Raw genomic sequence first — 144,179 nt, forward strand, 5'->3', positions numbered from 1 at the left:
ACTTCTTCCCACCTAATATTAAATATCACAGCTTCACTTAATATTTTTATGTCCTCAAAACCGCTAATTATTCTGTACAGTTGGAGAGCCAGCTTCTGTTCTAGGTGTACAGTGTTCATATCTCTCCAGAGACATGAAAATTGGTAGTAAAAATAGAATTTTAACAAAAATGATGTATTTATTTTTCTAAACAATAGGTGGCATCTGAGTTTCACAAATAAAATTGATGATTCATGCTTTTATATCAGGAAATGTAATTTTTTTTTTCAAGTGAATTTAAATTTAACTTACATACATAGTACTCCTCATAGTTTATAAGTATTTGTAAGTATTTGTTAACTGACTGAGAAAATACACACTTTTTTCTAAAATTAACACTGGGAATGCTGCTACTTTTTGGGAAAAATATAAAAATAACCCATAGATTTCATAATGCAGTTATGTGTTCTTTCAAGGCATTCTAAGTTATACGTAACTAAAATCTAGTAAATTCTAGGGCATATTAAATATTAACTTTTCTTATTTTAGATAATATTATTCAGATGTGTAGAAAAAGCTAACATAAGTATTCAGTATATGACTAACACATAACTTTATTTTCTAATAAAGTTTACATTATTTGGGAATATTGCCCTCCCAACTCTATGAACTTTGACAATTCTTTTATATTCTTAGGCACCAGATGTTTCCTTGTTCCTCTTCTTTAGGATTTAAAACTTATTGTGGGGCTCTTTCAAACCTGAGGAACAACCTTAGGTGAGACTTATCACTTCCTGTTGCTTCCAGGTGTTTGGTATTTGTTGGCTACCTCTACTCCATTAAAAAAACAAACAAACAAACACACACACACAAAAAACACACACACACACACACACACAAAAACAAAGCCTAGAGTTTTCTGTGTGTTATTTCTGTTTATAAACTCACAAACATATTCAGAGCTGTTGATTTTATTCTTCCCTAAGAACCAGTAGGCTGTATTATTCTGAACATATTTATATTTTACGTTGTCATTTTGTCATGGTAACTACCAGTATATAACCCTTCATAAGAGGCCATGAAGAAAATCACCTTCCAGCCTTGCTATGATTATATCTGGGTCTTCAGTCTCTATCCCCCCAGCATAACAGGATAAAATCATAAACCCTGACTCAATGAGTGGTAAAAAAAATTCCATGTTTTCCACTGAGAGATTGGATTTGAATCTATGCCCAGTCATTTTTGACCTCTGAAACCATGAGTAGGTCTCCAAACCAAACCTCAGTTTCATCCACAACATGATCTGTTGGGAGAATTTAAGTTAAATAATATATGTGTAACCTATTCTATAACAGGGGCCTTATTCATTTTTGATCACTAAAATATAAAATTTTTAAAAATGAATTCAGTGTATAGATTCACACTATATATTAGCAGAGTATTAAAAATAAATTGTTAATAATACCTAGCCAGCAGTTGTCAGCTATAGAAAATTTAAATTTAAAAACAAGAGAGAGAGAGAAGTGCTTGGGTGGTTTAGTCAAGTGTCCAACTCTTGCTTTCAGCTCAGGTCATGATCTTGCAGTTTTGTGAGTTGGAGCCCTGTGTCGGACTCTGCACTGGCAGTGTGCACTCTGCTTGGGATTTTCTCTCCCTCTCTCTGCCCCCCCCCCCCCCACTGTCGCTGTCTCTCCCAAAATAAATGAATAAACTTTAAAAAATAATAAAAAATATAAAAAAGAGGAAAAAAAGTTGGAAAAAAACTTTTTTTCTCTTTCCATTTTGGAATTTAGTGCTCAGGGTAGAAATACTCTACTATTGTCACAGTCTCACCTTGCTTGATCAAAACACTGCTATAAGATCTTTGAGCTGAGAACAGCAGAAGCTGTCATGCAGAGGGCTTACTTTCACTGGAGAAGGTAAGGACAACCTTAAGGAGAGCTGAGCAGCATTTGAAGGGCTGTGGCATTCTAGGAAGAGTTGTGGGAGAGGCTGATACCAATACTGAATCAACGGTGTGAACACATGGTTTAAAAACCTAAAGGAAGACATCATCCCACAGCAGTATACTATCACACATTGTCGTATACTGTCAGGCATTTAATCTTGTGGGAATATATGAATATATCTTATCTCTGTAAGCACAGCCTTCTGAGTGGTGGTGCTTTATAATCTTTGTGTCCCTTAGAGTGTCCAGCACTATTATGTATAATCTGATTACATAATAGATGACTTAAATTAGCCTCTACATCTATAAAAATAAATTCTTAAACTATGCATCCCAACTACAAAATGATTTTTATGTAACTCTGAAGTTATATTTTCTTTCAGGTTTTACTTTTATGTTCTTCAAGGATTTACTGTAGTCACTTTCTTAATCAAGTTATTTATTTTCTACAAATTTATTTCATTGTAGTAGAAAGATAGGGAGACCCTTAACTATATTTCTTCCCTGAGATGGCTGGTATCCTTAAAATAAATTTGTAGATGCTAGGTCTAGGTAATGAGGCAAATGTTTTGCCTAAGACCTTGCATACAATTAGCATAAGTGAAAAAAAAAAGTCCTGAGAGCAGTGGAGGTAATGCCATGACTTATTTGAGCATTCTCTCAGAATTTACTGTGAATTTGACTCATGCAGGACACACAGAATAAATTTTCGGTGACTTAAGGAATCATGTCTCAACAATGGTTTTCCTTTTACTCCTTAGTTTATGCTGTCTATAAATTATCAAAGACATTTACAAATGATTTAATAGTACACCCAAATTTTCTTTTAAAGTAAACTACATTAACTTTTAAATTTGGACCCCATACCAAAGGAGTTGTGTAACTGGAGAGAACGTGGCTGAAAATTAAATAGTTTATGGATTCCTTGTACTGTGGTTCTTTTTTACCTGATTTACCTTTGCAAGCACTATATTCATAATTAACTAGCCAAATCAAATTAAACATACTGAATTTAGAGCAAACATGACCTTTGTGTTCTATGCTGAAATGTTCATCCAGTAACTGTCAGCAAATTCCATCAATATTCAATTCCCTGGCTTGGTGTGAAGCAGAACCTTCCCTACTGCACATACACTCATGGGGGGAAGAGTTAAAGAGGAGGGCAATGACATGGCCTGTCGCTTTTTATTTATGAAAACATGGTTCCCATCTTTTCTGCACCGGGTAGGAATGCAATAGCACATTGCAAACACATTCACTGTTCACTTACCTGTGGAAAATGGTTTCCATGAGCAAATTTAAATAAGGAAGAAATATGCTTGGATTTTTTGTTTAGAACAAATGCTGCCCTCATATAATATTTCTTTTTGCTTGGCAACACTGCTGAGCTCAGCATAACCTGTTGGTGCTGTAAACTGTCTAGTAAATCTCCAGCCCTACTATATATTGAAAATAACACAGTGATATGACAGGCACATCAGCAGTGGAAATGGCTGTCCATGCAAAATGATCTAGTGCTAAGATTAGTTTAATTTTATTGGCATTAGTGAACATTCTATATCGTAGGAAGTCTTAAGGAGATCTTGTTATTCATGTTCCCTATTAATCTCAGTAAAACGGAAGCTAATCCTTTAACTGCTAAGCCATAGCTATTGTAATGTTGTTGGTAGCAGGTGGCAGTGATTTCCCCCCTTTTCTGATAAATGCTGTTTATGGCAAGTTTCATTTATTATTTTAGCTTGAGAAGAACTAAATTATAACATGAATATAGTGATTAAAAAAACATATAATACATGTAACAAATAGAATAGCCATTGTAACAATCAGAGTCCTAGAAAGAAATAGAATCAAACTTGGATGATATGAGACTTTAATGAATATAGAAATTAAGGAATTATGGCAAGATTAAGTCAACCAACAAAGAAGCTGAGGAATTTAGAGACTAGAAATGCAGAGACATCATTACTAGTCCAATAATAGCGACAGTTCATAGACAAGGAGTGCAGGACAGAAACCGTAGTAGGGGAGGGGATGCAAAACACTGCCAAGAAACACATTTTAGACAAAATGAAGAATGTGTAATACACACACCTCTTTCTAGCACCCTCTAATTTACTGAGGTCTCCACTTGGCCAAATACAAATGGGAGCCAGCTGGCCACATGTAATCCACAGATGCCTTCCATAGTGTTCAGCATCTTGGATCATAGAGCAGACCATAAAGAAGGGCTAAGAATGAATCTGGGGCAAGGTATGTAGAAAAAAAGTTGAATAACCAGCAAATTGTGACAAAAATAAACTTCATTAAAATAACCTTCTGTAATGGCTGCTTCTTGTATGAATTTTTCTCTTTGGACACCAGTTAGAGCCTTAATTGTAAGGCATCAGAACGTAATGTGCTATGGCTCAGTAACTTCTGGTGGTGCTGCAATTCCAAATACCCGTTTGCATCTCCTACCATACACAGAGGTCACAGAACTCAAAGAAAAACAAAAAGTTTTAACCTCTGTTCATCAATGGGACTCAGACAATTTGATGGTTAAAGGGGCTCCAATAAATGCTAGTTTGCAGAGAAAAAGGGAAAATGGAGTCTGGTAATCCAGCAATAGAGGCTTGGTTAGCAGAGTTTAGGTCTACTTAAAACTACAGGGCTGATTTTTGACAATTTTACTACTCTTTATCTCCTTACTTGAGAAATTTTTGTTGAAATGCTGTTGTGGCATTGTTGGTGGTGCTGGAGCCAGAGGAAGTAGTCTACAATATGGGGCAGAGCCACTCCACGAAATTGTCCTATCCTGAGCTTTGAAATCTCAGTTTGGTTTGCTCTGGTGACTAATGGAAAAGCTGTTCTCATTAGTCACCAGAATATTCTGTATTTCAAACAACAGGATAACTTCCCTACCTCTATTAAATATAACACAGAAGATTCATACTTCTTCTCAAGAGCAATAAAATAGATTTTCTACTTAGTAACCACAGTCACAGTGATCTCAAAGGTAGCGCTACATTAGTCAACTTGGATGTAGTAGATTTCAAGCTTCTCTTGGCAACCGTTTCTGTAGTGTGGCAACAAGGAAGAGGAGAGTGGAATTCCAGATCTGCTGTAGAGTTCAGTTATCATGACTGTGGGACAGCGAAGACAGTTCTGATTTGTTAGCACAGGTACACACAAGATTGGGTTTCTAATGACAAAGCCTGAATTTCCCATAGCCTAGCAGGTGGGTAATTGGAACACTGCGATTTGAATATTGATGTGACTAAATCTGCATTTAACACCTGGTGAAGCTCACATACTAAAGTTATAGCTCACATACTGAAGTCATAAATAAACTATGTGTAAAAGGACAATCTACTAAAATATTAATTTGAGTATGTAGTTTTCTTTCCTCTCCAGTTTAAGTATGCTTGCTAGTCTTGGTGATATCTTGCCTCAGGAGTTGGCAAGGATGTAAAGTAGAAGGGCCTGAACTCAAAGGCTCTTCTCTTCTTTGACAAAAGCAAAGAAGGATAGTCTCTTCAATGAATGGTGTATGACAAACTGGATATCAAATGCAAAAGAATGAAATTGGACCCCCACAGCCTAAGCCTTTTGAAGAAGAGATGCTAGAGGGAAGGCTACTGAACATAGAGAGACAGGAAAACTGCCTACGGACTGGGAAGGGGTAGAGGTTTGTGGGTTTGGGAATGACTCATTTTCCCATATTGACATCTCAGAGAGGCAGTAGGTCCTTACAACCGGGATTCCCATCATCCCTGAAGGTTCTCATGCCCCATGTGTGCTGTGGATTCTGCAGAAGCCAGTGGAGCAGGCTGACTGGGAGAATGACTATCACTACTGTTTCATTACTAATGGCCAAGGGCTTACCAGGACCTCTGCAAAACCTTGCAGTGATTTCAAACTATATTACAAAGCAACAGTATTCCAAACAGTATGGTGTTGGCATAAAAACAGACACAGATCAATGGAACAGAATAGAGAACTTGGAAATAAACCCATGCATATACAGTCCATTAATTTTTGACAACAGCTCTAAAAATACACAACAAGGAAAGGATACTCTCTTCCATAAAATGGTGCTCGGAGAACTGAATATTCACGTGCAAAAGAATGAAATTGGACCCCTATCTTAAAGTCTAATTCAAATGGATTAAAATCTTGACTGTAAGAGCTGAAACTGTAAAATTCTTAAAGGAAACCATCAATAAAATGAAAAAGCAAGCTACGAAATGGGAGAAAATGTTTGCAAACCACATATCTGACAAGGGGCTAATATCCAAATATATGAAGAACTCATAGAACTCAATAGCAAAACAAACAAACAAACAGAAAAACACCACACACACAAACACAAACACAAAAACAAACCAAATAACTCAATTAAAAACTGAGCAAAGGAACTGAATGGATATATTTCCAAAGAGGACACACAAATGACCAATAGTTACGAAAAGATTCTTGACATCATTAAGGAAAGACAAATCAAAACCACAATGAGATATTACCTTATACCTGTTAGAATGTCTATTATCAAAAAGACAAAAGAGGAATGCTGGTGAAGATGCAGAGAAAAGGGAACCCTTGTATACTGTTGGTGGGAATGTAAAATGGAACTTGTAGAATTTGAAACTGTAGATTGTTATGTATGCTACCACCTTCATCAATTGTTTTATTGTCTACATTTAATGGACTACATGGGCTTTGGACTTTGACTTTTTTCCTTTTTTTAAATGTTTATATATTTTTGAGAGGGAGAGAGAGAGAGACAGAGAGAGAGAAAGACAGGTAGAGAGAGAGGGGGTCAGGATCTGAAGCGGGCTCTGTGTCGACAGCAGAGAGCCTGATGTGGGCCTCAAACTCATGAAATGTGAGATCATGACCTAAGCCAAAGTCGATGCTTAACCAACTGAGCCACTTAGGTGCCCTATTTTCTTTTTCAAGAGCAGGGTTTCTCAGCTGTGGCAACTAATAGCACTTTGGGATGGATACTTCTCTGTTTTAGGAGACTCTCCTGTACACTGTAGGATGTTTAGCAGCATCCTTGGTTTCTACCCACTGTATGCCAGTAAGCATCCCTTTGCCCCCATCATGACAACCAAAAATGTTTCTAGACATTCGCCAAATGGGGGCAAACATTACCTCCAGTTGAGAACTACTGTTCTAGAAGAAGCTAATGTAACTCATAATTGAATTTCTTTTAGGATATGTTGTTAATGTGCACAACACGTACTGAAAGTTTTATATTCCCCTTTTTCCTTCTTTTGTTTGTATGAAGAATCATTTAGCATTGGAAAAATGCATTGATGGCATTCTGTATTACAGCAGTCTCTCTTAGCTGTACGGATAAAAACCTTGGAGGAGGATCTTTTAAGAAGACAACCTTTAGATTAACCAGAAATATATATGAATGTAGCCTATTCTTGTATATTTTTACATGAACATGTTTATATATACATTTATTGTTCTATTACATCTGAGAACAGAAATTCAAATGAAAAGTGGAGCTTAGCTTAAAGAACAAAACTAGAGAAATGTTTTACTGTTTCAGCACCAAAGAGAAAGGAGAGATAAAAATTGTAATAAAATTCAAAATGTCAGCACTTTGAGGTAGTTTGTTTAAGAGACAGAGAAATCAGGTTTACTCAAAAGGTAATATTTTAAAAGATGTATCCAAACAGAATTTTCCTGTGTTTTAAGACAATGAACTTTATATTCTCCATATTTAGTTTGCTAATCAAATCTCTTCATTATTAAAACATTCCTAAAAGTCATAGTATAAAAAAGTACTCCATTATTTCCCCTAAGGCTTCATTCCAAAAGATAAGCATACTCAAATTTAAACCTTTTTTATGACTATGTTAAGTACATCTATTACACTACTTTTTGCTGTAAAATTCCTTCTGATAGAAAGCAGCAAAAATTAAATGTTTTCTCATGCCAAATCTTCAGTGTTTCCCAGCTGTGTTGGTGTTCCCGGGTAGGCTCTTTCTCTTTGGAGACTGTGTAAGGAGTTGTAATTGATGGTGGCAATGACTCTGACAAAGGATAAAGGGAGCCCTTCTCATGTAAGCTCATTCAAGGAGTTTTGTGCCATCACTCCTGTGTCAGAGTCTTTTAAGTGTTTAGAATGAATGAACAAAATCATAAAAAAACTAAAACTCTCTATTCTAGACATGATGGTTTTTGTTTTTTGTTTATTGTCTTTTGCTGGTCCATAAATCTCAAAGTTCTTTTCTTGTTTTGGAGGTTTAAAAGTGGTTTATTTTTCAGAACTTGAGTTTCCTATATTCTATCAAAGATTTCTTCTTTGTTCAAAGTGCTATGTTAGCTTAAATAATCTTGAGAAAAAAATTTTAAATCAAGTATTAGATTAAGAAATGTACTTCCTAGGTCTTTTTTGTGGGGGCTGCTACAATTTTGCTATGCATTTTCAAAGTGTTGTGTGACATGTTATCTTGTTAATGAGTGGAGGGGGTACACAGCAGTAAGTTGAATAATGTCCTGATTAATAAGTTGTGCACATATATAAAGAAAAATAAATGTAGAGAAGCCATCCATAAAAAATATTAAAAATTCAGTTGGGAATCATTGACTTGTCCAAACATGAAATCCTGGTTGAAAGAGACCTGTAGAGGTCCCTAAGTTCAAATACTGTAAGTCACTGCAAAAAAATCTTTTCTAAAAGTATGATGATCCCTGGAATTATAACTTCAAGGAGTGGTGAGGCATTTGAAGCTAAGGGCCAATGTCTTCCCTTGGATAAACATCTTTACGACCCTGTTGTCCGAGTGTCAGAGTAACTTGTTCATGAATTCATAGATGTGAGGTGGCATTTAAACTTCAGTTTTTCTAAATTTAAGGCCAAAGCTCTGTGTAATCATATTCCTATAATTCCTTTTTTTTTACTCCAGAAAGAAAAATTCAAACATCAGAAAACTTGAATGAATTTATTTATGCTCTCTACCTGGATTCCTGTGTTTCATACTTGCATTATCACATACTATCTTTCTAGATCTCTATTCATCCATCAATCTATTTTTTCATTTGTGCATTTTAAGGTGAGTCACAGACATCTGTACACTTCCCCTCAAATACTTCAGCATGCATATCAACTAGAGATTAATATTTATTTATATCTTAAGATAACATTTATATACAATGAAATGCTCAAATCGCAAGTATACCAAGGGATGAACACCTACAAATTCATTTATCTGTGCAAGCCAAATCCCTATCAAGATACAGAACATTACTCAGGAAGATTCCTCAGGTCTCTTGATGTGGGAAACAAAGGCAGAAGGAAACTGCAGATAGAGCCAAATTTCCTTATCACCTGCAGCCCATTGGCAAATATTTGAGGCTGGCAGAATAAAATATTTCTCCAGGAACTCCCTACTGTCTTAATGCTTTGCTAGAGGGGAAACAACCTTAGCTTGACAATAGCTAGGCCTCCAATATGCTGTGATCTTCTTTAGCATTGAAAATCTCTTCGGAAACTTTCCCTGGACATTCCTCCCCCAGCCCCATAGTATAAAACCAGTCTGTCCTCATGGTCCCAGGGCAGCTCTTCCTGCCTGTGGTCCTGTCCCCGTGTTTCAATAAAATCACCTTTTCTCACCAAAGACATCTCCAAGAATTCTTTCTTGGTCATTGGCTCTGCACCCCACAAGCCCCACTGTCACCCCCAGAACCTCATCATCTGTTACCAGTAAATCCCCTTCCTCCATCAGAATGATTTCGATTTTTTTCTACCCTTGGTTAGCTTTGTTTATTCTAGAACTTTATATATACAGTATGTATATTTTTCAGTAAAGCTTTTTTTTAGTAAAGCTTCTTTCATTCAGCATACTCTTCACAGATTCACAAATGCTATTGCATGTGTTATTATTTTTTTATCTTTTCTTTTTGAAGAGTATTCCATTTTAGAATATGACACATCTTGTTTATCCATTTTCCTATTAATTGGCATCTGAGTGAGAAGAAAAAACAGTAAAAACAAGATAAAAGGGGACAGCCAGATGTCCGAGGCTGGATACTCCCCTTCCATGCTTTTGGCTTCTATAATCTGGCTTGCCTCCTGTGTCCACCAACTGCCCACCAACTGTCCGAGGAGCACCACTGATAAGTGCCCCCTCCCTTTTTTCTTTTGTCACACAACTCCCTACCATCCCAACCATAAAAGGAGGCCTATGCCAAGGTTCTGGGCGCAGGCTTTGGAGGTGACTCTGCTGGGCCAGCACCGGTGTGCGATAAACAGTCTTTTCCTGATTCCCCGACTGCCTGTGGCTTGTCTCTTCCTGGGCACTGAGTATTTGCTGTAACATGAGCGCTTTCTAGTTTTTTAGGTATCCAGAATAAACTACTGACTTCCAGTTTCTGGCATGTAAGGAACTTGGAAGTCACCACTGTGTCCTAACAAGCAGAATGCTGAACAGACTGAAAAATTAACAACTCTTCTTGGATCCTGAAGAGAGGGGAGGACACAGCACAAACCTCTTTCTTCAAGATTAGAGAGACAGTAGAATTCAGGAGTCAGGATTTACTAGGGATTCACAAGCAGAAACCGCCACTTGAACAAGCACTGGGTAGGAAAACTTGAACGTAATTGACAAACTGTGGAGGCTCAGTGTGGACATGTCAGAGAGTTAAAAACTCCAGGGGGACCCGGTCATAGGACCCCCACAATATGGTGAGACTTACCTCCAAAAAGTTGAGCAGGTTCCCACAGTAAATAATGGAGTAAAATCCTCTTGTACTGGTGGCATAGGTAAGGGAAAAAGAACCATTTTGAAGTAAGTCTGAGCTCTGTTCTTAACAAAGCGTGCCCTCAGGGTAAGCTAATTAACCTAGGTCTTACCAGCTGGGGTATTATTAGAGCCTAACTGACCACAGGGAGGGGAAATACCCAACTGCAGCCCCCACCAGCCTCCTGTCCTACCAAGGGGGAAAGAAAAACAAACAAACCTAATTTGTGTGCTCAACTAATTTAGTGAGCATAGATAGGCTCACTAAAAGGCTGAGATTTACTCACAGGATTTATAGACTGTTTCCCCTTCCCCCACAAGTTACCACCACCTTACCTTACTAATGTCCTCTTTAAGCAGTTCCTTTTACCTGGCACATTCTGTTCAGCTATCAAGAAAACACTGGGGCCCCTGGGTGTCTCAGTCACGTGAGTGTCCGCCTTTGGCTCAAGTCTTATGATCGCACAGTTTGTGAGTTCCAGCTCCTCATTGGGCTCTGTGTTGACAGCTTAGAGCCTGGGGCCTGCTTCAGATTCTGTGTCTCCCTCTCTCTCACCCCTCCTCCACTCACGCTCCTGTGCTCTCTTCCTCTCTCAAAAATAAATAAACATTGAAAAAAAAATTTTTTTAAGAAGAAAAATTACCAGGCATACCAAAAGGCAAACAACACGATTTGAAGAGACAGAAACAAGCATCAGAACAATGTGGCAGGGATGTTAGAATTATCAGATGGGCTGGGAGGTGGCCTTGGTTGAGCATCCAACTCTTGATTTCAGCTCAGGTCACAATCCCAGAGTGGTGGGATCAAGCCTCCCATGATGCTTGGAGCCTGCTTAAGATTCTTTCTCTTTCTTCCTCTGCCCCTTTTCCTTGTGCAATTGCTCTCTGTCTAAAATAAAATAAAATGTAAACAATTTAAAAAAAAGTCATCACACTGGAAATTTAAAATAACCATGATGCATACGCTAAGGATTCTAATGGATAAAATAGTGGTAGGCAATGTAAGCAGACAGATGGCAATCCTAAGAAAGAGCCAAAAACAAATGATAGACTTTTTTTTTGTTATGAAGATAATTCCTCATAGTTGACAAAAGTAATAGACATTAAAATAATAACATAGGCAATAGGCCTTTTTGAAATTATGCTACTTAAGAAATCATTTAATATAGCAAAGATAAGCAGTTATATAAAGTTATTGGCACCCATTTTCTGACTTTGAAATCACATTCATTAGTTTTTCTACTCAATTTTAAAATCATGTCCTAAAACTTTGTTCTCTTTGACTAAAATCAACATTCTCAACTGGAGAAAATATAGCTATTCCAACAACCAAATTTGGGGGAAAAATCATTATAAATATATGTATATTTAATTTATATAACAAACTTAGCTTTATTAATTGATTCCTTCAAAATAGCTTTTTTGTTTGTTTTAATCATTTGAAAAGTTTAAAAGTAACCATCAGTTTTCTGAGAACTCTGCAGATTGCCTTATCTGGACAAAATTACTTTATATATTTCATTAAGATAATATTCTTTTTTTTTTTTTTTTTCAACGTTTTTATTTATTTTTGGGACAGAGAGAGACAGAGCATGAACGGGGGAGGGGCAGAGAGAGAGGGAGACACAGAATCGGAAACAGGCTCCAGGCTCTGAGCCATCAGCCCAGAGCCCGACGCGGGGCTCGAACTCACGGACCGCGAGATCGTGACCTGGCTGAAGTCAGATGCTTAACCGACTGCGCCACCCAGGCGCCCCATCATTAAGATAATATTCAAAATGGGGCGCCTGGGTGGCTCAGTCAGTTAAGCTACCGACTTTGGCTCAGGTCATGATCTCACGGTTCATGAGTTTGAGCCCCGAGTCAGGCTCTGTGCTGACAGCTCAGAGCCTGGAGCCTGCCTCCGATTCTGTGTCTCCCCCTCTCTCTGCACCTCCCCTGTTCATTCTCTGTCTCTCAAAAAATAAATAAATGTTAAAAAAAAAGATAATATTCTAAATACTCCCAATTATGGTCATCTGCCTTAGTATTTACCCTGTTTTTATACACTACTACAGTAAAAACTCATTATTTTGGGGTGTGGCTGAAAGGATTAATTGTATAAAATGATGTTAAACGTGTACATTAAGGAATCATACAGAAAAGAACCTTTTTTGATTTCAAGCACATGCAGTAATTTAATTGCTAACATGATTCTAGATAGAAATCTCAATGTTCTTGTTTTAATAAATAGACTGATGAACTACATTTGTAAATAGTTGCATCTACTTTGGTTTAAGCATTAAGCCTTCTAAAAGTCCATACAATTTATTTTTCTTAAAAATGTGGAATTGGATTTAGAATTTTAGTGCTAAAACAGCAAAGGAAACCATCAACAAAACTAAAAGGCAACCAACAGAATGGGAAAAGATATTTGCAAATGACATATCGGACAAAGGGCTAGTATCCAAAATCTATAAAGAGCTCACCAAACTCCACACCCGAAAAACAAATAACCCAGTGAAGAAATGGGCAGAAAACATGAAGAGACACTTCTCTAAAGAAGACATCCGGATGGCCAACAGGCACATGAAAAGATGCTCAACGTCGCTCCTCATCAGGGAAATACAAATCAAAACCACACTCAGATATCACCTCATGCCAGTCAGAGTGGCTAAAATGAACAAATCAGGAGACTATAGATGCTGGCGAGGATGTGGAGAAACGGGAACCCTCTTGCACTGTTGGTGGGAATGCAAATTGGTGCAGCCACTCTGGAAAACAGTGTGGAGGTTCCTCAGAAAATTAAAAATAGACCTACCCTATGACCCAGCAATAGCACTGCCAGGAATTTACCCAAGGGATACAGGAGTGCTGATGCATAGGGGCACTTGTACCCCAATGTTTATAGCAGCACTCTCAACAATAGCCAAATTATGGAAAGAGCCTAAATGTCCATCAACTGATGAGTGGATAAAGAAATTGTGGTTTATACACACAATGGAGTACTATGTGGCAATGAGAAAGAATGAAATATGGCCCTTTGTAGCAACGTGGATGGAACTGGAGAGTGTGATGCTAAGTGAAATAAGCCATACAGATAAAGACAGATACCATATGGTTTCACTCTTATGTGGAGCCTGAGAAATTTAACAGAAACCCATGGGGGAGGGGAAGGGGGAAAAAAAAAAAAAGAGGTTAGAGTGGAAGAGAGCCAAAGCATAAGAGACTCTTAAAAACTGAGAACAAACTGAGGGTTGATGGGGGATGGGAGGGAGGAGAGGGTGGGTGATGGGTATTGAGGAGGGCACCTTTTGGGATGAGCACTGGGTGTTGTATGGAAACCAATTTGACAATAAACTTCATATATTGAAAAAAAATTAAAAAAAAGAATTTTAGTGCTAAAAATGACTTTGGAGATCATTTGTGATTTTGGGAAATCAATTTGTTTAGCAAAGCCATTCTTTATAGAGAGTGCATTGGTACATTTCAGCTCCATTTGAATGAATGATCAAACATCCAAGATCATATTGCATTACTCAAGATTCAAATATAGCAAATGTCTGATTTTGGCAAGGGCTTATGTATATACATTCATATTTTAATTCTTGACATGGCAAATACACTATATCAGTGAAGAAGAATTTAACTTACAGTTTAAAAGATAATTTTAAAGTAGCAAAGTATTATTTTTGATCAAAATAAAAATGGGGGCACCTGGGTGGCTCAATCGGTTAAGCGTCTGACATTGGCTCAGGTCATGATCTCACGGTTTGTGGGTTCAAGCCCTGCATCAGCTGTGCTGACAGCTCAGAGCCTGGAGCCTGCTTCCGATTCTGTGTACCCCGCCCTCTCTGCCCCACCCCTGCTTGTGCTCTGTCTCTGTCTTTCAAAAATGAATAAACATTTAAAAAATTTTTAAAAATACAATAAAAATGTATAGTTCTTCTTGTGACATTTAAGCATTCTTATTTACAGGACAAAAGGCATTTTTACATAATGACTTGGATTTACATTTTTTACATCAGTAAAAAGTCTTAGAAACTTTTGAGGTTTTAATATTTTCCTTGAAAATATTTTAGTTATGAGGTACTCTCTATATATTTAGTGACTACTGAAGTTAATTTTGGTTTTAGTACTTTGCACAATTTTTAGTATAATTATTAGTTAGCCAAAATTTACTTAACAGAATTCCAGATTTAAGCAATTTTAAACTTACTTTATAAATTAAGTTACAGAGTTACTCCAAAGAGCAACAGCTCTTCATTTATGTGTTTTCAGGCACACTGTCTAGTGGTGCACCAACAGAATTTTCTGCACTAAGGGAAACCTTCTGTATCTGTGTTCTCTGATAGGCAACCACTACCACATGTGGCTATTGAGTGTTTGAGATGTGGGTGGTGTGAATGGGAACTGAATTTTTTATGTTAATTTTATTTTTATGTTAATTTTAGTTAATTTCAATTTTAACAGTCACATATTGTTAGTGGTTACTATATTTGATAGCACCAATTCCAGATTTTCATGTTACTAGGTAGTAATTCTTTTTCTATACCAAGAAGTTCAGCTGAAATAGAGCCCTTGTCTAATTCATGACTCTTCCAAGATATTTTCAAGTTCAGCAGCAATTATTTTTATGTTTCAATATCCCTTCATTATGATACTACCATGGGTTACATGAATAAATAGGTTAGAAACTGGATGATCAATATCAAACTTACTAATATACAATTACTATTGTTAAGTGTTTATCAACTGCTAGGCACTTAAATGTTCCAATAAACATTTCACAAAAATCATTGTTTATAAATGAGGACTGACGACCACTCCATTAATTTCATGTGCTGTTTTTCATGTCATATAAGAAAAAAATGAATAAATAAAAGTATTAAAAGATGTCTGAGATGTGCATTTGAGTTCACTTAATGGGGAAATGCAAAAACAAAAGCAAAGCTTAAAAAAAAAAAAAAAAGAGCTGAGCCCTGTATTCTAAATCTGTATCTATCTTTTCATGACCAGTGCCTTACTCAAAAGTCTATGCCAACTAATTACGATGCTTGGAAAGTTGCAAATGGGACCAATGACAGATTATTCTCTTCAGGTTTTTCCCATTAATAACTCAAATGTCCACCAGGATGACTGTCATCCTCCTAAGAAAAGACTTCAGAAGGCAGCCAACAAGATGAAAGTGACAATGACTATAAAATGCTTACCACAATGTCAGACACAGAATCATTGTTCAATAAATGCTAGCTAACGATAATAAGAATATTAAAATACCAGCTTTAGTAAGGACCCTGGTTCAAGTTTGGCGGATACACAATACTAAAAATTAAAGGGACTCCAACATACATCAATATGTAAATATCTAAATATGTTGTAGAACAATCCAATCTAAATTTTGAAGAGAACCAGGTTCCAGTCTGGGAACAGGGTCCAGAAGTGCCCTGAGTCATCTAGTGACAGAGGAAATATACAGTAAATAATCAAATACTAGTATTTACTGAGCTCTTTGGTGTGCCCAGCATTGAATTAGGTGAAGTGGGAGATACATAAGGAATGTTAAGATATTGTTTATCCTCTTAGTGAGTTTTCAATTTGATGGAAAGAAGGAAATAAAAATTATTGAATTTTGGAATAGGCACATGGGAAATGACAGTAAACCCAGAGGAAACAGGCTAAAGGAAATTAGTAAAAGATACACAGCTGTTAAGTCTGCAGGTGGAAGGCCAAAGACTTCAGAAAAAAAAGATTCATATGGATACCATCCTAAGTTAGTCAAACTGTCATATTGTTTCTAATATGAATAGTATAATAATTATATGATTATGATGGTTGTAAGTATTTTTCTTAAAATTTTTTTTAATGTTTATTTATTTTTGACAGAGAGAGAGACAGAGCATGAGTGGGGGAGAAGCAGAGAGAGAGGGAGACACAGAATCTGAAGCAGGCTCCAGTCACTTGAACTGTCAGCACAGAGCCCTACACGGGACTTGAACTCACAGACCGGAAGACCATGACCTGAGCTGAAGTCTGACGCTCAACGACTGAACCACCCACACGCCCCATAAGTATTTATTTTTCAATTGGAATGACTTCTGGTAATTGATTTAAACATAATTGCAATTGTCAGTGTAAACTGTTTAGCTAGTGTAGACGCCAGTGCTTCCTTTCTTGGGTTTTATAACCATGTGGAGGAAACTACTAGATGGGGATGATAGATGCCTATGCAGAGTCAAAGTTGATTTCCTTTCAGCGTTTAGTATCTTACTCTTAAAAAAAATCACCACAGGAGTATTCACTGTTTTTGGCATAGAGTCCTATGAATTTTAACACATGTATAGATTCTTGTAGCTACCATCTCACCTGATTATAGCACAATTGCAATATGCTAGATACTTCCCCATTGTTGACTTTTTAAATCAGAACCTCTTGGGGAACCTCAGTTGCTCAGTAGGTTAAGAGATGGGCTCCTCTTGATTTCAGCTCAGGTCAGGATCTCACGGTTTGTGAGATCAAGCCCCACATTGAGCCCCATGTCAGGCTCTGCACTGACAGCGCAGTACCTATTTGGGATTGCCTCTCCCCCCCCCCCCCCCACTAGCTCTTTCTCTCTCTGAAAATAAATAAACTTTAAAACAAAATATAAGTCAGAACCTCTACTCTACCCTTAACCCATAGAAACCACTGATTTGTATTTTGTTCCAAATTTTTTTTTTCCAGGATGTCATATTAATAGAATCATATGGTATGTAGCCTTTTGGGATTTGACATTTTTTTCAATCAGCAAAATGTCTTTGAGGTTCAAGTTCTTGTGTAACTTGAATACACAGTAATTAATTCATTTTTATTGATGAATAGAATTGCTTTGTATGGATGTACCTCCATTTATTTATTCATTCACTCATTGGAGTATATTTGGGTTATTTCCAAGTTTAGGCAATTGTAAATAGTGCTGATATAAACATTCACGTATATGTTGAAATTTAAAGCATTTTCTCTGAAAAAAAAAAAAAAAACCCAGTTAAGAGAAGGAAAGGACAAGCCACAGACTAGGAGAAAATATTTGAAAATCACATTGCATCCAGAATATAGAAAGTTAAATCTTGAATTATATTAGAAAGGTTTTTCCCTGAAACAAGGAAGATAACATTAGAGAAAGTGAATGGTAATGTTGTTAAGCCAGACGGGATTACATTTTGTTCTGAAATGAAACAATAATGGGAACATTATAATATGGCTATAACAATAATGTAAAATAATATGAAAACTGGAAAGATGCCTAAATACGGGAAGGCTAGATTTTGGTAGATGCAGATCTATGAACAAACGAAAAAGGAGTAAGATATTTAATGCAAAAATTTAGCTGAGGAAGAAAGAGGTCATTGCATTTATAGGGCTTCTGCACATATTTAAAATATGAGAGCGTCTGAGCATGAGCTCTGGCATTTGGAGAGCTTTAGATGTAAGAAGCCAGGTCACAGAAGTGATCAACCAAAATGCCATTATTCACAAAATATGTAGGAAGGATGGGCACGTGATTTCCTGGTTGTCTTAAGGCTGAACATATTAATGGAGAACAGAGAATGGAATGGAAATTTGAGCAAAATTAAATCATAAATCACCTAGAGCTTATAAGGGCAGGTGATGTTAAAGGCTTTGGGAAACAAGCATAAAAGGATCTGTAGAGAGGACAGCGAATGAGAAGGCATTTATGAAGGAGGTGGAAAGAAAGGACAACTAGGTGGTAAAAAAGAAATATGAACAAGTGGCAGTTTGTGGCTGTGGGTGTTTCTAGAGATGGCAGTCCCATTTCTGAGTGCTCTCCTAAGGACAAAGATATATACTTCAAGGATAGCTGTGCACATAGAAGAAAGAAACTTACATTGCTTTCAGAAGGAACTGTCTTGGAGAAATTTAATGCTGGTTATCACATTTCTTTTCCAGATGTTTTCTGAAATGAAACTATGTTCAGTCCCTGCTTTTTTAACCCTGCTATACTCCTGGAAACCACAATCTGAAGCAGCAACTTCTAAAGGAGAACATTTCCTCCCAAGGATCTGTGTTATAATTAGTGATAGAAAATAACTCATTTAAGACAAACAATATATTGTAAAAACAAAATTGTAGGAGGTGATAGACAATGAAATTTCATAAACATCCATTATATGTTGTTATGGGGCTAAGTGCTTTGTAAACTCTAGTTATCATTTAAAATAGTAAAATATGTCACATTAGATGTTAGGGTAGAAGAAAGCAATGATATGAAATCTTATGTGCTTTAAGTTACAGAACACTTAACTTTTTTTATGAGTAGCAAATTCATTTTTATCTTCTTGTCCATATCAACACATATCTCTATCATTGTGTGTGTGTATGTGTGTGTGTGTGTGTGTATGCATATATATGTGTATATATATACACACACACACACATATATATATATATATAACATATATATATACACACACACACATATATATATATGTGTGTGTGTATATATATATATGTATATGCACTTTAAGGCAAAACAGGAGAAAAATACTTTGAATTAAGGGGCTCGGCTGCTAGGGGAAAAAAAAAAAGGACTGGTGGAAAAAGCATTAGCACTTTGAAAGAGCATCAGGGAGACCTGTGTCTGAATCCAAGCTTCAGGTCTTGGATCGGTTACATGATCTTACAGAGACTCGATTTCCTCATCTGTAAAATGAGGGTGAAAATACCTACTTCTTGTACGTATTTGGGATAACTTGTTTGGGATATTAAATGAGATAACAGTGTAAAGCACCTAGCAGAGTATCTCACACATAGTAATTTCTTTTTTTTTTTTTAATTTTTTTAACGTTTGTTTATTTTTGAGACAGAGAGAGACAGAGCATGAATGGGGGAGGGGCAGAGAGAGAGGGAGACACAGAATCCGAAGCAGGCTCCAGGCTCTGAGCCATCAGCCCATCACACATAGTAATTTCTTAAAAAATAGCAGATCACATTCTCCTTCTTTGGACTGTGTAGTACCACTCTTGCTAAACATTTCCTCTTGACCTTAGAAAGTAAAAGTTCCTGACTTTATATTTCCATTCATTGAACCACCTTGTAAATCATCTGAACCCATACTTTTAGATTTAAGCTGGGATCTTTGTCAGATGTGCTCCTTCCAACTACCCATCCTCCATAAATTATGGGACATTCTCCCTTAAAGGGAGTTCCCACTAAAAGTCTCCAACTCCCACTGCAATGAAAATCACTCATCTCAATATAAAGAAGATTTGAAGCTCAGAGAAGGATGTTAGTATCCCATGAAACTGTTATGGTTCTAGTCTCCTTGTTGAGTTCACTTGGAAAACCTTCTCCTCCTTCCATCTCTCCATGTATGATTTCATCTTTAGGTCACGGATCAAGGACCCTTTCTCCATGAAGCATTTCAGTACTATTCGAGGCATACCTTGGAACTGCTGCCATATTTCTACCATACAGTCAGTACAACATAGTCCAGCATGTATATACATAAACACTATTTATTTGTGCAGCTAGATCCAACTGAAGTTGGCGTAGACTTTGAAATTATCTGTGTGGCTCCTCTCAAGGGAAGGATAAATAGATCCTTCAAATAGATAAAGCAATAGCGATTCATTTAATTATCATATAGTCAGGTAGCTGGATAAGGTTAAAGAAGTTGCTTATTAGACAAAGTCCTTGAGGAAATGTCTGAGCAGTTTCAGATGCCAAGGTTGAAGGCAGCTGAACATCCCATTCCTATTTGCCTAAACTTGTGTTATTTTCCCACCTCTCTGGTCTCTAACTAGACTTCTTCATTTCACTAATATGTTACCATCCTGAAATAAATCCAGAATACAGCTATATTTAACTCTCTCTACTGCTGTCACTGTGGTCCAACTCCCACCATCAGTCACCTGGATTATTATAACGTCCTCTCAATCAAACCCCCTGCCTTCAGTCTTGCCTTCAGTTTATTCTCAACAGAACATCAGAGAGATCTTTTGCAAGGTAAGGCATATCTCCTACCTCTTCTGCTTTTGGATCTCCTCTGAAAAAAAGCCAAAAGCTTTATAATGACTGATAAAGCCTAGAAGTTGTTTTTTGGTTTTTGTTTTGTTTTGTTTTTTTTTAATGGACTTTTAGCTCTGACCTTTCTTCTGTGCCATTCCTGAAGTGCTGGTTAACCAAGTAAGAGAATGGCCTAATTATACAAAAAAATTCAAGAGAAAACACAATCATTCTACCAAACAGTTTATACATGGAGTGCTTGGTATTATTTCTTCCATTGTGTAATGCTGTATAATAATTTCCTTCCTTGTCCACACTGGTACCTTTTGTTTAAAGTTAACATTGTATCTGTTCACATAAAATGCAGTGAAAAAATTTACCACTTTATACGTAGACTTGCCTGCCTCTCATCCTTTTGTCATGTGTTTTATCTCTATATTCATTAAACAATCACAAGATAATTTATAGTTTTGTTTAAATCAGTCATATGTGTTTTAAGGGAATGCAAAAAAAAATATTTTATATTGAGTCAAATAGTTAACATTTTTGATATTCTTCATTCCTCCCTGAACATCCATTTTTCCTTCTGGAATCATCTCTCTTCAGCCTGAAGAATTTACTTGAGCATATAGTATAATAAAATTCCTTTAGTCCTATTTTATCTGAAAATATCTTTATTTTCCTTTAATTATCAAGGGCTATTTTTGCTGGGTCTAATTCTTGATTGACAGTATTTTTGTTTCTGCACATAAAAAATGTTTTACTATATTCTCATCTCCATAGTTTCTGATGAGAAGTCAGTAAAAGTTCTAATCATTGTTTCCTTGTATATAATGTATTGTTTATCTCTGGAAGCTTTCAGTATTTCCCCTTTATCTTTGGTTTAAGCCATTTGACTGTGATGTGGCTAGTCATTATTTTCTTCATATTTATATCATTAAATCTCTTCAATCTATAAATTTGTCTTTCACTAAATTTGGGGAGTTTTGAGCCATTTACTGTCTCCCTCTCGTCTTCTTTTTCTGGAATTTGCATTACATACATGCTAGACTTTGATCTTGTCATACAGGTACATAACACTCTATTAATTTTTTTTCCACTTTTTCTTCTTTGTTCTTCAGAACAATTGTTCATTTATGGTTTAGGATTCAGCAAGTAATTTTGGCAGAGTATTTACCCCAACTTTGGGTTCACTCTCTGGCTTTCTCCTTTTTTGGATCCTCACTCACTTCATAGCAGTTTTGCTTTTCCCAAACTCTGTCTTTTGTCTCTTCAGGCCACAGAGAATGTAAGTTTTTGGCCAGGTACCAATTGTTGGCTGTCCTCAGGTTAAAGTTATAAAAATGGAAAACTCGCCCTGTGAAATTCCCTTCGTCCATGTGTTGACTCTCCTCCAAAATCTGTGAATGTTCACTCTCCAGTGCCTTCAAAGATTTTCCCTTCCAGTGTTCATAGTTATTTGCAGGAAGGTTGATCTGATAGGAGTTTAGTAATATTGGAAGTAGAAATCCTTTACCTGTTTCCTGAAAGAAACATTTTCTGTAAATGGATGAAAAAACCTTTTAGGAGATATAAAAAATGTTAGGATCTGTCCTATTTTTCATTGCTTTAGAGTTTGTAAAAGTTTAGCACTTGAGATGTGCTATAACTTAACAAGGAGAGAAAGGATAAGTAGGGCAGGGATGGGGAAGCTCTTAAATCTTATAGTACCATCCTCTATAGAATGATCAGAAAATCATTGTATCCCAGCATGAGATGCAATTTGTTTACAGGCTTGGGTAATGTCAGTGTCACAGTGGAGCTGCTCCAAGGCTATAGGGTGGGAAGAGGAATATTAGGAAAAAGTAGTGGCTATAGTTAGCTATATGATGATGATTTGAACTTGGAAGATATCTGAGTTAATAGCATTCCAGCTTGCAGAGATTGGGACGTAAGCCTGTGGAGCTGAAGGAGTGAGATAAGACACCAGTGTCCCAGACAAATGGACTGGGGTTTATATAGGCCTCTGGGCTTTTGCTTGTTTGTCTGTTTTGCTTTGATTTTCAGGGGAAACTGGAGGGCAACAAAATTTGTGAAGGCAAATCTGTCATAAGGAAGGAGGAAATAAAATCTCTGGGTGTTAAAGAGGATGCTAGGATACTTACCGTATGTTGGGTAATTTACATATAGTAGCTCATTTTAACCTTTTGATAAAGTTGTTCAGAGGCTTTCTCTAGGTATACCAGGCTTAGGACAGGAAAATAAATTTTAAATCTAACCAAGGAAATAATGCTGGACTATTCAGGCAGGATCACTCTAGGCCTTGGATAGACCTGAACCTACAGATTGTTGGCCTTAAATGCACACAGCTGGATGGAACCAGGATGGCAGGTTGGACATTTTCTAAATGCAGTTGTCTCTCAAGTGTGACACAGGTTCACTGTGGGTGCAACAGCTATCTAGGCCTGCCTCTTCATCACCTGTTGACTTTATAGGGGTGAAGGGAACCAATGCAACATGAAGCTCATGCTGTCTGCTGTGTCATAGGCAATAAACTATTTAAATCCATTTGGACGAGTAATTCCTTTGCCAGCCAAATCTATGGATGTGTTCTAGGCCAGCCTAGCAGCATCCCCTTTTCTGCTGCTCAGGGACTGCTTGCCTGCTTACCAGGCCAGAGGAAAAAGTGAAAATGTCATTAATTGTGCCCTTTTCTTCCTCCCTCAAGCCTGTTAGTAGAATAAGACTTCTTCTCCAGATCTTGGGAAATCTGAAAGTATAAATGTTCCAGGAAATGCTCCTTAGGCAAATATAGAGGAAATATTAATTGCCTCCAGTTATCTATATTTGGACAACTTGGCTAATCCATTTATACATATATGAGTGTTTTCCTGTTCTTGGTTGTCCCTCCTCTCCTCCTAGCACATTACCAAACAAAATTGGTTTCTGTTATTTAAAAAATATATATATATCCTTAAAGAAGATGTAGATTTTCTAGAGCTGAGCTATACACATTTATAAAAGAAAATATTTTGTCTTACATTTGACAAATTTTCTAATTGCTTATGCTTATGATTTGCTATGTTAGGCTAATTTTGTTAGGTGATATAACATGGGGACTGAGACTGCCATACACACGACACATCTCTGAAGATTACCTGGGAAATTGAAAAAAAATTCTAGCATCTTCAAAAATCATTCTACCTATGGTGGAAATAACTCATTTTATGCTGTGGGATTTCAAATGCATTGGATTCATCTTTGAAGCATTAGAAAAGATATGCAGCACTACTTATGAACTTTTAAAACAAAGCTCTAATAGGGACAGAAAATAGTTTGAAACTGATGCCCTTGACAAATATTTTAATAGGGACAAAATATAATGTAAAGGTTACTGTGTGGACAGAAATAATACAGTTAGTATTCAAACTCAAAGAAAGTTTCACTAAAATCATAGTGAGTATTTCAGTTCTCTCAAATACAAGATAACTATGGTTGCCTGCTTCCTTGGGAATATTTTGCCAGTTTTCAATAGAAAAATATGTACTAATATTTAAAAGCAAGGCATAGCACATGAGGTGAGAAAACTAATAACTGAATATAATTACATGCACATTGGGTGAGAAGTAGACTATTTGGAGATTCATTATAAAATAACATATGCTAAGAGAAATAAGGAAAATCATTTTTCATGATAAATAGCTGCTAAAATAATGTGAATATACATTGAGAGTAACTGTCAAAGTCAAGTAGTGGCTTGCAGAGCCCTCTCTGTGCTATTTGATAAGTAAGTGATATAATTCTACCCATAGCAATAAACAAAAGTAGTTCCAAATTTCTTTAGGGAGGAAAGCAAACAATCATTTTCAAATTTGAAGGAAAATTTCAGTTCAGATGAGTTAATGGCAATCATGCTTGATTCTCTGTTTAATATACTGGGGGCTTCAAGGAATAGCCTGGTGGCTGGAAAGACCAGGATAATGACGCAAGAAGTCTGCGTTGGAATCACATCTCATAGGGATCGTTATTGCACATTACCTTAGGATGTCAAGGCTCTTGGTCCCTTTTGCCAACATCAAAAAGTGTTTACATTTGGCAACTGGATTGTCTCTTTTTTTTTTAATTTTTTTTTTAATGTTTATTTATTTTTGAGACAGAGAGAGACAGAGCATGAATGGGGGAGGGGCAGAGAGAGGGAGACACCGAATCGGAAGCAGGCTCCAGGCTCTGAGCTGTCAGCCCAGAGCCTGACGCAGGGCTCGAACTCACGAACCGTGAGATCATGACCTGAGTCGAAGTCGGACACTCAACCGACTGAGCCACCCAGGCGCCCCTGGATTGTCTCTTTTTAATTTAAACTCCAGTAAGCATCCAGCTTGCTGTGTGCCTTTTTAAAGACCTGGAAATATTCAATACCTTTATTATTCATTCCTCAGGAGAAAAACAGTTTAGATTAATAAGAGAAAATGTCCCCTTATATTGCCAGTATATTCATTTCATAAACACATGAGTGCCCAAAAAAATTTTCAAGTAAGTCTTCATTATTTAAATTTTATACATAAAGGCCTTTAGTGCCCTTTTTAGCTCCATTAAACATTAAGAGCCATGACTTCGCTCAGGATTGATAGACGTGGACTCAGAATTGCCCTATCTACTTTTCCATGGAAAAAACCCTTTTTTCCCCTTTATGAGGTTATGGAAAACAAGAATAAATATCTATATATTTAATAATAACAACCTTGCAGCTACCTTCCTCCTAAGTATCAAGCATCTTGTTGCAACAGGAGATTTGCTAATTTAGAGCAAATAAATCAGTCACCCAGCTATTTTTCTACCAGTGTTCCTTAGTGGAATAATTGCAGGAAACCTTATCTCTTTTAAGAAAGATTAGGCAGACATCTCTTGATATCAAGGACATTCTATACTTAAAATATATAGCCAATTAATCATTGAAAATTACACCTGATTTGTGCCGTCATATAGCTAACAAGACCTAATTATGGTAAGGGTTATTAGTAAGAAAATGATGGAACATAGGGGAGGGAGCAGGAGCTAAGAAAGTTTTTTTCTAATCAAATTTCAGTTCCCTGTGACCTAAAGATGTAATTCTGCACTTAAGTCTTAGATTACTGTAGGTTTTGAACTTTTATTTCTGACTGATGGAACATAAAATACGGACTTTTGAAAATAAATCTTCCTGCCTTCTTTAAAAAAATGTCTGGGAGGTAATAATACTCCTGTGATTTTTTTTCTAATAATGTTTTCAGTATGTAAAGTGCAGTCAGTAGCATACATTCAATTTGCTCAATAGAGATTTTACCACTTTCTGTTACCATATTGGTTTTTACCTACCTGGATAATAAGTTTTGTTTGATGAACATTTACAATGTAGTTAGAGTTCTGAGTACTTAAACACTCAATAGCCTTAGTTGGAAAAATTATATCTCTAGCTAGAAAATTTGCACATTTTGGATACTTGCTTATTTTTTATATTGTTTGTCTAATTTTTTTAACACAATAGCTCAGAAGCAGGTATTATTTTCATACCTAACAGTGGACAAAACCCAGATTCAAAGAGATGAAGTAACTTTATCAAGCTAAGTAACAGAGACTGGCTTCACGGTCACATATTCTGATTTTAGGTTCAGTGCTCTTTCCATGATTTTATAATATACCACAGTACATTGAAGTTTTGTGGTTGTCACAAGCTAGGTATCTGGGTTGTGGAATGTGTATCAAGGTCAAACAAGGACAAAGGAATTTCCCGAGAGCAAGAGGTAAAAGAATGTGGTAAAATATGACAAGGTAAAATGCCAGACCTTTGGATTGACCATGGAGAGTATCACGGTCTGGGAAGGTGGGCGCTATCGTTGTAGCTGAATGCTTTAGTTACAAAGAAGCATCTTCTGCTAAGCCATGATGGTCACCCTGACACAACTGATTAGGGTGCCCCTGATCTTGAGAGATATTTAGTAGGGGGAAACAGCAGATTTTCATCTAATTTTCCCCAAAGCTGCCCCAGAACTTGGAACAGAAATCTCAGTGAATTCAAGGAGATCGTAGTTCTCTGTTAAATGGACTTCGTGACATCATCCCAGAATATACCACAGCAATTAAAAAAATCATTGTAGATGCACCTCCATGTCTCTGAGCTTATGAAAAATAGATTTTCTAAGACCATAGGGTGGTGTGTAAATTACACATATCACGTTCCTCTGGTTTTCTAGTTCAGGGAGCTTCCTCTTGCTTCCCAGGCATCAGCTACAGTTTGTTAGGTAGGATCCTACCTGAATCCCCTCTGCAGACATAAGTTTATGGCTCTAATGGAATTGTCAATTCCCTACTGAAAAGGAACTGAAAAGCTAGTGGAAACTGCATCATTTTCAATCTTTTAAATAGCTTTTAGGTCTGTGCTAATAAATTTTGAATCTATAGTTCATAATTTTTGCTTCAAACACATAATTCTTCTTATTTTGTTTAGAGTCTCAAGAGCCTTAGCATAAAATGCTACTTACATCATTCTAGACCCTTAAGAAAAATTACCTGCCAGTTTAAATTAAAGGTAGCCTCTTTTTAAAAATATTGTAAGAAAACTTTGCTCTTTGGAAGTGCAAGCCAATACTCTTGGTTCAGACACTTAAAAAATGTACACAGGAAGATAAAGAACAAACAGCAGAGTTGTATGTTTAACTACTTTGTTCTCAAATTCTATATTAATATAAGAATGATTTTGTTATAAACTATTCTATAGATGGAGATTATAGAAAATATTCATGAAGGTAACATGGTATAGTGAAAAGTGCAGTGTACAAGATACAGAGAATTTTTTTTTTTGACAGAGAGGGCATGTGAACAAGGGGCAGAGAGAGAGAGAGAGAGAGAGAGAGAGAGAGAGGTGGGGCTCGCCCAGGTTCATGTTTTTACCTGAAGAAAGGCTCAAGCTCACCTGGTGTGGGACTTGAACTCATGCGCTGTGAGATCATGACCTGAACTGAAGTCAGATGCTTAACCAACTGAGCCACCCAGGTGCCCTAGATTCAGAGAATTTTTTGACTCATTTCTGAGTCATTTCTTCTTGTCTGTGTGACCTTGGCTGAATCATTCAGTCTCTGGGTTTCACGTTTAATATCTGTGAATGGGGATAATATTTACCTTCTACACATGATTGACTGATTGGGCTGTACCCCACATGTTCCTGAAAATAATATGTAGAAATCTCATGGCACTATTTACACAACTCCTTGTCTCAATCAATACCACTGCTAGATAAGGTAGTGATTCATATTGGGTAGTGAAAGTATTTGAGTTATAGTTGATAATAATAGGAGTTGAATATCCATGATGAAGGCAGTGATACAGCTTCTCAACTCCATGCTGGGTGGACATCACCAGAGCACTGTGTTCTGTGCTCACTGCCTAACCATATGGACTCCTCAGTTTGACTTAAGGCACTCCTTTCATCAAATTGAGTAGTGTACATGGTAGGCAGCAAGCAAGGTTTGGGGTCACTCTCGGGACAAACATGAAAGAACTGAAGATATTTTGCTTGGAGAATGAAATAATTAGGGACCTGATTAGGGACCAAGACCTGTTGTCTTATATTATTCGCAGGATGGTTATGTGTAGAGAGGTTTGAACTAATTTTATGAAGTTCTGGAGGACAGGAGCAGGATGATTAGGTAAAAATATGAGAAGTGAACATACGACTTTACATAAAATATTTTCTTTTTAATTTTCTTAACATTTATCCATTTTTGAGAGACAGAGAGAACATGAGCGGGGAAGGGGCAGAGAGAAGAGGGAGACACAGAATCTGAAGCAGGCTCCAGGGTCTGAGCCATCAGCGCAGAGCCCGACGTAGGGCTCAAACTCACGGACCGTGAGATCATGACCTGAGCTGAAGTCGGACAATCAACCGACTGAGCCACCCAGGCACCCTTACATAAAATAATTTCTATTAGGCCAGACCTCAAAATGGATTGAGGTAATGAATTTCTCCACACTGTCAGTGTTTAAACAGAGTTTAGACAGATGGTTTGGGGGACTTTTATAAAGAATTGGCTTAGATTATATCTTAACTGCTAAGGCCCCTTCTCTCATTAATGTTTCATAATTTTGTCATTTTTCTTACCATTTACATTTATTATAGGTTAACTGTTAAAGCATTAGAATAAAATGATTTTATTCTTATGTACTTATTTATAACTATATAACTTTGTTTCTAGAAAACAACAGCTAAAACTCAAATATATTTACATCACTACATTCTAGCTCATCAAATTTCCTCAGATAAAAACATCAGGCTCATGTTTTCGACATATATATGACTTATGGATAACTGAGTTTGTCGTATTTTCTGTTTTATCTTTTCATGGTTCTTGTGAGCTGCAAGAACATTTTTTTCACCTCTGATATACTCTTATTTAGAAATCATTAAAAGAGTAAGTACTAGTGGTCCTTAAAGATTTTAAGGCCGGTAATTTGTGCTGTTCTTAATCCTCACTCTAATATTTTGATTACTGGCTGTCCATCTTATTCTTGCATACGTCAAAATGCAGGAACTTCTCACTTCTTTTTTTGTTTTTGTTTTTGTTTTTTTAATCCAAGGCCTTTAATTCATTTTTCAGTAATGGTCATAAATGCCCTCATAAAACCTCTTTTTCACTGAAAACAGAAGGCACTAGCATTTACATAACACCCTCAAAGCAGCCGTTCCTTCTGATGCTGGTGGAGATAAACATTGAACGGCAGGTTTTAGATCTTAACAATGTCTCCTCAAAAAAATAAAATAAAAAGACAACGCTGAAAATCACACAAAAAAATTGTTACTAGTCAGTCTTTCTCAGGTTCCCAATGCAATTTTAAGTTATTTTTACAAATACATAATTTGAAATTAATAGATAAACCAGGTAAGCATGATATGGTTTTCAACATGTGTTAGGTTTTAGTTAAATATGAAGATACTGTTATTGTGCTACTTGGCATCCTTTGTTACTCATTAGCTGTGCAAAATAAACTTGAAATGATACATCCTGTAGTGGTATAATTTAAAAGATCCTTGATATGACACTAAAGACTTTCTTTCTTTTTTTTTTAATTTTTTTTTCAACGTTTATTTATTTTTGGGACAGAGAGAGACAGAGCATGAACGGGGGAGGGGCAGAGAGAGAGGGAGACACAGAATCGGAAACAGGCTCCAGGTTCTGAGCCATCAGCCCAGAGCCTGATGCGGGGCTCGAACTCACGGACCGCAAGATCGTGACCTGGCTGAAGTCGGATGCTTAACCGACTGCGCCACCCAGGCGCCCCAAAAGACTTTCAAATTATGGTCACAAACTGTATATAAATTATAAGATTATTAAAATACCCCTTTTTGAAAAATAATACGATGACCATTTATACCTAAATAAGGTTTCCCAGAAAGATATTAAATACTTCAGCATATAAAAGTAGTGGCCCCTTTTGCCAAAGACAATGTTGTTTCACAAAATAACTCATATGGATCCAAGGCAAATGATTTCTTTCAAATGCCATATTCTCTCTATGACTTTGAGGTATGCTTCAAGAGACTGTATCCATGAGAAAAGGGCACATTTGGGTATAAGACTACAGTTACAAACACAAGGAGGCTTTCTGGGCCAGAAGTGCCCTGAAGAGTTGCATTAACAGAAAACAAGATATAGCTTCTGAAGTCACTTCTATTACAAACACATAACAATTAAATTTGGTTACTTAGAGGGTAATTCAAGACACAGCTATTTACATATGTGCTATGTCATGTGCGGCTATATTAAATACTGGCTTCTGGAAGACACTCCTATTCAAAGGAACTTCTCACTTAAGGCATCTTTGGCATCTTTGGATAGGTCTTACGTCTAGAAGATCCTTCCTTCATATTGAGCTGAACTTTTTCTTCTTGTCGCTTGTTTTAGTCTTCCACATTGACACCATCCAGAATGGATTTAACCTCTCTTCTATATAAACAGCTTTTTGTACATTTAAAGACAGTGACCCTGATGATTCACCTCTTATTTCTGTAATTCCTGCTGGGTTTTGAGTATCATCATTATTCTGGCAACTTCCTTCTGAATAATCTGGCTTTACACATCCAATTTTAAGGTATGTTGTTCAGAAATGGACATGATCTTACTACAGTTATGGTCTGGCTATGGAGCGCAAACAAGACTGTTCTCTCTTGTTCTATGGTCTGTTCATTTCTATTAAAGCAACCTAAGGCTTTAATGGCTTTTTGTGGTTGTTAGAATTTGCATGTGACTCATTCATTCAAATGGTATTTACTGAATGCCTACTATATACTGGAGTCTCTTCTAGGCAAATAAAACAGTGAACTGACAAAGAAAAATACACATTAGGGAAGTGTATTTAATGAAAACCCTCACTCTTTTCCATAAGGTCTTTCACTAAATCATAGTCTCCATCTTGAAGTATTGTAATTATTATTTATCTAAGTGTAGGACTGCATTTTTAAATTAAGTTCCATCTTGAAATATATATTATTTTAACATTCTAAGGTCTTTGTGAAATTTTGATGCCATAATCCAATGCATTTACAATGACTTGGCTCTGTCAGAAAAAGTGATAAAATTTGTATCTTTATTCATATCAGGGATTAAAATGTTGAATGGGAAAAGGCTGAAGAAGGAGCCTTGTGGCACTGACTAAAAAAACTTTAGATTGACACATAGCATATTATTCAGTACCCTTTGGGTATGAACACTTATCTCTGTATTTGTCCATTTTTTCTTTTTTCTTTTCTTTTCTTTTTTCTTTTCTTTTCTTTTTTCTTTTTTTTTTGCTTGTGTGTGAATACATCATCAGCATGTCATGCCGAAGACAGACCTCTGCTCTCTTTAAATGCCCAGTTTCTTTAAGAGGCAGTTTTACACACTGGCTTCACTTATTACCCACCTCACTTTACTTTTCTTTTAGTGCCGATCAACTAGAACAGCACTCCATTAAGTAAAACTGCTCCTATGAACAAATATTTAGTACATTCTTAAAGAATATTTGGAGGGTAGCCTGTTCTGAATCTGAAAGATCTGTCTTCAGTAAACGCCTCTCAAATCATGATCTTGTCATTGTTTCTTTCCTTCTGTTTCTGTGGTCAGGGAAATGTCACCCTCCCACATCCACAAGTCCAATATTTCTAGGGCATAAATGAAAAAAGGTGATTCAGTTATAGTTCCACAGGTGAAAACAAGTCTTTCTACCCCAAACTGAGGAAGAAGTCAATACAGAGATATTTAAATGAACCATGTCTTATACTTGCCTCCTTGTTTTCAATTCTGGTATTATTCTAGTTGTATATATATTCTAAAGTGAGCTGGCAGAAAATAAGATCAAGGGAAGGGAATGGGAGTTGAGTATTAACAAGAAATCCAAAGTCTCTTTTATATATGAGGGAGATAAATATGCATAAGAACATTGTATTATTTTATTTGAACCTTAAATTTTAAAAAAATTATATTAAATTTTAAAAGACTGGCACTTCTGTCTATTAAAAATGAAGTACAGGCGGCCGGGTTCTTGTGCCGCAAGAAAAAAAAAAATGAAGTACATAGATACTAGTCCAGTTTAAAAAAATTCTGAGAAACAGGTTCTGAACAAAAGGATCTGGGGTTGCTTTTTAACAAACAGCGGCTGACTATTCTGATTAGATAAAGAAGCTATTTGTTCTGCCCGGGTGATATTTCCGATTTTGCAAGCCTTTTGCAATAAAAACCCTGCAAGCAGCTCACAGTGCTAATGTTAGAACTGCACTACCTCAACCTGGACTTTGAAATTTTATGAACTGGAATATTAGAAATACTTAAAGACAAGTTACATATTTAATTTACATATTCTACTGACGTCATTATGTTAGGTGCAAATATAGAATTCATTTTCAAAGTAGAGAGATGTTGTTACCTTTTTTCCCGACATGTGAAAATTGTATTTCATAATGTTATCACCTTGATTTGAAAGTGAGACGTGGGGCGCCTGGGTGGCTCAGGTGGTTGAATGACCAACTCCTGATTTCAGCTCAGGTCATGATCTCATGGTAGTGAGATGGAGCCCCGCATCAGGCTCTGTGCTGAGGCTGCAGCTTGCTTAAGATTCTCTCTCTCTCCCTAAGGTCCTCTTCCCTGTTCACATGTTCTCTCTCTCTAAAATAAAAAGTAAAAATAACAAAAAGAAAAAAAAAGAGAGTTTAAAATTTATTTTAAAAAAGAGAGATGTGACATAAAAATTGTGATACTTTTAAAAAAATGTTTATTTTTGAGAGAGCACAAATGGGGGAGGGGCAGAGAGAGGGGGCCAGAGGATCTGAAGCTGGCTCCTCGCTGACAGCAGTGAGCCCAATGTGGGTCTCAAACTCTCCAAATGGTAGATCATGACCTATGCCGAAGTAGGATACTCACCGACTGAGCCACCCAGGTGCCCCAATATTGTGAAACTTTAAAAATACATATAACAGCTATTGTAATTTTGAAATTTGCTTTTGAAATGTGACTCCTGGAAACTTAGAGAAAAACAGCTGATTATTATAAAATCAGTTGGAGAACGTCCAAAACAAGTTACCATTGTGGCAATTTACTTAAGCTTATAAGGATCTGCTTTGAGGGAGGTTCCCCACAAGGATTCCTATTAGGGCTCTTATATCTGTCAGAATGGCAGAGGTAAAGGAATGAGGATGGATATATCTAAAGGTTCAAGTAACTATAATGGAAGCTGTGTGCAATGACAAATCAGCAGATTTTCTGCTGAACAACCAACTGGGATTTTTAAAAGCAAAATTTCAGCAAAGTTAGAAAATGATTATGAGGAACTTCCAAATACCAAAACCAAATTTTAATTCTATAAATAAATATCTATATGGCTGATGGGCGGGGCCAGTTCTTTCAAAGGAAACAGAATGAGTGTAAGATACTTTTCCTGGGGATCTGGAGATATCAGGCTGTTTGAATAGAGGGTGATTCATTATGATACTCCCCTTAAGTCTCTCTACCTTCAGTGAGCAGAGAAAATCTGGATGATAAAAGTGGGCAAAAAGAGAAAGATGAAGAAAATAAACTGATCCCCAATGAGGATTATATCAAAACACAGTGTAATGGGAAGAAGAGAGGATTGTTATCTATGTAAATGAAGCATAACCTGGTTCCAGCCAGCTTCTATTAAAATTGTGGCTAATATCACTTTTGAAGAGTCAGGCTTAGATAGAAATGGGCTGTAGGTCAATTAGCCAAAAACAATTTCACTAAAATGACCTGTCTCTTTTAACTATGTAGTTTCAGTCAAATAGTTTTGATTTTGTCTTTGTAACAGCTTTTTGAGTAATGATCAATTCATTTCTCCTCTAGTTTGCTACATAATGTTCCTTTTGTTTCTACTGGAGCTGCAGACCAAAGGACAGAGAGAGGAAAAGACTAGTAGGCATAGGGCGTGTATTTTGTTGACTAGGATGTGGATTATATCTAGCTGAAAACGTGGGCTATGGTGAGTTCTGGGTCCTCCTACTCAACCATCTTCCCAAGCTCCTTTAAGGACATGTTTTTTATTATAAAGAATTCTTATAAACATATTCTTTTTTCTTTATGGTATATTCTTCATGTATGCAGTTATTTGAATTTTTATGTTCAAGTAGAATTTATCTTTAGAAGTAGATTGTTATGAATATATTTTTCTTAGGAATATATATAACTGGTTTTGAATATTTTAGAATATCAGGAATCTCATATTTAATTTTTTTTTTTTTTTTGAGAGAGAGTGAGCACAAGTGGGGTAGAGGCAGAGGGAGAGGGAGAGAGAGAACCTTAAGCAAGTTCGATGACCAGCATGGAGCCTAATTTGGGGCTTGATCTCACAACTGTGAGATCATGACCTGAGGTGAAATCAAGAGTGGGATGCTTAACCAACTGAGCCACCCAGTCACCCCAAATTTTATTCTTTTTAAAAAATTTTTTAAATATTTATTTATTTTTGAGAGAAAGAGAGAAAGAGACAAAGAGCGAAAGAGAGAGGCAGAGAGTGGGAGACACAGAACCAAAAGCAGGCTCCAGTCTCTGAGCTGTCAACACAAAGTCTGATGCAGGGCTTGAACTCACAAATTGCAAGATCATGACCTGAGCTAAAGTTGGCTGCTTAACCACCTGAGCCACTCAGGTGCCCCATTTTATTCTTAAGTTCACTCTCTCCCATTCCTCAGTTACTCCTCTTTATTCCCCTCAATTGGTAACTCCTTAAAATAGTACCATGAAGACAAAATAAGAACCAGTGAATATAGTTAGAAGAAATACATGAATTATGTGAATTAGTAAATTGGTTGACTTCTGTGGGATGAAAACTTGTTGAAGGAAGGTTAATTTCTACCATTTCCTATGGGAAATATAAAGATGATAAGAAATTTGGTTATAATAAGAGCAGAATAAATTAAATCACCTAGGTTTTAGTGCAGATGCTTGGAATGAGCATTTCATAACAGTGTTGGGTCACTTCTATGGTGACTACATTGTTGTCAAGATTTATTATTTTTATGCAAGATTGATTTTAGAGTCTATGTTACTATTATGCAAGATTTGTAATCCTGAAATGGATTTGTCACTTCACACTGCATCAAATGTAGAGAAAAAAAAAAGATCTTATGCATTATGATCTTTGAGAATACGTGTGTGCATTTTCTTCCCCAAGTGTGATGGTATGCAGTAAGTAAAAGAGAAGAAAGGGGTAAAAATTATATCAAGATATTCATATGTGATATATGTCATTAATAGATATTCAGATGATGCTATTAAATAAGCAATTGATGAATTTAAGGAAGGAGACAATTTTCTTTTTGTTTAGTTATTTTCTTCAAGAGATTTAAACAAGCCTACAGTAAATGTACATGCACACAAAACAATGTGCTCCTTCAGTACTTTTAATAAAATGGCCCGACCAGAGACTCCTACCCATCAGCGCGCACTACCATGCTGTGAATGGAATAGTTGGGGCCTTCTCTGGTTACCCCAGTGTGCTGTACAAATATGATTATTTCCTGTTATATGTAGACAGTACTGGCTAGATAACACTAGTAATATTATTTTTTTTTCAGGCTTCAGGAATTGTGCGATTGCCCCTTTTATACTGATGGCCCTAGGAGAAACATAAAAGGACCAAAAGTCAATGAACCATCATTTTCTTTTGTTTTCTTAAAGAGTTAACTGAAAAAGCACTGAGCAATACTTTTTAAATTCGGTCAATTTTACAAGGAAAGCATGTGACTGGACACCATTAGGAAACAAATCTGTCTACTTCCTTGCCATCTAGTTAGATGTGATGGGCGGGCAGCCCGAACACCAGGTATAAACACTATTATTCCGAGAGATTCATTTGGTTACTGAAGAAGGGAGCTCAAGGGTAACTTTCATGATGACTAAACAAGAAATGAATAGTCTTAGAAAGATAAGTAGGTAATAGTTTCTTGCTTTCTAGATCACTGAACTTAAGAGTTCACCTGAAAGTCAAGAGGCAAGAGTTGAAATGATAGATTATTTCACCAGGAAAAAAAAAGTTTCAAAACTGAAAATATTAATAGAACCTTACTAAGTAATTTATAGAATACAGGACTGAATGACTGGAAAAACTGAGTCTCAAAATTGATTTAAATAAAGGAAGGTTAGTTCATTTCAGGTTCACAGTTACTTAAATAAACTTAAAATATGTCCTTATTCAATGTCCTTAGTCATCCTCAGATGGAGATGATTTGTGATCAGTGTATTAGTTTTCTAGGTCCTGGTAACAAGGTGTCTTAAAACAACAGAAGTATGTTCTCTCACAGTTCCGGAGGCTGGAAGTCTGAAATCAAAGTGTTGGCAGAGATGGTTCCTTCTGGAGGCTCTGTTCTGGAGGAGAATCTGTTCCTTACTTCCTTCTTAGCTTCTGGTTGCTGCTGGCAATCCTTGTTGTTCCTCGTCTTGTCAATGTATCTCCTTAATCTCTGCTTCCATCTTCATATGGCATTCTTCTGTGGGTCTCCGTGTGTCTACACATCTCTCTTCCTTCACCTTATATGGACACCGGTCATTGGATTGGGGCCAACCTTGTCCCAATGTGATCTCATCTTACCTAATTACATGTGCAAAGTCCTATTTTTAAGTAAGGTCACTTTCTGAGGACCCCAGTGGATAATTCTGGAAGGACACTATCAGCCCAGCAAAATCAGTATATTAAATCATCAGCTTCAATTCCCCCTGCAAGTGAGCTGTTTGCATTTGCAAAGACAGATATTATATATAAAATTGTTTAAGAAATAAAAATTGCTTTATCTACATATTTTATTACTAATTTCTTAGTGACTCTTTGACATTGATATGCAAATATAAACTTTACTTCATTCTATCTTTTAATTATCACACATTCCATATTTATTAAATGAAACAAATTTTTTTATGCCTGCAATTATACTTAGGATTCACTAGTATAGCCATCATTTACATAATGATTTGAAATTTTTTTGGAGATAATAATCTAGTAAAAAAGGAAATGTAGTAAAAATATATCAATATCTGAAGTGATTTTCTTCCATTAAACAGCTCATGGACATGATTTGTTCATATCAAACTGTTTTCTTAATTCCATGCAGATATTTGCAATAGTCACGGCTGACAGAGAAATGAACCATAAGCCATGGCTGAAAGGTATCACAGTGGCTCTCCTGATATTTCCCTGTCCTCTACTGTCTTCAGACCACCTTATTTTAAAATCCCAAAAGAATATATTGACATCCATAGTGCTTACCTGGGGGAAGTCCACTGGTGCTCTTATCATCATATCTTTAATGTTCCTGATTAATGGGGAGTAGAGGCTACCTTTCATCTTTGTCCATCAGTGACTTAGCTGTCACCCTGAGCACCTGTCACTGCAATCCTTTTTCCTGTCTGGCTTCATCTCATGCTGGATGCCATCCCTCTTCCTTCACTTTTCCACAGAATCATCCCATGACTCTCACATCTGGCAGTTTTTTATTGACATTGTGGTAATTGCAGAGAGCCTAGACAAAAAACTTTACAATTAATCACTTATCACTGTTCCTAGAAACTTCCTGCTATTGTTAATTCGTGGTCTTTCTCACTTGCCATGTCCCTGTGGATACTCCTCTCCTCCTACCATATCGCTGGACCTAGTTTGGTTTTCCCACTATCTTCTTTCTCTTGGGCTATTCCCCCAAACTTCTCATTTTTCTCCCTCAGTTATACAGAACATTTTTGTTTTTCTTTGTTCTATACTCTCTTTCCAAATCATACCCTGGACAGTGGTAGAGGCATGAATACAGCAGTTATCTTTCATGCTCAAAGATGTCCATTAAAGTATTTTCCCAGACAAAGAAGACCAGAAAAAGGACCATCTCAGATTAGTATTGACATTTCCTTTAAAACCGAAGTCACTCCAGCCAGTGAACCTTGAACTTATCCTCAGACTCTACTCAGACAATGCCTACTTGGCAACCTAAGAAAGGATAAGGGCTCTCCCAAGCATTAATGCTAAAGGGAATGCTCTGAGATGTTTGTCTAAACTTAATGATCTGTGTGATTGATGGCAGGAAATTTAGGAAATTTACATTATAGACAACAGGAATAAAATGGATGTCTGATATTAATACAAGAAACTTGGGATGTAGGGATGAGTGATTTCTGGGACCACATGAGACATATAAAGAGATGCTTTTGAATGTTATGAGGTCCATTGTTTGGGAGCATCTCCCTTTAATTACACAGCTGCCATACTATTTTCTTGCCCCCTTATTTGAGGAACAATTTATGCAGAATCTGCAGTAAAATATCAACATTTGGTAAAAATATAAGAATTTTTCTTCCATCATAACTGTGGGGTATCATTGCTCATATTTTACAATTAAACAAACAAGAATGCAGAGTAATGAAATTACTCTCAACTCAGTATCATAGGATTGGTATAGTTGAAAAATTAGGTCAACGAACCCTGGTTTCAAGTTCACTTTTTTCGTCTCTAGCTAAAGTTCATTCTCTTGAGTAAGGAGAGAGTAAGGAGCCATTTTTATGACAGCAAAGAAATTTATGTAGTAAGGGGAGACTGTTTGTAGTCGACTTACTAAACTTAAGTAGCTAAGGACAAGGGTCTTCTAACTTCACAGACAGAATGTGTGATCTGGATCACATAACTGGTAGGTGAAATTTCCTGTGTTTATATATCCTCTGTGGTATGAAACCTTGCAAACTGTACAGTGTTAAGTAGCTCCCTAGTCTTGTTTTCAAAGTATTTAGGCTATCATTTCTTATCAGCTAAATGTAAAGTAGTCAGGCATATGTATATAATAAATTAGTTTAGGTTAGAGTAACTGGTCATGGATTGAGATGAATGATGTTACTTAGTCTTGCATCATCTTGCCAAAGCCGTGGGGAGTATTATAGTTAAACACAGCAAGAGAATAAGCTGTGACTGAAACTGATAATAAGTATGAGTTGTCTATCACCAAATAAAAGTGTCTATCATAATTATGACCTCGAGTCTTCTTGCACCATAAACTGCACCAAAATATCCTTTCCCAGCTTCAGTGGAGTGAGAGATATAGTCTCCTCATAGTTCTAATGTAAGAGCTCTTAAATGGGATAACAAATGTAAAGCACCTTAAACAGTTTCTGGCATTTAGTAGGGGCAAAATAAACTTGCATTTTCCTTTACCATTGCTGACAAAGTTTTCAAACAGGTAATAACAACAACAAAAAATTTTTCATGATGGCTGCAGAAAAAATAATAATGCCTATGCAAACTTTGAATAAATTTTTAAGATATTTTTAGCCTTTTTGGTAAGCATGTTTTGCTAAATTGGTTGGTTTTATTGTGCTTTTTATATTACTCAGCTGAGATAACACTAAATAAGTTATCTTTTGAGTTAGTATTTTCCACCTTTTAGACAACAATGTGGGTAAAATTTAAATTTGGTAAGCGCTTAAAAAAACTCTCCACAAGAACTTTCTGGAAGGGCTAGGGCAAGAAATCAAGAGCCTGAGCCCTCAGAATGTTTTGCCGTAGGTGCTGCCAGCTGGATTTAGTATTTGTCTCTATGTAGGCATTGCCCTTGTTAGCGTGTCTGACATTTTTTCACTTTCCCATCTGCCTGACATTTTCAGTTACTCTGTGTAACCTTGTTCCTAGGGAATTTTTCCAGTTATTTGATCGCTTTCCATGACTTCCTTCCTGCTCCTCTTCCTGGTCAATAACCCAGTTCCTTCTCCTGAATTTGAGTTGCTGTGTTTGCTGGGGATTTTGCTTGCTTTGTTTCTGATTCAGGTTGACTCTGAAGTGATATTTAGTGGTTTTTCAATTCTGAAATCTGGTCTTCCCTCATCCCAAATTCCCATGTACTTTGTGGTCTTATCAGGGTGCTGTACATGGTGGGTGTTTGATAAACAGTTGTAGATTTGATTTCCTGACACTTCAGGTCTTTGATTCTTACTGTTTTCCTACTGCTGCTTCCAGGGTTTGACAGGTCGTACTTATGTAATTAGTAATAAACACACAGAAAGAAGACAGAAAGATTTTATCTGGTGCTTCACTGATACCAGCCTATTTATTGATTATTACTCACTGGGACCACCCCTGGCCCTGGTTTGGAGCTTGTGGGTATGTTATACACACAGCGTAGAATAGCATTTTAACCAGAAAGTGAAAAACTCAGTCCATCAATTGATTGTTACATCTCAGAAGCAAAATATCTAGGCAGTTTCCAATATGGAGATGCTTTGATGTTGAGCTTTAGACATAATCTATATTGTTAACCATGTGGAAACATTAAGCTAGTAGATATTTACCTAGCATGGTTATTTTCCAGTGACATAAAATATTAAAGAACCTTAGTAGAGGGAGTTACATATAGGAAGTAGGAGTAAATATTTCAGATAAACAATAAAGATATACATTAAAATATCTACTTATCTAAAATGAAATAATTGTGGTAATTACCTTTTCTATTACCAATATTTTTAAAGTTATGAAAAACCCATCTACAGTTAGGGAAAATTATATTTATAATTATAGCTTCAAATAATTTTTATTCATCATATAAACAAATGAAAAAATTATACTTAGTTACTCTAGGCAAAGCTGATTTTTTTTAAAGCAAAACTATTTAGAAAGAATTCACTCGAGTATGCATTCTTATATTGCTAATGGGAACGTGGTTGTCATAAATGAAAGGAAACAAATACATGTATAAATGATAGCTTTTCTTTGCAAGTTTTATTTTAACTTTAATAGAGTCTTGAGATGCTATTAACATCTAAGCAGGTTTGGAATTTCAACAATAAAGGGATCCTCTCTTGTCACAGCACTTCCGTGTTTTTAATTCCAAGACCTCTGTTAGGGCTTCACACTAAAGACATTAGTGTTTTCATTTTTCTGCTAATCTTTTAAGCCACAGCACAAACGATCAAATAGAGATGGTAAATATAAATATTTAATATGCAGAATTTTATGTACTCATTTGTATTCATCCAGCACCTTACGTTTCCAACTCACTTTCATGTGGTTAGCCATCCATCCAGCATCCCTGGATGCTTATGAGCTTTGTTTCTGTAGAGGAGGCAGGAACTAGCATTGAGATAGTGGATTGGGCACATGGGTTTTCTTCTTTTCTCCCTCATCTAGAAATATAGTGGAAGACAAATCTAATGTATTTTATTTATATAGAAGAAGAATCTCCTAATCTCTGGATTTAGGTTATCTCGGCTGATGGCAGAGGGAAGAAATACATGAGTAGTGGGTAATTTATTAAGGGATGAGTTACTTGGGAGAAAAGAGTAATAGTCTAACACGTCCTCCACACTCATTATGTGTTAGGCTGCAGATGTGAGTTAACAACACTGTTCTCTGTTGTTGTTCACTGGACTCTCACTCACCCTCACCCCCACCCCTGGTTTTGCCCCCTTCAAAACCTTCCCCAGGCTCTAATACATAGCTCCTGAGCAGATCTCTCTTATTGCAAACCTGATATTTACTTCCCTGTTAGAAATCTTTTAAAGGCTCTTGGTAACCCACAAGAAGGAGGTCAAGCATTCAAACAATCCCCTTTCCTTGACTCACCAGGGCCTCCAGTCTCGCTCAGTTCATGCTGTAGTCATGAGATACCTCTGGGACTATTTCATGCCTCCACTCTTGCTGTCTGTTCCTATTTCTTGTAGCATCTTCCCAGGAAATCTTTCCTAGACCCTAGTGAGGCTATCCGCTTCTGCTCCAGGCTTCTGAGCAGGACTCTGAACTTCCCTCTGGTTGGCATGACGACAGTATGATTGATAGTCCTGGCTCAGGATGGGTTTGATCTTGCAATCTGCCCTTTACTGTCTGGGTAACGTGAACCTCCCAAAGTCTCTCCTCTCTAGTCAGTAAGATGGGATATTCATAATAGTAGTTCTTATCTTGTATGGGATTCAGTGAAGTAACATTTGTAAATCACTTTAGCATAGTGCTCTGCACATTATAAGTATGTAATAAATGTTACAGGTACAATGATATTTTAAGATTATTTACCATTATCAGTAATTAATACTGTTATAGCATCTTCTGCATTATTTTGACTTTATTTCTCCCCTGTGTCTGTCTCCCTACTGGATTATTTGCTCCTATAAGACAGCCACCATCCATAGTCATCTCTGACTGCTCAGGGCTGTGCATGGATCTTAGTTCCTCATAGGAAGTCAATAAATGTTAGATACTTACCAGATTCCCAGCTTAATGTCTAAATTAACATTAAAGTGCCACACTTTGGATTTTGTAGAATGGCTAAGGAAGGTTTTTCGTCATAGACGGGAGGGCAAGAGGATATGTTCATGTCCCTTTCTTGTTCCTTCAGTGCAGCCTCTACTGAGCATTCCTGAGTCTCCTGCCCCTTTCTCTGTGCTTTCTGAAGGACAGAGTGAGACTCAGGTTCTTTACATTCTTCAGGATTTAGAGGGTACTGAAATGCTTACCTCCTGTTTTTAGGTTTAGAATTAAATAATACAAATTATTCTACTGTGTGCAGAGTTGATGATGTTATTTATGTTTTTGTTTAAATTCTGAAAGCAGAATGGCCGGTGGTAGCTTTAATGAATCAATTCTTCTGTGATGACTTCTGAATTTCTAATGTCAATAGAAGTGATTTTTTTTTCTTGAATTTTCATTCTTGAGGATTTCAAAGTTTGTGCGTTTTCCACTTATTCAAGGGCAATATTGTTAGAGTAAATAGATTTCTTTAAACATAACTTTTAGTAGCTTGTCTATAATATTACCATGTTTGTGTAGCCAAGTTAAAAGTGGTCTTGAGGGACAATTAATTTCTCCTTTTAATCTTGGCAGGACTTGTCAGTTCTGTTGGCACAAACATGGGGTTTTAAATTTAAAACCAAGATTGTTTACTAGATATGGATGGAGATTTACCATAAAACTCTAGTATGTATGACTTCTAAGAGATGGATATATTTTTGGTTATCACTAATACACCCATGTCTCGGGGTGCCTGGGTGGCTCAGTCGGTTGGGCGTCCGACTTCAGCTCAGGTCACGATCTCGCGGTCCGTGAGTTCGAGCCCCGCGTCGGGCTCTGGGCTGATGGCTCAGAGCCTGAAGCCTGCTTCCATTCTGTGTCTCCCCCTCTCTCTGCCCCTCCCCCGTTCATGCTCTGTCTTTCTCTGTCTCAAAAATAAATAAAACGTTAAAAAAAAATAATACACCCATGTCTCATTCTGTAGTTTTCTTTTTTCATTGCTTTAATGCTCTATTCCTTTTCCTCTGGACAGCATTCAGAATACAATATTAGAATGCACAACCTTTGATGCATATTTACAGAATTTAATTTTTCATATGGTGATGAATGATTAGTTATAAAAGGTTTACCCTTCTCATCTTATGCAACATCTGAAGTATCTGTATGCTTTGAAGTTATTTAGAGAGGATATTTATTTGAAAACAGAAATGTTTATTATCTTATTATCCTTATTCTAGCTTTTTCTCTAGCTCAGCTCATGTATAGGAACCCTCCTCTCCTCTGTGCAAGACTCACAGGGACTTTAGAAGGAAGAGTGGAATATGGATAGTTGCTATTCTGGAGAATTTATTCATACTGAATAGTCTCAATTATTGGCCCATATTTGGAATGTATACATACATAATATGAGCATGGATGCTCGTATGTGTGTGTGTGTGTGTGTGTGTGTGTGTAAAACGTAATGAGGCATCCAGACCAAGCCCAATACTTTAAAGTCAAGAAGAGCATCCTACAAAGAACTCAGTGGGATTGCAGGAGAGGTAGACATTTGTTCCCTCTCTATGTAGTCTCACCATATTCACAGCTGACTGTGGTGCTGAAGCTCAGGAGAGGATTAGAGCATGAACTTTGGCATTAGGTTGCAAGGGCACCAGAGACTCTTTCTTGCCATTTACTAAGTGTCCTGCTGGGCAGGTTATTTCAGTCTTTTCATCATTGGACCTACCACACTAGACGGTTGTGAGTAATATTTCAGAAGTTGTTGTCCTATGCAGTTCCTGAAATTTGGTTCAAGATTTAAGAGTTCTAGGAAAGATCTTATTTTAATCAACCCCATCTCATTTACATGGATTGATTTTAAAACGTGGGAGAGGGATTTATTGGATGCTATGGAGAGAGAAGGGCTTGCACTAATCCTTTTCTCCAACACAGCTTCTTGCCATAATTAAAAGCAGGATAGCCTCAGAGTCTGCTGTCCTCAGGACAGGATTGGCTGGTATATTATTGACCCTTCTTGGGATCATGACTTTGCTGGGCTTGCTACCTTTCCAGAGCTGAACATTAGAACACGGAATGGTTTAGCTTGTACGATCTCAGAATTTCACACAAATGGGAAGGGTGTGCCAACAGTTGTGGTCTCAGTTCCTGATGAGTCTCCTACATTACCCCTTTCCCCTTGGTTTTGTGTATGTGAAAAAAGGTCCATCTACCCCAAAGTTATGTTAGAAGTAGAACTATTTATTTATTTATTTAATTTTATTTATGTTTTATTTCATATTTGAGAGAGAGAGACAGAGAGAGCGAGCACAAGCAGGGGAAGGGCAGAGAAAGAGAGGGAGACACAAAATCCGAAGCAGGCTCCAGGCTGTGAGCCATCAGCACAGAGCCAGACGTGGGGCTCAAACTCACCAACCATAAGATTATGACCTGAGCCGAAGTCTGATGCTTAGCTGACTGAGCCACCCAGGTGCCCCACAGAGCCTTTTATTGAGACATTTTTCCTTAAAGAAGAAGGAATCTGCTATTGGCTAAACTTTTTAATCTTATTTATGCTGACTAAACTTCGAAATATTCTGAACTGACACTTTTTTGTGTGTGGTTAGGTCTTGTGGACAGCATAGATTTATCTCCAATTTACTAACCTCAAGTGGCACCAAAATATAACATCTAAACTTACATATATTAAGTATGACTCTCAATTTCTTTTTTTTTGAAGGAACAAGGTCACAATATTAATTTTGAAATTACCCATACAGGTTGTGAAAAAGCCTATCAAATGTGTGCCACGTAACAGTTCAATCAATGTCATTTCCACTTTTCTCTTGGGGGAGTGTCTTCATTCATAGTGAATTGCTCTCAATTTCAAGGTCTAAGGAAAAGGCCATTTTCTTAGAGAGTAAATCATGTTACAGTCAAACTATCACTATCAAAATAAATTTTTGGGACAGCTGACAATTTATATTAATTTAACTTTATAAATATATATTAAAGCACTGCATTTTTATCCTCTTAATAATAGTGGAAGCAAAGATGGTTTATATAGTACATGACCTTATTAAAGAGACAGATGGGATCTATTTATTAGTGGATTATAAAAAAAAAAATCTTCACTCATCTCTTTGGAAACTAAAATTCAGTCCTGAATTCTAAATGAAACTATTAGCAAAATGTGATATCCATTAGGAGTTTTTAAACGTTGGCACTATGTAAGTCTATGTAGCATATATGGAATATGGAATCTTATTACTACATGGAAAATTGGGAAAAGAAGCAAAACTTATGACTACATTAATGAGCTTTCACCTGTGATTAATAATAAAGCTGTTGTAAAATATTCATATATTAAAGTAACGTAAACTTGGATATATAGATAATCCTTCACTGGGACTAGTAATATGTTTTGAAGTAATATTAAAGATAAAACTTTTATGTTTAAGCCAAACATCATAAAATGTCATATAAGTTATTTTTATTACAAACATTTTAACATCACAAGATTATACTAGAAGTTCTTTTTTTATTTCGCATTTCCATTCCTTTCCTAGTCTGAAGATCTCCTTTCCTATTTTTCACTACTTCTGTGTAAGAAACTTTCAGACTATTCATTCTTAGGAGATATAACCTAACAAGCAAAATGTTATGAATCAAATGCATAATGACCTCAGGCTGAAACCTGTCTTACATTACTGTCCTCTGAGGGAGGACAAATCCAAGCATCTTAACTAGATTTATAGATTTCTGTTGATTCACCGTAGGAATGTTTTAGAATGTCTCAGAGTATGGTGGTTTTGTGATAACCAGTACAAGTTATGGCCTGTCACATTTTGTACTTTAAGTCAACTCCAATTACTCTTGTAGTGTGTGTATCAAGAGTAAATGTTTTGATACTTGATAGTAGCATCAAAGATTGCAGGTATGTGCACGGCTTCTCTACTGCCTAGACTGGAGTATTGAATTTCTTCCAGTTTCTGGAACCCTCAAAAGACCATGTCAGGAAGCCCTGATGTTTATACTGCACATGATATGGTGGGTACAAAGAACACTGTCAGATACTTGAGGGGCCTATGATCTACTTGCAAAAATGCGCTAGGTTATTTTGGTGGCTACAAACAGAGATTCACTCAGGTTACATTTAATGGTAAGATTATGGTTATATTGCACATGAGAATGAGGACAGAGTAATCTAAAGAGAATCCAGAAATAGACCAGAGATCATATAGACAGGAATGTAGTTTAGAATCTAGGCAAATCCAATTAAGCTTTAGCCCTTATCAGTAGGAGATCCTCCTTCCCCTGCTGTGGAAATATACACTCTTCCTTGTTTCTACTTCTACTCTAATCATTTGCTTCACTTTTTTTTATTCACTTATTCACTTTTTTATTCACTTTTAATTTTTTTATTTTGAGAGAGAGATAGAGAAAGAGAGAGAGAGAGCCAAGGCAGGGTACATGAGCTGGGGGAGGGAAAGAGAGAATCCTAGGCAGGCTCCACACCATGGAGCCCAACGGTGGGGTGGGGGTGGGGGTCTCCATCTCCCAAACGCTGAGATCATGACCTGAGCTGAAATCAAGAGTCAGATGCTTAACTGACTGAGCCTCCCAGACACCCTGTGATTATTTACTTCACTTTCTATTATCAACATCTTTTATCTATCTCACTTTCAACCTACTTTTAACATAAATATAACCATATTCTTATCTATAGCCCACTCTGACCCCTGATCCTTCATGACCTCTGCTCATGTGCATATTTTCAGCTCCTGCTTTTGCTACCAACTCATTAACTCTTTCCATAGTGCATGTTTAGATTCCTAAAGGAGGAATTTGATAACTTATCTAAATACTGTCATGCATTTTTGGTTAGTGCTTTAGTGCTAGCCAACCTATAGGTTTGTTTTATTTGGTTAGTTGCTATTTCCTGGTCTATTTCCCAAGTGGCAGGATGCTGTAGTACAGAATGGGGCCTCTTAGAGGTAATGAACTACTTAAAGTTGCTCCCTCATCCTCCATTAAATTGTTACACATAGGGAAAAATGTCTTAGAAAAGGACTATAGAAGTGAGAGGCATTATGGTGCTACTGTCCAGTATAGGAGGGCATGTACAATGCTCAGATAGTTAAAATTGTGTTTGCTATGTAAGTTAGGTGACAAAAAAAAATTGACAAATGAGGCTGAATTAATAGCTTCAAGGATCCAGAACCTCACTGAAGACAACAAAATAAGGAGATCAAAAGATTAGAACAATAAATTTTGGAACTGAAAAGGACCTCAGTAATTATCCTAGCAAACTACTCAATGTGGGAAGACTGAGATACAGACTGAGGTCGACATTAGAATATAGGTCTACTGACTCCAAGACCATTGCTCTTTTCACTCTATCCCACTGCCTACTTATACAAACTTATGACAAGAAAAAAAAAAGTATTTGCAATGTAACAATTTCCAAATGAAACTTTATGCCTTGCTTCATATTTTAAAGTCCTTTATATTATACATCTGTTTCTGGATGATTCCATTTACAGTAAGAACAAAAGAAAAAAAGGGTTAAGAACTTGTGAAACCTATTTTTTGATGAGGAAAAATCACATATTACTATATATATGATTAAAATTCATCCTTGAAAATATGTTTTTTATTAAATCAGAAATTAAACTTTTAGCCTTGGTTCAAGATGCCTGATTGATTGTTAATATTTAACACTTTCTTTTCCTAATAAATCATAAGTGATAAAAGATATTTTAGAAGACATACAAACCTCCAAAAATGTACATGTGTGGAACCAGCAGATAACATATTTAAATACATTTCTGAAATAAAAAAGGGATTGAAGAGTGCAGACAACTGAAATAATACAAGAAAGCCACAGCATATAATATGTTTAGGGATATGTTAAATAGGGGCCTGATCTTACCTGGTAGAGTCTGAGGCCTCTGAATTTGGGAGAGGTGATAACGTGGAGGTGGATAACAGAGAGATGGAAGTCTATATGAAAAACATCAATCTTCCCAACCCTCCCTCTAGCAAATGGGGGCAAAAGCCTTTTGATTTTCTCCACATAGGATTGCATCAGCATAGAGTATGTATGGCCTGGTGCCCCACACACTCATGCTGAAGTAGAGCCTGCCATATACAAGCCCTTTCTCCATAGACAGAGCTTGCAATAGACATTTGTTTCTTTAGTCTTAGATGTGCACAACCATACATTTAAATACAGTATGAATATGAATGAGGCTAAAAATAATGAGAAGAAATATTAGAACTAGAGAACAAATTGCAGGAGAAATGTAATCTGCATCCTGTTGCATTTTTTTTTTCCTTCATGAACCCTCCAAGGCTCTTATAGCAAAGATTTAAGCCTGAGAAGTCTTTCTCGTGGGGGAAAAACCGACTGGGGAAGAGTGCCACTGTGGAAGGGGCACTGAACTCCATCAGGACCCTTTTCCTCTGTCTCCTATTTGGACAGGAGTCTTAATCTGTGGAAAGAAGGGGAATAAACACCTTTGCTTTTATAACACTAGTGAAAACAGATTGCAGTTGGAGAACAGAGCCAGATAAATCTATCCCTCATTGAAAAGCAGGGAAGTACTTGACTTACCAAGAGAGCCAACATATTGAGTTGAAAGATATGGTTTCTAGATAAATTCTTTAAAAATTAGTTGGGCAAAAATTTAAAGAGAAATGAGATGTTTGCATAGTCTCAGGGTATTTCTACTAAATATTATTTATCAAGAGGTACAAAAGTAACTTTATAATTAAAAAAACAGGGCAGACATTACCTTAACCGAATGACCAAGTTTAACATTACCAGTAGTAATATGTATTTACATCACATACTCCCTGAAATTGTGCACTGAGCAAGGCAAGTCACCTCTATGATATTCATCTCAAAATTATGTAACCTTATTTTAATTAAAAAGATAAATCACATAAATTAAAAAATGAGGAGCTTTCTACAAAATATTTGCAATTACTTTTAAAATGAGCCACAGTCATGAAAGACTAGGAAAGTCTCAGGCAATACTACAGATTGGAGGATTGTGACGATTAAAGCCTATGTAGGATCCTGGATTGGCTCCTGAAACAGAAAAAGGACACTTTGGAGAAAACTGGTGAAACCCAAATACAATCCCCAGTTTAGTAAATGGTATTATAACAATGTTAATTTCTTAACTTTGATCACTATATAAAGAAAGTATTAGAAGACTCTACATGAAGGGTAGGGGAACACTGTTCTATTTTTAGATCTCTATATTTAAAATATTGAAATCTAAAATATTTCAAAATCAGAAGCTAATTGTATGTCAATTATACCTCAAAAGAGGTGTCAAAAATGTTAGAATTTGAAGAGGACTCTAAGGTACCTAGGAAATAATGAGATGAATTAATATTAAGTACCAAGAAAACCAGCAGAAGACCAGATTTTTGGAGACAGTGGTCCAGTTATATAAAAGGAGATTCGATAGAATATATAATGATCGAGAGCTTAGAAAAGTATTTTGGATATGGTGAAGCCATTAAAAACGGATAATCCATTTAAATTTCATGATAAAAACTTCCCCTCTGTGGGGCACAGGAGTCATAGCATTGTACCTATAGAGTAGGAAATGTAATTCTAGGACTCTTGGAAAGGCAAAGAGCTTAAGTACATCTACATCTACCTGACCCTTGCAGGTGTCCTCACCTTACCAAATGTGAAGTCAAGAGATATTGGCTATAGTCTGTGGGATAAGAAATGTACATTTAAGTATCTTATTTGAATTTGCATAGTTGACCAATCAGAGTAGTGATTAAACAATATTAGTAGAAGGAGTAGATGAGGACGTGGAAGGGAGATCATCCTTATTTATCATATTAGGAAGTCAATAGCTAATATATAAAGTTGATTGCACAGTAAAATTTAGATACAGCAACATTATTTGGAGAAGAGAAGTTAGCCACCCAGAGAACTAATAAAGGAAAAGTGTGAAAAAAGTTGATGGAGGTTGTGAATTGGATTATCAAGGAAAGGGGAAGTTTTACTTCAGACAGAGACTTATTACTAGTTCATTATAAACCTTTCTATGACCTTTACCCACATATTTGTATATATTACTTGTTTTTGACTGAACTCTCAATATAGCTAATAATCTATTACAGCCATAAAACTATGACCAAAACAAATATGTATATATATCTTTTTTTATGTTTATGTATATATGTATATATACATATTTACATGTGTTTATTATGTTTATTTACATATATATACATATTTATATAAAATAGAATCTCATACATTCCATAAGTTATCAAATGTAAATGTATATCACCAAGAATGATTTCTAGCAATGCATTCAGAGATTCAAGGGGCAGCAGTCAAGTTATTTAAGCAATGACATTTTTTTTTTCTAAAATGAAGGCAAGAAATGGTAGCACTTTTTTTTATAGTATTCTTAAAAAATTTTCTTTTTAATTTATTTATTTGAGAGAGATAGAATGTGTGAGCACAGGGAGGTGCAGAGAGAGAGGAGAGAGAGAATCCCAAACAGGCTCGGTGCTGTCAGCATGCAGCCTGGCGCAGGGCTCAATCCGGTGACCACTGTGAGATCATGACCTTAGCCAAAATCAAGAGTTAGATGTTTAACTGACTGGGCCCCCAGGCACCCTCATAGCACGTTTTCTTAAATTGAAAATCACCCAGCTACCATGTCTAGAGCTTATTTGAACACAACTAACAAGTTTATTTATTTAAAAGGCACTTGAAAATCACTTGTTTCAGTGAAATTCTTCAAGTTTATAATTGAAAAATAATCCAGATGAGTGATTCTTTTAGGAGTAGATGCCTAGTGAGTAAATGTTTGGGATAATTTGACTTGCAAGCTGACAAAATGATTCTTTAGGTATACTATAAGCTTATATCAACCATCTTAACAAAATTGAATGGGTTGAATGTTTTGAAGAAGTTAATTTACATCCTAGTGTTGAATAAGGGAATAAGAACGAAGTTTACATAACTGTTGTCCTAAGTAGGTTCAGGTCAAATGCTTGTTCACATGTTCCTTGGTGGCTTAGCAAATGACATTCTTTGCAAGAAGTCATTGATGTTCAGAATTTAACCTGGATGGTACTTGACAGGATTGCATTGTGGACAGAAAGTCCTGACAAATATTTTAGCTAACAGTAAGAAAAGAAGAATTTGGTACTAAAACCACATCTCATGTAAGTCCTTAGAGTAATATGGCTAGCCATAATTGAGCATTAAATAGATCTGCATAATTTACTGACTGATCCAACCTGTGAGGCCCAGCTGCTGCTGTCTCTGATATTTATTTAGAGGGACTCCTGTCCAGCTGTCCACATTTTCTTGGCTATTGGACCATTCACTAAGCTTCTGGTAGGAACCCTGTACTCCCTTGCTCTAATGGTCTTTTTTGGATAAACTTCTCAGGTGATGATCCTCAGCAGTCTCTTTCAGAAATGGTCTGGTAAATGCCACTCTGTCTTCACCCAGCATTGCTGTGGGTCAGAGACCTTTCCCTTCCACCAGCCTCCCACTGGAAAGGGAAATGGAAACATTGCCCATGGGCTTGAAGCACCTATGGATGTGCTCAACTACTCCCAACCATACATGTGCTTCTGGCCTCACTTTTTCCCTCACTTTTTTTTCAAAGAGGAATGATAGCAGGGGCACTGAAGCCAGCATTTTTAAAATCCCAACTCCACTATTCACTAGCCACGTGTCTTTAGAAGCACATGTGCCTTTAGAAGTGTCTCCTTTCCAGGGCTCTGTTCCCTCATCTATAGCTTGTGGATAATTGCACTTCCCTATGAGATTCTTGTTATGAATAAATGAGATTTTGCACGCAATGCACTTGGTTAGAACATAGCTGGCCTTCCATGAATGCTAGTTATTATAATTTTGTCTTTTCTTTTTCTTTAGCTACAAAAAATACTTAGCAGCATGTGGTGTGTAGGCAATTGATAAATAAGTCTAAGGGGGAATACTGACAATTTAAGCCTGAAAAACTTGTTCAAAATGAATTACTGGGATCAAACAGGTTGCTGGCCTACTCTACAACAAAAACTCTAAAACAAACAGGTTGCTGGCCTACTCTAAAACAAAATGACTTTACCTTTGAGGTAGTCTATGCTGTTTATACTAAAATGCACATTTCTAAGTGCACACTTAAAGAATACCTATTATAATATAGATTATCATTTTTAGTACAATTATCTGGAAAAACCTATGAAGAGGGGGGTAATAATATTGCCTTTTACTTGAAGATAAAAGCAGGAGGTTCTGGATTCTGTCCTGGCTTCCTGAGCCAGAATTTCCTTTTCTATATTTTTTGAGGAAGTCCTTCCCACTTAGGTTCACTTCCTCATCTGCCATTGATGCACAATCAACTGCTAATTAGCATACAATAGTTAAATTGTTTTGTGTGTGTGTGTGTACTGTAATGGGTATGTTGAAGTCAAATCAGTAGTGTTTTTTTTTCCTCTTCCAAGTGAATATTATTAAAAATTCACTTTGATGGCAACTAAAATGCTATCACAATGCTCTGAAGATGCTGTCAATGCAATTTTATAGTAAATAACATTAAAATGTCAATGTGTGACCAAGAAGGTGAGATGATGTCAAGGATATGCTCTGAGTGGCTATATCATAAATTCAATGGAAAATGCATATTTATGCAGACCTTCTTAAGATGTCAAAATTGAGTCATGCAAATGTTATATTACTGAGAGAAAAGAAATCATTCAGAAAACTTTGTTAAAGATTATGTAAATTTTACTGAATAAAGGTAATTTAAAGTTATGCCAGTCAAGGAAATGCCTTCAGATTCTAAGGTGCAATCAAATCTCCTGTGAACTCTGGGGGATTTCCCCCACTGACAACGTCTGATGTCCTTGGACTTGAGGGAGTTTTATGGAAGTAATTTTTCCACCATGATTTGCTGATAGTGCTAGGGAACTTCTAATTTCATGAAGGGGATGAGGTAGTTAAATGCTCTAATTCCAAGGCCTGCCCCTGTAACGATTTCCTTCCTTCCAGCCTGCTGTCATGTTTTATTAATGGAAGAATGGAATTGAGATTTTGGAACTACCAAGGGTTTCTCTGGTGGCAAAGAGCAGAATCTACACTCATCTAATTTCTGGATTCCTTCTATTATAAACTTACTCCTTTGGGTTAAGATTTTAAAATGTCATTGCTATGAGAAAGACTAACACATTAGACCTAGCCCACATTTATTAAAATGTTTTTTAAAGTATGGTCCATGGATGGCATGCATCTGAATTTCCTGAGGTGTTCGTGCAAAAAATGAATTCCTTCCTGGACTCTCTCTCAGCCATCCTGAGTCAGGATATCTGGGGATTAATATTTTTTTTCCCTCCCCTTCAGTGTGTCCTGAAAAAGCCTACCCATCAAAAGGCATACCTTTCTTCTGGGCTAAGAAAAACCTAGCCATTAATCATCCTGATTCCAGGTCTGGCACTTATTTATTTCTATGCCTGGTTTTCAGAATGCTGTCTCTCGGTCTTAGGCAGTGTCTACTACTCAGTATTTTTCAAAGATCCTTTAGAAAGGGCATTAAATAGATAAAGATCTTTGTTTCTCCTTTTTTACCAGCTCATTCATTCTCTTGCCCAGATGGACTAAGAAGCAGCATCCCTCACAGCTTGTACACATTTTGTATTTCATTCTTATAAGTAAGCAAGGTGACCATATAATTTATTGTCCCAATTGGGGCACTCCTGAGAGAGAAAGGAAGTGCTATTAATTATTATGCTGAGCTATAGGAGAAAATGAAGACTCTCCCAGACACACCTAGACATATGGTCATCTTAAGTCTACTTGCTTAAAACAGTAATACCAATTAAACTTTACCAATCAATTCTAAGATACCAATTACAGCCTCTTAATCAGTTTTTCTGACAGAGAATTATACCTTGATGCCTCTTAATCTATGAAGCCAATTATAATTCTCCTCATGTCCTCTATCCTTTCCTTGATCTTTCCCCCACCTCCTATTCTCTTAATTAAGCCTGTGGTTTTCTACATAAGGAAGCATGAGCAGTATCTGGGAACTTACTGGAAATGAACATTCTTGGCTTCACCTCTGATCTACTGATTCAGAAACTTGGGGATATAACCCAGTAACTACTATTTTATTTTTTTTATTAAAAAATTTTTTTTAATGTTTATTTATTTTTGAGACAGAGAGAGAGACAAAGCATGAATGGGGGAGGGTCAGAGAGAGAGGGAGACACAGAATCTGAAGCAGGCTCCAGGCTCTGAGCTGTCAGCATGGAGCCCGACGCCGGGCTCGAACTCACGGACCATGAGATCATGAGTCGGATGCTTAACCGACTGAGCCACCCAGGTGCCCCCAGTAACTAGCATTTTAAAAGCCCTGTTAAAATTCTTTTCCTTCTGTTCCGTTCTCCCCCCAACTCCCAATTGCCTCTCTTTTTCCCTTCGGCATGACTAACTTCTGATGTAATTAATTCTGTTCTTCTTCTGCTCTGATTGGTGAAGTTGAAAGGGTAGAAGGAGTTGGGGTCTTATTTTTAAATGAGATCTGTTTTTATTAATTTATTATATAATTGTAGAGCATTTAATATGTGCTAGGCATTGAGAATGTTAATGGAAATCAGATTCAGATTCTGCCCTCCTAGAACCAAAAGTGTCTGCTCGAGAGACAGAAACTAACAGTCACAAGGAGGTTAAGTACTATGGAACTGGGTATTGTAGGACCAAGGTTTCTTTACAGGGAAATCTGGTTGAATATTCATGGAAGAAGTTCACCTGGAATAGATTACTGGAGAGCCTTCAGACCTCTAGGCTCCCATCCACCTTCCACCATGAGGTTGTCTGGTCTTTCTTCTGTTTATCTCTGTGAGTCTGTTCCCTCCTCTTCTCTCACTACCTTATTCTGATTCCTTCGCTCACATAAGATCCTTCCTTATCACCTCTCAGCCCTGGGGCCTACAAATCTCTTTATGATCCTCAACTGATTTTTGATGAACAGAAAGAGAGAGAGACACACACACAGACAGACAGAGAGACAGAGAGAGACAGAGAATGGATTTGATCTACCACAGTTTTTTCTTTTTGAAAAATAACCCTCAACTCACCAGTCACTGGCCAACCTATGGATTTTAACCTAAATGGGAAGTTGGATTTGGCAAAGAACTTACTCTGTGTTGCTCAAATTGTTAAAATCTCTCTTCAGTTAAAGCATAGACCTTGATACATAATACCAGAAATATATTCTTCATAAAAATTAGTTTCAAGATAAGTTGTAAGTATTTTCTTTCATGGCCATGCAAACTATTTTTATTTCATTGTTCTAATATATCCTGATAATATTGTTCTTATACTTAAGTAGCTATCACTTTTGTATATTTCATACAAAGTTTCTTTTGATTTTTAAAAAACACTTTCTTTAAATGAAAATAATTTTTTTAAAAGAGAAATTGCCAAATTTAGCCTGTTTGGATTTTTAAAATAGATTTTGCTTGTATTATCAATAGTGTACAGTTCATATCAAATAGCTCTGGATATTGAAAATTCAAAATTAATTTTGTTTTATGTGAAAGACCACAATTTGTTCCTTGAAGATCTTCCATTATTTCACTTAATTCTTACAGGTCATCTTGTTCTGTGTCTAAATTCACTCTAATTCCTTTACCAGGATTTAGTCGACACTCCTATCATACGTCCAAAAGTTGTTGTAAGGTCAAATTTGATTTATGTTTACTCATGATTTTTCACCTTTGAGCAAATTCATAAAATATTATGTGTTATCTTTGAACTGCTCTGAGGATTGCGAGAGCTGTAGTTACCATTACGAACATTTTATGTAGTAACAAATTCACACTATATGTTGCCACATATGGCACAAAGTGCATCTGGATTTAAGGGAAAATTCTTGCTTTCAAACCTTTCCCTTCACCATTGAAACTAAGGTATTACCAAAATGGCTAAAATTAAACACACTCACAATAATAACTGTTGACAACAATGTGGAGCAATGGGAAGGCTCATCACTGGGAGGTATTCATTATCCATCTAGTCTGAAAAATAAAGAGTCAGTATTACATTCATGCCTTTTCCTGTAGACTTCCATTTATACAACTTGAATAGTAATATGAATTGTTTAATATTGCAAAGTTTCTCCAGCTGCCTTGTGCAAGTGTTTCATACATTACCCTAATGTTTGAATGTCTCTGCAAACTCCATTTGGAACAAAATGAGAAGTGATAAAATGGGCACTTGGCACTACTTGGAAATATTAGTTACTCGTGGAAGAATCCACTTCATTCATGCTTTATGTGAAGAAAGCGTTGACAAGTTAACTGGTTTCTCTTTCCTCTTTCCTAAGTGTTTCTACCACTCAAATGCTCCCCAATATTCAAATTTGTTTCTGACACCTATATCAGCAATAGCACAATCCTTAAATCTTTATGGTGCTTGGACTCAGTTGCCTTTGTTTTGAAGATACAGGTCAAGTGACATGGAGAATTTTCTGGGATTTAAACAAAGTTTGTCATATCAGAGCAGAGTAACTGGTTCCTCTAAATCAGTGAATTCTGGAGCGTGAGTGACTAAGAATTATAGATAATCATTGTCCAGTGTTCATTGTAGTACAAGAATCATTTGTGCTAAATATTTTAAATAGCAGCTAAAATCCCATTATGAAAAAATCTATGTCAATATCCAGAAACTTTATTTATTTTTTAATTAAAAAATTTTTTTAAACATTTATTTATTTCCAAGAGACAGAGAGACACAGTGTGAGGGGGGTGGTGAGGAGAGAGAGGGAGACAGATTCTGAAGCAGGCTCCAGGTTCTGAGCTGTCAGCACAGAGCCCGAAGCGGGGCTCGAACTCACAAACCTTGAGATCATGACCTGAGCCAAAGTCGGTTGCTCAACCGACTGAGCCACCCAGGTGTCCCACAGAGACTTTATTTATATGTAAGTTTTATTGTAACTTTAGATTGCACTGAGTGTTGCTCTACAGAAATGGCCTGTCACTTGGGGCTTTGAGTAGTTAGAAAGCAAAAACAAAGACCTAGATAGAGTATTGAAAAGCACAGAAAACTGATCTTGCCACACAGGGGTTGCTCAGTATCTTTTAAGTTAGTCCAAATCTGAAACAGCAGTTTGTGTATAGTAACACTTCTAATTGGGGCCATTGTTGAATTAGCTCATTGTTCTGCAATGTTGAGGCAAACAGATGATGCTCAAGGAGCATAAACACAAAACAAAAACAAGTAAATATCTATAGCATTCACAAATGTAGCATTCTCAGCCATTTTAAAATTATAACCCATGGGATAATTTTCCAAATAGATTAGAACTTTCAACAGGGAAAAATTACTACACTGTTTGCAAAATTCATTTTCTCGATGGTATGCTGCTATTTATTAATGAGGAAATGTGTCAAAGGTTAGACAGAGACCAGGCTGCCGTTGGTAAAAATGTTTCTCATCAAAATTATTAAAAACTTGTTTGGCATAAATTTAGTCTGATTTTCTTTCTGTTGGGGCAGAGGTCAGACAAAACCTGTGAAAAACAGTCCTTTCTGAGTATATGAGAGCAGTTAGAATTTGCCAGAACTGCTTTACTTTGTTGGAAAAGTCCGCTGGGAGAGGGATGGCAGGTCAAGTGTACTGCAGGCTTCCTCAGGGTAAAAGCAGCCTGGGGGTTAATTTTCAGAAAGCAGATAAAACGTACCATGGTGAGGCCTCCACTTTTAAATTTGATTAGCTGTGGGATAACTACTATCTAATCTTCTTACAGCATTAACAGTTATCAATTTCTAGTCTGAGAGGATTTTTCTGTCAAAATAAATACTTCAAATACTTAAAAATCAAAATGCAATGAATAGATCTACTCGGCTTTTGAAATGACCTTACAAAAATGACCTTAGTCAAACATCATTTAGAGTTTCCTCCTCTCACTGTCCTCATTTGCAAAGTGTGCATTAAAATAACAGTGCCTTCTCTTCAGATTGATATGACAATCCAACAAGTTAGACATGTGCCAGGCACCTAGCAGTGAATAAGTAGTATTTTTATTAATAAATTATTTAACTTAAAATAATTCTGTACTTTTAAAACAAGACCATGCATTTTGCTTTCTTTGTTTCTTTGCATAATGTTCTTTCAAATTTCAGAGGTGTGTTGGATGGGGAACTTATAATGTATATAGTTTTTATTATAAATGCTGATTCACAGACAATGGTAAGAGGCTGGCTCAGACACACAGCAAGGCAGGTTGATTAGACTAAATGGGGTGAGATGAGATGAGAAAGTAACTATCTTGATTAGGAGGAAATCAAGAAAATGGTTACTTCTGCTTCAGAATCCATCAGTCTGGATGATTGACATGCAGACATAAAAAATGGTCAGGATATGACTTGTTCACTTTTCAACTAATTTAAGAATTATAAAAACTTAATGACCACATGCTGTTAAAACTCCATTTAGAAATTAGCAGTTGATTATGTGGCACTTTGCAATTCTTATAGTCTCTTCATTAGTACAGAGTATAATCTAATTACATCTGTAGAGCTTGAAGTATGCCTTTGGATGATGGGATAGTCTAGAGCCAGAACTCCTCCTCCCTTATTGTCAGAGTTAAATACTGACCTCTATCCAGACTCTCTGGAGGGTCCTTCTCCAGTGATCTCAGTATTTTATCCAAGCCAAGGTGTTAATGGTTTAATAGTTCTTCCCAGGAGTCTTTTTGTTTGAAGTAGAAACCTATAAACATAATAGTGGCATGAATAGGAATTCAGGGAGAATTTCAACCAATATACAGGAGACTATTTTTTTGGAGGTTGGATTATCAAGTAGGTAACTGATTTCTCTCTCTTCTCTCTCTCTCAATACCTATCTCTATCTCTATATCTAGATCTGTCTATAGATAGATATAGATCTACAATAGGTAGATATAGATATGGGTACAGATACAGATATAGATATATATCTATGTATAGGCATATACATATATAATATATATACACATGTATATCTGTATATATATACATACATATATACAGAGTATATCATCATATATATAATATGTAATATAACGCGTATCTCGCTATATATGAATATACATACATACATGTGTATGTATATATGTTATATAAATAATATATCTGTTCTTGGTCCTTCTGGGGATTCTGATGCCTGAATGTCCTGGAGAACTAACTGAGGACTCTCCATTCTGGGTGGCCAGAGATAGAATATCTGGGAATTGTTCAGTATACAGCTCCTTTGACTTTTTTGCCCAGCTCTTGGAGTTTCTCTGCATGTTTGCCCTGTCCTAATACTTAGGGGCAGCCCTATGTAATGCTTGAGACTTTCTGCATAGCTCTCCTCTCTCTGGAACTTTGCCTTGTATCTTCCAGCCTCACTAAACCCTATGGGATCTGATATTTATTATCATTTTGCTGGGTTGTGTAGCCTCTAGCATTGCTTCCTGCTGCCTAAGTGATTTTTTTTCTGAAAATTAGACTCTGCAAGAGAAACAAATACAGTTATTTTCCTCAAAGAAGTACTTTGTAACCTATACAGTTTAGTGCAATCTCAGGATTTATAACATCTTTGTTGAAGAGAAACTCAATAACTTTTATTTGATTCGAATAATAGTTTGTTTTGATAAATAATAATAAAAAGGTTGATTTATTGTATGTTCCAACAGAACCACATTACACATACTTTTTGCTCCAGGTTATATATAGGAGTCATTCTAAGCATTAACGTCAGAAAAAAAAATGGATTCTGGAAGTTAGCCCAAGCACTGTCTAAAAACTATTAGACAAATTATTTGTGTTTATTTTTATAGTTTAGTTCAGCTGAATTTTTAAAAAATACAAAAAAAAAAAAAACCCACCCTGATTAATTTTCAACTCTATTTTTTTTTTTTTTATCTCCTGGGCCTTTATTTTTTTTTTTAAGTTTATTAATTTTGAGAGAGAGAGAAGTCGAGAGAGAGAAAGAGAGAGAGAGAGAGAGAGAGAGAACACTAAGCAGGCACCATGCTGTCAACAGGACTAACTAAGCATGGGGTTGATCTCAAGACCCTGGGATCATGACCTGAGCCAAAATCAAACACTGGATGCTTAACAGACTGAGCCATCCAAGCACCCCTCCTGGGTTTTAGATTAGAATGCTTTTACCCTTGGTACCTGACACCTTTCTCCTCTTTGTGTTTATGTGAGGGCAGGGAGTCCTTCCCTCATTCCCCCCCACCCTGCACCCCCACATGTCACTCCCTTCCCGCCCCTGCCCCCTAGGCAGATCATCTCTATTCCAGGAGCAGGACCTAGTTTGAGCCTAAGCCTTTGACATATCTCAGTTTGTAAGTTTTCTTAGACCTCCAGCAAGGTCAACTCTATAAGGGACTGAAGACCACTAAAGGCTATAGTTAGTAACCTAACTCACTGTATATATCAGGCCTTCCTTGGCCCTCAGCTTTTTATGTACTAGAAAATTTCTCTTTAATATTATAATCTTATATATTTTAAATGGCAAACAGCATTATAATGATAAAGGCTGCTTCTGTGTCCAATAACCTGTACCCAACACCAAAGCAACAGGTCCTGATGGACCTTCTGACACCATCCATTATAACATTTCCGAAAAGGTCCCCCAGGCCCAGGTGACTACCTGACTTAAGGATGGATCCTTGGGGAAGAATTATAGTTTCATACATAAAAACAGAGCACCTGGGAATTCTTTGGTGTTTAAGGTAATATTATTTCCTGAAAGAAAAATAAGGGCAGTCCCAAAAGTGATTCTCTGAGGAATTAAGAGATATTAAGGTTATGAAAATTTTGAAAAAGGTGTGTAGAAATAAATGAAAAAAACCCAAATGAGAACACAGGCTATTTGTTTGGAGCTTGCTATACAAAGGGAGGCAGTCACAGTTTGTATCTGTATTGCAGAGACTCAAAGGCAAGCAGGAAGTGGGAATACTGTAGAGTGAAAAAAGGGAAGGCTTCAGGTAGCTCCGACTGGAGGAGTTGGCCTGGAGAAGTGGAGGCAGGCTACCTAGAAGAGGACATCTTAGGTGATTGGCTTAGGAAGCATATTTATTAGACTTTCTCTGGTAAGTTCTGAGTTTGGAAGTGGGGGCAGAATAGGGAAGCCACAGTCATTGACCAAGTCCTTCCTATCAATTGCTGCAGGGGTTGTGGGTTGACTTCCCAGGCTGGTTGCTGCAGAAAGCGTTATTAGAGTTTTCTTGCCATATATGGTCTGACCATTGTCCATTTGTATATTCAATCTTTAAGATGTAATGACAGGGAATTTTCTAAAACATAGATTAAAAGACAAAATTATGAAAGCTGTTGAAATGGTATAAGGATAGTCAAAACGATAGAACAAAACATAATCCAGCAACTGACTTTGAATTGTATAGGAAATTAATATTGAGTGGACAAAGCCTCATAATTAAATAAGAAAGGAAGGGTTTTTTTTAAATTATTAACCAAATGACGTTAGAAAAATTAGCAAATTATTTGGAACCCTACTTGTATACTCACAGAAAGTCCAGGTGAACTAAAGCATAAATGTAAACAATTTAACAAATCTATGTAGATGAATATTTGTTTAGTCTCCAGATAAGTATTATCTAAACATATAATCATTAATATATAGCTCACAGAGAAAAGTATAGATCTGAACACATAAAATTATAAAATCTTTGTGTCAAAAAGGTAATACTTTTTTTTTTTAAGTTTATTTTGAGAGAGAGAAAGGGAGCAGACACATGAGCAACGGAGGGGCAGAGAGAGAGGGAGAGAGCAAGAATCCCAAGCAGACTCTGTACTGCCAGCACGGAGCCCGACATGGGGCTCGAACTCATGAACCATGAGATCATGACCTGAGCTGAAATCAAGAATTGGACACCTACCTGACTGAGCGACCCAGGTGCCCCAAATAAGTAATATTTTTGATATATAAAGTTCATACAAATTAATGAGAGGCACCCTTAAGGATGAACACAAAGATGAATAAAGACAAAGAAAAGACAAATTATAAAATTGAAATAAATATTACCAATAAATATAAAAAGTTTAACTCCAAAGGTAATCAAAGAAGAAGAAACATAGCAGTAATAGTAAGTCATTTTTCATGTGAGAGAAAAAAAAAAAGATTTAAAAACTTCGATACTCACTACCAAGGAGGTCATGGAGAGATGGATTCACATGTACAGCTGGTTGGAGTTTATTTTTTATTATTTTTTTTTCAACGTTTATTTATTTTTGGGACAGAGAGAGACAGAGCATGAACGGGGGAGGGGCAGAGAGAGAGGGAGACACAGAATTTGAAACAGGCTCCAGGCTCTGAGCCATCAGCCCAGAGCCCGACGCGGGGCTCGAACTCACGGCCCGCGAGATCGTGACCTGGCTGAAGTCGGACGCTTAACCGACTGCGCCACCCAGGCGCCCCATACAGCTGGTTGGAGTTTAAATTGGAACACTCAAAGGTACTTAGAAAACAATTTGGAAATGTGCTAAATATTCTTACTCTTTATTCTACAGGACCTTTTTGTAAAGAATTATGCAGAAAAATATATTCATTGCAGCATTTTATGTTGATGAAATGTGGAAATAACTTGAATATTTAGTATTAGAGTGATAGTAAAAATTATAGTATGTCAATATAATGGGACATTATATATATAGGATGCAATAAACATGAAAATATATTTATAACGGATTTTTATAGGAATGGGAAATGTTCATGCTGCAATGTTAAGAAAAAAAGAAAATACAGAATGTTCTGCTAAATATTCATGAACATACACTTTTTTACACATTTGTGATTTTATTAACCACTATTATTTAGAAGAGAAAATACTTGATATCAAGTTTCCCCACATGCTGTATGAGTCAAGGTGCGGTGGAGAACCTTGAGTTTTTCTCATTGATTCAACATGTATTTATGAAGTTACTACTATATAAGTCATGCTTCAAGATTCTGTTAGGACTAAAGAAATTGAATATAATATAGTTCTTAAGAAAGTTACAAGTAAAGTGGGGAGGTTAATGTGTACATAATGTGCCAAGGCTATCCTGAGTCATGGTGTTTAATTCTGAAACTGAGAATGAGGAACCATTTTTTAAAAGCTTTATCTTTAAACTGTGTCTTGAAGGACAGGCTGGGTTTGTGGTTAGTTGGACAAAGGCCACTGCAGACTGAAGGGAACACACCACAAGACCATAGGAAGAACACCTGTGTAGAGGCCGAGCGTGTGTTGCCTGGAGAAGCCTGGCTCCTCAGCCCTTCAATCCATGTAGTTGTGTTCACCTTGTCAAGTCTTCACGGATCAGACACAAATTCTCAGGTACTGAGGGGCAGAAGCCCTATCTCGTAAGTGTTCTGAGAATGAAGTGTATTTAAGGAAGCTGACATATTATTAAATCTCAGAAGAACCTAATGTAGAAAATCAAGATTTCAGTTTAGTTACAGTAAAAATGTGGAAGTGGATTGGATATTTGTGTTAATCATACCAGGGCATTCATCCCCAGTGAGCATGATGCATGGATGCCTTCACTAATCCCAGAGTCAATGGAATCAGAACAAGGATATTATCTGTAAGATTCAAGTGTTTAATGGCATCATCTAATGGCCACGATAGGTATCCCTGACAGCCTACAGGATACTTACCATGTCAGGGGACACTTTTCTATGGGTTAACATTATCAGCATTTACCTCTGAGTTTCTCTTTTTTCCCATGTTCTACTATTGTCCTTACCCAATTATGATGAATACAGTCTTTCATTTAATATTATTTCCAGTCAAATTACAAGGGAGTACTGCAGGCTAGGAAGTCAGTCTCTTTAAGCATTGATTTTTAGCTTTTTCTTTCTCAATACTATCCTTCACAGGTAGGACAGTCTCCCATACACAACATCTCTCATGGGAATCACTGATTATGAACTGGTATTGGGGTGAGGGAAAAGGGCATGTGTGTAAAGTGAAAAGCCAGGTCAGATATTCTGATATACATCCTCCTTTGCCATGTTCAGGCACATAAATAAGACCATGTAGAGCATGTAGGCCTGAAGGGTTTTGGAGAAAAGCAAAGCCATTTGGGGGCAAATATCTCTCTTATCTGGGCTCTGATAAATATTTAACACCATACAATATATACCAAGATAAATTTTAGGAAGAATCAAGACCTGTAGTTTACTTATAAACTATTAGAGAACAATATAGCAGAATATTGTTTATACATTTAAAGTAAGTTAAGCATATTTTAAAGAAGACACAAATAGCTCATATCTTCAAGACTGATTTAGCAATATTACAATTAAAAACTGTTACATTAAAAAATCTATTCAAAAGTGAAAAGACAAAGGGAAGGTTGAATGTGTGTTTTTGAAAATAACATAACCAATTAGGATTAATATGTAGAACATATTTAATCATAGAAGTCAATAACTCAATCACAAAATAGTAAGACTTGATTTATAACAGAGGACAAATGTCCCACCCACAAATATGAAATGATACTTCACCTCATTAGCAATCTGGAAACTGTGAATTAAAAATTAAGATTATAATTTATAACCTTTTATTGTCATCAATTAAGAAGTATGACAATACGATTATTAGTGAGAACATGAAGCATTCAGCGCTTTTATAAACTACTAGTGGAGCTCCATATTACTGTAAACATTTAGAAGAGCAACTTGTAAATACTGGTAAAGTTAAAGACATGCATATTCATTGACCAGGCATTCTGTTTCTGTAGAGGGAATGTTGTGATTACAAATAAGGCTTTAGGTTCAAAATTGATCAATGCAACATTTTGTAGTAGTTGAAAACTGAGAAGCACCTCAATGTTCACTAACTAGAGAACTATTAATGTAAATTGAGGTATGTCCATGCAATATATATTTATCCACAAATACTATGGTTTCTATGAACAAAACAAATACTTATAAAATTAATAGATAGAAAAAGGAGCTTTGCAGAAGGATGCCTTAAATATAAAGTCATTTATGTAAAGTTTAAAAACAAATGAAACATATTTTCATTTACATATAGATCATTAGTCAAGTATGGAAGCATGCATTGGAATAATAAATAAAATATTTATGCTCTTTTTTATTTGGGAGGAGGAGTGATTAGAACAGGACCACAGAGTGTTACCCAAGGATAATTTTAAAATGACTTGAAGCAAATATGGAAAAATATTAGGGTACGATAAGGAAGTGAGATACATCAACAAATGTTTTATGTTATTCTCTCTACGTTTTTGTATGCTTGAAATATACCACAAATATCTGAACATATGTCCTTTTTATCTTAAAAGAGCCATAAATTAATATTTCTTATATGTGTAACATTTACTATCCTTCTTTTCTCATAATTAAAATTAGCTAAAGATGTATCTTGTCTAAAGCTTTTGAATTTAGCTCACTCCAACATGAAGTAATCAGCAAAAGATGAGATGCTTTTTATTTTTAATTTGAACAAAGGTCCTGATTGCGTTTACTATGATGTTGGTGTTTCTGATGGGGAAGGACCACTAGCATTAGGCAATTTGAAGGGTGCCAATTTAACTTTACAATTTTGTTTAGGGCAAAGCTTGGTAAACCCCACACATGCAAACATCAGTTGTTTTGCTTCTAACAACTAGCTGAAGTTTGACCTGGAAGAGTAAGTTTTGATAGAACAGAAGAAAATATGAAGGATGGATTTTGGTTAAATTATTTAGCATTAAGGAGTAAATGATTAATAGTGCCATTGAGGTACTGCCAAATAAATTTGTTTTTGAAATTACTGACCTTAATAATGCAAATAAATGCACGTTTTTTGATGATACCTTGTCGGAGTGCATCTTTAATCAATTTTATTTACCCATTTCCCTTCTGAATTTAATACACCCATTGATGAAAACTCTAAATGGTGTTAAACTGTTCAACTTTCCAGTAATGAAAACATAAAACAAAAGCTGCTGTAAACAGTAGAAATATATCCACATTAGGAATTATCATTATTAATATCTTTGTAAGCAATGATTGAGCTACTACTATGTGTCAGTCATAGTGAAGCTAGTTTGGGTCATTGCCCTCAAGAGAGCTTTAAAACTCTTGGAAACTAAGAATTTCTTTCTATTGACAAATGTTGGATATGTTCTCAGAGAGCTTGAAAATTCTTATTAATTATGCCTAACAGTGAAAAAAAAGTTGCTGGTACACTGGGTGTTATCATTTGACTTGTCTAATGTAAAGATGATGTCTATAAATATTGCTGAGCTATCTGACTTATTCATGTCCAAAAGCACTTTTAATTATTGCATTCATTTTTGAAAAAGTGTTTTACATTCATGAAATCACATCCCCTGCTCATTCAAGATGGATATGTTCTTGTTCTTTTTCCTGTGATTTGATCATCAGCATTCAAAGCAGGCAGAAAGGACATCCAATGATATCATTGATAATTTCTTTCAAGCAAAAATCTTACTTTTAATTTCATCTCTATTTCAGAAAAAAAATTAGTTATAAACCAATCATTTGCAGATAGAGGTTTAAAATTTCTCTAAGTAAAATATGTATTTATATTAATACCTATGGCTTTGTTGGATTTTAATACTCCATTGATCCAGTAATATATTATGATCTCATTTTTTCTCATTGAGTGAACGAATTTTCATATGTCTACTGAAATGGGATTTTAAACCATATAAAGATTGTGATAATCGTGGAAGGTATAGTTGTAAGCAGTCTATGTCATTTAGTAGGGGTGGGACTGAACTACAAAATTAAGGTCTTTATATTATTCACTTAGAACATATTTATTAATCACTTTCACAGAGTATAAGATATACCATGATTTATAGGACAGTTTATGTAGAAGAAATAAAGCATATATGTATGTAACTATTAAACACAATTGGTTTTCCAAAAACAGGTTCTGAGAGAAAACTATGGGGATCAGAGCCATGAGAGTTTATGTCTTGCTTTGTGGTGAAGGTGGAATTTGATCCTGATTTTAAAAAGTAAACAGGATTTGGATGTAGTAAAATGATAGGAAGTGGGGAGAGCATTTTCAGGAAAGGAGAGAGGACAGCAAAGATAAAGAGACTGCAAACTATGAGATATTTACGGGGACCTGTGAGATGGAGTAGAAGCCAGTGTGCATATAAAGAAATAACTGAAATAAAGGCTAAAAGGCAAGTGGAGACAGACCACAAAATAGATTAAGAAGCTTGGTTTTTAATAATCCTAGTGGATAATACTACTTAACTTTTACTAAGTTATTACTATGTGCCAGTTCCTGTTCTGAGCACTTGCCATGGATTACCTCATTTAATTCTCATAACAACTCTGCGACTTGATTCTATCTTTTCCTCTGTATGTAGGTGAGAAAATTGAAATCCTGAGTAGTTTAGTAACTTGTCCCTGGTTAGACAGCTGCTTAACGATTGAGCCCAGTTAGTCTTACTCTGGAGCAACGCTATCCAATATGGTAGCCACTAGTCCCATGTGGCTGCTAAGCCCTTGGAATGTGGCTAGTGTGACTGAGATTTTAAATTTTATTTAATGTTGATTAATTTAAATTTAAATAGTCACACTTGGCTAGTGGCCTACTGACTGAACAGCCAGGCTCTGGAGTGTGCTCTCTTTATCATTTCATTTTTGAGCATAGGAGAGAAGTTATCATGATGATGCTCTACAGCAGTACTTTCCAAAGCATATGTTATAGAACAATGGTTGAAGAGGTGGTTTCACATAAACAAATTAAAATTCCAAGTAACAGAGGGGAAACCTGCACAGCATTTTCCTGTTGGAAACTCACATTCTCATTAGTATATTTCAGGCTGTAAAGTAAATATATCAATTTTACTTCTTAAAAAAATCTAGTTTTTCCCCAACTTATTTGGTCAGAGACTTTTATTCTCTTAACATATTGAGTCAGTGTTTTGCCTGAGATGCTTTGAGGTAATGCTGCTCTAGGATGATTGAAATGACAGCAAGAATTAGGAAGCTATGCAGTGAAGGGAGACTAGAGGCTTCTAAGCCATGAGGCTGATTACTGACTGTGGCGAGGTAAGAATTAATCAGGGTTTCAACTGTGCATATGACACTAAATGTGGAAAGGGGTGTGTGAGTGTGTGTGTGCACAAGTGTGTGCATATCTGATGTGGGAGACACGTAGGAGGTTTACTAGGAATGACTAGGTTTACCTGAATTGCTGGGAGGATGGTCTGATATTAACAGAAATATGGAATAGACAACAAATATATTTATGGGGTCTTTGTTCAGGTTTGAATATTATTATTAGATTGAAGTGTTTACAGAACAGGTTTATGTAGCAGATATACTAGGTATGTGTACAGGTATATTTAGCAGAAAGTTCTATGCTCTCATTGAGCATAGAGGGGAGGATATGACTATGTAAATATTTTAGAGTCATCCACATAGAGGAGCTAATTGAAATGTTGAGAATAAATAAAATTGCTAAACAGAAGTGGGCAGACAGAGAAGAGGGCCAAATACAGACTTTATATTAAGAGTTTATATGTAATTAGTGTAGTTTATGTACTGTGTGTTAGTATGTATTTGTGTGTGTGTACATTCAAGTTGAGAACTCTGAGACATAAGAAATAACAAGAGGTTCAAATAAAACCTCCAGATTTAGTTTTATGCTAATTTTTATTTTATATTAATGAATTCCTATACCCCATTAACTCTTTCATTAAGAAAATCAATAAATATACACCCAATACCTACTATATATTGTTTTAGGTCCTGAGAATACATCCTTGAACCAAATAGAAAAAAACTTTTTGCCTTCATGGACATTATATTCACTGAAGATTTTTAGTCCTTGACTTACTAAATTTCAGCGATCTCTAATTAATTCCTTAGGCAGCAATATTTTAATGAGTATCCAGTTTGGCATTATTTCTTGAGAAAGGATATAAAATATTAGTAATTTCATGGCAGAGCAGTAAAAACCACCCACAACTAAAAATGGATAAAAGGATACAATGCATATTCTATACAATATTTCCATTGAATTACAAATGTGAAGAAATGAGTTAAATTTGGGCATAAGGGATGGCAGAACTCATAATAATGAACTTTCTAATAGAAAGTGTACACACAAAACTAAGCTTCTGAAGCTTTTGTCATTGGAAAACACTTTTGAAAATAAGTACAGAAAACTTACATATGGGAAAATGAGACCCTCGGTACAGGATTCTAACACCTTTCCCTCCAATCTTAAATCTTTTTACAAATTACACTGGTTAAGAGATTACATTGGCTTTCATGAGACATGTATCCTACTGGCTTCAGCCTGGAAGTTAGCATCATAATATGAGACAACTCACACATATCCCTGTAAGTTTAGCACACATTTTTAAAATTAAAGCAACGTCATTCATTATGTAAATTAAGGGAAGGTACTAAAAAGTAAGAAAAATAACAGCTTTACATAGGTGAAAAATCTAATCCTCCCATTTACTGTAGTTAAGAAATAATTATTTCCACTGGAGGGGAAGTCTATCGGCTTCTCCTCTCCTCTCCACTTACTATTTTAGTAAACACAGACTACGTATTAAGTATGGGGCTTTCTTGAAAGTTAAGCCTCCTCTTCAGGATCATTATACTTACCAGGAGGTGGCACTAATGCACTTTGTTCTGTAGTCCAGAAAGCAAATCTACAAGCCAAAGGTTACCTCAGCAATGCATTATGTAATATTGCGTGAAGGAAACATTTTGTTTCATTCCACTCAATACCATTCAATTATTCTGTTGCATGCTAAGACTATTAGTTATCTCACCATGTCTGTATGAAAAGCCTGATTTGTTTTACCTCAGAAATAGAACATATGCTTTAAATAAATGACCTGTTTCATTTTGTGGCTTTTTTTTTTTTTTAACAAAATGCTCTAGTCTTAAAAAGAAAAAATAAAAATATTTATGTATTAGAAGTACAGAGGTCATTAGGTTTATAAATAACGATAAGCTGCAAGGGTGCTAATGGAGTTCAAACTCGACATAATTTGGGTGCTAATAATGTGAGAGCTGCTGTAGTACTAATTTCCTCCATCATTTGTATTCTTGCAGTGTTAGCGGATACATTATTTTCTCTTATGAAGATATCTGACTTCATATCCAATAAGTTATGAGATGATCTCATTCAAGGATTCACTATTTAACACATTTTTATTTTAACATTAATATTTTAGAAAATTTTATTCTCATGTGTTATGGGAATTCATATACATGTTTGCCTGCTAAATCAAAATGAAAAACTGGATTCTTATTTAGGAATATAACCCACAGATCTATTAGTGCGTTATATGCTTTGTACTTGGCATTGGGCCAAATTGCTGGATTTAAGAAAAGAGTTTAATATCCCTTCCCTCAAGTAGCTCATAGTCTTATGTGTTATGCAGTTATCTGTACACTTTAAATTATTTTGATATTTTGATGCTCTAATACTGCCAGATTTAACTGATGCAGGGCTTGTGTTGCTATTAGGAATTAATTAATTAAAATTAGGAATTTGGGAGATACCTACATTTTGTGAATGTTAAATCCCCCTTTACCTCGTTTTAATATCGTGCCTTCATTCAGTATCCACATTTGATACAGAAAATTGTTCAATAAAAGACAAAAGTAAAGTGCTTTGTGATAGGAAAGTTCCACTTTCAATTTTGGAAAGAAGCTTTGGTAATACAGGTAGGAATAACTTTTTAAGTTATTTTCAGGGGCTATCAAATCAGAGTGCTGTACCTAATCCTCAGAGAAATGTTGTTATAATCCAGAAAGAATATACTATATAGTGTTTAGAATCTTTATCCCATTAAGTAAACACTTAACAAATAAGTGAGAACAAAATGACAACAAGAGAGAAAGAAGCTTGCAAAGTATGTGTTTGACAGTTCAAGTTCTAAAAGTGTAGTCCACAAAATAAGCAGAACTTATATGCATAACATTTTGAGATTTTATACCCCTGGAGAGACAGAATAATATGGAAGAAAGCATGAAGTTTTGTATGTGTTCCAGCTTTTGGAAAAATGCCCAATAAGTATATTTAGTTAAATCACCATGTTATAGTTATATATAGATATCCTGTTAAATTAAACAGTATTTAATAGTGACAATGATTTCAAGTGAGGCAAAATAAGGGAAACTATAATTGTCATCGTTTCCAGATAGATGTACCTATTTGCAAACGAGTAGTTTTACAGCATTATCAGTAACACAGGAAGAGGTGTGTGTGTGTGTGTGTGTGTGTGTGTGTGTGTGTGTGAGCATACATGCATGCACACATCTACACACAATCTAGACAACAAGCAGAAAAATTTTGGTTTCAAATTTATTGATAATTTGCATTGTTATGATAAAATAAAGAAGTGATTTCCAATATTTTTTTAGTAGCAGAAACTTTTCATTAAATGGAATCTTAAATAAACGGCTAATGTGTAAAATATATAAGTTTCTCCTTCTGGTTGGAGAGATGTTGAGAGTCTTGGAGATCCACCTTGATTGTTTCTTTTAGACACTGAATCATAGTAACTTAACCTCATAGTATCTTAACCCCAAGTCTACAAATGCCATAATGAAAGATTTTTCCTTCAGAGCTCTTAAAAGTAACCTTTAATAAGGCCTTTATTTCCATCTCTTCCAGTAAGAAAAAAAGTAAACATAAAGTTCCTATCCTTTCCCTACTTGCATCTGTGTGTGTGTGTGTGTGTGTGTGTGTGTGTGTGTGTGTATGTATCTGTTAAGAATTTAACACGAAGTCTATATTTTTTCATGGGTAACCAACTGTTCCTGCATCATTTGTTGGAAAGACTATCCTTTCTTCATTGAGTTGCCTTTGCACATTTGACAAAAATCAACTGTCTATATATGTGTGGGATGGTGCTTGAAATGTATTCTATTCTGTTGATCTATTTGTCTATGTCTATGTCAATATGACATTGTGGATTACAGTAACTTTATCAGTCTTGAAATCACATAGTATATAGCCTTCCAACTTTGTTATTGTTCAAATTTGTTTTGGGTATTCCAAATCCTTTACATTTCTATATCAATTTTAGAATCAGCTTCTCAATTTCTTTAAAAAAAAAACCCCAAAACAAAAGCAAACAAAGAAACAAGCAAACCCTACTGGGATTCTGATTGTGATTGCATTGATCAATGCAATTATAGATCAATGTGTTATGTTTTCCTTTTCAGTTTCATTAAGATCAAAATTTATAATTTCTCATTAGATTTCTTCTTTGGCCCAAGTGTTATTTAGAAGTGTGTTATTTGGTTTCCAAATGTTTGGGGATTTTCCTGATATATTTCTATTACTGAATTCTGTTTTTTTTTTTTTTTTTTTCTAGTTTGTATGTGAGCAGGGTAGGGGCAGATAGATAGAGGGAGGGAAAGAATCTTAGGCAGGCTACACGCTGAGTGTGGAGCCCTATGATAAGGTTCAATCTTATGAACTGGGAGATCACAACCTGAGCTGAATCAAGAGACAGAAGCATAACTTTCTGAAACACCCAGGAGCCCCTCTATTACTGAATTCTAATTTAATTCCATTGCATTCAGATAATATACATTATAGGACTCGAATCCTTTTTAATTTGTGTGGCTTGTGTATGGACCAGAATATATTTCTGTGTATATTTGCAAAGAATGTGAATTCTGCTGCTGCTGGGTGGAGTTTTCTAGAAATTAGGTGAACTTGATTGGTAATATTGTTCAAGTCTTTTGTATTCTTACTAATTTTGTACTTGTGCTATCAATTATTGATATAGGCTATTTTTTATTAGAATTTTTTTAAAAATTTTAAGTTTATTTATTTTGAGACAGAAAGAGATGGTGGGTGGGCAAGAAGGAGCAGAAAGAGAGGAAGAAAGAGAGAATCTTAAGCAGGCTCCACACTGCCACTACAAAGCCTGATGGGACTCAAACTCACAGACTGCAAGACCATGACCTGAGCCGAAATTAAGAGTTGGTTGCATAACCTGGGGAGCCTGGGTGGCTCTGTCGGTTAAGCGTCTGACTTCAGCTCAGGTCATTATCTCAAGGTTCATGAGTTTGAGCCCCGCATTGGGCTCTGTGCTGAAAGCTGGGACCCTGAAGCCTGCTTCAGATTCTGTGACTCCCTCTCTCTGCCCCTCCCCCACTCGCACTCTGTCTCTGTCTCTCTCAAAAATAAAATGTTAAAAAAAAAAAAAAAGAGTTGGTCGCATAACTGACTTGAGCCACCCAGGTGCCCTGAGATAGGTTATTAAAATATATGACTTATTGGTGGATTTGTCTATTTCTTCTTGTTCTATCATGTTTTTCTTTCATGTATTTTGAAGCTCTGTTATTAGGTACATAAATTTTTAGGAGTAAGCCATTTGAATAACTTGCCTATCATTATGAAATGAACTTACTATATTTTTGTTATAAAATAAAATTTGTCTAATATAGATGCAGTCAATCCTAATTATAAAAACTAGTGTTAGCATCATATGTCATTTTCTATCATTTTACTTTTTGCCTCTTTTATGGTTATATTTGAACTAAGTTCCTTATAAGCAACATAAAGTGGGTCTTTTGTTTGTTTAATACGAAAATCTGTCTTTAATGGGGGGGCCCAGATCTTTTGGTTTCCTTCCTTTTATCTTTTTTTTTTTTAGGTTGGATGTGGTTGTCTTGTCACCTAGTTTTATAATTTGGAAGTAAAAGGTGGGCTATTAGTCATATTTCTTGGAATAATTGGTATAACCTCGGAAAATCCTGACAAACACAGGTGATACATTCACCCTATTTATAATTTCTTTTTATATATTTCTTTGTGTACCTATTTAAGCAGACCATTTGAGTGAACTTGAGATCTGAGGAGGCAGGTCTGGTCACCATATACTCAGCACCTCATGCCTCCTGTGTCAATAATAGATCAAATGGAAAAATCTAGAGAGCAAGATTACCGCACACCTGCAGCTTTAGCACTACATGCATATTAAGAGTCACTAAGCCCCGTGTCGGGCTCTGTGCTGACAGCTCAGAGCCTGGAGCCTATTTCAGATTCTGTGTCTCCCTCTCTCTCACCCTCCCCCATTCATGCTCTGTCTCTCTCTGTATCAAAAATAAATAAACATTAAAAAAAAATTTAAAAAAAGGTAAAAAAAGGGGCGCCTGGGTGGCTCAGTCGGTTGAGCGGCCGACTTCGGCTCAGGTCATGATCTTGCGGTCCGTGAGTTTGAGCCCCGTGTCGGGCTCTGTGCTGACAGCTCAGAGCCTGGAGCCTGTTTCAGAGTCTGTGTCTCCCTCTCTCTCACCCTCCCCCGTTCATGCTCTGTCTCTCTCTGTCTCAAAAATAAATAAACATTAAAAAAAAATTAAAAAAAAGAGTCACTAAATAGAGAACTAAGTGATGCAATCAAACAGAACAATATCCATATCATAGGAATTCCTGAAGAAGAAGAAGAGAGAGAAAGGGGCTGAAGGTGTACTTGAACAAATCAACTTCTCTGATGTGGGGAAGGAAAAAGGCATTGAAATGCAAGAGGCACAGAGAACTCCCTTCAGACGTAACTTGAATCAATCTTCTGCATGACATACCATAGTGAAAATGGCAAAATACAAGGATAAAGAAAAAATTCTGAAAGAAGCAAGGGATAAACAGGCTCTAACTTACAAAGGTAGATATACAAGAGTAGTGGAAGACCTATCTACTGAAACTTGGCAGGCCAGAAAGGAATGGCAGGAAATCTTCAATGTGATGAACAGAAAAAATATGCAGCCGAGAATCCTTTATCCAGCAAATCTGTCATTCAGAATAGAAGGAGAGATAAAGGTCTTCCCAAACAAACAAAAACTGAGGGAATTCATCACCACTAAATCAGCTCTACAAGAGACTCTAAGGGGGATTCTGTGTCCTTACTTTGCAAGGACCACAAAGTACCAGAGACATCACTACAAGCATGAAACCTACAGACATCACAATGACTCTAAACCCTTATCTTTCAATAATAACACTGAATGTAGATGGACTAAATGCTCCAACCAAAAGACATACAGTATAAGAATGGATAAAAGAAACAAAACCCATCTATTTGCTGTCTACAGGAGACTCATTTTAGACCTGAGGACACATTCAGATGGAAAGTGATGGGATGGAGAACTATCTATCTTGCTACTGGAAGTCAAAAGAAAGCTAGAGCAGCCATACTTATGTCAGACAAACTAGACTTTATGTTAAAGGCTGTAACAAGAGATGAAGAAGGGCATTATATAACAATTATAAGGTCTATCCATGAGGAAGAGCTAACAATTATAAATGTCTATGCGCCAAATATGGGAGCCCCCAAATATATAAAACAATTAATCACAAACATAAGCAACCTTATTGATAAGAATGTGGTAATTGCAGGGAACTTTAATTCCCCACTTACAACAATGGATAGATCATCTAGACACAGGATCAATAAAGAAACAAGGGCCCTGAATGATACATTGGATCAGATGGACTTGACAGATATATTTAGAACTCTGCATCCCAAAGCAACAGAATATACTTTCTCTTTGAGTGCACATGGAACATTCTCCAAGATAGATCACATACTGGGTCACAAAACAGCCCTAATAAGTATAAAATAATTGAGATCATACCATGTATATTTTCAGACCACAATGCTATGAAGCTTGAAATCAACCACAGGAAAAAGTCTGGAAAACCTCCAAAAGCATGGAGGTTAAAGAACACTGTACTAAAGAATGAATGTGTCAACCAGGTAATTAGAGAAGAAATTAAAAATATATGGAAAAAAATGAAAATGAAAATACAACAATCCAAACACTTTGGGATGCAGCGAAGGCAGTCCTGAGAGGAAAATACATTGCAATCCAGGCCTAGCTCAAGAAACAAAAAAATCCCAAATACAAAATCTAACAGCACACCTAAAAGAACTAGAAGCAGAACAGCAAAGGCAGCCTAAACCCAGCAGAAGAAGAGAAATAATAAAGATCAGAGCAGAAATAACCCATATAGAATCTAAAAAAACTGTAGAGCAGATCAATGAAAACAAGAGTGGGTTTTTTGAAAACATAAACAAAATTGATAAACCTCTGCCAGGCTTCTCAAAAAGAAAAGGGAGAGGACCCAAATAGATAAAATCATGAATGAAAATGGATTGATTACAACCAGTCCCTCAGAAATACAAGCAATTATCAGGGAATACTATGAAAAATTACGTGCCAACAAACTGGACAACCTGGAACAAATGGAAAAATTCCTAAGCACCCACACACTTCCAAAACTCAAACAGGAAGAAATAGAAAACTTGAACAGACCCATAACTAGTGAAGAAATTGAATCAGTTATCAAAAATCTCCCAACAAATGAGAGTCCAGGACCAGATGGCTTCCCTGGGGAATTCTACCAGACATTTAAAGCAGAGATAATACCTATCCTTCTCAAGCTGTTCCAAAAAGTAGAAAGGGAAGGAAAACTTCCAGACTCATTCTATGAAGCCAGAATTACTTTGATTCCTAAACCAGACAGAGACCCAGCAAAACAACAACAACAACAACAACAACAACAACAACAACAACAACAAAAAAAAACAAAAACAAAACTGTAGGCCAATATCCCTGATGAATATGGATATAAAAATTCTCAATAAGATACCAGCAAATCGAATTCAACAGCATGTAAAAAGAATTATTCACCATGATCAAGTGGGATTCATTCCTGGGCTGCAGGGCTGGTTCAATATTCACAAGTCAATCAATGCGATACATCACATTAATAAAAGAAAAGAAAAGAACCGTATGATCCTGTCAATTGATGCAGAAAAGGCATTGGACAAAATTCAGCATCCTTTCTTAATAAAACCCTCAAGAGAGTTGGGATAGAAGAAACATACTTAAACATCATAAAAGCCATTAATGAAAAACCCACAGCTAATATCATCCTCAATGGGGAAGAACTGAGAGCTTCCCCCTGAGATCAGAAACATGACAGGGATGTCCACTCTCACCACTGTTGTTTAACATAGTGTTGGAAGTTCTAGCATCAGCAATCAGACAACAAAAGGAAATCAAAGGCATCAAAATTGGCAAAGATGAAGTCAAGCTTTCACTTTTTTTTTAATGTTTATTTTTGAGAGAGATGGAGACAGAATGCAAGTGAGTTAGGGGCAAAGAGAGAGGGAGACACTGAATCCAAAGCAGGCTCCAGGCTCTGAGCTGTCAGCACAGAGCCTGACACGGGTCTTGAACTCCCAAGCTGTGTGATCATGACCTGAGCTGAAGTCGGACGCTTAACCGATGAGTCACCCAGGCACCCCACAAGCTTTCACTTTTTGCAGATAACATGATATTATACATGGAAAACCCGACAGACTCCACCAAAAGTCTGCTAGAACTGATACATGAATTCAGCAAAGTCGCAGGATACAAAATCAATGTACAGAAATCAGTTGCATTCTTATACACTAATAATGAAGCAACAGAAAGACAAAGAAACTGATCCCATTCACAACTGCACCAAGAAGCATAAAATACCAGGAATAAATCTAACCAAAGATGTAAAAGATCTGTATGCTGAAAACTATAGAAAGCTGATGAAGGAAATTGAAGAAGAGCTAAAGAAATGGAAAACCATTCAGTGCTCATAGACTGGAAGAATAAATATTGTTTAAATGTCAATACTACCCAAAGCTATCTACACATTCAATGCAATCCCAATCAAAATTGTGCCAGCATTCTTCTCAAAGCTAGAACAAGCAATCCTAAAATTTGTATGGAACCACAAAAGACCCTGAATAGCCAAAGTAATATTGAAGAAGACCAAAGCGGGAGGCATCACAATCCCAGACTTTAGCCTCTACTACAAAGCTGTAATCATCAAGACAGCATGGTATTGGCACAAAAACAGACACACAGATCAATGGAATAGAATAGAGACTCCAGAATTGGACCCACAAAAGTATGGCCAACTCATCTTTGACAAAGCAGGAAAGAATATCCGATGGAAAAAAGACAGTCTCTTTAACAAATGGTGCTGGGAGAACTGGACAGCAACATGCAGAAGGATGAAACTAGACCACTTTCTTACACCATTCACAAAAACAAACTCAAAATGGATAAAGGACCTGAATGTGAGACAGGAAACCATCAAAACCCTAGAGGAGAAAGCAGGGAAAAACCTCTCTGACCTCAGGGGTGGCAATTTCTTACTTGACACATCCCCAAAGGCAAGGGAAGTAAAAGCAAAAATGAACTACTGGGACCTCATGAAGATAAAAAGCTTCTGCACAGCAAAGGAAACAATCAACAAAACTAAAAGGCAACCAACGGGTTGGGAAAAGATATTTGCAAATGACATATCTGACAAAGGGCTAGTAGCCAAAATCTATAAAGAGCTCACCAAACTCGACACCCAAAAAACAAATAATCCAGTGAAGAAATGGGCAGAAAACATGAAGAGACACTTCTCTAAAGAAGACATCCAGATGGCCAACAGGCACATGAAAAGATGCTCAACGTCGCTCCTTATCAGGGAAATGCAAATCAAAACCACACTCAGAGATCACCTCACGCCGGTCAGAGTGGCCAAAATGAAGAAATCAGGAGACTATAGATGCTGGCGAGGATGTGGAGAAATGGGAACCCTCTTGCACTGTTGGTGGGAATGCAAATTGGTGCAGCCGCTCTGGAAAACAGTGTGGAGGTTCCTCAAAAATTAAAAATAGATCTACCTTAGGACCCAGCAATAGCACTATTAGGAATTTCCCCAAGGGATACAGGAGTGCTGGTGCATAGGGGCACTTGTACCCCAATGTTTATAGCAGCACTTTCAACAATAGCCAAATGATGGAAAGAGCCTAAATGTCCATCAACTGATGAATGGATAAAGAAATTGTGGTTTATGTACACAATGGAATACTACATGGCAATGAGAAGGAATGAAATATGGCCTTTTGTAGCAACGTGGATGGAACTGGAGAGTGTTATGCTAAGTGAAATAAATAAGTCCTACAGAGAAAGACAGACACCATATGTTTTCACTCTTACGTGGATCCTGAGAAACTTAACAGAAGACCATGGAGGAGGGGAAGGAAAAATAAAAGTTAGAGAGGGAGAAAGCCAAACCATAAGAGACTCTTAAAAACTGAGAATAAACTGAGGGTTGGTGGGGAGTGGGAGGGAGGGGAAGGTGGGTGATGGGCACTGAGGAGGACACCTGTTGTGAGGAGCACTGGGTGTTGTATGGAAACCAATTTGACAATAAATTTCATAATAAAAAAAAGAGTCACTAAATAATATATATTAAGACATATATTTTGTTTATCCCACATTAATCAGTGAGGTTATTGAATTTTGAAACTCTTAAAGATATATATCAATTTAAAAAACAAGTCAAACCAGTCTTTTTGTGTTATATAAACAAAATACCTGATTCATTGAAGCTCAAACTTTATAAAAAATTAGTTTAAAAATGTATAGATATTTTAAAAGTAATTTTGTATATGAGTATAATAAGTAATGATATAGATGTATATGAAAGAAGAATAGATAAAATAAATATCTTGAAACTTGTGGTATTGTCAATCATATTTCTGTGATACATAGCTATCTGGAGAAAACAGATTGTAAATAAGTTTGGTTTTTGTTTGTTCACTTCCGGTTTATCTTGCTCTCATAAAATTGATACATCCTGTAAATGAATTTCAGAACATTTTATAAAGAATAATTGCTAAATCTGAAAATTTCTCAGTATTTAAAATCTTTTTTACTAAAACATTTCTTAATTCTGTTTTCAAAATCGTATGTGTTAGAAATTCCCTAAAAGCCCCCTTTCCATCGGTATTAAACAGGCCTCAAAGAAGATTATATTTTCACAATTGTAATAACTGGGTTATTCTTACATTCATTTTAAAAAGTTTCTTTTCAAACCTTAAAGGGTGAAAATAATGATTGCTGATTATCCTTATTCTTCCTGTATACATCACTTTCATTGGAGATTAAGTGAACAATGACAAATTACTATAAAAAAAAGACTTCATTGAAATTGCAGTTGTGGAAGTTGTATGTGAAAAACAGCTGCCAGATAGAGTGCAAGGCTTAATTATATACAGTTTACAAAGACAGATTAATAGTCATAGATGCATTAGCATTAATGACAAGGAAAAAGAACTTTTGAGAAGCAATTGTTTCGTTGTAAAAACAAAATTTTATCTTATTCCAGTTCTTTCTGGCACAACTTTGATAGATCTAATGTTGGCTACAATATAATTATACATTCTCTTACATGGTTTTGAAATGGCTCTTCGGTCCTGGGATTGATAATGTAGGACTATTGTATCACAAGGTGTCTCAGTTTCCACTTGGAATGCTCCCTGCACAGCCTTCTTCCATCCCCACCCTCTGCCATGCCAACTTCTCATCCATCAGACATCAATAGCAGTTAATTAGTTCCAGGAATGCCCAAAGATCGCCTTCCATGATTACTCAAATAGACAAAGTGCCTTGTTATCCACTCTTATGGCAACATTAGTCTTTTATAGTAGTAATAATCACTATGACTACAATAACTAATATTTAATTATTGTCTGCTTTGGGGGCTATGATGCAAATGACAAGATGGTAGGAATTATGACTAGCCACTGAGTTCCTAGTAGCTAATAGAGCCAGGTACAGAGTAGGTCCTCAGTGACTACAAATTGATTTTATTTTTTTATGATTGGAGAGAGGAAGGTACGTGTCTTTTTGTGCTCTAAAAACCTCTGAGTATATGAAAGAAGAGATATGAAAGCACTTAAAGTTGGGAGTATTATTTAAATACTTACGGTAATTATCTTCTTGCAGCAGTTTGTTAATAATTGATTTAGGAGTTTTAGGAGGTTAATCTGGTTTACTGGTCAGGATTTAGGGCCCATGAACTTGAACATTCTTCTAGTTAATTAGATATTTTTCTAGTTAATTTCAATTAAGGTGGGGGGGGCTGTTTCTATGGATGCACTATATAAAACCCAACTGGTATAATACATGGTCCTGATTTTCATCAGTGGTATCAGCCAAAAGAGTGAGAGTGTCTGGCAGACAACTACATGTGGTGTGTAACTTCACTGAAAATTCAAGTTAACCAATATTTATGGAGCACCTGAGATTACTGAGAGAGTAACTGGAACAGTATCCAGCAGAAAATCAGTATGGAGTCATCTTCTATAGAGTTATTGTCATTTTGTATGTGAAAGTTTACTAGTAGGAGATCTACTTTCTCTCTTTTACTTGAATTAAATAATGCCTAGCAATTCTGCCATGCCAAAAAAATACTAATTTATGTCAATACATATAACTTATGGTAATATTCTCAGTCATGCATATTTCAGCTGCAGATTTTTGATTTACTCAATTAGTCTCTCCAAGTTTACAATCATTTGAGGATAACTTTTTTCAAATGGAGCTGAATTTATATCATGACTGACAACTTGTTTGGAAAAGTTTCTTCACAAACCACACAGTAATAAAGCAGGCATTGTGGAACAAACCCCAATAAGTAATTTTTTATTGACTTTCACAGGAATGTTTGAAATGTAGGCAATTGCTTCAACTATATATTTCCTAAATTAGTCATATATGCAAATTGTTAGCAAGCCTAGAATTTTTAGCAATCTAGCTGCTCATTACCTGTTGCAGGCTAGTAATACTTCATATGCTCTATTCCAGTTTCCCATTGCCACTGGTTTTATACCACCACTGAGTACTGTTTTATAGACAATATATAATAAAGCAAATAATTTATCAGATAATTTAAATGTAAATCAGTAGATATTAAATTATACAGACAAATTACTATACCATTTACTGTACTAGTAACTTGATGAAATCTTTCCACACTGAAACTTGAAGGGAAAAAGAAGACATTTTATTTTATTATTATTTTTTTTTTATTTTTTATTTTTTTAATTTTTTTTTTCTTTCAACGTTTATTTATTTTTGGGACAGAGAGAGACAGAGCATGAACGGGGGAGGGGCAGAGAGAGAGGGAGACACAGAATCGGAAACAGGCTCCAGGCTCTGAGCCACCAGCCCAGAGCCCGACGCGGGGCTCGAACTCACGGACCGCGAGATCGTGACCTGGCTGAAGTCGGACGCTTAACCGACTGCGCCACCCAGGCGCCCCGAAGACATTTTATTAAGACAAGTTCACAAAAGGAAAACTATGTGCATTGACTTAGAAATCTGAATATCATGTAATCAACAAATGGAAGGGGGAAAGGAAGAAAAAAAAACAAATCAACTGGACTCACACTCTTTTTAAAGGAAGTATTTGGATCCTTTTAATGACTAAAAAGTCCTTACTGAGTTAAAATGTTTTCACTAAGGTACTTTTATCTGACTGTTTGTGAAAACAGTCCCAATCTTTCTGTCATAAGATTGATCAGATCAGGGAAAAAAAAAGTAGATTACTAGGATAAATAAGATAGTCAAGCAATTTATTTAATTCAATGAACTATTATTTAATTCCATAATAAAAAGTCTGTATAAAATTGACATGAGTTATTGCAAGAATATTCTAGCTATTTTCCACTTCTCCATTTGATCCTTGTCTCTAGAATTGTATTTCTGAAAATTATATCTGATCCTATAAACATTTAGCACTCTTAATTACCAGGGAAGAAGTGCTCAAGCTTTAAAAGATGTCATTAATAATTACTTAATATTATTGCAATATTGCAATTGTATCTTTTAGGGATTTATAAAGATTTTATCAATTATTTCATATAGTCACGGGTAAATTACTCAGCATGTAAGGTCTTTTTTTTGTATATAGAAATACTGAGATAATTTATTACAAGATTAGATGGAAATAGAATTATTTTGTTTTCTTTTTCTTAGCAATATCCTTCAATTTGCGATTGTATAGAGTCTTAGAATTACATGCCAAAAATCGTATGGTAATCTACTACCAAATATTATTTTTAATGATCTATCATGTGACAACACAGTTAGGATACCTTTTAATATTTTGAAAGCAAAGAAATGAAAAGCATATGATTTTCTACCAGTTTTATTATGCAATATTAGAGGTACTTTCTCAACAAAGAATTATATCAACTGTCACCTCTGTTTGATTCAGGGACAGCTTTACTCCTTAGGGCAATGCACTCTATTAAGATCTAGGTGGATACCTTTCTTTTAGAATAGGGGGAAAAGAGTAGAAAAACTATCACGAACTTTATTTAGTCCTTTCTCAGATCACTTTTAGGAAAGAGTATATATGGCTTTGATTATTTTGTTTGTGTGCCCTTGGAAAGTCTTTGTGTAATCCAGGAGGTACACTGCCTAGTGTGAAGACTAATGGTCCAGACTAGAGCGTGGATTCTCAGCTCCTTGACCTGGCGGAGATCTCTCCTAATTTTGGTATAATCCACCTTTCTTGCCTTCTCCTCCAGCATAGCCTGCTTCACGTGCCCAGGGATGGGATCTCACTGACTTATTTGCTCATACTTAAAAGCTCTTTCCAGTCTCTGTGCCTTTGCAAATATGGTTTCCATATTTGCATATGGTTTCCTTCAATTAAGGAAACTGCTTGTTTTTCAAGATCCTGCTTATGTTCTATCTGCACAATGAAAACTCCCCTGACTTTAGGAAGCAGAACTATTCCCACCTGTATTGCTCATACTGATCTAATCTCTCTCATGCTGCATTGATACTATGTGTTAAGCTTTTTATTAAACTGTCTTATTCTAGAGATTCTGGGCTATGCCTTATTATTTATATCCCTTTGTCTAGGTTGGAGGTATTCAATAAATATTTTGATGAATGAATATATTTGACTAAGGTAAACACATTAAGAATATGCATTAGAAACACGATATATATTCTATTGCTATATAAATTGTATTTTATAAACTGTCAGTATTTCACTTTATAACTTTATTTGTTATTTTCCATAATTTCTCTACATTATACAAATAAATTATGTTTCATACAGTTCAAGGCTATATTTTTAAATAGTTACCATATATCGTAGCATTTTACCTGGACCATTGTGATATTTTCTTGATGCATGTGGATTTTTATTGTTTGAATTTATAAAATACAGTGGACTCCAAATTTATAAATGGGCATTGTTCTAAAGTTCATTATTAAGTCAGTTTTTTTGATTTTAGAATTTATATTCCCAAAGAAGGCTTTAAATGGTGCTTAAATTGCAAGACAGTCAAGAAAAACCTGTTTAACTGATAATAACTTGAAATATGGTATAATGGTTCGATTCCAGGTTTATTTAAAGTAAAACTGTAACACTGGATGGAAGACAGCTGTTTATTTTCTCTAATGCATTCTGATTCCTAACTAAGTAATGTCAGAAATACATTTCTAGGGCTATTGAAACTCACATGCGTTGGGAAAGGGCTAAAGAAAAAAAGAAGAAAACTGGTTTACTTCTTGCTCCTCAGTGTGGCCTATGGACTGGTGGAATCACCACGATTAGAAAGGCAGAATCTCAGGGTCACGCCAGGCCTACTGAGTCATAATCTGCATTTTAACAGGATTTCCAGATGATTCATATGCACAGTAAAGTTTGGGATGCCCTGGAGATCACAGTGGCTTTTCCCCCCACTTTTATACCTGCATTAGAAAAGAATATCTCTACTGTCAAATATCTACAGAAGAGGAAGAACTACTTGATATCACTAATTTCTGGGAATTATTAATTCAGGGCAAAAGAATATTTTTCCTGTAGGGTCAATGAAAGGACCTAGTCCAGCTTTCTATTGGATTATATGTCTCTTTGGTAAGAAGGAAGAATAAATGTTCGGGATAATTCAAAACCTGTTGGATTAAACATGTTTCCAAATTAGTAAGATTCTTTGTGTATATGTATGCATATATACACTACTATGATTAATCCAGAATAGAATATTAATAAAATTATAAAAATAAATAAAGCATAGCAAAATAAACATCCCCAAATAACTAAATAAAATGAATTGAGTATATATCAAAATCCTTAAAATTATGAATAAGTAATAGAATCCTGAAATTCACCAATTATATTAGGTGGTTTTTGAAAATAAATTAAACTGTATTAGAGGCATAGAAATGAGGTATATTTGTTGTACACCAAACTAGGACAATACATTTGTGAAAAAAAGACTCCTTTACATCTCTTTCACTGTTTTCTGGATGATCATTTTAAAATTACTTTCAGGGGCGCCTGGGTGGCTCAGTCGGTTAAGCGGCTGACTTCGGCTCAGGTCATGATCTCGCGGTCCGAGAGTTTGAGCCCCGTGTCGGGCTCTGTGCTGACGGCTCAGAGCCTGGAGCCTGTTTCAGATTCTGTGTCTCCCTCTCTCTCTGCCCCTCCCCCGTTCATGCTCTGTCTCTCTCTGTCTCAAAAATAAATAAACGTTAAAAAAAATTTAAATTATTTTCATATATTCTACTCAAACCAAATTTGGTTGGCAGATGGCATCTGTAATTTAGGTTTTTAATCTAGCCTTCTTCCCTGTGCCTAATTATTATTAGCATTAGCTGACATGATAGATAATGCAGTATTGGAGAATATCTTCTCTGAATTTTATGAATGTTGACTATATATAGTAACTATTGGTAAACATAGTCAATGTTTACAAGTAGTGTTTATCCTTAGTTTCCACTGAATAAGTTTCCATATGCTTTATTATTATTTTTTAAGTTTATTTATTTTGAGAGAGAGAAAAAGAGAAAAAGAGCGAACAGGGGAGGGGCAGAGAGACAGAGAGAGAGAATCCCAAGCAGGCTCTGTTAGCGCAGAGCACAATAGAGGGCTCAAACCCATGAACTGTGAGGTCATGACCTGAGCCAAAATCAAGAGTCAGACATTTAATCAACTGAGCTACCCGGATACCCCCAATGTGTTATCTTTAAATATATATACATATATTTAAATACATATAATATGTACATATTATATACACATAATGTATCATCACATGTGTCTTTTTACATTTAAAATTGCTTAAAACACTGCTTTTTAAGTTTTTTAGACAAGAGATGTATTTTTATAACATAAGAAATTACAAGAGTAATAAGTAGTAATAAGGTATTAACATTATCATTTCCTTCTAGATAATTTTTTAAATATCTAGCTTAACAATGAAAAATGTTCAGTTAATGAAAGAAACTAAAATTAAGTTCCTTCTTAATTCTGGGAGATATGATGATGTTGTGGAAATAATACTGTACTAGGAATAAAGAAACAATCTTGATTCTTCTTGTGCACTTCCTAACTTTGTGGCTTTGAAACAGTCATTTACTATCTCCTGGCTTGAAAGCAGATTTCGAACTAAAATCCTGTCTTAAAAACACTTCTAGTTTTAGATCCATAATTAAGGAGCAGTGTTTTAAAGTTTCCATAGTCTTATATATATAATTTTCTGTTTATTTGTTTGTGCTAGTATAGACAGTATTAGGTATGGAATGTTAATCAGAATGATGTTTCAAATAGTAAATTCAACTCTCAATATTAATTAATTTTTTTACACTAACCTAGATAACATAACAGTATTTTTACTGTTTAATATATGGGTTCAGAAACACAAAGAGATTCAAGAACTGGTTAGCTCTTTATGGTATAGTTTATCTACAAAACGTTGGTATTAAACTTTTATAATATAAGCACTTCAATTTTATGATGTTGTATGTAGTAGGTATCTCAACATTCAGTTATTCCAGCAATAGTAATTTAACTTTATAAACTTGTTTTGGTATCAACTAAAATATTAGCAATAAGTCTATCAGCAAATTCTGCTTTTTAAAACAGTCTATCTGTGACAGGGAAAAGCAAATTAGTCCACCTTTTTAAACATTATTAGCCTGCCAATAAATTAAAACACCTCCTCTAAAACATATTTCTTAAGATTGCAATTTCAATTATAGATATGCTCATAGGGATCCTACAAATAGGATACTGTAAATCTTGAATAAATTCAAAATTCCATCTGTTGTATTCTAAAGAAAAATAGTATTCTAAAAGAAAAAAATAATTTTTTCTTTACCAATTTATATTGAGAACTAGACTTAAAATCACTTGTAAATAAGTTCCCCCCCCCCACACACAATAAACTAGCAATGTAACTAGCAATAAAGTTTAGTTATGTACTAATTTTAGTTCTAAGCTATAAGTAACTGATTTTTTTAATAGCATATGAAAATTATTCATTTAAAGTTGCTTAAAATGTTTTTTGATATTTTGTAGATCAGAGACCATTTGAGTAGAGTCCAATGAGGTTGACCTATTCAATTATATCTTCACAGATACTTTTTTGTGCTTTCACTAGGCAGTGTGCTCTTTGAAGGTGAAGATCATATTTAATTTACTTTTATGTTCCCATCGTTTTTTAAAGAAGAAGAATGTCTAAATAACATTAGTAGGTCTTAAGTTGCAGGGTTTTCTAAAAAAAATTCCTTAAAATTGTAATTTTATATTCATTTCTTTTTTACATCATTTTCCCTTCTGTATTTCTTATACATGTGTTTGTGCTGTGATCTGTGGTGTCAGGAAGTCATTATGTTTCCTATCATGTAGTCTTGTGGGAAAGGAATGCCCTTCCATGATAATATAAGAGTGGTATAGATTATAATTTACTGAAATATGGTTAGATGGATGGGGCTGGGTAGATAACTTCCTGATGTGTAGGCGTAAGGGTTAAACATGACCTCCTTCGTGGTTCAAAGTATTATTTTCCTTTGCTTGAGCAACTAAAATTATTTTTACTGCTTTAAGAATGCAAGCAATAATGTGTTTACTGTCTTTGCACAAAACTTATTTTCTGAATTTCTATCTCATTAGGATAGAGTCATTGAAGGGGAAATTACGAGGACAAGGATTTAAACAATTTAAGCCTCATGGTATGTAGTGCCTAAGGGCATCTTTAACCATTTTAGATCTTGCCATTTTTTGACATTTGATAATTTTAAAAGTGAAAGTGGAATTTATTGTTTTAATTTATTTCTGAAATTGAGCATTTTTCAAATTTGTTAGGCATTTATATTTTCTTTTCTAAAAATTCACCTCCACTTTCTATAATGAAGAATTTTTAGAGATGAGTTTCCACTCTTACTCTTCCTTTGAATCTCCTTTCTGGGCTGATGTTGTTTCTTCCACTTCAGAATTTTATTTATCTTTTAAAAGCATCATGTTATGGGTGCACTTAGGTGACTCAGTCAGTTGAGCTTGGAACTCTTGATTTCAGCTCAGGTCATGATCTCACAGCTCATGGGATCAAGTCCCATGTTGGGCTCTGCACTGACAGTGTGGAGACTGCTTGGGATTCGTTCTCTCCCTCTTTCCTCCCCACTCCCCCTGCCACCCTCCCTTTCTCTCAAAATACATAAAACATTTTAGAAAGCAGCATATTATTAAAAATATTCTGTAAAACATTTTTGCTTTGTTCTAATTTTTCTGTTTTCTGATTATCTCTTCTATATCCTTTTAATGCCCCAATTCCCTAATTCATTATTTTATGTACATCATTGCATATTATTTATTTTGCTGACAGTTATTCTCAAGTTCAAAACCTTTCAGAAGCACCTTATTGTCATCAGGCAGAAACTTCTCTGCTTGTGAACAAAGGCCTTCAACAAAGAGGATCCAGCTCCCAGTTTTTCAGTTTACTCTCATGCATGTACACATGCATGGCTCACCCTAGCCAATCTGAATTTATTAAATATGTGCTTAATTTTTCATTTGTGTCTTTACTAATTTTGATCCCACTCTCTCAACAGCCTTGTCCTATTATTTCCAGTGGAAACTCTGTAAGGCATGTTTCAAATTTTACATTTCTTCATGAGAGCTCATTGGATCCTTGGTGAGAGTTTATTGGCACCACCACTAATGGCATTTCCTGTTGTTGATTTGTATAGAAGTTTACCTAAAGAATATGTCCCTACGGTAATCATGTCAGCACTTACAGGACTGGCTCTGTCCGCTCCTCCTCATGGTACTTTGGGACTTTGCACAAAATGATCCTCAATATACACTTGTTTAATTGAATTAAACCTAAGTGCTAGTTGGTTAAATCCAGCTTTATTGAAAAGCTTGAATTAAGGCCCACAGCAAAAGGTCTCAAAAGTTCTTATGGATTTTCATATTTGATTTACACACTGAGCCAGAAGCTTTGGAATTATTACTGCCCTTGCTTAGAGAACATATTTATAAATATTCCTTGGGGAAATGCCTTTCCTCTCTTTTGAATAAAGTAGACCTACTAAAAATAATTCTATAAGTAACCCTTCCTAAGGTAGCATGTGCTGTGGGCAGTAAAATATAAAAATATATTTAATATTTAAAGAGGACAGCTTGAATATAAGGGGTAGTGAAAATATCTCTTGATGCGTACCTAGAGAGATTTAATGTTTTCACTTTTCATCTTAAAGTAAAAGGCAGAACAGCTGATAATATTATCAGGAAGTGATCTTTAGAGAGTTACTCTAACAAACGGATAACAGAAAATATTTAAGACTACCAATTTAATTGGTAATTCATACTTACAGAATATTTAAATGTGAGAAGACATCTGCTTCTGACCAAGATGGACTGGGTTTCTACTACTCCCTGAAATAACAAACTAACAAAGGAAATATAAAATGGGAGTAATAAATGTAAACATGTATGTATGTATACATACACAATAGTTTCCAATAAAGGACAATAATCCTTGAAAAACAAGCAACAGATAAGTCATATAATTATCTCAGCATACTGCCTTGAGTTTTCAAGCTGGAGAACCCAGGCAAAAGCTGGCTGACTCCACTTTTTTTTTTTTAATTTTTTTTCAACGTTTATTTATTTTTGGGACAGAGAGAGACAGAGCATGAACGGGGGAGGGGCAGACAGAGAGGGAGACACAGAATCGGAAACAGGCTCCAGGCTCTGAGCCATCAGCCCAGAGCCCGACGCAGGGCTCGAACTCACAGACCGCGAGATCGTGACCTGGCTGAAGTCGGACGCTTAACCGACTGCCCCACCCAGGCGCCCCGACTCCATTTAAGAAGATGGAGCAGACAGTGTGGGGAGGCCAGAGTGGCTATCATTTGCAGGACAGAATACGAGAGAGGAGAAAGCTGAGCAGAGAATTCCAGAGATCTTCAGAAAGCCCCTCAAGAATGTTCAGCTGAGTACAGATCAGCACCAGTGTATGAAGGAACTTCCCAGGGCCAGGGAAAGAACAATACTGAAAGAATAGAGGTAACTCTGCTTGGTGCTCAGATGGGGCTGGGAAGAGCGCCTATTCTCAAAGGCCACATACAAAATGTCACGATTCATAGGGCATTGCGAATAGTATGCAGAAGAGTCTTGCCTCAGAACAGTCAGCCTATACTGACCACAGCTCAGTTCTACCTAACAAATATTAAAAGCAAGACCTTAAAGGATCACACCTGTCCTCATTCTGGTTAGACGCCCATCTTGTGTGGGATCAGGCATTCAGTAAACTCCAGAGTAGTGGTTTTGATTGATGCCCTGCAGGCAGAAAAGCCAAACCTATCACCAGAATAGTTATCTATGCCTGTGTTAACAAACTATTGCCCTTTCTAGAACAGAAAGGACCCAATGTAGCCATCTTTCTGCCAAGCGGTTGTTGATCCCTCAAGGACTAGTGCCATACTGAGAGCTGAGCATTGGTTCTTGGGGAGGCCATGTTCTATTAACCATCTCTATAACTCTTTACTGGTTAGTACTCCTGGATGCCACTCTGATATTATTGTGTATTACAATAGTTGTAATCCTTTGCCTTCTGGCACTTAAGTCACACACTCGACCTTTACTGCATCAGGGTCCTATTGCTATCAGCAAGCTCATTTCTACGACAGCCTCTATCATCAGCCCTCGCCTACAAAGAATTACCACTGAACATCTTATGATGCTAATGATGCTCATACCAGCACATTCCTTATGGTCTTGGTAAATAGTGTGTTCTCTAGGCCTTCTCAAAGAACACCGTTTTCTCTTCGGTCTTATGGTCTCATTAACATAACTGTTCCAGCAGACCTAAATCACTGAGTTTTTAATCTCCTACTCTATTGTCTGCCACAGCAATTCAAACATTTCAACCTCACTCACCCTGGGTGACTGTTTTCTGGTTTCTGCTAGAAATCCTAACAGCAAATTCGTACCATCCCCTGGCTTTTCACTGGAATATTAAGTCCCATCTCCAAGTCAATGAACTCTTCCTGATCCAGACTTATGGTCCAGCCCTTTGATGGAGCACCTGCTTTGTTCAGTGCCACAAGTTCTTCCCTGGCCCCTGGGTACACACCTGCTACCTATCATTAGCTCCTTTGGGATACAGTCTGTTTCCTCCCTCATTGGTGCCAGCACTTCCTCAGTTGCAACATTGTGTCTTAACACTTACTATAAGTCTGTTGGTCAGGAGTAGAGGTCAGGAAAACTGAGAGGGCAACTGTTGCCTTGTATGGAAGAAATCTCTGTATTAACTTTCCATGTGGGGGGAGAGCTAGTTCTTAATATGGAAGGGTGGGGACCATTCTGTACACTCAGAATGGTGGGGACTCAAAATCTTCAGGGGTACCTACTTAGCTGTTCCTACACCATGTGACAGAATCCTAAGATCTGACATAAGTATGAGAACTCGTGCTATATAGAACATTCAACCATCTTTGAAGCTCAATAACTCTGACTGTTGAAGACTGACCTTGATTTTCATCTTTTTCTGCTTGCCAGCTGCATGAGTGGAAGGATGCTTTTTAGCTACCAGATAGACTCTCCTGCTCTTACACTTAGCTTTCAGTTATTTGTTAATTTCTCTGAGCTCTTCATTATCCACTTTTAGGGCAGTGATGAACTTAGTAAAAATTATTTAATTCCATTATCTTTACATTTATTAACTCCCCGTATAGTTCAAATGCCTAAATCCTCAACACTAAGGTATAGCCCTCCCTGGACACATTGCCACATGGCAACAGGTAAAGGTTTTAACAACTGGAATACTCCCTTGTGCCAAAGTCTGTCCATGCTCCACTCGCCACTCAGGGTGGAATCTACATTGCCAGCTGAGGAATGAGTGACAGTCTCAGACCCCATTTTACTGCCTGCCTTCTCACACCATTCCTGGTACCAGCTGTGACCACTGAGTGATCTGGACATCAGATGCTGGGACAAAAATTTTATTGGAGGGTAATACCATGAAGAACTAGGAATGTCTCTGCCAGCCTGGTAGGGCACTCAGGAGTAAAGATATGTCGGAGGAAAACTGATTGGGTGCAGTCCTGTCCTTTACCTAGATTTAATCAGTCTTTGGCTGACAGCCAATGTAAAAATATTACATCAGAAGCTAAGGCAGACATTGAAGACGCTAAGAGCTGAAGGTCCGCAGCTAACCACCTGCCTCACAGCTGGGCAGTGGGTCTTTTAAGGGGGATCTGCAGGCCACATCACGGTGTGTGCCAGATGTCTCATACAATATCTGCTTCTGTACTCTGATTTCTGAGTCTGTTTCTAATTGTAACAATAAATCCAAGAATTGGAAGCTTCAAATGTTGCCCTTGCTGGAGAAGCTCTTCACTTCTCCAAGGGAAAGGAAAGGTGGACACAGATGGCAGATACCTGGCGGTGTTAAACTGAAGAGAAAGGGCCTCAAGGGGAAATGCACTCATTTGTGCTGATTAGGTCATTACCTTGATTTCAAGTGTGTGCCTTGGTCTCTGTTTACCTCTCTTCATGTATTTAATTCTTTTTTTTTTTTTAAAGATTATTTTTTTTTCAACGTTTATTTATTTTTGGGACAGAGAGAGACAGAGCATGAACGGGGGAGGGGCAGAGAGAGAGGGAGACACAGAATCGGAAACAGGCTCCAGGCTCTGAGCCATCAGCCCAGAGCCCGACGCGGGGCTCGAACTCACGGACCGCGAGATCGTGACCTGGCTGAAGTCGGACGCTTAACCGACTGCGCCACCCAGGCGCCCCTAATTCTTAATTTCAGTGAGACTGCAGAGTTTGAAATGAAAGGATTGAGTACTGCTAACACATCTTACATAGGAGATATTAATTAACTAACCATTTGGGTATTTAAAAAAATACAATAGAGATTTTGGAGATGTTCAAATTAGAAATATATTACTTATTTGAGGAAGTCCAATGGAGAAATACTAACAGACATCTAGAATATGTGTTTCCTATCTAGACTACTAACAGCTCAGGGAATGTGGTAGTTTGAGTTTGGATTGTTTGGACTTTACTTTTTTATTCTCCATGAAAAATAGACTTACCCACAAAAGGAGTAGTTAGTGAATAATATTGGAGAAAATCTAACTCTTTTAAAGCCATCTAGAAACACACAATTTAATTATGTCACTTCTATCTACTTCAACATTTATTATACTTGTTAATTAAAGTGTGTCTCCAAAGAGCTCTGCTTGACTACATGTATAACCCTGGCTGGAAGTGCCCTATATATCTGAAGGTAAAGATATTTAATAAAATTATTGTATAAGACAGTCCACATTGGCCTTCCTCTTCAGGGGAACAATGCATACATGAAAGTAAAAAGCTTTGCCGAAATATTGTATAAGACATTTTACTAATCCACATTGGTTGTTGCCAGTACATTATGCATTGATTTGCGAGTTTCAGACTCTTAAGTTTGACTTAGCACAAACAAAAAGACAAATTTATTATAGAAGTGATAGGGAAATTGCCAACTAAACTGCTGTGTAAGCAGGGTGGGCATTGTGAAGTTAATTTCTTTTCTATTGAATCCTTGGAAGGACTTGAATATGCAAATCTGGGCTTTGAGTTGAATTTCAAAGCCATGCTCTGACAATAATTTGTAGTGCTCCTGAAGATGCTGAGAAGAGGAAGATAGGATAGAGGAAGAAAGGAATCCATATGATAATGATAAGCTGGAATTCCAAATGGGGAAACAGGGCTACTGGGGAAAATCCTGGAATGGGGTGTTCAAAAATGTAATACTAAAAGTTCATTGTTTCCACCTTTTATTGTAAATCCTGTTCTGGCTTCTTCAAATCTTCAGTAGAATCTGTCATGCCTACAAATGCTGTGTTTGAGAGGCAGAAAACGCTGTGGTTGTGCTGTTGTTTTGAAGTTTACTGTTTTACAGAATTACAGAACGAGACTGAGGCTGAATTCCATGACAGGACTCATACAAACCAGAGAAGATCATCATCAATCAGAAAAATATTAAGAGAATTAATTCAGCAAAAGCCAAAAATGACCATGAAAATGTAAGCCACTTCCACATTCCATCCCCCACCTCCCAATACCTAGGGATTAACAGAAATCTGGGTAAGTTTTCTGAATTATCCACAAATCGTGGATTGGGGTTCAAGTCCATTAGCTAGCTCTTAAGGGGCAGGTGATCCAGTTAAAATCTGAGTTGCACAGGGATACTGGAATCCAAGAACAAGGATACACGCAGGCCTCAGTAATAATGGAACAAAGAACTCAAAGTTTCCTTAAAGGCTCAGCTCAGTTTCTTTAGGTATATTAGCTTTTCAAAATTTTAATTTAACCATGGGAAGAACACTTAACATGAGATTACTCTCTCAACAGATTTTTATTTTTTATTTATTTATTTATTTTTTCAACGTTTATTTATTTTTGGGACAGAGACAGAGCATGAACGGGGGAGGGGCAGAGAGAGAGGGAGACACAGAATCGGAAACAGGCTCCAGGCTCTGAGCCATCAGCCCAGAGCCCGACGCGGGGCTCGAACTCACGGACCGCGAGATCGTGACCTGGCTGAAGTTGGATGCTTAACCGACTGCGCCACCCAGGCGCCCCTCTCAACAGATTTTTAAATGTATAACACAAGTTGTTAACTATTTGCAAAAGTCAGAACTATTTTCACAGGTGAACATCTAATCTGTTTTTTAAAAGCCTTCATAGGAAAGCACATTTTCAATATCCAATAGGCACAATATTGTACAGGGGATCTCTAGAATGTACTTATCTTGTACAACTAAAACTTTATTTCTATTGCATTTGTTTGTCTTTATCTTACTGAAGACGTTTTTTTTTTTTTCTCCACATAGTAGAAAACTTGCCTTTAAGAGCTACCAAATCACCAAAGTCTAGGGAGAGTTATGATTATGTTTGACTCAGATAATTTCAGATGATATCTTCTGTACTAGCCAACTGTGGTACTGTATAGTTTGCACTGTATATTAGAACAAGGATTTTGTTTTCAGAGTACCAGCATTTTTAGATCTATTATTCTTATGTTCCTATAGTCATCCATTTATTCTTCTGATGTATGCATTAGGAGTTTTGCATCACCCAAAATGTAACAGGTGTTTTAATCCACTAGTTACAGAATATTATAAACTGCCTTTTGCAATCATAAATCATATCAACATTGAAGAAATAACATCTACTAAGAGAATTTAGGGACATGGCAGCAAATTATTAATAGAACAATTGAGACAAGGGAAAGGATGCACTTATTAGTCAGGAATAGATGATTGATGTTAGAGCAAATTTTTTTCATGAAGAATTTATGTTACACTCCCCAAAGACCATCTGGAAAACCTTCTCTGGATGTTTACCTGTGAATTTTGATTTTAATAACAGTTCTAGACATCTCTTAATTAATCACATCTGTCAAATGATGTTGGAGATAGACACCTAAACATAATGTCTTCAAGGACAGTTACACATTAGTGGATAAGACCTTCATTCACTCAGAAAAAGAGACTTGAAAATGTGATATATTCTGGTTTCAACTGCTCTATGTTAAATAACATACTTAGGGTATGTTCAAAAAATGTTTATATGTGTAGATGTGAAAGTGTATACATATGTATATGTCTTTGGTGATATTTCTGACCTTCATCACCAACATTTTGCTCATATGTAATGCAAGCATAATGACGTCAGACTGGCTGTTCTTTCTAAACTGTGTTCCTATAGGGGAGGGGCAGGTAGGAAAAACAACTCCCTTTTATTTGCAGTTCTTTCATTATTCTTGAAGTTTTGTTGTAATATACAGAAGTAATGAATTAGCCCCAAAATCTCAGTGGCTTAACCTGACAATATTTTCCTCTTGTTCACAAAACAGATCCAGTGCAAAGCTGAGGTTGGGTAGTGCCTTGGATTCACAGTCACTCAGGGATTTTGGCTGACAGAGGCCCCTACTACCTTACACATGAACCATCTAGAACACATGGTTTTCCTCATCCAGGTGAAAGGCAAAGAAGGCTCCATAAAATCTTTCACTGGCAATTAAGCATTTTGCTCTGAAAAAGACATACATGTGTAATTCCACTGGCTGGAACTAGTCACATCCCACCCACCCCACCCACCCCGCCCCCACCCCCTCCGCCCCCAACTGCAAAAGGGCTGGGAAGTATAAGAGAGTACATGAAATAATCAGCAAGTTATTTTTGCCACACTATATTCCAGACCTATATTTTGTTGGGCAAGAGAAATTTTAAAGAACCGAGTGAAAATTTTAGATACCAAACTCTTTGTTCCTTTCTCTTATTCCAATGACACAACACATATAAAACATGATGGCATATTTAGAGTCCTAACACTTTCCTTATGATTTTCATTGTTTTAAGTTTATGTATTTATTTTGAAAGAGAGAGAGAGAGAGAGAGAGAGAGAGAGAGAGAGAGAGAGAGAGAAAGCAGTGTAGGAGCAGAGAGAGAGGTGAGAGAGAATCCTAAGCAGACTCCATACTGTCATTACAGAGCTCAATGCGGGGCATGAACTCATGAACCACAAGATCATGACCTGGGCCAAAATCAAGAGTTGGATGCTTAGTCAACTGAGCCACCCAGGTTCCCCTGTTTCCTCCTGATTTTCATGCTGAGGACACTGTTCTTTCAACTGTCAGCCAGTTCTTGAGTTAGATGTGGATCACTCCATGTGACAGAGAAGTGCTGAGAGCTTTAAGGTGACTCTGCTTAGAGAAAATAAACATACAGCCTGCCCCCCTGCCCCCAAACCAAATGATTTATGTGAGGTAAATTTAATTTCCAGTTGAGAACTTATTTTTAGGGTCAAAAAATTAACCTTCGTTTTTCACCTCTTTGACACATTCTTCACTTTCTCTTTGGTTCTCTATCCCTAATCTCCTTCTAATGAGTAACAGGTTGAGCGAACAGAACCAACTCCTATTTCCAGCTATTTACTGCAAACCACTGCCTCTTTATTCAACTTTTCCCCATAAGACCCTTTTTAGAATTGGAGTTGATGAAAACCAAATGAGATGCTGGTGAGCTACAATGCTAATCAGCGATAACCAGCAATATTCACATTGTAGAAAACATTAAGCGTTCTTTTTAAAAAGGATTAACATAACACCTTAAAGGCTATTCTTTTCATTTAATAACAACTTAAAGAGTAATCCAAAAGGAATATGCTGATTTTTAATAGCCACAAAACGTCTAGCTACTTAATAAAATATCATGAACCAGTCTTGAATTACATTCAGGAGCAATTCAAATTATATGCAGAGAGAGACATAATCTCTGGCAGAGAAACCTCTTGTGAGTCTTATTTATAAGATCAAAGTCATTTTTGCTTCATTCAAATACGAATATGTACTTATACATCAATTTAGAAGAAGATTGTGGAATATAGGTCTGGATGAATTTCTTGTGGTACCGATTTTTGCAAGTTTTTTTAAAAACATTGAAATCACTGTTATGGGTTCTTAGAGATGAACCATCTGTCACAAATCAGAATCAACATTTATTTTAGCTTATTAAGAGGAAAAGTTGCTAGCAAAAACCATTTGAAGTGTAAAATTGGATACTGAAAACCTTTTTTTTCCCCCATAGAGGTTTTTAAAAAACAGATTAGATGTTCATCTGTGAAAATAGTTCTGACTTTTGTAAATAGATAATTATCTCATATGGTAAGATCACTAAAAAGGTGAGAAATGCACAGGGACAGAAGGAAGGCAGAGAAGCATGAGCACGTGTATGCAGCATGAGAGAGAGAGAGACAGAGAGAGGAGGCAGCTGCATTTCTCAGGAGAATTACATTTGTTTGTAGGTATCCTAACTGAAAATATGAAATTGCTTTTGAAGATAGCTCACAAACTAGAATGTACATTATGAAGTGGAGTGCTATTAAATAAGTTGTAACTTAATGTGGGTATTCCAATTTAAGATGTTATCACAGCTCAAATTTTGTTAATAAAAATGTCATCATAGGAGTGAGATCATCAAGATGTTGACATGTCATTCTCAACTTTGGTCTCCCTCACAAGAAGATCAACTGGTAATTATCCATAGATAAGACACCATTGTGAAAATCCTAGAACCTGGGGGTGAGGCTGAATCACCCTCTTGGACCACAAAGACCAAAAAGGACCACAAGAGTAAGAGTAGTGGCTACCCTCTTAATACATTCCATCCCCCCCAAGAACAGCACAGCATTGCGCTGAGATTGACCCCCTGAACCTAGGTTTCTCCAGTGGAAAAAAGAGCCCAAGGGGAACATCCAGCTCCTTCAGCATTTTGAGGCACTTCCCAGGAGGTCTACTGAAGTGTCACCTTATAGGAATCACTAAGGGAATCTGTAGGGCTTGACCACTGGAGATCAGATAGAAACAGAGGAGTGAGGCTTATACACCTGGCACTCAGATCTTCGCTGACTACAATCCTCCTCTGAAAGGAGGTGGAGCAGAGGCCCTAGCCAGTTGCTCTGTCCAACTACAGGGCCAAGCTAGTGGCCCTGTCTGGCCTAGAAATAAGCCCATACATATGTGCCCAACTAATATTTGACAAGGGAGCCAAGAATACTCAATAGATAAAAAAGATTCTCTTCAGTAAATGCTGCTGGGAAAACTGGATATTCACATGTAAAAAAATGAAAGTGGACTTTTATCAAACACCAATCACAAGAAGTAACTCAAATGGGTTAAAGATTAAATGTAAAATCTCAAACCATAAAGCTCCTAGAAGAAAAAAAAAGGAAAAACTCCTTGACATTGGTCTTGGCAATGATTTTATGGGTAGGACAGTCAAAGCTTAAGAAACAAGAGCAAAAACAAACAAGTGGAACTAATTATATGGAACTTAAGTGCTCCTGCATAGTAAAAGAAATGACAAATGAAATGAAAAACCAAAGTATTATCCAAATAATGAAATTAAGTATTCATTCCCACTTGAGATTGTAAACTCTTTGCAGGAAGGTTACTTGTTACACTTTCGAATTTTCCATGATATCTGTTAAGACATATGTAAGTATATGATAAATATTTCTTATTTAATTCAGTCAACATTAAATATGATTTCTACATAAGGACACTATTCTACCTACCAATGCTTTGGAGGTTTGTTTCCAGAGCAGAGAAAAAGTAAAAGCTTCTTTATACAATGAAGGACCTAATGACCTACTTTTCTGTAAACACATTTCACAGATAGAAGAGTATTCTTTTGTACTTTGAAAAGCATGATTTATTTAATTTCAAAATAAATGCTTTGCTTGAATAATAGCTATAATAAAGTATTAGTAATAGAATAATTAAAATATTTTTCTTAGAAGGAAAAAAAAGGAAAACCAACATACAGAATGGGGGAAATATTTACAAGACATATATCTGATAAGGGGTTAATATATAAGAAATATAAGGAACTAATACAACTCAATATAAAAAACACAAGTAGTCCAATTAAAAAAATGGGCAAAGAACCTAAATGGACATTTTTCCAAAGAAGACATACAAGTGGCTAGCAGGTGCATGCTCAACATCACTAATCATCAGGGAAATTCAAATCCAAACTACAGTAAGTGAGTGAGTGAGTGAGAAGCTGAATATCAGGCAGGCCTGGGCAGGTCAGCTACAGAATGGAAAAGGACTATGTGGAGCAGTTAACCCTGTGACGCAGAGCCCAACAATCTGTAAAGTGAAACCCCCTGAAATCAGAAGAGTAAGAACCTTGGCAGTTTTTCAGTAGAAGTCTTGAGGAACATTTTCATTGGTTAAAAAATAGCTACTCTCAAAAGTTTAGAAACCAAAGTCACCCTTACTTCAACCTCAGTCTGAGGAGCAGGAGATAGAACAGAAACTGAGGAGCCATCTAAATCTGTTGGACTTACCTCTGGAGTCCAACCCATGAAACATCACATCCTTCAGAATCCACGAAAGAAAGCCATTCCATCAGAGAGTCCAGGACTTCTTCAGGTAAGGAAGATTCTCACTGAAAAAGCAGTGGAAGTCGATGCTGTAAGAATATTAGTGCCCAAAGCTTCTATAACCCATGATATCCCCAACAAAAAATGCAAAGGCTAAGTCTCTGGGTCATTGTAAAGAAGAATTACTTGGTCAGTCAGAGAGTTGCAGAACCCAAAAAAGAACTATCAGAGGTAAGTAATATATTGGAAAAGCTCAAGAACTCTTAAAGTAGGTTACTACAGGACAAAGAAGGTCTTTAAAACCAGTTCAGGGTATAGACAGAGGTCAGTTGTGAGTTTAAAAAGTTGCTAGTGGCTTCTGTTGGGGATGATCTTCAGTATTACTTTGAATGTCTAGCCAGAGGAAAATCAGCTTATTTTAGAAAATAAAGCCATAGCTCAAAACACAGGTCAACTTTCTGAACAGTTAGAACGTATGTCAATATAGTGTGATATAAGACAAAGTAAATTCCTCACAAGCAGGATTATGGCAGATGAGTTAACCAACTCCTGACCACATTTACAGCGTCAAAACCACAAGGCGCAGAGTGCTATTCAAGATATCCTGACTGAACGGGAACAGTTTTGTCAGGAAATGACAGTTACCCATAAATTATTGGGGGAGCTCTTAGTCTCCATGCAGTGGGGAAGAGAGCAAACCTACTACCCTAGTACACAACCTCACATCACAGCAGGACTGGCATCTACAAATCACAAGTTGGCAAAAGCACTAAATGCTCATCTTCTGGGAAATGTCAGCACTAATAGTCAAAAGAAGATTCCATGAACAGTTGAGTTCTGCAGCACCCCAGCAGAAAAAAAAAAATGGCTGAAATGGTTCTATGCATTCTATCCAGTTGCCTGTACAGAAAGCTCACCTGATAATCCATTTTTTGAGTCTTCACCAACCACCTTACTTGGTACAAAGAAAAATATTGGATGATTTATTTCATCCCTATACTAGATATGAAAATACAACTTTCAGTTGCTGCCATCACTTCCAGGGAGAACTTCTTGTCCTTTCACATTTGGTATGTTGGAGGTATGCTACAGGTGCTTGCTTATTGCCCAAGAGTCATTATTATTTGGAAGCGGGAGTTCTTATAATCGTAGACATAGTATCACTTTCTATTTAAGTAATATATACCCCCCCAAAGATGTTTTTCATGTACTGGACCACAGATAACCCTTTCTTAATAAATGTTTCCGGGTAAGGAAAGAATGAAAGGCATATTTAAAGTAGATGATATTCAGGGCACCTGGGTGGCTCAGTTGGTTAAGCGGCCGGCTTTGGCTCAGGTCATGATCTCGCGGTCCGTGAGTTTGAGCCCCGCTTTGGGCTCTGTGCTGACAGCTCAGAGCCTGGAGCCTGTTTCAGATTCTGTGTCTCCCTCTCTCTCTGACCCTCCCCCATTCATGCTCTGTCTCTTTCTGTCTCAAAAATAAATAAAAACGTTAAAAAAATTAAAAAAAAAATAAAGTAGATGATATTTTCCAGGCATTACATGATGCTTTTCCAAAGAAGGAATTATATGATGCTTTTCCTTTTTCTGAAAGAAAAAGATTTTACCTTCATTTTAGGCCCTAAGTTATATCTTGCTATGGATTTAGTAGGAGCAGATTCAATTCTGATACTCTAATGCAAGGTGGGTCATATGCAGCCACATTCATTCACTTACTCTTGTCTATGATTGTTTTCGTTTGTTTTTTGCACTACAACAGTAGACTTGAATAGATGCAACAGGGCTTGTATTGCCTGCAAAGGAGAAAATATGTCCTATCTAGCTAGCCCTTTACAGAAAGAGTTTTCTGTCCCCTAGTCTAAAGGAATAGTAGCTGGTAGAGGATGGGTGGAGGGAGTGTCCATTTCCTTTTTGATGATTTTTTGGGTTACAAAAGGAGGCTTATGGAAATACTATGGGTAAAGGGACTAATATTTTAAAACTAAACGCTATACTTTAGGAAAATTAAAAATATTTTACAGCCACATTAGCAAGTGTATCAGCCTAACATATTCTCATGTTGGTTTTGGTTTGGGGAAAATCATAGCTTGAATGGATGCAACTTGACATATATAAAAGAAACAGATTCTACTGAGCTCATTTTGACAAATGCAACACAATAGGAATATCAAGTTTGATATAAAATGTGCTGGAGAAAGTAGGATCTTCCTAGAACATTGTACAAACTCAAAAATGCAATCCATGAATTAATTTATATTAATATATATTATTATTTATTTATGATGGGTCATCATAAATATCCTTTTATAGGTCTTTAAAAATATCCACCATATGTTTATACCAAATTACACTGCATTAGGTGCAGAATTGCCTATCAGAAGAGAAATCTTCTAAAGACACATCTGGTCAAGTAACACATTTTATTTTATTTTATTTTATTTATTTATTTATTTTTTTTTTTTTTAATTTTTTTTTTTCAACTTTTATTTATTTTTTGGGGACAGAGAGAGACAGAGCATGAACGGGGGGAGGGGCAGAGAGAGAGGGAGACACAGAATCAGAAACAGGCTCCAGGCTCCGAGCCATCAGCCCAGAGCCTGACGCGGGGCTCGAACTCACGGACCGCGAGATCGTGACCTGGCTGAAGTCGGATGCTTAACCGACTGCGCCATCCAGGCGCCCCAACAAGTAACACATTTTAATGTCAACTTGATGATAGTTTGGTCTGATTCATCTGAGTTATTTTTTGAAATGGTATTAAATTGCTCTACATTCTTGGGGCACCTGGGTGGCACAGTCGGTTAAGCGTCCGACTTCAGCCAGGTCACGATCTCGCGGTCCGTGAGTTCGAGCCCTGCGTCAGGCTCTGGGCTGATGGCTCAGAGCCTGGAGCCTGTTTCCGATTCTGTGTCTCCCTCTCTCTCTGCCCCTCCCCCGTTCATGCTCTGTCTCTCTCTGTCCCAAAATAAATAAATAAACGTTGAAAAAAAAATTGCTCTACATTCTTAAAAAAAACCCTACAATGTGATATCATCCAACCATTATTAGGATGTCTATTATCAAAAAGAGGAGCGATAAGGGTGTGGAGAAAAGGGAACCCTGTGCACTATCGGTGGCAACGTAAATTGGTGCAGTCATTTGTAAGAAACAGTATGGAGGCTCCTCAAGAAGCTAAACTAGAATTATCATATGACCCAGCCCATTTCACTTGTGGGTGAAGGAAATGAAGAGAAATCTGTACCCCTTTGTTCACTGCAGCATTATTTACAATGTATTCATCAAACATACAGTATTCCTCTTCCTGTATCAGGCTTATTTCACTTAGCATAGCGTCCTCCTCCAGGTTCATTCATGTTGCCACAAATGGGAGGATTTCCTTCTTTTTTTTTCTTATGGCCGAATAATATTGTATTATATATACAAAATATCTATCTGTATCTATCTATGTCTAATCTCTATAGACTTTTCTTTGTTTAGTTGTTGCTGGACACTTAGGTAGTTTCCGTATCTTGACTATTGTGAATAATAGGTTCTATAGGCTGCCTTATTTTTTCTTCATCTGTGGGTAAAAATTATTTAATTTGCTTTTTTGGGGATTTTATAATATTATGCTACTATAATTCATAAATTTGATTTTAAATACTCTTAATGAACAATTGAATATAGCTTCTACCCAGAAACTTCTACCCAGAAACAGCCTATAATGAAAAGTTTGTTGCCAAGTGCCTGTGCTTCCCAGTATTCGTATTCATAATAGACACAGAGGCTTTTATTTTATCCTAAGCCAAGCACCATAAGGGATCCTGATGAGTGGTGTGCTGGGTTGCTTATTATTTGTAAACAAATAAAGAATATGCCATAAGGCTATCTTTTACTGTTTGTGCTTCACCCTAGATAAAAAGATTTGAGGCCCTTGTGAAATTATAATGCAGGATCAGCCATTATTCAGAATTTTAAATTTCAGGTCAATTATAAAACAGTAGGATTTAATTTAACCCTGCAATTTTGCTCATTTCTTAAATGACAGTTTCCTGGATTGCTTTTTTAGGGAATTTGTACAATGAAGACTAAAAAAGTACATCTTGAATATGGCGATTCTGATGTTTATACCGGTCCAATAAAAGCCCTGATTTGGTGAGACTGCATCACAACATGTCTTAGAGATTAAAGGAGCAACTTCTATTGTAAGTGCTGTCCATAAAACATTCAAACATTGGGCTTTTTCCAAAAGGTCAGTAGATTGCAGTGAGTGATCCTCTAAAGCATTTTCATGTGTTCAGACCTTACCAACTGCTGCAGAGGTGTTATCCGCTGCTCTACTTAAATATTCAAGGTTGTGGTGTGAGGAGTCTATAAAAGGAGTCAGCACACTGAAGACCATGCCTTTTCAAAGAGTATTATTATTAAGAGATCATAGTGTACACCTGCTATAAAAATAAGCTGCATGTTAAATGTTTCAGAAAGTTTACCTACCTGCTTCCTATTTTTTACTGCTTCTTCTATAAATTTTATTTCAGAAATGCTTTTTATAAATGCAAAATTAGTAAATTCTACTTTGCATTTTGATGAGATTTGTACATTTAGCATTGCACTTGGCACTGAAACAATGTGGGGGTTAAGGGTCCCAATTCCTGAGCAATTGGAAATCTCCCCACAGCTTTTGGCTCCTCCCAAAACTTTACTAACAACCTACTGTTGACTGGAAGCCTTACCAATGATACAGTTGATTAACATATATTTTATATGTTATACATATTATATGGCCTATTCTTACAGTAAAGTAAGCTAATGTTATTAGATGTTATTAAGAAAATGTTATTAAGAAAATCATAAGGAAGAGAATACATCTATAGTACTGTACTATTAAAACATCCATATATAGGCAGTGCACCACAGAGTCATGCGGATCTCTCTGTTGCTTCAACAGTGTTTGGACAGCACCGACCCAGGTACGTCCCTTCTTTCAGCCTCTAACCCTCTCCAACCTCTTTTCCAGTGGTAACCTTCAGAACCATCCTCTCAGGCATCCTCTACCTCCGGTCTAAGCCAACACCATTTTTTGAGCTTAGCTCCTTATTACCCATCAAATACCAGCTCCCAGATTCCTCAGAATTATTCCACTGAGGTGGAGGCTGATGACAACCACCTGAGCAACATGCATCTGTGGGTCTCCTACACTTACCCCTATCTGGGCTTCTATTTTGACCAGGATGTTGTGACTCTGGAGGGCATGGGCCACTTCCTCAAGTCGGCCAAGGAGGATTGAGACAGCACCCAGCGTCTTGAATACACAAAACCAGTGTGGTGGCCGTGCCCTCTTCCAGGACCTGCAGAAGCCATCCCAAAATGAATAGGATAAAACCCTGGATTCTTACAGACTGCTATAGTCCTGGGGAAGAACCTGAACCAAAAGAAGCTTTTTGGATCTGCATGCCCTAGGTCCTGCCTGTGCAGACTCCCATCTCTGTGACTTCCTGGAAAGCCACTTCCTAGATGAGGAGGTGGAATTCATCAAGAAGATGATGACCACCAGACTAACCTCCGCAGGCCGGCTGGCTGGCTTCTAAGTGGAGTTGGTAAGTATCTCTTTAAAAGGCTCACCCTCAAGTATGACTAGGAGTTTCTGGAGCCCCACAGCCTTTGAGGGGTTCCTCTGGCATCCCTCTAGTGTCAAGGCTCCTGCCTGAATCTCTCTCTGCACCTACTAAACAGCTTTTCAGCCACCTTGGAGACCTCCTCTGGTCTATTAGACCAAATAGAAATAATAAAGCTCTTGGCAGTCCCCACCTAAAATCTGTGTATAAGTGGACCCACACAGTTCAGCCCTGTGTTGTTCAAGGGTCAAATGTATAGGTATAAAAATTTTTTCTTTTCTAAAAACTAACACCTGAAATCAACAAAATACCTATTTTTAGTAAAACAGTATATATTGAAGTACTTAAAGATTATTATTTTTTTTAAATTTTTTAATGTTTTTATTTATTTTTGCGACAGAGAGAGACAGAACATGAGCAGAGGAGGGCCAGAGAGAGAGGGAGACACAGAATCGGAAGCAGGCTCCAGGCTCTGAGCTGTCAGCACAGAGCCCGATGCGGGGCTCGAACCCACAGACTGTGAGATCACGACCTGAGCCGAAGTCGGACGCTTAACCGACGAGCCACCCAGGCGCCCCAAAGATTATTTTTAAAGAGCAATGCTCCAGCAAACTCCAAATAAAATATATTGGCTAAATATTAAGAATTTAATGTGAGGATGCTCTGCTCCTACAAAGGTGTATCAGAGGTAACAATATGATTTTTTAAATATTTTACAATTTAAAATTATTCTAATTAAAATACTTTTAAAAGTTATTTTAATCACAAGTGCTGGGGGTTTTTATAGCCTGGAAATATACTGTCTGATGGTTGAAACCTAAGTATTTATTTGTATTATACTTTCTGAGACTTGAATTTACTAGTAATTACCCAGAATAACATTGTTACTACTCTCAGCTCCAAATCCACTCCTCTTTACTCTGATTTGTGATATTGGAGATGAACCCTGTAGCCATCTCTATTCTTCCAGCTTGGATAATATTAGTTTATGGCAACAATAGTGGAAGGACTCTACCAATCTAGAGCAGGAAGAAGGGACACACTTCTTCTTTCTTTCAATGTGCTCTTTTCTGGGAGGTAGGCTGTGCTGTAGAGTGATATGTGTATGTGTGGGGTGGGAGTGAGTTTGTGCATGGCCAATAATAGCAACTCAGTGGCTCTCACAATTAAACTTCATCTGTGTCCTTGGCAAATTTATTCTCTCTTAAAGAGCTGCATGTTTCCATGAAAGCCATGGCCTCTACTCGTATTTCTGAATCCTGGGCTTGGATATCCTCCCTGCCCTAAATTATTTCCTTATTATTTTCCTAGAAACAAAGTAGCTGTGTTCTGCACCTCATAGAGTCCTTGTTTGCTCCTTTTAGTAATCACTTTTTATTAGTTACCAATTCCTTATATTAATCCTTGCTGTTCAAATTACAGGTGTGGTTTTTGCTTCCTGAATGAACTCTGACATGTTAAGTAATATGTACAGTGTAAAAGCCTACAGCTGGAATGCTATAAAGTTACACTGTGAAATTCGTTATAGTTTAAGGGACTTGTAAGAGATAATTTGAAAAGGGAATAATCGACACTTTTTAAAGTCAGGGAAATAAGGAAGACAATGTAAGTCAGAGACTGTTGGTTACAGATATTGGAATGATCAGAGAAAGAAGTTAAAATAACTATGATTAATATTTTAAATATTCCAATGGCAAATGTAGACAATATGCAACATAGCATGGCTAATGTAAACAGGGAAATGGAAACTAAAATCATCAAAGAGTAATGATAGATGCAACATAGCTAAGGACAGATCAGTGATGTTGAAGACAGGTGAATAGAAACTTCTTAAATGTAGTAAATATAATAATAATAGTAAAAGAATGAAAGGAACAGAGCATCCAATAACTTTAGGACAATATCCAAATATGTAACATATATATAATTGGAAGACAAGAATGAGAAGAAAGAGAATGGGCAGAAGAAATATTTGAACTCATAATGGCCAATAACCTTCAAAAATTAATAACAGAGACCAAATCACAGATACAAGTATCTCAGAAAACATAAAACAGGATTTAAAAAAAGCTATAGGCACATAACCTTCAAATTGCAGAAAAATAAAGACAAAGAGAAAATCTTGAAGAAAGCTAGTCATGGAGTGGGACAAGTGTAATAATTCATTATCAGACTCTTTCATCATACTCCATGCAAGCAAGGAGTACAGTGAAATCTTTAAAATGTTGAAAGAAAAAGCTATTAAATTAGAATTGTATATCTGGAAAAATTTGTAAGTGAGGAACAATGACTTTTGGGGAAAAAAAACCTAGGGAATTTGTTGTCAGTAGATCTGCTTTATAAAAAATATTAGAAGCTGATAATATCAACTGCTGGTGAGCATACAGAACAATGGGAACTTTCATTCATTGCTGGTGGAAATGCAAAATGGTACACCCATTTTGGAAGACAGTTTGGAGTTTCTTACAAAGCTAAATGTATTTTTTACCAAACTATCTAGCAAAAGCACTTCTAGATTTGAAAACTTGTGTTTTCACAAAATTCTGCATGTGTGGTTTTATTCATGATTGCCAAAAGTTGGATACAATCAAGATGTCTTTCAACAGGTAGAGAAACTGTGGTACAACTATAAAAGGGAATACTCTCCAGAGATAGCATGGAATGAACTGTCAAGTCACCCTAAAACATGGATGAATCCTAAATGCAAATTGCCAAGTGAAAGAAGCCTGTAGGAAAAGACTCCGTACTTTATTTTTCTACTAAATGACATCCTAGAAAAGTAAAACTATAGAGTAGGTAGCAGAGTGTTTTCAGGGAGTTAGGAAAAGGGGGATGGGTTGAACAGATAAGCTCAGGGTATTTATTAGGCGACACAACTCTGTATGATCCTGGAGACACGGTACTATACAGTTGTAAAAATCCATAGAATCTTAGACCACAAAAAATGAACCTTAATTATAGGCAAATAATGAAAAAGTCAATTAGGAGACTGGAAGAATCCCAGGAGGAATGTAGACTGTGATAAAATAATCCATATTACAATGTGTGACATAACCTCTTTGAAGGGAATGGAAAAAGAAAGGTGCCGATGATATACGTACCTCTGGAAATGAGTGGGGACTCCAACTTTAGGAACTATACATAATCACTGTGCTGTATCTGGTAAAATTTTTTGTTACAAGGGTATGCATTAACCACTCTGAAATCACTATCCATGTATAAGGATTGAAAAAATAAGTAAGTGGATGGCAGATGAGGAGAGGGAGGTTTCTCGCTGTTGTAAGGAGAAGTTACAGATAAACAAGGGATGAGAAAGAGTCTAGATTCAACTATGTGGTACTTAGTGAAAATCAGAGATTTTAGTGTGAATTCATATTTACCTTAATATAGATATAGATGGATGTAGAACACATATGTGTATATACACAGTTTAGTATACACACATATGTGTCCTAGCTCTGCCTATTGAGAGACTAAAGGCAATGACACCCTTATAGCAACAAGTACACCTAGCACCTAGATCTCAATTGCTACTATTGTACACTAATAAAAGGAACCAAGGCACTTTGGAGAAATGGCTGATTTTGAGGTTTAAGGCAGAGGACATACAAGATGAGCCTGGAGTGTCTTGTAGTGTCTGAAAGTGAGTGCTAAAATCAATTCAAAACACAATGATGGGATGTATCACGGGGATATATGAGCCAACTGAAAGAGTTCCAGTGGCAAATGTGGAATAATTTGATCCTGGGGCTTCTTGTGTCAGAAAGTAAGGAGGTACTTAAAAAAGCAAAATGATATGGGTATATCAAAGGGACACAAGAGTCAATTGAAAAGCTCCCAATGCCAAAGCTAGAAAAATGAGCCACAAAAGTAATAACATACTATTGGATTATAACCCAAAGTATAAAATATTCATGAATCCATACAGATATAAACAAATTATTGAATAAATGAAGAAGGAATGAATGGGGAGAACAGATAAATCTCGCAGAAGAATTCCAATTTATGTAGATATCACTCCTTGTCTTAGTCCATTTGGGATACTATAACAAAATGTCACAGGCTGGGTGGCTTTTAAATAACAGAAACTTATTTCTCATAGTTCTGGAGGCTTGAAGTCTAAGATCAGGGTGCCAGCATGGTCAGGTGAGGGCCCTCTTCTGGGTTATAGACTTTTTTTATCCTCACATGGTGGAGGGTGCTAGGAAGCCCTGTGTGGTCTCAAGAGCGTTAACCCCATTCATGAAGGCTTCTCCCTAATGACCTAAGAGAAGCACTTTCCAAAGGCACCACCTACTGACGTCAACCCCCTTGAGGGTTAAGATTTCAACATATGAAGTTTTGGGGGATACAAACATTTAGACTATAGCACCCCTCAACTCACTTCTTTTTTTTTAATGTTTTTATTTATTTTTGAGACAGAGAGAGACAGAGTGTGAGTAGGGGAAGGGCAGAGAGACAGAGAGGGAGACACAGAATCGGAAGCAGGCTCCAGGCTCTGAGCTGTCAGCACAGAGCCTGACGTGGGCCTCGAACTCACGGACTGTGAGATCATGACCTGAGCTGAAGTCAGACACCTTACCGACTGAGCCACCCAGGCGCCCCTCAACTCACTTCTTAAATGTGGAGTACACATGGTGACTTTTTAAAAGTAAATACAGTATGGAAATGGAAAAAAAAGTAACACTGCAGTAGAGAAACCTGATAAACATTATGACAAGGTTAACATAATGAATAATAAATAATGTTAGTAGCACGTGCCTTTGATATAATGTGATGAGAATAGCACGTTACCTCTTTAGTCTTTTTCCCAAATGTTCATAACCACTATGTAATCATGAGAAAAACATTAGGCAAATCCAAACTGAAGAATATTCTACACATTGGCTGACCTGTACTTCAAATGCTTAAGGTCATCAAAAACAAGGACAGTCTGAAAAAGTGTCACAGTGAAGACGTAGCTTCAGCTAAGGAGATATGACACTGAATATGTTATCCTGGTTGGAATCCTGGGATAGAAAAAGAACATTGGTATACAATAAGGAAGTCTGAATAAAGTATTGACCTCAGGTGTAATAACGTATTAACATTACACTATTAGTTGTGAAGACATATCATAGTAATGTTGACAATAGGGGAAAAGTGGGTGTGGGGTATTGCAGAACTCTGTAACACTCTTTCAACACTTCTTCCAAAACTATTCTGAAATTAAGTTTGTTTAAAAACTCTATCTTCAGTCTAATAGCCTCAGGTTTTCATTAAATAGCAAAATTCTAGATTGACCCTCTATTATAAATCTTACATTACCAATTATTTCAATTATTGATAATGTTTTTGGGTCAGATTTTGACTAAAGGACATTAATTCCGCTTTGTAACATTCAGCAGGGCAAAAGATTTTACTGGCATTCAGAAGACAGGTGTGCCTATCCACTGCCAATTTGAAAAATAAATTGGAATATAACTGGTAGGATTGCTGTTTAGGTGAGAATGTTACATGTAAAAATATCAGTAAAACAGGATGTCAAAAATGACTTTACTTTTAATTTGAAAGTTGTCATTTAACAAATTAAAATACAGGAGGCACACTTAAATTTGAATTTCAGATAAACAATGACTACATTTTTAGAATACACATATCCCAAATATCAAATGAGATACATGTACTCATAGTAAATTTTTTTTTCATTTTTCTTAAATTCAGATATGATTGGGTCAGCTATGTTTTTTTAAATGTTTATTTATTATTTGATAGAGAGAGACAGAGAGAGAGAGAGAGAGCACAAGCAGTGGAGGGGCAGAGAAAGGGAACACAGAATCTGAAGCAAGCTCCAGGCTCCAAGTTGTCAGCACAGAGCCCGACGCGGGGCTCGAACTCACGAGCTGTGAGATCATGACCTGAGCCGAAGTTGGTTGCTTAACTGACTCACCCAGTCGCCCCTCTCAGAAACTTTAGAAGATCATTATATTTGAAATCTCCCCTCATTATTCTGCATTTAGATATTAAGTATACATTTTCTGATGAAAACTATTTCCAGGAAAAAAAAAAGACACATTCTTTATGGGGACTCATAGACAATGGCTTATTTTTGCTTTGAACCACATGATACTGTCATTTTTGTAGGTAATATATGGCAATTTCACATGGTTACCACTCATGTCATTAAGTACATCTGTATCTTTTATTTTTGTGGTATATCATAATTATTTGGCATATCATAACTACATTAGAGTGCTGAAGAAGAATGTTATTTTTATTGGTTGTCATATGTTTATATTATTTGAAAATAATTTAATATAATTTTGTAGCTAAATAGGCTTCCAGGGAGTCCTGCTATTTAATTTTTTGTCATGATACTATTATTATTATTGTTATTATTATTATCACTTTTGTCATACTCAATTTTTTCTTTGGGTTTAATTTATTAAGAATTTATTAATCTTTTTGGAAATCATAGTTGACAAAAGTAGAAAATTAAGGCAAAAATGGTAATGTGTAATCAAGATGTGAACCCTAGCTGGATTGTAATAATTAATACCAATAACTTTTCATTTTACATAGCAATGCATGTATTGACTATACTGAACCCATCAACCCACAGGGCACCTAGTGAGGCAGATAATAGAATTTGTGTTCCATAGCTATGGCGCAGAGATAAAACAACTTATCATAGGATGCCTTTACTTAGGGCAGAGATGGAATCTGAATTAAGTAGTTTGGTCAACTTGAACTTAAATTTATTTCAAATACATCAATAATGCACTATAATTTAAGATAGCCTTCAAAAAGAAACTGACAGCGGTGTGGTCAATAGATTTTTGCAGTTAAAAGATCCACATCCACTTGGATGTGGAGTGTATAATTTGCATATGAAATATTCACTCTCCAGGTCTAGTTATATCTGTATGCAAATTTTATCAAAATGTACTGCTTAATAAGAAACGGACAAGAAAAAATTTAACAAATGCAAGGATAAGTCCAGAACTCATCTGGCATCCATCCTATGCTCAAATAATAAGGTCTGGGAACATGCTTCCTGAAGTTTCCTGTACCAATCATGCTTCTAGAAGCCTTTTTTTTTTCTCATATTGAGCTGAAATATGTGTCTTCATACTTTTAGGATTGCTAGATAAAATACAAGGTGTTCTTGCATTATTTGGTTCTTGCATCATTATTATCTATAAAAATGATTTAATGTTTATCTGACGTTCAGATTTAACAGAGCTTTTTAAATTTTTATTTGCTAAATCTGGCCACAGTATCTTTCTACCCACTGGTTGAAGAACAGGAGAGCAACAGAGAACAAGTCTACTTTTCCTTCCTTATGCTATTCATTCATCATTTATTCATCTATTCATTCATCTACCACATATCTAGTGACCACAGTCTGACTCAGATCCTAAATGCAGAAATAGATATTAAAAATCTCTACCCTATAGTTATCAGGTTAAGTAGTCATTAGCCAGAATTACCAGTGCTCTGATAAAAGTACATCCAGAATTCTTAAATGAGTTCCATGAAGAGCCACTTGACTCTCATGGGTGAGATTAGATGTCAAGAGGATGTCAAAGAGGCAAAAAAGGTCTCTGACTAGGACAGCTGTTGCCAATGTAGACTGGCGTGTGAAGGCTTAAGACGAAAGGCGAGCTTGAACATCAAAGGGAGTAATTAAAAATAGAGCCACGCTATGACCCAGCGACTACACTCCTAGGTATTTATCCAAAGGACAAAAAAGTGCTGATTCAAAGGGCCACATGCACCCCAATATTTATAGCAGGATTATCAACAATAGCCAAATTATGGAAAGATCCAAATGTCCATTGATTGATGAATGGATAAAGAAGCTGTGGTATATACATATATACACCGGAATACTACTACCCAGCGATGAAAATGAATGAGATCTTGCTATTTGCAACAACGTGGATAAAGCTAGAATGTATTATGCTAAGCAAAATAAGTCAGTCAGAGAAAGGTAAATATTATATGTTTTCCCTCATATGTGGAATTTAAGAAGCACAAAAGATGAACCTAGAGGAAGGGAAGGAAAGTAAGATAAAAATAGAATGGGAGAAAAGCAATAAGAGACTCTTAAATACAGAGAACAAACGAGGGTTGCTGGAGGGGTGTTGGGTTGGGGGATGGGCTAAATGGGTGATGGGCATTAAGGACGGCACTTTCTGGGATGAGCACTGGGTGTTAAGTGTTATGTGTAAGCACTGGGTGTTATGTGTAAGTGAAGAATCGCTAAATTCTACTCCTGAGACCATTATTACACCATATGTTAACTAATTGGGGTTTAAGTAAAAATTTTAAAAAATATTAGTTGCAATGTGGAAACTAAAACCCTATCAACAAACATTTCATATTTTGTTATATTAAAATCCATTCATCTTCACAAAAAAATACACGTGTAAAGGTGTTTAGTTTCAACAGCAATGAACTTACTTTCTGGTTACCTTGTGTAAGGAGTAAAATATAGATCCAGCATCTGTCTTGTTTGAAAACTGATCCTACCAATTGGACAACTTACATGCTACTGATGTATCTCAATTTATTCATCTTTAAAATGGTAATAAGTATAAAACTTACTTAAAAAAAAAAAGAGTAGTTTGCATGAGGATTGAAGTGAATGAAAGTGATATGCGAGTGTTTAAAGAAAGCTTCTCCCACCCATATTTTTTCTTTTCCAGACTAATCAGTATTTAATTTCTTTTATAATTTATTATATAATCCCAGAACCTTTCCTTTTCTTCTAAAAGTACCCTCATTTGTCAAAAGTGCAGTTTTTAACTGGATGAAGGATTTCACAAATCTGAAGTGCCTTTAAATACATCTTTGAAATAGTATTATTAAAGACAGTTTCTTAACCACCCTCCCTCTTCCCCTGCCCCCGGATAATGCTATTGAGCTAAAGCACTAAGACCAACACTACGTAGGGCACAGACACCCCACTTTGTATTCTAGACACGCTGCTGCTCTCATAATTTAGTTTTGTTTATTATTGGGTTTCAAAAGCATAAACTAATTGGTGGGATTAAAACTTCTTCCTCTTTAATTTAATACAATGTAAATTATGACCAGTTTTGAGATGGAACTCTCAAGGTCATTCTGTGGGGCAAGATTAAGCAGATATCTAGCAGCATGCATCCATTGATTTACTGGATTTCTCAAACCTGGCACACATCAACCATCTGGAGTGCAGAGGCGAACTTCATGAATTTGTTCGCGTTTGCTGTGTTTCTCTCATGGTGGAGCACAAAGCTATAAAGAAATAGTTGGTGGTGGATTATAAGAAAGGGAGTGGGGTGAGTAAACCCAGTATATAGTGACAAGCAGCTTGCAAATAGCTCAGTAGTGGCTGCAAATTTATGATATCATTAGTTATACACCATTAACTTTATCCTTGCTCACACTGGGAAGTAAAAGAAGGTAAAGTCATTGAATCCAGGGGTTCACAGTAGACCCAAAATTGACCACCAGCTTCAGGCTGTTCAATACATCATCTGTGCTGGCAATATGTGTTCCAGAAAAAGCAAAGTCAGAAAAGACCAGTGAAGATCCTCTAGCATATGTGTCAGGGTTATTTCTTTTCTTATTTAACACATCATTTTCACATTCTTTAATAACTCCCTTCCCCCCACACACCACACAGAAGCTCTCACACACCACAATCCCTCTATCTCTTACTTTCTATGTAACTTGGTGTCTATGAACAAGGGCATAGCCTGCTTCTTAGACTCCCATACCCGGTTTGCCAATTAGTGCCTGTATGGATATGGCAGGTTGCATAATTCTCTTGGTTCAGTTTACTTATAATATAAGCATAACAACACAAATCTCATTGAACTGAGTTGCTGTATGTTTGAACATGTTGTAAGCAGCTAACACTCCCCCTAGCACATGGTAGATGCTTGATGAATTCTGTTAACATATAGTTAGATGCTTGTTGTTTCACTTTATCTGTCTTTTCTTCCTTATCAGATTTAAGGCTTCAAGAGAGGAGATGGGACTATAGCAGTACTATCTCACAGGTGTTCAATGAACTCTCATAATCCATTGACTGGTTTGAACTTCGTATTGCAATTGACATATATAAAGTATTTATTTTCTCCCCACATGAGAAGTGGGACTTGTAATACAATTTCATGGACAGTATCACATGACAGCTTCTCCATGTGCCTCTATGGAGCCCAACCTGCTGGCTTCTAGCATCTCGTAGGTTCCAGAAAATCTTCCATCCTTCACCCTGTCTGCACTGCCATCAACAGATGGCACCGGCAACAGCCTGTGTTCTACCTCCTATTCCTTTCTTACCAACCTTGTTTTGTAAGAGATTTCTTCCCAGATGGAATGGCACAGGACTTCCTGTGGACATATTGTCCTTGACTTATGACCCTTGGCTACCTCCCTTGCTTCACTTCTTTACCTGAAGTGTTTCACATTTTGACTACTTATGCAAACTGTCCACTTCCTACCCCCACATTGGTTTGGTTCAGTCTTCCCTTTCTGCCTTCTTTGCCTTCCAGCATTCAGAGGATTCATCTCAGTATCTCCAAAATGGATATGTAATTGGAGGTAAAAGAATATATCAGAGCTTGGATATATACTTATTTTTATTTTATTTTATATTTTCTTTTTTAATGCTTGTTTATTTTTGAGAGAGAGAGAGAGAGAGAGAGAGAGAGAGAGAGAGAGAGGTGGGGAGGAGCAGAGAGAGAGGGAGACAGAATCGGAAGCAGGCTCCAGGCTCTGAGCAGTCAGCACAGAGCCCAACATGGGGCTTTCACCCACGAAGTGTGAGATCATGAACCAAAGTCAGATGCTCAACTGACCGAGCCACCCAGGCGCCCTAATACTTGGGTACCCTGATAAAATGAAAATTCAGTGGGTCTGGATGGAGCCTGGGATTCTGCACTTATAATAAGATATCAGTTTATGCTAATACTGAAGGTCCCCAGGGCACACTTTATGCGGCAGGACTGTAGAGGCCATGGAGGTAACCTCTAGTGAATATTCCCCGCTTTGCCATTTCATTGACTCAGACAGTCTATGGCAGCAATGATTCCAGGCTTTGCTAATAAATACCCTTTAGTTCAGGGAATATGTTTCTTCATTGGATCTGACTGTGAGAAAGACAAATTCACATATTAACAAACTGCTTCCTCTAGTTAGTGGGTTTTTATTTAGTTACATTGGGATAGCCTCAGCTTAAGGATTTAGGATCCTATACAGGAGGAGGAGAAAAGAGTTATAAAAGCACAGTACTGGAGCCAAGTTGCTAGGGTTTTCAGGTTGTTATTTGAAAAGACTGCTGTGGTGGGACAGTACACAGCAATATAATTAAGGATATTTTAGCAATGGAAAGAAGATTCCTTTTTTAAAGGACCACAATAGCTGTGTATTTGATATATTTAAAATATACTGGGATGCACTGACTCTCAGGCAGTCTGGCAAGGTAGTTTGTCACTTGATGCCTGAATGCTATATGGCAAGTTACTTAAAAGTCTCAGTTTTCCCATCTGCAATAATAGTAGTATCTACCTCACAGGATAGTTTTGAGGATTAATTGGGGAAATACACATGAAGCATGTAGAAAAGAGTCTGGCATATAATCAGTACTCAATAAATGTCAGCATTATTCTGTGTATATTAGGAAAATTTATCCATGAAGCTAGCTGGTTATTATTTTTCAAAGAAGGTATGAAAGTAACATAGTCTCAGATGACAAAAAAGTTTGGAAGTGTTGAAAGAAAAAAACTACTATTCTAGAATTCTAGTAGAATTGTCCCTAAAAAGTGAAGAAGAAATAAAAACTTTTCAGAAAAACAAAAATATGAGGGAGCTGTAGTCAATAAACCTGCCTTGCAAGAAATGTTAAAGAAGTTGCTCAGAGAGAAGGAAAATTATATAGATCAGAAACAGATTTACATAAATGGTGTTAAAAAAGTAATAAGTGAAGGTAAAATATAGCCTTTTGTGTTTCTTATGTTCCATCTAGCAGAAACAATTTGTCCAAAATAATAATAATAGCAACAATGATTATTGCAGTGATTATTACTTATGGATAGATGAAATAAATGACACCAATGTCATATCATACAGGAGAATGGAACTGGCAATGATCTGTTATAAAGCACCTGAACTACGTATGAAGTGGTATAGTGTTATTTGAAAATTGGGGCACCTGGGTGGCTCAGTCTGAATTTGGCTCAAGTTATGATCTCACAGTTTGTGAGTTGGAGCCCTGTATTGGGCTTTGTGTTGACAGTTCGGAGTCTGGAGCCTGCTTCAGATTCTGTCTCCATCTCTCTGCCCCTCCCCGGATCACTTTCTCTCTCTCAAATATAAAATAAAACTTGAAAATAGACTTAGATTGGTTATAAATGTATATTGGAAACTCTAGGACCACCACAAACATTTAATTTTAAAGAAGGATAATTGATAGACTAAGAAAGGTGGAGAAAATGGAATCATATAAAATTCTCAATTAAAACCATAAAGGTAGAAACAGTAGAAGACACAAAAAGAAAGAGGGCAAGGGTAACAAACAGAAAATAGTTACAAATATGGTCGCTGTTAAACCATGTATGTAAATAATCACTTTAAATGTGAATGATCTAAACATACTAATTAAAAGGCAGAGACTGTCAGAGTGAATTTAAAAAATTAGACCTAACTTGTTTGTATGTAAGAGATCTATTTTAAATATAGAATCACAGTTAGGTTAGAAATACAGGGTTTGACAAAGATATATCTGCAAGCACTAATTTATACTGCAGATAGGTATGTGTAAGTATTTTGGAAAAAAAGTTTGATAGTATCTATTAAGTTTGAATATATACAGAAACCTATGATGCAATAATTTCTCTCTTAGGAATAGTTCCAACAGACTATTTTCCACATATTTTCATTTCAAACTGGAAACAACTTAAATGTCTATCAATGATAGAATGGATAAATATGATTACTATATTCATACAATGGAATACTATACCACAATGCAAATGAGTGAATTATTATATAACATTATGAACAAATCTTACAAACAGGCTGAGCAAAAGAAGCCAGACACAAAAGAGAACATAGTGTATAATCTACTTATGTAAAGCACAAAACACAGAAAATTAATCTAAGGTATTAGAAGTCAGGATAGTGGTTACTTTACTTGGGAAGAAGGATAGGTAGTAACTGAATAAAGGCATTTTGGGTCTTGTTAATGTTCTACTTCCTAAACTGGGAGTTGGTGATGTGGATATATTCACTTTGTGAGAATTCACTGAGTCACACATTTATGATTTGTGCACTTCCGTATCTAGTTATATTTCAATAAATAATTAAAAATTCCTAAATATTTATGTAAAATGATATGATTTGCTATTCTAGAAGGAAATGGAGCTGAAGAATAAGGAGAGTTGTTAACATACAACACAAATTTTGCAGTTATAAAAAATTTTAGGGATAGAAAGAAAGTCATCTAACAATACTGTGTTAGAGATCATTTTGTTAAGTTCAAATTGTGAAAGAAAATGTCCAAATTTTGCAAAGGGAGCATATGTACATGTAGATAAATACTTTATATTTTTGTGATCTCTATGAATAGCCTCAGGAAGTTTGAAGAAAAAATTAGGGATTTTGAAAAATGCTAAAGCAACAGGCTTGTGTTTGCAGGCTGAGGCGTAATAATATGAAAAAAGGAAGGGCAGGGGACATGATTGGGGAACATAAACTGATATTAGAAAAAAAGATAGCAGGCAGAACTGTACTATTACTTTTATTTTGTTCCTTTCTTTTAAATAGATCACTCCTCAAACTTGATGGGCTAGATTGTATATGAAAGACAGGAATGAAAATATGAAGGCTATTCACTATTGTAAAGTAGATTCAGAGTCCCAGATAAAGACAAAATATTTTTGTGGTGCTGAAAACCTTGTTCAAATTTTATCTACGTTTGTAATTTTTCAGGAATCAAAGAAGGTGGGAGAAGAATCAGGAGTCTGGAGGGGGTGATGTTTTTTAATTTTTAAAATAGGTGTTTCTAGAAATTACAGGATGGTAATTTTAACAGTGATATTTTTTAAATTTCCAGGGCAAATTTTTAAAGTCAAGTATTTTGTTAATACTGATTTTGGGCAGGGAGGTGATGGAGGTAGTGGAAGCTATCAGCATTTTATTTAATTCCTATAATAATCTACAAAAATATTTTGGTAATTTTTTCCTTATAGATTAAGAAATCATAATAACTATTCCAAGATTATGTAGCTAGTAAAAGTATAACTGGACCTGAAATTTATGTTCTTTTTACTATGTCCCTTACCATAGATTCATGTGTTTTCAAGCAGTACTACTAAAAAAAATATGGCAGACATAGTACACTGTAATTTTATGATGACTTTTGGCAAAGTGTGTTATGAAATCCATCTAGAGAAAGTAGAACAAATAAGATTCATAGCATAACTATAATATTATCTAAAAATGTTAATTAATGAAATGCTCTAGAACACCCTTGCTCTTTCCTGTTTGAAACTTTATTACCTTAATGGTTATTAAAAAGGTGGATGAATGATAGTAGATAGAGATTGCTGACAACTACGTAGTTAAAAAAAAATTCACACTGACTCTTATTCAATAATTACTTACTGACAGCCTACTAATTGTCATCTCTTCTGCTGACTGCCTGGACTGCAACCGGGGAGAAGACAAACACTGCACTCGTATTCACAGAGTTCTAGGCTTAATGGGGGACACAGATGTTAAGACTGACTGTTACAATTGAGTGCTTCAGTGTATGAGAGCATATAACCATTCTGAGTGTTGGCTGGGGTATAGTCCCCCTGGAGTATCTTTAATGTCAGAGCTGAAGAATAAGTAGAAGTTAAAAAGCTAGTTGAAGGGAGTGTGGCAAATGTCCGGGGTGGGGTGATGGGGTGGTGTTGGAAAGGGTCTTTCAGGCAGAGGGAGCAGTAAACTCGACAGCCTTGGGGTATAGGAGACCATTGTGTGTTTCCTATGTGAAGACGTCCAGTATGCTGGGAGTGTGGAGGTCAGGACAGCTGTCATGACCAGCTGAAACCAAGGGACTGCAGTGCAGGATGACTGTACCTGACATCATGTATTAGTATATTCAAAATATATATAATTTCAGAATGATGTGAGATTGGGATTGGTAGAAGGAGGATTTATTTGGCTACTATTTCTGATGAAAGTGAGAAAGTAAACATATATGTTGCTCAAAAAAAAAAAAAAAGATTCAATTGCATTTGCATTTGTAGTGATTTAGTGTCCAGATCTAGGAAACTTACTCTTCTACTGTGACTTTGTGTTTATCATTCTGGAGATGGTACATTAAATGTGGTTGTAGGTGCTCCTTTGGAAGAGATGATTGAAAACCATTATTCACCCAGGAGATTTGGAGGATCCATGTGGGGAACAAGTTAAAGAAGCTGTGAAGGTTCAGCTTCCAGAAGAAGAGTCAAACAGGGACATCACTACATCTTTAAATATCTGAAGAATTGTCAAGTAGAAGCAGCAATTGAAGTATTTTATGTTTTTTGACAATAATAGCTTTCCAAGTAAAGGAATTCTCTTTACAACACACTCCCTGATGTAGACACTTTTAAGGGGAGACTGATGATCTTTTAAGAAGGCTACCATTCCTTCACTGAGGTAGAAATTGGATTACATGACTTTTCTATTGCTAAGAGGCTGGGATTATGTGTTTCCTGTACTGTCTTTTATTTTTACTGTGTTATGAGATTAAAAATGGCAGAGGCTCCTAATTAACTTGCAAAATGGCTAATTTCTAATATTAATATTTTGCTAGAACACTGGCTGCTGTCTTGTGGATGATAACTTTGTTATTTGTTCCAATAGAAGTCTTGAATTAGTCCTGCTGAAGACCCCTAAATATGAGGCAAACACAAAGATGTTAAGTGGTGTTTTGTGAGGCAAAATGCCAGGGAAATCACCATTTAAAAAGCTATTTCAAGCAATATGTCCCATACAATTCATTATCCCTGGTTTATGTCTCCTTTCCAAATGGCTAGGGGAAACATTTTGTTTAATCTTGTTGAACTATCTGATGTTGCCACAAGAAGAGTTGTCTTACCTGATAACTGTCTTTTTATTTAAAAATATTTTTCTTTTCTTCCCTCTTTATTCATGTCATGTGGAATTCACTGTTTACAACATGATCTGGGTCATATACTTGTGAATTCTATTTATCCTCACTTGTTTTCACATTAATCTTTTCAAATGTCTTAACATGTAATCTACCTAATGATTCTACATACTCTATTGTATCCGGGATCAAACTATGAAATACAATTCCCCACTTTGCAATACAATTTTTAAAAATGTTTACTTATTTTTTAGAGAGAGTACCGGGAGGGGCAGAGAGAGAGGGAGAGAGAACCCTAAGCAGGGTCCACGCTGTCAGTCCAGAGCCTGACATGGGGCTTGAACCCACAGACCATGAGATCATGACTTGAGCAGAAATCAAGAATCTGACGCTAAATTTATTGGAGTTATTACTGAGGATGACGAGATTATACACAATGCTTGGCTAGCTAAAATGTGACATGGAGATTTCTAGTGGCTTCAGTTAAGCTTGGGAGGGGAGTGCTTCTCTTGGAATGCCTGAGGTCTGTCTAACTGCCCTGACTGCGGAGTGCCTGGAGGGGGGAGGGGGACTGGCCTGGCCCTCCCAGGTGTTTCTTCAGTCCTTGGGGAACTCCTATACAAAGTTTAGCAAAACAATAGGACACATAGGCTCTTGATGTATGTCTCTGATTTGATTAGTCTCTTGTGATCGTTCATCTTTAAGTCATGCACCCTTTGTTTCTGCATGCCAGAAATGTTATTTGCCCTCTGTACACAACAAGCCAACTGAGATTTGTGATTGGACTGACACTGCGACAAATGAGAATACGAGTGAGGGGAATGGGCAGTCTTCTTCTGCTAATATTGACCCCCATGCCCTCTCCTCTCTTTCTTAGCAGGGTTTGCTGGCCATTCCTGGCAAAACTGACTGGGCCTCCCAGGCACCCCTGAAATACAATTTTTATTAAGTAGAATCCAATAAGGTTTCTCACATTTCTACTATTTTTCAATAGTATTCTTAGAATCATGAGTTTAAAAAAAATTTTTTTTAATGTTTTTATTTATTTTTGAGACAGAGAGAGACAGTGCACGAACGGGGGAGGGTCAGAGAGAGGGAGACACGGACTCGAAGCAGGCTCCGGGCTCCAAGCTGTCAGCACAGAGCCCAGCACAGAGCCCCACATGGGGCTTGGACTCACGGACCATGAGATCATGACCTGAGCCGAAGTCGGACGCTCAACCAACTGAGCCACCCAGGCGCCCCAAGAATCATGAGTTTTTAAGAAAAATTAAGTATTCTACTACCCTTTAAATAGGAATATAAATTTTAAAATTAGTCTTCATATTAATCAAGACATTAAGACATTATCTTAAACATCACTGTTACTGGCCATCTTTGGCAATAATGAACATGGAAATCCTGCACACAGGATGAGTGTGGGTAGGAACCTATTTGAGACCTGGAGTTGTTGATACATTCTGCCTGAAAGCAACTGAAAATCTTGGATGACCATTGATGGTTACTGGTTATTGCTGCAAGTGATTATCTTATTTTCTCTATTGGAAGGAACTGATACCTACGAAAAATAACCTTATACTTGAGAATGACCAAATTGACTTAGGTCAATTTATAGTATCCATTAACATCATAAGAGGGTATTTCCAATCTAAAATTGGTGGTGAGCTTTTAATAAGACAATAAAATAATATAGTACATCTGGGATACTTCATTGTCAGCAACCATCCTCAAATCATTAAAAGGTAGTTAAGAAAAAGTAACACTCATAATTATTTTGGGAGTGTCATTTAAATAGTTTGATGTAAAATTTCATAGTTTGGGAATGCAATTATGTTCATCTTGACTTGGCATATTAAGAAAAGGAGTTTGTATTAGGGAGAAAAACAAAATAAAACCAAACACATCCCTCTCCAGGACAACACAGAAAACAAAACCAACAACAATCTAGATCCTTAAATTATTATAACCTACATCTATTAACAACAAAAAAATTGAGAACTATTATTTATTTATACAAGTAAATATATCTCATTGGTATGTATACCCAGTTTCATAAATGGTGTCTTTTTTGAGACTTCTTTTTCTGACTATGAAACTTCATCTCAGAGCCTGCCTCCTGGAAAATCCCTTGTGACACTGTTTTTTGTTGTTGTTGTTGTTTTGTTGTTTTACTTCTAATATTTGTTTTATTTTTAAAAAATTTTTTTTTCAACGTTTATTTATTTTTGGGACAGAGAGAGACAGAGCATGAACGGGGGAGGGGCAGAGAGAGAGGGAGACACAGAATCGGAAACAGGCTCCAGGCTCTGAGCCATCAGCCCAGAGCCCGACGCGGGGCTCGAACTCCCGGACCGCGAGATCGTGACCTGGCTGAAGTCGGACGCCTAACCGACTGCGCCACCCAGGCGCCCCTCTAATATTTGTTTTAAAAAGAGCAAGTATAGTACCCCTCAGCACTCAGAGACAGAGATGAGTCTCAGTTTCTTGATATTAATGGATTTTCTGTGCACTATAACTTTATTAGGACATTTATAAAACTATTTGGCTTTAAGTGACAAATGTTAAGATACAATATATGGAATATTTTATTTTTAAAACTACCAAAGAAATAAACATAATTTTTTTTTTTTTTACAGAAAGGGCATGGAAATCTTACAGCCTACTTTCTAAACAGAAAGACATTGTTTTTTAGAATTTGTAATGGTCTAGTAGGCAAAGAAAAAAAAATCCTTGAAATTTAATCATTGAAATGTGTATGGGTGTTGTACCAGTTCTTGACCTTCAATTATTTAAGTTGTTACATCTGTCATATGAGTATCAAGAGTATTTTATGGCTTTTCCTTATTATTAAATTTTCACTCACAGATATTAAAGTATAATTATATATTATGTGGTATATATTTTTCCCCATGGTATTGATTATTATGACTTTTTGCCACTATAATTGTCATTCTGTTTTTTCCTTTTCTTTTCCTATCAATTGCTATTTCTTGTGTCATACCAAATACCAGATATTTGGGCAACTTCTCAGATAACTAAGGAAGGAATTATTTTTGCCTTATTAAATTTCTCAATTTATCTGCTTCTTTATTATTCATTACTTTTTTAAAATGTTTATTTATTAGAGAGAGAGAAAGAGAGACAGAGCTGGGGAATGGCAGGGAGAGGGAGACACAGAATACGAAGCAGGCTCCAGGCTGGCTCAGAGCTGTCAGCACAGAGCCAGTCGTGGGCCTGAACTCACGAACTGCGAGATCGTGACCTGAGCTGAAGTCAGATGCTTAACTGACTAAGCCACCCAGGTTTATTCCATAAAAGAATATGGAATAGTATGGTATAAAAAAAACCCACAAATTGAAAGGAAGACATTAGACCTGGGTTTGTATCTTTGAGAAAGTCAATCATTGGGGCTCCTAGGTGGCTCAGTCAGTTAAGTGTCCAAGTCTTGATTTTGGCTCAGGTCATGATCTCACAGTTCACTCAGGGTCATGAGATCCAGCTCAGCACTGGGCTCTTTACTCGGCCTGGAGCCTGCTTGAGATTCTCTCTCTCCTCTCTCTCTCTCTCTCTCTCTCTCTCTGCCCCTTCCCTGCTCCTGCATGCATGTGCACATTTTCTCTCGCATGTGCTCTCTCGCTCAAAAAAAGGAAAAGTAAATCATTGATTCCCAAAAGGCATATGACTCTTGGTACACATATAAGATAATGGGACATAGTTTTTGAATTACTGAGTCAAAATGAAAATGAAATAGAATAATTTTCCCTGTAAGAATCTACTAAGAAAAACAGAAGAGAAATTATGGAATAAGGGCAGAAAAAGGAAATGAAAAGGCATGGAGACATGGAGTTGAAATTAAATTTTGCCACTATGTTGGGTGAATGATATGCAGAAAGCCAACTAGCTTTCCAAAGCTCTTTGTGTGTGTATTTGTGTGTGTGTGTGTGTGTGTATGTGTGTGCGTTTAAATCTATGTAAGTTGTGGAGGAAGGGAGAGGTCAACGAGAAATCAAATGCACCATGAAGTAGTAATATCGTAGGAGTTTAAGTTGCTCTAATGATCTTTAAAAACATTAAAAAAGAACCAATTACCTTTCTTGTGCAATTCTTTATAATAAAGATGAATACAATAAATCAATGACAATGTGAATCATTGCTTGTATAGCATCCTCTAGTCAGGCATTTATTCCAAACTTGGATTTTTTTTAGGTCAAAATTAATTGCTGAAACTTCTCTGTTGGGAATTGTTTTCTTTTATTCATTTAAGTTCTTCATAATAATATATACTTCTTGCCTTTGGAGAATTGCACAGGAGACAGTTACATCAACAGAATTTGTACCATTCTCGAAGATTTTGAATTTGCCTCAAGGCAAAGCCTAATTATTTTGCAAATGTGAAGACAAAATGAAAAGTTAGCGTCTTTAATGAAGATATAAATTTGATGATGGAGGAATCCTTTTCAATATTTTTGCAGCATTTAAATGGTAATTACGTAGTTTTGCTTTTAACAAAAATCGGCCTTTTTATGACTTTAAGAGGTTTCGCCTATTAACTACCTGGTTTTAATGTACAACAACAAAAAAATGAAATCCATAGAACAACTGCTATCTTCATGTAAAATTAATTAGCTGTTTAACCACTTTAGAACTTTAGAAGCTAAGTTTTTAAAACCCTTGGATTAATTTCTGTGAGAAAACAATATGAAAAGATGTGTGATTAAAAATGATTTTAAAAATAATAATGGCCAAAATAATTGTGTTTAATGTAGAGAATCAGAAGGAATGTTACTGTAAAAAACAACTCCATCTGGGACATGAATGGGCAAATCCTAATTTTTCCCCCTCTTTCTTGGGTAGTCAATAGATGTAATTTGTTTTGCTTTGCTGTATGGGCAAAGTCTCTATTTAAAATTTTTTTTAATGTTTATTTATTTTTGAGACAGAGAGAGACAGAGCATGAACGAGGGAGGGTCAGAGAGATAGGGAGACACAGAATCTGAAGCAGGCTCCAGGCTCTGAGCTGTCAGCACAGAGCCTGATGCAGGGCTCGAACTCACAGACTGTGAGATCATGACCTGAGCTGAAGTCGGCCGCTTAACCGACTGAGCCACCCAGGTGTCCCGGGCAAAGTCTCTATTAAAAAATTCAAGGAACAATGTGTTGATTCTCAAAATTAGCTTAGGCCTGGACCTGGGGATTTGACAGACATAAATATTTAATCTAAGTATCATGATTAACATCACATTGAGAAGTATTTCATTATGTAGGCCACCATAATTTCTTTCCTTCCTTTCTTCCTTCTTCCTTCCTTCTCTCCTTCCTTATATCCTTTATTTGAATGATCAGAAAGATACTAAGGATTGTATACTTTATAATAACTTATTGTCATGGTGATATGTGTGTTGGTTTGTTACATATGCACTAATATTAATTTTAAAACTAAAACTTTGTTTATAGTTGGGTTCTTGAAATACTTTTGCTATTTATTGGAATATGAATAAATTAAAAGATATCCTTATGCAAGTTTACCAGTAACCATAAATAACATTTCACTGGCATTTTTCTTTGACTTTATTAAATGGAAATATTAATCACAAATGTCTTAGGATAGGACAGTCAAGAGGACAGAAGAACTGCCTAAGAGTACTCAAGCTCAGAGAAGTATTTCAATGGGTTACTTGCATACCTAATCAGATATATACCTCAGCAAGAATACTGAAAAAAAAATGCAACAACCTGAATCAATTAAATGCGCTTTTGAACTTAGAAATTTTCTTTAACAGAGAGACAGCCCCCCAGTCATTCACCTTTTTCATGTAAATTTTCAGCCAAAGGAAATATTCTAACCAAAAAATCAAGAGTATCTGTCTTTCCAGTGTAAACCTCTTCCATTTCTGATTATCTATCTATCTATCTATCTATCTATCTATCTATCTATCTATTTATATTTTAGAGAAAGGGAAAACGAATGTGTGAGTGGGAGACAGAGAGAGAGAGAGTCTTAGGCTCCATACTCAGCATGTGGAGGCAGATGCGGGGCTTGATCCCTTGACTCTGGGATCATTATCTGGTTAGTATTGAGTTGATATCTGAATTAGTATTGAATTTGATAGAGAAAAGGGAAGAATGAATGTATTAAGAATTAGGTGATCAGGATTTTGGGCCCAATTATATCACTAAGTCTTTGACATTGATTAAATGAAAAGACTTGTATTAACTCTTTCCTCACAGAGCCACTGTGATGAATACATAATATAAAACATTTGAAGAATTTATAAAATCTGTAAAGTACTATAATAACACCAGAAATTATTATAAAAATATACTAAAATATAATGTTTTATGTACTTTTTAAAAATCAGAAATTAATATTATCTATCTCTATTAAATTGAAAAGTAAGTGAATAACATTTTAATGCCTTTAAATAACAACAACAAAAGTGCATTATGCCTTTTCAAACCCAAACTAATACTCTGCATTGTGGTAATGTTAACTATATTTAACTTTATTCTGATCTATAAACATTGATACTAATTGTGTCATGAAAACATTCATTTCATTCATTTATTCTACAGATATTACGGGTGAAGTATTGGTAAAGCAATATGTAAGAAGACAAAAAAACTTGCAAAAAACATTGTCGTATAATCAAGAAAGAACACATACATACGTGCATGTATATGTATAATACACATACATGTAAGTATATATTAAGGAAGGAGAATTATCAATGAAAACATTATAAAAATATGGTAGGAGACCAAGCTTTGGAGTTTAAAAGGAAAAGATAGTTCTTGTGGTTGTCAATATTATGGGACGTTCATGGCTGAGATTTCTAAATTAAACAAAATTTAGAAAAATTACATATACATGAGCCATGTCAGTACTAGGCTAGATGAGAGAGTCTGCAGTTTGATTTTCTAAATGGAATATTTAGTGAATTTAAAGTAATTATTAAAGTACTAAGATTTATACCTACCATGTTGCAATTTATTTTGGCGTTTATCAAGTTTCCTGTTCTCTGCATCTCTAATTTCTTAACTTTTTAAAAGATTAAACACTTTTAAAATTACCTAATTCTTTATCTTTTAGTAGCTTGTTATTGATTCTTTTACTATTCTTTTGTGGTTATCCTAAAGAGCAAAATTTGCAACTTTGATTTTTTTTTTTTTTTTTTTTTTTTTTTTTTTTTTTTTTTACACAACTTAGTATGAATTAGTACTTTATCCCTTTCTGGGCAATGCAGATATCTTTAGAACTTCAATACAGTCACCATTAGACACATGTGGCCATTTAAATGTGAACTGAACTTAATTAAGTAAAATTAAAAATTCAGTTTCTCAGTTGCATTAGCCATATTTCTTCTTAGTGCTCAGTGGGCACAAGGGACTAGAGTTTACCCCACTGGACAGCTTCCAATTGAAGATTTACATAATGTTGGCAATTCTATGAGAGAGCAGTGCTTTGGAACACTTCTTTTCCCTACTTTCCTATATTATGTACTGTTTATTTCCTTGCATATTAGTTTTACATATATTTAACCTCTACTAGATTTACTATTGTTGTTATTTATTTATTTATTTATTTATTTATTTATTTATTTATTTAATATTTTGAGAGGGTAGGGGCAGAAAGAGAGGGGAGAGAGAGAACCCAAGCAGGCTCCACGCTGTCTCTGCAGAGCGTGATATAGGGCTCAAACTCAGGAACCATGAGATCATGACCTGAGCCCAAAAGGAAGAGTCAGACGCTTAACTGACTGAGCCACCCAGGTGCCCTGCTATTATTGCTTTTGTATAGTCAATATTTATATTTATCTACATTTATAACATTTCTATTGTCCTTTATTCCTTACCCCCTACATTTCATGTTTTATCCAGAATAATTTTATTTTAACCTGAAGAACTCTATTGGTATTTAGTTCAGGGGGAAAAAAGTGATAAATTCTCTGATTTTGATAGTCTGAAAATTTATTTATTTCATCTTTAATTTCTTTTGGAAGAAATAGAAATGTATGTTGACAGTTGTTTTAAAGAAGTTATTAAACATTTTAAAGAAGTTACTCCATTTTTTTCCAAGGCTTCTATATCTTCTTTATAAAGTCAGCTCTAGCCTTACTGCTATTCCTTTCAGGATAATACCTTTTTTTTCCTCTGGCTGTTTAAATATTTTCTCTTTATCTTTGATATTCATTAGTTTTACTATGATGTACAAAGGAACAGAATACATTTATTCTACTTGAATTTCAAGAAGGAAATATTATATAAATGTATTGTTCATATCTTATTTGTTTGAAAACTCTAGCTCTAATTATCCCATTCTGTTACTCTAATTTTCCCATTCTGTCTCTAACCCTTGACAGATAGAGATATGTACTATTTACACTCAGGTTTTTGTTTTTATTTTTTATTTTTTTTTGTTGTTGCTCATTTCAGAGCTATTGTGTAAAAGAATGCTCTAGCTGTCCATTTGCACACAGGACATTAGTAGGAGAAATGGGCTCATCTGTCTGGAAAAGTGATCAGGGATTTCGTGATCTAAAACTGACTACTTGGATTGGATTCCTATCAGGCGCATTTGCCAGTGAAATGATCCATTCAGCTGTAATGAGGTGGAGTTTTGCCTGTAGCCAGATTGTTGGGAGATATCCCTGGAGTTGCTTAGGGACCTGCAGGAGGGGTGTGGGTGGGACTAGTTACTGACTGGTACAACTCCTGGGTTAGACTAGGGCTTTTTTTCTTTTTTATTAAGTTTTTTTTTTTTTTAATTTAGTTTTAGTTTTTTATCTATTTTTAAGTTTTTATGTAAATTCCAGTTAAGTACTATACAGTGTTATATTAGATTCAGGTGTACAATATGGTGGTTCAACAATTCTAAACATCATTATTGAGTGCAGATCATAAGTGTACTCTTAATCTCCTTCACTATTTCACCCATCCCCTCCCCCTACCTTTCCTCTGGCTTTATTTTAAAGGAGTACCTTCAGTTAAATTTCTTTAGTTTTCCTCTGGAAGGTTGGCTCAAGCCTTCAGAAACTTGCTTGTGGCTGGGAATTTACTATCATATATATCAAATCTACCTTACAGTCTTCTCTGAATTTTTTCAGAATCTCCATGATTCTGTCTGGATTTTTTCTATTGATCTGTCTTTTAATTCTTTATTATCTCTAACTTTCTATTCTGCTGTTAACCAATCTATTGATATCTTAATTTCAATAGTTGCAATTTTAAAATCTAAAATATCTTTCTGATTCTTTTTAAAGAGATTTTAGTTCTGTAGTAAAATTCCTTTCTTGCCATCTATTTATTTGAACATAGAAATCATAGGTATTCTTTTTTTTACTGTTTATTTATTTATTTCAAGGGGGGTGGAGAGAGACAGAGAGAGAGAGGGAGAGGGAGAGAAGAAAGGGAGAAGGGCAGAGAGAGAGGGAGACAGAATCTGAAGTGGGCTCTGTGCTGACAGCAGAGAGAGCCTGATGACGGGCTTGAACCCATGAACTGTGAGATCATGACCTGAGCTGTAGATGGATGCTTAACTGACTGAACCATCCAGGTGTCCCCATAGGTATAGTTCACATTCAATTTTAAAGAATATATTACAATTTTACATATTTTCTTCTTACCAACTTTCATGACTCTCACCACTGCTTGTGCTCTGCCACAGGTGAAATGGTTCATCTGTTTCCTCATTCCTTGGAGAGGTATATTGAACTTTGGAATTCAGTTCACCAGGTTGACTTGAGATCTCGTATCTCTGATGGGCTCAAGAAAAGTTACGCTTTTGAAGACTGTCTTGATGTTAGCATGTGAGTGATGTTCTCTTGTAGCTTTCTAAATCCTAAGTGAAAGCAGAGCTCTTTCCTGTGTATTTTAATGTAAAAGAAAACAATAGCATATTAATTTATTTTCTGAATTTAATTTTATCCCAAATTATATTATCTAGTGTAAATATTTATTGAAATAAAATCTACCAAATAGTAGTAGGCTTATAAATGATTAGCAAAAACACAACAAATCAGTTCCCATTATTAAAACTTCAAATTTACATGAAGGAAAATGGAAAAATAAATTAATTAGCAGACAGGATTTCTAATACCAGCTCTCTCAATGACTCTGCATGAATCACATGTTATCTCTTAGTCTCAGTCTTTCAAACATCAACATAAAAAGTGTTAAATCCAGAACCTAAGTTTCTCATATTTCTACTTATTCAGCCACCTCCTCTATCCCCATGCAAACACACATATCCTGAACTCTGGTCTTATCAAATGACTACTTCCAGTTTCTATTTGTAAAAAATAAAAAAACAAACAAAAAAACCTCTGATATATAAATATGATATGCATTTTTTGACATTATTAAATTGGACAGATTATTTTTTGTTTTCTTCTGACCATACACTGAATTACGTTGCCTGAAGATCTTTTTCCCTTCTTTGGATCTTTGTATTTTCAATGAGGTAAAGCAAAGTTTGTCTGCAAACAAAATCAACCTCTGGACCTGCTAACAGATGATTAAATGACATTTCTAATAAATTATGCAGGATATTAGAAATGTATCATTTTAAAACCTGTGGATTTCCATGTTTCATATTTGATAAGGTATTTAAACTGTTCTATACTTACAATTGTGGACACATGTATCCTAATACATGTCTCTACATAGGTAATATTTCATCTTTTCCATTTTATAAATCTCACTCCAGCATTCAAATATTTCCAGCTGTTCCTTCTTTAGGCTTTCTAGTATAGTTGGGATAGTAAAATAAATTAGGAGACCAAAAGTTAAGTGCCTTTAACAACCAGAGAGGCCCAGTGACCATCTTCAAATATTTCCCCTGAAGGGAACTAAGATTGTTATAAAATTGCATTGTTACATGAAAGGAAAAAACAACAACAAGGAAACAGTATGAATTGTACTTTCTTGGCAGGTTTGGTAAGAGATTTGACAATTCTGTCATCCAGTCATAAACCTCCAATTATGTCCAAGGCACTAGAGCCATTTCAAGTAACAAATAAAGGCTTCATTCACTCAGTGTCAAATCACTCAATGTCCTCCTCTTCTGTCAATAGCTAGTTTAAAAGTGAAGATGGCAAGTGGAGGCAATCCATATAATTTGACATTACGTAGACATCCAGAACAGGATTTTAAGTGTAGCAATATCGCTTCATGATAGAATATACCAATGAAGTGCTCTTGTCATTAATTATGTTTATGGCATTATAATAAAAGCAAAATGAATCAGTGAACTCTGTAGGCTTGCAGACTGCCAAATGTTATAGCAGTATTAGGTAGATTAATTTGATTTGGTTCTGAATAACAACAATAGAAACATTCATATTAATTTACCATATGAATTAAAATGACCTAAGTATTGTTAATTCACTTTCTAGCTAAATTCATTGGTAAAGTTGGAATAATAATTGTGTAAAAATGAATTTAATCATATTGAACATGTAAGTTTAGTGACTATTTAGAACATTCTCACATATTATAACATCATTTCCTATATATTTATAAAACCTGGGACACTGTATATTTAACAATTGCCTAAACATATATATATCTATCTGAGTTAGAGCCAAGTATGAAATATTTCAGTATATGATTACAATATAAGGTTGTTGTTTTCTTCTGGTTTCCATGAGCTTTATTACTGAAGTCCTAAAACAAAACTTAAAAATTTTCTGAGATAAATTCTTTGCAACTAAATAATCATCATCTCTGACCTTATCTAAAAATGTGGTTGCATTTGATATAAAGACATTCTGAATAGATTTGAGGGCTTTTATACTTCATAAAAGAAAAGGATAATATTGAGGAAGGAGCATTAGATTACCTAGGGTGGTAGGATCTCTGTGGGAAAAAAAAAACTTTGGTACTGTGTGCAGACTTAGTTGTATGTAATATATTATATGTATATATATATACACATATATATTTAATACACATATTCTTAAGCTTTACTGAGGTATAACTAATATACAAAACACTGTGAATGTTTAATGTACATAATCTGATGAGTATGGATATATGCAAACACTCATGAAACCATCACCACAATCAAACTCCTTCAAAAGTTTCCTTATGTTCTTTTGTAATTTTTCATTTGTTTTCATTTTTTGTTTTTTTGTGAGATGAATACTGATTGATTTCACTTATATAATGAATCTAAAATAGTTAAATTCATAGCAGCAGAGAATAGAATGGTGCTTGCCAATGGCAAGAGAAGGGGGAATAGGATTTAGCTGTGTATTGAATTTTACATGAAAGTAGTCTAGGAAGCATTCAACAAACCATTTCAGTCACAGAATAAAATCTACACACACACACACACACACACACACACACCTTATCTTTTTCAGTCATTATCACTTAATGCTTCACTGTATACTCTACTCAGGAACTCCAAACTCCATAGGAGCCCTCAACCTCTTTAATCTTTATTGTAGCAATACAGTTATAACAGTATTTCTTTTTTTTTTCTTTTTTTAAGATTTTAAGTAATCTCTAGACCCAAAGTGGGACTTGAGATTACAATCCTGAGATCAATAGTCATTTGCTCTACCGACAGAGCCAGCTAGGATCCCTGAATAGTATTTCCTGAATCTGTTGGGGATAATAGTCAAAGTATAACATTCATAATAGTCAAGTACACTGGCCAAATTTTAATCATGACTCTGTTCTTAAGTGTATTAGTTCAGGCTTTAACAAAGCTGTCAGCACATAAAAATATCTGCTAAGCTATGTGGGTTGAAATCTTTAGTTCAATTAACAAATTATAATAAAAACTGATCTGACTTCTAGTAACAGAAAGCCTTTCAAATATTTATCATTCTAAATATTTTTTAACCAGGGTTTTGTCATAAAGTGAGAACCAAAGTCAAACAATCAAAAGATACATATAAATTATGAATTTTTCTTAGCTTCATGACTACTAAAAAATTAGAAAAAATCATAGAATAATTCCTATAGAGAAAAATGTGCATATTAACAGAAATATGGGCCACGCTATCATAGATATGTCTCAGTGCATCCCCATTAGTATAAATTAATAGGCCATTCCATAGCTAGAGATCATCCACAGGAATAAGAATATTGGAAGAACAAATATTGTGTTTTATTTACAATGCAGATCACTGTAGGAAAAGAACTTCTTTGATTTGGATCATTTATTCATCTTTCTGGGATGTGGTAGAAAATGCTGAAATCATCTAAACGGATCACGTAAAACATGTCAAATATTTTTTAGTAAGAGTGTGAGTTTAGAAGGAAAGCAGAGCAGTGAAACAATTAATATTCAGTCTAGTGTGTTTGCATTGTATTTACAATCCCTGCTCTGGGTGTTCAATGAATATACTTTAGAGATAATCTGAACACGTACTCCTCGGCTGTTACTTCATTTAGAGTCTCTCACAGTCTAAGAAGCTTCACTTTTTTTTTTAATGACACTTTACACCTCTTCCTACTATGAAAACCTAGTTTGGGAGAATATAGTATAAGATTATAAGTAAGTACTTAAGAAGTTACATATAGTTTCCTACTTGTAGCCCCAATCTCACATTGAATGTGATAAATAGATTTAACTTGGAAAGGTAAACCGTTGCAAACTGGCCACATTTATTGGTAACAATGATATAAGGGAGTAGTTTCCAAACTATGTGAGTATGAGTGAACATACTGGGAAAAATATAACAGTTTCATTTTTAGCATTTGTACACTAAGAAAATCCATTATGAAAAGACCAAATAGTAGCATAGCAATATTTTAAAATTAATTTGCATACTATTAACAAAGCATTCATATACTTCAAAAGATTATTTATGCCAGTGAAATGTTACAACAGTACATAGACAATGCTTGGTAATTATCTGTGTAAGAGACCAACTGAAATAACCTCATGACTCCCCAGGCATGTGAAACCCGCAAACTGGGAACCAAAAATATAAGGGATGTCTTTCTCTTTGGCTCTCTTTCTCCCTCCCGTTACTCTCCTTTTATTATTTTTTCATTAATTATCAATAATTCTTCTTTTTGACATCAATTAGAATACCTAAAATAAGGGGTACAATTTTTGTCAGATGACTTAGTAAACAGTAATGGAGTTACTGAGCTAAAACACAAATTATGAGTTGTCCACATACAATATTCACATCTGCTCAAGTAGTTATCTAAGGTCATTTGACACCTATCTCTTATTAAAGGTGGGGTACAAATTAAAGTATAAGTTTATACGAGGAATATGTGGGAAGAATCATCTATGAGAAAACTTTTCTAATAGGACAAATAAGTGCTAGCTACAAATGTACTATATCTGACAGCTAAATAATTTCACACCCTGTGTAATTGATACTTTAGTGTAAACAAAACATTTTTAAAAGTTGTAATCAGCCACAGGTTTACTGTGATTGTAATCTTCTTATGAGAGCTAATTTTCTAGAGTCAATGTGTTAATTGAACTAAGCCATATAAGACATAAGCGTAATCATACAAGGTGTTCATTTTCCCCCATTGCACAAGAGTATTTGATTATATATGTCATGTGCTTCATTCAAAAGCTAATGATCTATTAGAGAAGATCAGTCACATATAGCAACAACGACAACAAAGGGTACAAAATGAGGAATTTAAAAATGCTTGCACAGATACACTATCACATTAAAGAAAAAGAAGCAATTACCATCAACTTCAGCCATTATGGACCACTTTCAATAGTGGAAAACTGGATTAAAATACCTATCTCAATAGATAAAAATAAAGGTATGCTAAATCTGAGTAAATTATTGAGATAATGCTATGTACCAAATACTGTGCTAAATACTAGTGAAAGCACCATAACTAAGAAATAAACTTTGTGTTCAGAGACGGTGGTTGTATGAAGAGGCATATATGAAATAAAATCTTTGTGTCTTTTTGTTAAAAGGTATAAGAAAGACAAAGGATAACATACACTTATACAGTGGATACAATTTTTAAATACAAATGTAAATGGATTTTAGAAAGTGGAGTGAATAATGCTGTCAATGGCATGGATTGGAATGTTCCATGGAATGTACATATGTGTCTTGAAGAGGACTGGAGTGCATCAGTCAGATAGGAGTAGGAAGAGTGTTACAGGCAGAAGAAAAACCATAGACAGGGCCAAAGATGCTTGCAAGGAAGTAATTGTAGGTAGAAAATAATTTTTGAGGTTGGTGGGAACAAGATTATAGAGTGATTAAAATCCATCTGAATAAGTTAAGGTTCAAATAGGGGAACTGAACCATTGAGAATAGTAATGTGTGCTAATAAAGGATTTCTTTTAGGGATAGGTTGTGCATGGTTATAGGAGAGTCTTGGGAGTATGGATGCAGAAACAGGAACTGGGACTTTAGAGGAGAGTCACTAATTAACCATTTGGAAGCTGTGGTGTGGATGGACAAATCAGAGCTTACAAGGGAATCTGGGAAGCCAGGCAGTCCAACTCACAGAGCAGCACCACGAAAGGAGCTGGGAGAAAAGACTCGGAAAAACTGTCCCTCTGCAGAGCTACCAGTTCTCTCAGTTCCTTGTTGCTGTTGGAAGCCAGGGAAAAGAGCAAACATTATTGGGTAAGCAAGGACAAACTGGAAACTATTGCTGTTTCTGCACGTCATTATATCCAATCATAGTGTCCTTCAGAAAGCAAGGACAGGTACTTCATTCCTTACTGCTACTTCACTCTTTCCTTCCAAATTTTGTACAAGTTCAGCTTTAAAGCAACCAGAAAGCTATTTCTGGGACTATAGTTTCAGCTTTAGCAAATTGGCAGAGTAAAATCACTACAACATCCTCACAACTCTTGACTTTTGCAACATACACTGGAGAATTGTTAGGTATATTGAACGTGGGTGGGACAACAGCATTATATATTTTGATTTAGTAAAGCAACTTTGATCATAGTGTGGAGAATGTATTGCTAGAGAGATCAATGGGAGACATTTTTAAAAAACTGAGAATATTTGTTCTATCTTTCAGACAATTAATTATGTCATGGTTCCTATGAACTAAGGAAAGGATACTCAGGAAGGAGAGGAAAGGAAGGAAAGGAAAGATTTAAAAAATGCCAGAGCTTAAAACGATGCAACATATTGTCTTTGAACTCATATACTGGTCTCCACAGATCAATATATATTAGATCAGAGTTCATATAACCTATAGGGAAATATGAAGTACCAGATTAAAATATAGAGATATCTGAATACTTCAGTTGCCTCAAAATAAAAACTATAATTTGTGCCATATATCTATATCTATATATCTATATCTATATCTATATCTACCTCCTATGGAAAGCGGAAGTACTAAAACAGATACACTAAGCATTTAAAAGATAAAAAATAAATAAGGTAAAATAAAAGCAATATGAAATAAGAATAAAATATGAAAAAAGAATACTTGCTAGAGGAAAAAATTACATGTAAGCAATAAAATTGAGCAAACATACATTGGGTAGAAGGGATATATGTGGGAGGAAATCAGTAACTTGGAAGTTTATCATGAGGAACTCTGTCTTTGACCCTTTTATTATTTAAATTTAATTTTTAACTGATTTCTAATTTATATTTTCAAGTGTTTTTATTGTTTCATGGTTTTTGCTCTCCCTCTGTCTTTTGGTTCCTGAAGTTGTTTTTATCACCTACTTTCTTTCTTGGATTCTACCAGTTTTTGTTGCATCTCCTCCTACTCTTTGGCAATCATTTACTGCTTGCTATCCATCTATCTCTTCCTTGAGGTCCCCCACCCTTTGATTGTTATTTTTATTTTGTGGTCCTCCTGTATAGCTGCAGTTGCTTTAACAAATTTAGGATGGTGTTCTAATCATCTTGTGATCGCTTTCTTCCTACTTCAAACATTATGCATTCATATTGAATAAGTTCTTCTGCTTCATGATACCATCTTTTTTTCTGTTGAAAAAAATATTTTTTTATTAGGACAGTCATGCAACCATTTTGCACCCTTAATATTAAAGTAGGATTGAATGAATGCCGATTTCCTTTTTTATCAGTTCACAGTTGGTCATGTCAGACTTCCCTGGATCATCCATAAACAGAAGCTTCCAGTAGAAGGAGGAAAGGGCCAGGGAAGGTATAAGATTCTATGTTCAGGGTCTCCCTCTTCTGTTGCTACTGTGATCATTTGTCTCTTTCTGTAACCAACATTTTGCAATTAAGTACATAAAGTACTTCCACTGACAGTTAAATAAGGAGTTTGAACCTATGATGTTTATATAATGGTGTTTTTATTTTATTTTATTTTATTTTATTTTATTTTATTTTATTTTATTTTATGAGAAAGAGAGAGAGAAACAGAGAGAGTGAGATTGGGGGAAAGGCAAGAGAGGGAGAGCCTGGAGCCTGATGTAGACTCTATCTCACTACAGTGAGATCATGGTGAGATCATGGCCTGAGCCAAAATCAAGAGTCAGTCACTTAACTGAATGAGCCACCCAAGAGCCCCAATATCATGGTGTTTTTAGAATTAATGTTGCTAAAGGAAAAGTGGTTCATTGTTAGTGTGATATTTAGACTAACTGGATCATTAACATTTGGCATTCTAGATCCCCAGATTCTTTTACTGTACTCTTGACAGTTATTAAAAGGAGAAAAATCAATACTTGCCAATTATCTTCAGACGACAGTTAGAATTTGATGTACTCAAATGTATTTAACTTGGTTAAAGTAAAAGAGAGCTGGAAAAAGCAAATATACATCTGAAAAAAATGAGTAATGAAATCATATAACAGGAAAGTGATTTCTAAATGGGTGTACCTTGGTTACGATTCTTTAGAATATTTAAGAACATAGAATAAGACACATTAAATAGCTCAAGTGTATTGTATTTTTTAAACTCAGTGCTTAAGCGTACATATAAAATGCATGTGCATTAGCTACATATTACATATTTTAAATGCTGCTAGTGTAGGGGTAGTAGACTATGCCCCATACATATTATAAACATATAAATATATAATTTATATTCTTGGGGTAGAGTACTAGATTGTGAGACTAGGAATTTTTTTGTATTAACCTGTAAGAGTCTGAATTTTTACCTAAACTTTAACAATAATATAAAGGAAAAAGATGAAAATTACTAATAATTATATTAAAGCTTCATGGTCATTTGTCATTTCTATCCTTAAATTCCTTTTCCCTCTGTTTTTATGCACAGAAACACACAAACCATTCATTAAAACGTCACTAAACAAAGTAAAATGTCATTCTTCACAATTTGATTGAAGTATATAAAGAACCAATCTGAGATTAAGATAAATCAGATTTTAGGGTGAAAATCTTTTTCATTAATTTTTTTTTCAACGTTTATTTATTTTTGGGACAGAGAGAGACAGAGCATGAACGGGGGAGGGGCAGAGAGAGAGGGAGACACAGAATCGGAAACAGGCTCCAGGCTCTGAGCCATCAGCCCAGAGCCCGACGCGGGGCTCGAACTCACGGACCGCGAGATCGTGACCTGGCTGAAGTCGGACGCTTAACCGACTGCGCCACCCAGGCGCCCCTGGGGTGAAAATCTTAAACAATGAGCTGAAAGACAGGATTTGGCTCTTACATCTCTTGATTGTCCATTACTCTTTTTTTGCATTCTGTATTATCCATTTCTGAGATATTCAATTAAAAAAAAATCTCCAGGGCTACCAAAGGATAGTCTTTGCTTACCTGTTTTTTTGTTTTTTTGTTTGTTTGTTTGTTTAACTCATCTACCACAGAAAAATTGAGGGCAGGCAGGGAAACTCCAATTATAGTTGCCTATCACCTCTTTCAAGTTTCCAATGAAGTAAGAAATGGTGCTTACGTTATAAGGTAATTATGAAGATTAAATCCATTATTATGTAGTAAGCAAAAGCTAAAGATTAACTGGTATTTTTACATTTACCTTTAGTGGAAGGAAAGGAGTGTAGATGCCCAGAGAGCATAGCTTCACCGTTGTCTCTTCCTGGGCATCCCATCACATCAATTAAAGGAAAACTGTTCACCAAATACAGAAATCTAATAACATGTCATGAAGCAAACATTTCACTTCATAATTATTTTATACGTAGAAATGTAGTAATGAAAATGAAAGACATGTGGAAAATGAGGGAAATATTTAGAATAAAAAAGAATAAAAACAAACAAAAACCCTCAAAATAATCTGGAGAAAGGGTACCTACTATAATCTAGTTTGTAAGAAGCATTTACTATGGGGCAGTATACATCAAGTGCAGAGGAACTGGATGAAAGACTAGAGTCACTGAAAAAACCAAGTTTATTTTGAGAATTTGACTTGAGTTTCATTAAGAAAAGTGAGCAATTTCATGTGTATAAAACCATCAAAAGAAACACTCCTCTCAACTTGAAATATATTCTCTCAAAAACAATTCTTAGCTATGCTGATACTCAAATGAAGTACTGAGTTAATGATGGAAATAATGGAATAATGTATGTGGAGCATTGTCTACACTTTAGGCATAGCTGAAGCATTAGATATAGAAATATGAAAAAGACAAGGTGCTTGCCCACAAGGCACCAATAATTATGTATGAAATGCAATTTAAGTAACAATGTAGTCATTATTTACTGGAATAACTTACTTAAAATACTGTACAGCATGTTGTATGTTCCTACAAGAGAAAGCAACTATTTTGATGAAACTATCTGAAACGTTTCAATGAGGGGAGACTGAAATACAATCTTATTGTGAAGCAAATATTTCTTCCCCAAACAAAAAGATCAGATTATTCCAAGTAGTATACATTATTTGGATTAAAACATTAAGATTGGTTCATCAATTTAACTCATTCAGAAGTTTGAAATACTAGCACTAAAAATCTCTAGGCTCATTCTAATAAATGTTGATTTGTTTGTTAAAGAATAAAATCATCTAATGAGTTTCTAAATTAAGCACATAAACTGATTAAGACTTAAATTACTGTTTTCAACAAATATTTCTTCTGTAATAATGATAAAGTATGATTCTTAATCATATTTCCAGAAGTTAGTCATAGTTTATATTGAAAACAAAGAACACCAAACAAATAAAGATGTCTTAACATAATGTGTTGCTAAATTGCAAGCTAGAGTTGACAACTGCATTTTTTAGATTAATTGATTAGTTTATTCTATAGCAATTCTGTTACTTTGGACTGAAGTTATTTACTACATAATATTAAGCATTTGAATGAGTTGAGGAAAAATAGACTAACCAGAGGAGGAGTCCTTATTCTGGGAAACATTATTTCAAAAGATGAATTTATACTTAGCTCAAATCGCAGTGAGTTGCTAGTAACTTTTATGTTTTCATATTAGATGTATAGAAAACAAAAGAATTGCAAATTTGTTTATATTTATAGTACCTAAGCCTTCCTCATGTGTTGAACTTCAAGTGCTCAAATGTTTCAAATATGCTATTTTAAACTTCTTGATTCTTGATAAAGCTATTTTTTATAGACACTGGGCTTATTCTACACTATTTTTGTGGTTCTCTTCTTACTTCTCCTCTACTTCATCTCTTTTTTCCTGTTCTGCTACCTTGCCTTTCTTCCTCCTTTTTTTCTTGTCTAAAGCAGAAAATGAGTTCAGTTAGGGGTGTCTGGGTGACTCAGTCGGTTAAGTGTCTGACTTCTGCTTTCCGCTCAGGGCATGATCTCTCCAGTTTGTGAGATCCAGCCCTGTGTCCAGCTCTGCAGAACCTGCTTGGGACTCTCTCTCCCTTGCTTTCTGCCCCTCTCCCTCCCCCTCCACACACTCTCTCCCTAAAAATAAACAAACAAACAAACAAACAAAAAAGAAAATGAGTTCAGTTAAAAAGAAACCTAATACAACATTGTACACATCACCATTTCCCCTACTGTTTCCATCTTACCGGAGATTGTAGTGCAACATCAAAACCAGGACTCAACATTGGTACAATATAGCTGTATAGTTCAAAGTCATTTTATCACGTGTAGTTTTGTGTGATCACCATTAAGGTACAGAAATGTCCTGTCACCACAAAGAATTCCTTTATATTTCCCCTTTATATTTACACTTTCCTCCTTCCACCATCTGGAATCTCTATTACTGACTAATCTGAAGTCCATCTCTATTTTTTGGTTACTTTAAGAATTGTATATAAATGGAGTAAAAATGTGATCTTTCGATACTGACTCTTTTCACTTAGCATGAAACTGGTGATGACTGTCTCAACTGTTGTGTATATCAACGTTTACGCCCTCTTTATTGCCAAATAGTATGCTATGGTATACACAATTTAGCCATTTGCCTGTTTGTGGACATCTGGGTTGTTTCTAGGTTGGGGCTGTTACAAATAAAGCTGCTGTACATTTTAAATATAATTTTATTGGTCAATTATACCTGAAAGAGCCTGAAAAAAAATAAAGCTACTATGAACAATCATGTACAGGTTTTCTTGGACAGAATTTTTCATTTCTCTGGGATAAATACCCAGGAGTACATTTGCTGAGTCAGGTGGTTAGTGCATATTTGGATAGACACTGCAAACTATTTTCCAGAGTGGATATATTCATTTACATTCTCATTAGCAAATAAGAGAGATCAAGTCTCCTCATATCCTCACCAGCATTTGGTATTGCCACTGTTTTTTCTTCAAATTCTTATCTTTAAAGTTTGTTTGTTTGTTTGTTTATTTATTTATTTATTTATTTATTTATTTATTTAGAGACAAAGAGCAGGGGAAGGGCAGAGAGAGAGGGAGAGAATCCCAAGCAGGCTCCACACTGTCAGTGCTAAACCTGATGCAGGGCTTGAACTCACGAACTGTGAGATCATTACCTGAGCCGGAATCAAGAGTCAGATGCTTGAAGCAACTGAGCCACCCAGGCGCCCCTTGTTACTAATTTTTCATGTTAGCTATCCTAACATGTGTGTAATGATATTGCATCATGGACTTAATTTGCATTTCCCTAATGGCTAGTGATGTTTAACATCTTTTCTATTTA

The 144,179-nt window shown here is 36.0% G+C and overlaps 2 pseudogenes; both read left to right on the forward strand.

The window, feature by feature from the left end:
- The first annotated feature begins 15,700 nt into the window (after positions 1-15,700).
- Positions 15,701-104,630, forward strand: LOC123607277 (annotated as a pseudogene).
- A 762-nt stretch (positions 104,631-105,392) lies between these two features.
- LOC123607278 lies at positions 105,393-106,109 on the forward strand (annotated as a pseudogene).
- Positions 106,110-144,179: the final 38,070 nt, after the last annotated feature.

Source organism: Leopardus geoffroyi, chromosome A2 (genome assembly GCF_018350155.1).
Source record: "Leopardus geoffroyi isolate Oge1 chromosome A2, O.geoffroyi_Oge1_pat1.0, whole genome shotgun sequence".
Lineage (NCBI taxonomy): Eukaryota > Metazoa > Chordata > Mammalia > Carnivora > Felidae > Leopardus > Leopardus geoffroyi.